The following is a 115,195-nucleotide window of genomic DNA, read 5'->3' on the forward strand; positions in this document are numbered from 1 at the left end:
AATCGAACTGGATTATTTATTGTTGGTCGTGCCCTGTCCCGGCCCAGGCCACGAGCAACTTCCACAAGATGCAATGTTTACATGAATTCTACAAAGCAGCTTGCCAATTTAACATCCATTTCGGCCTGTACGGTTCCTTGTACAACGTCAAAAAAGCGACAAAACATATACAAAGTTCCACTCCAAAACGTGACTGAAATGAAGTCGGGTTTGAAAAGGAATGATATCAATTTTATTACAATAGTCCGTCTGCCAATGGCCTAGTTATATTGATTCGGATTTACTGGATTTTAAAAGGGATAGTATGATTTTCAATACTTTCTAACACGTTTCAAATTTTAAAGGCAATTTATAAAATTTATAGGGCAATTTAAATTTGAGTTTAAACCGATTCAATATATTGAATTACAACATACAAATTTACTTTAACTGATTTAAATTGCGTAGTTAACTCGTGCAAAAGAGACTACTTGTTGATTAGTATATTATATTACTCTAATAAAACGAAAATTTAGTAATGGTAGTAAGATAATACTACTGAAGCTACCATTAAAAATTAAAACTACGATTTAAACTTGGGCTGTCCTGTTGCCAGTATTTCTTGAAGGAGATTAGCTTTTGATGTTAGCATTTTTGATACACCAACCCCAACACCCATTAGCCGTTTTCACACCGATATCTCGCCGACACGACATACAGACAGGATTTACTCTGATGGACAGTATAAGAGGAGGCTGCGGTTTATAACTGCGCGAGGTCTACTGTTCACAGAACTACTAGTTTAGGCTATGTGCAAGTGCACCCTTGGTTATGCATGACCAAGCGCGCAATAAAATCTGGAAAGAAAAATAGGAACACTCACACTGAACGCCTGCACTTATTACTGGTTGCGTTTAGTAAGAGCAGCTACACAACTAGGTACCGGTAGTTTAATGACACTTTCAGATTTTGTTTTCCAGCTCTTGCATGATCTGACGTGCACTTGCAATTGAACGCATTCAATTCAATGTATACGTTCTGGAAACATGGTAAATTATTCCAGTCACACTTTACTGGTAAAAAGTTCCGCGTCCCATGGGAGCTATTTTGACAGTATAACCACAGAGAAAACATATTATTCTTATTTCATCTGTTTTATAACGTAAATAGCATATTTAATTCAAAACGAGTAGCTAATAGTATAGAGAAAAGATCCAGTTTAATTTACTTTATTATTTGTCCCTGCACTAATTGATAATCAAATCATTGATAAAAGTTTATTCATTTTCACGTGCAATGGTTCTGGATTACGGGACAACTTAGATTCATGGAACCCTCTTCATTTTCTAGTTTTATACAATATTTTATATATCCAGATTTCAGACTGAGAAGGAAATGAAATTTCGCAGAGAATATACCCTAATTCAAAACTCTCTATTTCCAATGAGCTCTAATTTTTTAAAAGCAGGACAAATTAAAAAAAAACAAATGTTACGGGTTTTTAGTCCTTGACCAAGGTATGTTTCAAAAATTTTACCGGTTGAAATACAATGCTAATGACAGAAAAATTCGTAATGACGAAATTCCCCTAGGGGTAATTTTGTCCTCTAAAATCTGAGGCCTTTTCATTCAGAATAAGAGGTTATAATAGTTTTATGAGATGACCAGTTGTGATCTATTTTCTTGAATTACGAATTACTGGCCTTCACCACTAACTTCTAGTTTCGAAATCGTGCCGTTCACTATCCGACAATTTAGTCCAACTACGTTGGATCTTTTACCACTCACGCTCCGGCTGGTTAGTCCAATATCCCCACTCACGTTCCAAATAGAACATGACTAAGCGGCTGACCTTGCGAGGTCGGACAAGTCAGGTGAACAGTTCACCAAACTTGTACGACTCGTCTGGCAGAATTCGGTCCGCCCATAAAAACCCTATTCACGGTTCGACGTTGAATAGACCTCAAGTTGGACAAAATCGGATAGTGAATGGCCCGCTTTCGGGCCCAGGATTCCCTGTTTCACAAGATACATTTTTACTTTCCTTGCCCTATTACCATAGGTAAGGAAAGTATTGCTTTCCGAAAAAAATTAAGGTACCCCAATTTCTAAATTTCAATACGTTTCAAGGTCCCCTGAGTCCAAAAAAGTGGTTTTTTGGGTATTGGTCTGTATGTGTATGTGCGTCTGTGTACAAGATATCTCATCTCCCAATTAACGGAATGACTATAAATTTGGAACTTAAGGTCCTTACACTATAAGGATCCGACACGAACAATTTCGATCAAATGCAATTCAAGATGGCGGCTAAAATGTTGTCAAAAACCGGGTTTTTCGCGATTTCCTCGAAAACGGCTCCAACGATTTTGACCAAATTCATAACTAAAATAGTCATTGATAAGCTATATCAACTGCCGCAAGTGCCATATCTGTAAAAATTTCAGGAGCTCCTCCTCACCTATGCAAAGTTTGATTTTAGATTTCCAATTATCAGGTCTCCGATATAGTTTAAACGAAAAAATTCGAGTGGAAAATATTGAGCATGAAATCTCTTCAATTTATGTCCAGTAACATTTTCACCTAAAATTGAAAATAAGCTTGAAATTTGAGAAAATGTGATTATTCAATAATTGCAAACTGTTGGCAACAGTTGATTCTATTAAATCATTCACTATGCAGAGATAGCAGATCTCGTGTGTATCCAGCGTTATTGTCCTGTCACCAGCTGGCTCGGATCGTTGAATGAGACTTGTGATGCGCGGGAACACTAGCGTCAGGTGATCAATTTTCATAACGGCAAGGAACGTCATAACGCCACACCAGATTTTTCAATTCGAAGAGGGCATATGAAGGCACCTCTAAGGTCAAAAACTAGAGATACCGTTAAATTTTCTAGACGTTACACGAGAGAATCCGGCTCAAGGGTAAGATTTGAGAAAAGTTGTAGCGAATAGTTTGAGAGGTAAATGTAATGAAAGGTAATGTAGGGTACTGAGCGATCTGAGTAAATAGGAATGTGTTGTAGTAAAATGTTAATAGTGTAAAAGTACCGCCAATACTACTGTTAAAGTGGCACATACCTATTTTCAGTGGTACTTAATCATCTGAGACACTAGAAATTTCTAAAAATACAAAGGAATGGAGGTTTTTTTACTATCCAAAATAAATACTTTAAATTATTTAGACTATTCATTTCAAACCTACTACAATTATTGAAATAGAATCAACTGAATTTGCTTGCATGAAAAGTACTCAGCGTGCCTTGTTTTCATTTTTGAGGTGTGTTTCTTCTTCAAGATCTCTCCACTTTTTAATTGTAAATGGGAAACTAAGTCAAGTTTTCAAAGTCGTTAAGTTTATTCTCTAACAATAACATTAACTTTGTGGGTTGGAAATCTAACCATTATCTTGGGGGTGGGGGAGGGGGTTATAAGAATGAAAATCGACCCACTCCTTCATCTTACACGCAAATTACCCAGAAATATTGCATTATTCTCATGTTAGACTTTCTTGATTGTATATTATTGAATTGGTTTTCAATTTTTCAGAAAATAATCCGAGAACTCACGAGGCACTCTGTAGTCTTTGGAAGGTGGTCAAAAAAGAGGAAATCACAAATCAAGAAGAACTACAGTGTAACTAACCAAACATTCTGAGACAAATATAATCAAATGATAAATAAATCCACAATTTTCGTGTAAACTGTTGTAATACTATAAACATAACAACACGAATACTATCATCAGAAAACACACTATTATTTACACAACTTGAAAAGAATAAATTGTAACAAAAGGTCTAGCACATTCTAAGGAGTAAATGCATTCACAACTGCACATAACATACTTGTTTACTAGTTATCTATTCTATGCGTCAGATAATCCTTCACGTCTGGAATATTGATTTCTTTGTGGTCTGTCGTATCGGAAGCTTGAAGCTAACCTATCGGACCTTTGAACATTATTCCTAAGTTGCTGATTCTTAGTAGCAAGGCTGTAATCGATTTCGGAGTCAATAAGTTTACTCAATGGCTGAAAATAAACAATAAAAATGATTAATTTAAAGAATCAAATGAAGGAGTACAATAACTAAACCTTTCAATTCAAATTAAGTAAATACATTACATTATGCGAATATTTTTTGATTCCATATAGTGGAAGATAGAATCCGCAGTAGAAGATTCTATATTATTGATTTTACAGCTAAAATAAACATCCCTGTGAAGTCTTAATTATTACTAATTAATTTATCTGCCTAATAGAAGTAGTTGACGATACATCAATTAACGACAGTAATATGTCAATTGACTTCTGCCCTGCAGTAACAAGAAGAAAACGTACAATTGGAAATATCCTAAATTTTTGGATTATTTATGAGACTGATTCTACGATTAGTGTTCGGCTACTGGGTTTTTCTCTGTATTTGTTCCCATATGCAATAAATGAATAAGCCTGGCTTATGCTTATCCTTATTGAAGTTACTTAGGAACTTAGTATTGGATAGTATAATATTATGGATTAGTCCAGTAATTGAGTGCTAGGCCATAAAAATAATTTCCAATTTCCACCTATTCTTTGCAGTCTTTCAGGGGTGTTGAAACACGAAATCATAAATCACTAGCACTCAAAATGTTATTCTCATTAACTAGTTTCAAAAATAAATATTTGAAATAATTTACAAAGCTCAATAAGCTTTTAATTTCCAAGTCAAAATCTTCTAAATAGACACATGAAGAGCATTAATATGGATATTGAGTCAAGCATTTAAGTTACCTGTGAAGTAATGCGTTGTTGAGCAATCAACTGCTGTTCCAATTTGGTGAACTCATTCAGCATTTCTCTGTTTCCACTCTTTTCAATCGTTGATTTCATATCCTCAATCTGAAATATTGCACAATTTATTATAAAATATAGCAACATAAAGACAACAACTATACACAGGGCTGATCTCAAATAAAAATACTATGACTGTTCAATAAAGCATAAGACAAACATTCATTAACCTGAGAAAATATTGACTCAGATAAAATAAATAGATTATTTTATTATGATAGCTACGTTAATTAATATTGTAATTTTTAGAGACTGATCTTAGGCGACAGAATTGTAGGCGGTGGTTGAAAGGAGTGGCGACGGTTAGCTTTTAGTTAATCTCCAATTCTAAAAAAATGTTGACTATCAAGTAATTTATTACATTTCTTTAAAATCTACTGATTCATCCCAATAGGAAATGACTTGGCTATCTCATTTGAAGAAATACTACAAACAGAAAATTCCTGCTATATTATTCTAAGAATTAGCCTGTACTAAACTAATTTAGATGATTTCTATTTAATGTTTCATCCATTCATGTAGGCCTACTCAACGTAATGAGATTCAGTAGCTACATTACGTGCATTACAATACTCTTGTACGTCTACCAAAATTTCAGTTTAAACTGAACAAACAACAGGTAGGTGGATTCAATTTACTGGATACTTGATACACTAATGGATAATTCTTAATATCATTCACATTGGATCTATCCAATGTTTCTATTACTTAAAATTAATATTGTTACTATCATCCAGAGATGTGAGGGATCATCCAGTCACCAGGAGTATCTACCATGTTGCTATAAAAATGCAAAAAATAGTAACTATAAATCAAATAATAGATGAAAATGACCTAAAAATATCTTTACAGAAATACTATAAAATGTAGCCCTTAACATTCTTATTTTTTCATGACATTTTTCTCATTTGGCGTATAATAAAAACTCCAATAAAACAACAATCTGCGATAATGAGTTGTATGTGATTTACTTACCACTTCATCACAGAAAGAAGCTTTATTAACATGTTCGGGAAGATCTTTTTCAAGAGAACCTTTCAATATAAGGATTGCATCTTCAGGCCTATTCAGTTTATCAAGAGCCAATATCTGCAAACAAACGTATCATTTATACACAAAGTTCAGAGCCAGTTCTAAAATTGGCTGCATTAGTTCCATTTGTGGCGAATAATCTGCTATTTCCCACAAGTGTGGAACATGTGTCTAACTTGTATTAGTTTGTTTATTAGTCATTACCAATATTTTCAGTTTAATACAATACTCCATTTGTAATACAGCATTTAAGTTCACTTATTCATTAAATCGTATTTGAAATATTTTATAACTTAGAAAATTACCTATCAAATAAATTTCCTATAAGTTACATTTATAATCATTACATTCTTCTATCTTCGTCAAGAGTTGAGAATTAGTAAAATACACTTTGTGAAATGACAAAAAAGTACTGTAACTAAACATGATAAGTGATCTGAAATTTGATAGCACTGTATGCTACAATTAGCAATACATTGAAGCTTCGTATCGGCCATAAATTGCCTTCTGATAGGAAGATTATCACCAATCATTCAACTTGAACTGCATTTGCAGCTCCAAGTTGGTTGCCTTCTTAACAATCAGCTTCATTCAACACACGACATCTAATCCATTTGAATGTTTCCACACATCATGCAAGCTCCCTTGTTTATTAATAATTTGCACTTGTGGAACCATTATTACCGTTATTCACTACATATTAAATACTATATACGAAATACTAAATTGTTATGAGGATAACGACATACATACCGTCACTCCAACTTACATTTCCCGTTAGTACTCTTTAAACTAGTTGGATTAGATGATTAGGAATTTTACCTTCAAGTTCCGGATGGTAACATAGTTTTGATTAGGAACTTTAGCCAACAGTTCAACAGCTGAGTGAGGGTCATCTTGTTGAATCGCCAAGGCAGCAGAGTAGGTGATAGTCTTTCTCATTGGAGTGTGAGACGCCTCATTCATCTCTAGCCATAAGTTCTTCAGATACGTCCAATCCTCAGGAGTATTCTGTAGACAAATAATTCAAAGTTCATTCAACTATTATTCATTCACAATATTTTAGGCTTAGCACATATATTCTGTGGTTAGACAGGGGTTAAAAGACGAGAACGGATACGAATTTAATTGATCAGAAATTCAGTATTTTACCAGTAAGAGTAATTTATTGTCTGGCTAAGTGCCTGTAGCACTCATAAATAAATAAATAAGATGATAAAAGAAGTTACAATATTGAGAAAGTTCCAATTTTACACGATTTGGCAACCCTTCAATTTCTTTGGATGGAGAGCCAAGTTTCAACTTATTTTATACAGACTATAGAAGTATGCCAACCGCATTTTAATAAGGCAATGATATAAACAGAAAATTAAATAAAAATTTCATTCGAAACAAGAACTTGCAGATCCAATAATTATAATAAATTGTAAAAACAAACTGCATTATGAAAAATCTGGAATGTTTCCTTTTTAAACATAGAAACCTTTATTCACTTGGAGTAGGCTAGTGTTCTTTCAGAATGATTTCTACAGTTTTACAGGTTTGAGGCCCAGTGAGATTGTCGGAAATCAAAGTTTAGGTACACGACTCTGCTTGTTATATTGCACACGAACTAACCGTCCGATTAGTAACAGAAACAAAGAATGAGCATAAAAAATATCGTTTTAAACTTGAAAATTTGTGACAAGGATAATCTGTTTATAAATAATGGAATTAAATAAATTATTTTCAAGTTCTCAATATTGATGAAAATGTTACCTTTTGAAAGCAAGCTGCAGACACCAGCACAACTGTATTCCTATGAAACTTAATACCCATAACTTGTTTTGATTTGATGATCTCGAAAACTTCTTTTACTTCATCGTACATTTTATTGCAATATAACAAGTCCATGAGTACTTGGTAAGTCATGATTTGATCAAAAAATCCATCCAGTTCAGGATTCTTGAAAACTTTCAGGGCTTCAAATGGTCTATTCAGACTATGATACATTCTCATGACCACCGGACCAAAGACGAACGTGCCAAACCTGAGCTCTTTGTTTTGATTATTGAATTTCAAAGTCATCTTCTCTACCAACTCAATATCGAAGTCGTCATTTTCAGCAAGAAATATCATATTTTTAAGATCTTCAGTGAACACCATATTTTTGGAGTCTTCACTTGTGAAGTCAACCATTTTCTGTTTGAACTTCTTGTCGATTTGAATGAACAACGACTTCGTCTTTTCCTTTGCACGAAGGAAAGCATCTACTCCAAGAGCAGCTTGAGAGAAGAGGCAGCGCACATCTGTGGACAAAAATAAACAAGGATATAATATAACTTTTGAAGCAAGCAATAATGATTAACCTTATTACCATTGAAAAGCAGCATCAAACGTTAATAATATTTTTGGATATAAGAATACAACATTTCAAATGGCGGTATTACATTAGTGATAGTCCATAGTGCACAAAAATGAAATCTTGAATTTTATACAGCCTAAATATTCTTCTTTAATGTAGTACAGTCAACGAGGGGTTATAGTGGGAAATATTTGGAAGATAAGTTTTGACCCCGCAGCCCGTTGAGGGTAGTAAGGAGATAAACATATCAAATCCCCACCTCTACCCCCTGTGCTATAAATATATGAAGGTGGTTCAAAGCTGCCATTTTTTTGTCTCAAAATATATTATGTCTTATTGTGATGGCTATTCTAGGCTACACAAAATTGAATATTACAATCTTATCAACAACATTCATTCATCAATGTTTCTCATATTTTTTATAGTTTTTGAGACAGGCCTATCTGCTTTTCAACACTCCAGTAATCGCGTGGGATACTCCATTACCCCAGACGCTTTTTTGTGCTTTTAGTTTGCTTCACTGCATGATCATGGAACTCTCAGTAACTTTTCTCCAACTATTTCTGAGTATGCTGTCGTCGCGGCAATTTCCTTTCCTTCAGTCAGTCAAGTTATAGACGTTCAAACGTAAAGGTTCACGACTTTTGGTTCTGACTATTGTATAGTAATAGATTCTCATGTCAAAAACGATTCCCAACCCGCCTCCTAATTTATAATATAATATTATTATAATACTAAGTACTCAACATTACTGTCTAAGTACTTTTTTGACAAAGTTTTTTCAAGTTTAATAAGTGACATTTTTTGCAACTGTCATTAAACTTGTCATTTCAGGTTTAAAAACACAGACAAGAAAAGGCGGGCGATATTACACCCATAACAAAATAACTAGTTCAACTTAAAACTTATATTGCCATGATGACCAAAATACTCATTGGGGTACTCAGAGACTCCACGCGTGCACTCACGTCAAAATAAGAGATATTATATAAGCTATACGAATATGTTTTAATTTTGCGTCTAGCCTATATCATATTATAAGTTTTTGAAAGATAATCATGAGCTATAGGACACTATGAAATAGGATTAAAACCCTATAATAATTTATATCATAGGTCTAGGCTAGTATTTGTAATCAGTAGCATAAGAAATTTCTTGCACACTTTAAGGCCGGGACACACATAACCTCACGGAGCCCGCGCCGACGTACGGCCGAGATAAGCCCGCTACACGATGATGGTGGTAGGAGAACACACGTACTCCATGCGACAGCCGATTGTGCTACTGTGTTCTGATCTCTGTTTGTGATCTCAATCATGTTTTCAAAATTTCGGAACAGTGATTTTGCAATGATTGCCTTGACTCTAGAAGAAGAAAAAGAGGAATAATTGATCAGGCGAAGGAAGAGAACTTGGGTGGATAGTGCCTGGAAATAAATACCCATTGAGGGAGAATTTAATACCCTGTTTCCTCGTCTCATGGATGATGAAATGAAGTTCTACGAATATTTTCTTATGACAAAAAATACTTTCCATCTTCTCTTGAACAAGTTACAAGAACCCCTGAAAAAACTATGCTTTCTGGAGGAAATCTATTCCGCCAAGAGAACGTCTGGCTGTCTGCTTAAGGTAAGTGACTATATTTTTCTACACTATAATAATTACATAGTTCCAAAATGAGATAATAACAAATTCAAGAAAACCTTATCTAAAAAAACCTTGTTTTACTGATGAATTTAACAATTTTTAGACATACAGTAAAAAACTATTGTTAATAATACAGTATAACACTATTAAAAGCTTGTTATACACGATTTAAATTTTTCAATTTTGAACTAATTACCTGAAGATGAGAATTATGGCCGGGACACACATATCCGCACCGAGCCCTCGCCGCGGCACGGCCGTGTGACGGACTTACTACGGCGAGTGAGAAAACAAATGCTTTCAAACGTGTAGGGACACATACTACCGCAACGCGTCAGCACCGTCACCGTGTTTGTTGCTCGAGCCGTGCCCGCGCCGTCACTGACTAGTTAAGTTTACTTTTTGATGGAGACGGTGCGGGCTCGTTTAACGTAGAGAGTAGAAAACTTATTGAAGAGATACGGAATTTTCCAATTTTTTACGATCCAAGTGATGAGAAATATTGTTGAACGGAAAATAAGTTAAACCAAAAGTAAAAGTACAACCAAATAGTAAGTCAAGTCAAAGGTATGATAGACATGATATAATAAATAATATAATAAACAACACCCGTGTGGGGAATTGCCAGTTACCTCCATCGGGCGCGTCCCCATTGGAATTGGGGAATGCTCACCGGCCCTGCAGCCAGCAGCGCCGGGGGGTAGTGGTGAAATTAAATAGCCACCGTGAAACAAAAACTGGACTGGTCCTCCAGGTTGGGGGTTGGGCGTAGGGCCAACAACCCTACCCCGGAAAAAAACCTACGTTACGAAACCCACTAATATAGCCTCGGAAACGGACAGGAACACTCGGATTGACTTGGAACGCAGAAAAAACTTGATAAGGAAACGGATAGGTGCAAAGAGAAAGGAAAAAGGACGAGATTTGTTGATTGCCTCCTGGAATGTTACTAGTCTAAACAGAGCTGGTAGCACTATGAGACTGAGACAGGAGCTGGAAAAATATAAAGTAGGAATTGTGGCCCTTCAAGAAATAAGATGGAAAGGAGAAGGAGTCATGGACCTAGGAGACCACACTATTTTCTACAGTGGACATGAACAAAACACATTTGGAACAGGGTTTGTTGTGCACAGATGCTATAAAGACAGAATTATAGGGTTTAAAGCAATAGATGAAAGAATGTGCACAATGAGAATTAAGGAAAAATTCTTCAACATCAGCTTAATATGTGTTCATGCACCCACAAATGAATCTGACGAACATATTAAGGATCAGTTCTATGAGAGGCTTGAAAATGTATATAAGAATACTCCTGAGCATGACGTGAAACTGATACTGGGCGATTTCAATGCCAAACTTGGGAAAGAAGCTTGCCACAGACCAACTATTGGTCCTTACAGCCTACACGATGAGAGCAATGAAAATGGCCTAAGAATGATCGACTTTGCAGGCGGTAATAACATGACTATCAGTAGTACATATTTTAAACATAAAGACATCCACAAAATGACTTGGGCATCACCAGATGGTACAACAAAGAACCAGATAGATCATGTTATGATAGACAGGCGCCATGGCTCTGATATCCTGGATGTGAGAAGTCTTCGTGGGGCTGACTGTGACACAGATCACTTCATGATCAGATTAAGATATAGGCAAAGAATTAATAATGCTGGATTGTCCAAGGGTAAAAAACAACTGAGGTTTGACTGTGAGAAGCTGATGAAAAACCAGAATATAAAGAGAAGTTATCAGCAAAATCTAGAAGAACGACTGAGGGAACCTCTGAATACAGAAAACGCATCAGTAGAAGAAATTTGGAGAGGCATTAGAGAAAATATTGTGAAGACCGCCCAGGAGACCATTGGATATAAGAAAAGAGAAACCAGAAACGCATGGATGGATGAGGAATGCTTGCAAGCCCTAGAAGACAGAAACCGAGCAAGAATGAACATGCTGAACAGAAAAACAAGAGCTACAACAAACCTATTCCAAGAAAAAAGAGCGTATGCCAGACAGCTCTGCCGGAAAAAGAAAAGAGATTTTGAAAGAAGTAAGTTGGAAGAGATAATGGCGTTTGCTGAGGCAAAGAATGTGAGAAAAATGTATATGAGAATACGAGAAGGAAAGGCTGGATTCCAACCAAGAACAAATTTTTGTACAGATAGTGATGGCAATCTTGTAGGAGGGGAAGAACAAGTCATTGAGCGGTGGAGAGAATATTTCAATGAATTGCTTGGAGGAATAGCTGAGGAGGATCTACAACTGGAATGCAATCAAATAGGTCCAGAACCATTCATTGAAGACCCTCAGATACATGAAGTAGAGGAAGCCGTTGAATCACTGAAAAATAATAAGGCCCCAGGGGAAGATACAATAACTGCAGAAATGATAAAGGCCGGTGGTCCACACCTTCTCAAAGCTTTACATAGTTTAATTGTTAAAATTTGGAGAGAAGAAGAAATGCCTGAAGATTGGCGGATGGCGGTAATCTGCCCTATCCATAAGAAAGGAAGCAAGACTGACTGCTCAAACTATAGAGGTATCTCCTTATTGAATATTGCTTATAAAGTCCTAACCAAGATAATAGGTAGAAGGTTGATGCCTTATGTGGAAGAAATTTTAGGGGACTACCAAGCTGGATTTAGACCAAACCGATCATGCACAGACCATATATTCACTATCCGTACAATCTTGGAAAAATGCTATGAGTATAATATTGATTTGCACCAATTATACATAGATTATAAGCAAGCATTTGATAGTGTGAAAAGGAATAGTCTGTTAGCAAGTATGATTGAATTCGGTATACCTGGCAAACTTACAAGATTAGTGAGAATGACTTTGAAAGGTACAAAGTACCGAGTGAAGATCCAGGGAAGCCTGTCCAACAGTTTCTTGGCAAGTAATGGACTTAGACAAGGAGATGTATTATCGGCCATGCTATTCAATATTAGTTTGGAAAAGGTTATACGGAGTTTGACAGTTAACCCAAATGGAACCATCATGGATAGGACTCTACAATACATGGCATACGCAGATGATGTGGTCCTACTAGCAAGAAATAAAAGAGCCCTACTGGAAGGATTTGACCAACTTAAGACTGGATCTGAGCAAACAGGTCTCAAAATTAATAATAATAAGACAAAATATATGCACAATAGTAGAAAAAATACCCAAGGGAATGAAAGACGTTTTGTGTTTGGAGACAGTAGTTTTGAGAAGGTTGAGGAATTCAAATATCTGGGAGCTGTAATAACACAAAAAAACGAAGTCCCAATAGATATCAAAGCTAAAGTATCAGCTGGGAATAGATGTTATTATGCTTTAAAAACTTTTATCAATTCCCGACTTATCTCAAGAAGGCTAAAAGTGCAAGTTTACAACACTGTCATAAGACCAGCCGTACTATATGGTGCAGAAACCTGGGTACTTACTCAGAGGGACGAGACCATACTCAATGTCTGGGAAAGAAAGATCCTCCGAAAAATCTACGGACCCACCTATAGTGATGGAGAGTGGAGGATCCGCACTAACCAAGAGTTGCGAGAGCTCTACAACAACCCAGACATTGTAGTTGAAATAAAAATGAGACGTCTAGGTTGGTTAGGACATGTGGAGCGCATGGATGACTCAAGGAGCGCAAAGAAAGTCCACAGAATGAATCCTGGAGGAAGAAGACTGAGGGGAAGACCAAGAATGCGTTGGATTGACGACGTGGAGAATGACTTGAGGCAGATGGGTATCAGAGGATGGAGAAGGAAAGCTCAAAATCGGGACGAATGGAGAGGCATACTGCGGGAGGCCAAGACCCTCAATGGGTTGTAGAGCCGAGGAGTAAGTAGTTTAAAATTGAAAAATATAAATTTAAATCGGATGTAACAAGCTTTAATAGTGTTATATTATTAACAATAGTTTAACACATTCAGAAATCAGACCACAGTAGCACTACAGAACTGAGACACTGCTGCCGCTCGACTGTCGCACGGATATGTGTGTTCTCCTACCATCATCACCGTGACGCGGACGTAGCTCGGCCGTACCTCGGCACGGGCTCGGTGCGGTTATATGTGTCCCGAGCTTTATAGTGATGGTATATATTTCGGTGCATAACAATACCATCATCAGTCATGTATCGGAAATTTATATCAGCAATAAAATTGTTATCTTCTGCCTTCTGCCCCTACACGCAATTAGTTTTAAATTTAAAATTTAAATTTTACACACAGTCACGGGTTTCTTCTTTTATACTTTTTGTAGTTTATTTAATTATTTATCTATACCTTTGGCTTGACTTATTTTTCCCTTCAACTATCTGAATTTTTGTATTAATATACAAATAATAGCAATAAATTATAAGTGGTAATAAAAATACATAGTATTAACAAAATTTTAGCCAAACACTTTATTAGCAAAACTTTGTGAAAGTGAACATTATGCAAACATTTTTACAATTCCAAAAAGTGTGTTGATTCATAGAGTCTATTACTACTTGTTGGTGTCTTTCATTGGGTGAAAGGTATTGTGGGGACTCGGTGACCGAAGAGTGTGATAATTCCTTTCTGCCTGACATGATAAATGACAATGTAGTATGGTTCGTATCCAATGGAAGAGTGCTAGTCAATTGTTGGTTTCTTTCATCCTTCGTTAACTGCTTCAACTCAAAGTCTTGCACAGTGGTGAAAATCGCAGTTTTGTCCTGGTTCAGCAATACTGTGTCCAAAGATTTTAAAGTATGAGCCAAGCCAGCTAGAGAAATTTGAACTGGGTGTTGCTGGAGGCTGGTTGCACTTTGGGTTATTTTGTTTCTTTCAGCTTCTTTTTCGGCTAGTATATAGGTCTTAAGCTGGCTCGAAGGAGACTCCTGAACAGATTTTTCTTGATTAAATCCTCTTCGTTTCAAATTCAAAGGATTAGAAAATTTGTTGTTTTTCCCTGCATTAGCTTGTGAAGATTCAGCTTCAGGAGAAGTGGTAGGCTGAACTGAAGTCTGTGTACTAAGACCAGGTTTTGTCAAAACTTCGGTTTCGCTTTGACGCTCAGTTTCAGTATCCTTATGATTTTTCAGGCTGATCAATGATTTGATCGAATGTACAATCATCCGCTTGAAATTCCATTGATGTGAAATTGGGTGTTCCCCTTTCCACAATGTGAGGAAGCAAAAATTCAAAATTTTCTTCATATTTGTATGTTTGTTTTCGTTGCTGCTTGTCCAAATTTCGTCTTCCTCTTTAGTAATGTTCTAGGAAACTGGTCTCGAATGGAAGCCCACCTTTTCTTGCACTCATCCGGTCCTCCTACAATAAATAATGAAATTTTATATAAAAACTATTTGCCGAAATATCCGTTTTGGGGTACCGTGTCTTCAAAAACGTTATCACACAAAGTTCTGGTAAACAACATTTACAATATTTTGATAAGAAAACTCACTACTAATACTCTCACATTAAAATCTCTTTGTTTTCAGGTTTATTGCAACTGGGGATACTTTTAAGACAATTTCATTCAGCTATAGGCTGGGCAGATCGACTTTAGCTGCTATCATTCTTAGAACATGCAAAGCAATTTTGGATATTATTGAAACCGAGGTCATGTCTGTGCCAGATGAAGCAAAATGGAATAGTGTGGCATATGAGTTTTGGGAAAATTGGCAGTTCCCTAACTGTATTGGAGCCTAAGATGGTAATCACGTGGCAATTCAAGCTACCAAGTTATGAGGCAGTTTGTATTGGAATTACAAACACTCATACTCCATTGTACTTCTTGCCTTGGTTGACGCAAGCTACAACTTCATTTTAGTGAACGTCGGAGTTTACGAAAAAACTCAGATGGAGGCATATTTTAAAAATTCAAATATTTTTTCCTACAGTTACCTTGAAAAGTGGCCATTCCTGCACTGATTACAGAACGCAAAGAATCACTTTACCGCTCTAGTGCGGGAAAAATTTTTCCTGCACTCCAGATTTGCAACATGGCAACGCAAAATAGTTAGTAGGTTATATGGAGCACCAGTGCAGCAAAATCAAAATTAAGTTGGTAACTGTGACTGTGGTGCACGTTATAAGAATCTTGAGGTGGTGGACAACAGTGGATGACAGCAGTTGACAGCACAGTGCCACCCACACACCACACAGCCCCCCCCCCACCCCGCCATTCAAACACACATGCATTATTCTATTTTATTTATTAATAATAAAATTACACAGATATACATTTGATGGATTTCATGGAATTTCACCCATAATTACCCACTTTTCATATTCAATGGTAACTGTAGGAAAAACTTAATGTGAAATACGTGCGCAAAGTTCCTCTGCTGCACTCAAGAAACCATTCCGCCCGAGCCGTAGGCGAGTAAGAAAGAAAGTAAACGTTTCTTTCGGTGCAGCAAACTGTCACTTTGCGCACTAGTTGCACAAATAAACTATTTTGGAAGAGCTCTGAAGCATAGCCAACTAAATGTTCCTTGGAGTAGAGCAGTATTTGGAACTACCAATGGCCATCGTAGGTGATCAGGCCCGTAGAGAGGGTACGGCAGGTAAGGCTGGGATCCGGGGGGCCCGGCAGCCAGGTGAAGAAATATATTTTTGTTTGTAACTGTGTGAGAAATAAAAAAAACTACAAATAAGATGGAGTTATATAATGAGCTATTGATAAAATGACTAAAGCAGCAATACAGACGCACCCTAACTAAAATAATAATTTTTACTGAAACTTTCCCTCTTTGATTGCAACTGATTCAATACTGGCTGAGTGGCCAGATGGCCAGCTGGTTCGAATGAAACTCCAGAAGACCAGTTCAAGGTTTTAATGGACACCATCATTGGAGGTGTGACTTCTCGGTTTATAGCTGTTAAGAAAATCAATAAAATGTTCAGTTTTCTGTGGATGTATCCGAAGCTGCACAGTTGAGCTATGTAACCAGATCAAATATGGACTGCACTGTACAAAAATGATGTTGTTGAAGAAGAGCTCATTCCAGAGATGGGACATTTCAAATGCATCCAGCCAGCAAATTTTAGTGAGACCCTGAAACCTTTAGAATTATTGAATGTCCTCGTGCAACAGAAGGTTTTCAGCCTTTTTCTCAGTGTAATGATTGCTTTAAGGATTTTCTACACTTTACCAGTAACTGTTTCTGAGGCTGAGAGGTCATTCAGCTTGCTGGCACGTGTGAAAAATTTTCAACGATACACCATCGCTCAAGATCGCCTTTCAAGCCTATATAGGGGTGCTGGCCTTAGAAGTGAACTAGCGCGAAAGATGGACGGCAAAGTCGTTGATAATTTTGCTAGTTGTAAAGCAAGGAAAGTTAATTTGAAAATGGGCCTATATGGTATCTGTTTCAAAGAATTAAATTGGTATTCTGTCTCACTAGCATTTTTCTGTTTTTTAATCCTTCAACATAGTTTTTTGCCATATTTTTACTACATGAAACATAATTATGTGTGTAATAAATAGACACATACTTGAATTTTCAAATTATGTTATGTAATTCCATTATCATAATGAAAAGAGAGAATATTTGTGTATCATAAGTAATGTTGTAAAACATTGTGCTCGTGTGTAGGCCATTTGAGGTTTCGTTTTAGTGATCAAGTGATCAATAAAATTATTGTATAAATATGTAGGGGCCTGCCACGGCTCTCTACGGCCCTGTAGGTGATGAAGGCTTTCCGCTCAAAAGTTATTTAATGGGACCTTATCCTGGAAAAGACTTGACAGATGAATAATTTACAGGATATTCAACTACTGTCTAAGCCGAGCCCGGAGGATTTCTGAAAATGTTTTTGGAATTTTAGTTCAGAAATTTCGCATATTTCCTCACCGATTACACGGGAATCCTGAAAATATTACAACTGTAATACTAGGTGTTAGCATCATCCACAATTTCATAAGACAAAATGAAGATATTGACTTGACAGCTGCAAATGAAAGCAGCAGTGGAAGTGAGAGCACCAGACTTCTTGCCACAGGCTGCAAGACCTACCCTGTCGATAAGGCGGGGCAATAGAAGAAGCATTTGGTGAGCGAGAAAAACTTGAGGATTTCTTCAACTCTCCAGTTGGTAGTGAGAATAAATAGAGAATGCATTTATTCAAATGCTAATTAATATATAATTATTATTGAACGATAATCCTAAATAAATGCTGCAAATCACCCCGAAGACCTCTGCTACTGCAGACATTGACTGTTAGCCCTGTTGTCAATGTCTGCAGTAGCAGAGGTCTTCGGGGTGATTTGCAGCATTTATTTAGGATTTTCGTTCAATAATAATTGTATATTAATTAGCATTTGAATAAATGCATTCTCTATTTAATTCCATCTGTAATATAATGGACCTTGGAATAAACGCCATTTTTACATAACCTACATCTAACGGCAATATTCCAAGTTTTTATTTTCAACTGTGAAATTAATGTTAACTGTGTTATTGCTTTTTAAAAATCCACGACGGATTCTCGTTATCTTGTAAAGATTAATATTTTTTACAAAATTATGAAAACGTATTATTTGGAGAAATGAAAAATTTAAAAAAGTAGAATAAATTGAAATCATTTAACATATTTCAATTAAGTATATTATACTATTTTTTTATTGATAAATTGAAGTAAATTTATAAATTATAAATTAAATTGAGCTTCCCCTGTGGTGGCGGATCTGCTCTCGGCTTCGGTTCGGCCCCCCGCTCTTCGGCTTTTGACCTGGCGCCATATTACTTGTGATGATGTCACTCGAGTTGTGAACTGTTTGTATTAATCGGTGTTTCCAGCAGTCTGTATTTCCTTCTCAGCTTAAAATTTCTAAGACGGTGCCTGTCGGGCCTGTCATAAGAAGGGTGATAGACATGATCCTACTAATTATGGGCCTATCTCCATCCTGCCTGTTATATCGAAGATTTTTGAAATCCTTATTGCTGAGCAACTCCTTGCTTATTGTGACCAGTGCGGCCTGTTTGCGACCACCCTGTTTGGTTTCAGGAAAAATAGATCCACCACTGATGCAGTAGATTTCTTACTTTCCAAAATATTTGATTGCTTTGAGGCACGTGGACTTGCTGGGCTCACCTTGTGTGATCTCAGCAAGGCCTTTGATACAATGGATCATGCTATTCTCATGGACAAGCTTAGGTATTATGGTGTGGGACCGTCTCCTCTCAAACTGATTCAGGCCTACCTGGGGGGTCGCCGACAGGCGGTGCTGGCTAATGGAGTTCTCTCTGAGATCAGGGATTGTGTTGACTGTGGAGTGCCTCAGGGCTCTGTTGTTTCTGATTTCAGTTAACGACATAGCTCAGGTGGATGGCAGGTGTGTTGTCTGTTATGCGGACGACACCACCTTCTTCAATGCTGGTCGCGAGATGGGAAGGCTGAGGGCAGCTATGGTGGAGACTGGGGCATTTGCGTCGGACTGGTTCTCTGCCAATCGCTTCCTCCTCAATGAAGACAAAACACAGTCTATTGTGTTCAGTCTCAAAAATGGGAATGAGTACAATTTTGAGACAGTCTTCGCCAGGTTGAGCAGAGTGGTTTTCCTGCTGAGAGGTCTTAAATACAGTGTGCCACCTCATTATCTTAAAATGTGCTATTTTGGTTTTTTTTTCAGATCGTGATTTTATATGGCCTCCCCCTCTGGGGTGGAGCCACAGATGTCGCCCGAGTCCTTCGTCTCCAGAAGAGGGCCCTGAGGATTATTTGTGGGGCTGGTAGATCAGCCCACTGTTGCCCGCTCTTCATCAAAGAGAGGATCCTCACCGTCTTCTCCCTCTATGTTCTTCATACCCTTTGCAGAACACATGCAAACGTGGGGTTGCTCGTAACCCGACAGAGCTTCCACCCGTATGAGACTAGGGGTAGACTCAGGCTGGATTTACCCTACCAGAGGCTAAGCAGAACTCGGACTGGTCTGGCTCTTATGTCTATCAGCCTCTATAACAGGCTGCCTCTGTTGGCCAGGGATCTGCCTGCTGTGCGGTTTCAAGGGGCTCTGAGGAGCCTGCTGACGGATCACCCTCTGTACTCACTCCGTGAGTTCTTTATGTTGGAGAGCAGTGTGGTGAGTGCCTATTTTCTTATTTGATTTCTGCCTCAGGGCAGTTGTTTTTCTTTCACTTTTTTGGCGTGTCCCAGTGGGCTTCACTTTAGTGATCCCTTTTATGAACCTATTTAATTAAATACTAAATACTAAAGAAAATATTTTAATATACTTGATTGAAAAATTTCACTTAATTGTAATTTAATCTACGTTACTTTATGAAACAATTTTAATTTACTTAATTGAAGTATTTATCTTGTCTTCTTGTTGTTTTTTCATGTTTCAGTATTTTTTACTTTGTACTATTCTCTTTACGAACTCTCAGCTAGCGCACAAGTCTGACTTTGCTGGCTGTGCCAAAACGTTAAGATTTATTATGATTTACATTTTTCACATGTAGCTTATATTTCGACGAAATAAATATTCTATTTAAATAATTATGGAACATTTTATTTTCTGTTAAATTCAGCTAACACTATTACTAGTACAAGCATTAGGTACTCAAGGAATACCTAATAAATATTCTATTTAAATTAATTTATTAGTAATAGAATATTTAAATTTACTTAATTAATTTAAATAATTATGGAACATTTTATTTTATGTTAAATTCAGCTAACACTACTACTAGTACAAGCATTAGGTAGCCTACTCAAGGAATACCTAATAACAGACTTGTTAACATAAATAAACAATCTAAATAAATGTAGCATTACCTGGTACTTTCATTGCCTTGGAAATGACTTTCCACACCTTTTCCATGTATTCGGCCTTGCGATATTTTTCATCTCTTCAATAATTGTTTCACTCTCCATGTTTTACGAGGCCGCACCGTTACCGTCAAAAAGTAAACTGAACTAGTCGGTGACGGCGCGGGCTCGAGCTCAAGCTAGTAGAGTCGTGCATTAGGCTATGATGTTCAAGTATTGTTATTTATTAAAAAGTATTAATTAATTTATTAAAGTGTTAAAAAGTATTGGTATTTTAAGGTTAGTTCTGTTCACTAGACAACACACTTTACCTACTATTCTCAATTATAGTGAAAAATGTCACTCGACCAAGTAAGTAGTGTAGACTTAGCTCGGTAGACTTAGTATGCCAGTTACTCGACCACTAACTACTAGTGAAAACCAGGTTTTTGTTTTCTCGCACGCCATAGTACGTCCGAGACTCGGCCGTACGTCAGAGCGCGCGCTCAGTGCGGTTATGTGTGTCCCGGCCTTTATGAATTAATAAACCTTAAAAAATGAATTGCGGCACAATTGCTGACTTGCGAGCGGCGGTGTGACTCCACAAGGCGCGAGCGGTTAAAGGTTAAATTTTCTTAAATTTGATGTAGCCTACATGGCCTGACATTGAAGTTTCATAATCTCATCAATCATCCATGTACAAGCAATTAACTAATGTGGTGATCATTCTCGAAAAAAATACGTGCTGTATGTAGGCTACCACCCGACAAAAAACGACTGAATCGAAGATTTATCTGAAGATGAACTTTACTCCATGGACGCCCTAACTCCCGTAGGTTAAAAAGACATTCTAACCATGGGGGATGCTGCCATCAATTTTCAGGTTGAAAATTCTTTAAACTTCAAAATAAAACACTATTTGTTACATTAATTTAAATTAGGAATTGAAAATTTACTCACCAATTGAAGAAGGATTGAATGATTTTTCCATTGACATCAAGAAAGGTTTGTTCAAAAACCTCATAGTTTTCAAACACAACGCCATTATATAAGATTTGATTATTCAAAACACAGGTTCAAAATGCACGTAAAAGTTAATCCGTAATTTAGAATTTACACAGATTTATAATATTTTAAACATATAAGATAATTAAATCAATAAATATATTTATCAATAAATTTAGCCGGAAAGTTTAGTTATACAAAAAGTGCACATGAGGTGTTCGCAGCTTTGCACACACACACGCACGCAAGAGAACCCAGTATAGTATAGAGCACAGAACCATAGAGATGCACAGATCATGATAGGAGGTATTATAAGTGAATGAGTTTTTGATAAATTTACTGAATTATTGTGAATTAAATCAAAACTCAATATTAGATTGATATTTCTGAAGTTTTTATGAACAAAAATATTTATAGGGAAGAAAATCGGAAAAATTATGGAAACATATTCTTGACTTTAGCAGTGTTAATGACGGAAAGCCCAAGTCAGCTGATCTTTCATATGTGTTTCGTCGTCTCGTGAATTCGACGGTAGATGTCACTGATAAATCACGTGAAAAGGTATGGAAGGTCTTGGCATCTTGTTGTAACGATTTAAAAACAGTTCTATTTGAGCTATATTTTTCAAATTTAATCTTACACAAACTTCATAATTGAGTAATTTTTATTCAAAAGGTAAGTCTTCATTCATTTGAAAGATTATTTTTCTTTTATAAGTTGTGTTGTGTACCATAACAACCTTAACCTACTTCATCTTTGCTATCAAAATATTTTTATTTTATCCCATTGTTATTTTTAAAAAATCATATTTTAAAGTATAAGAAACCAGTTAGTTTCTATTTTTAGCATTGTTCATCTCAATAAGTTTCTAGAAATCTTGTAAAGCTCTGTGTATTAGAGTGGCTACACCCATTTTTTAAGTCTGATTGTATCTTTCCATTTTATTATATTCTTTAATACTCTAGCATTGTAATACAATATGTTGCATTAATCATAGAGATTCTTGAATTTAGCACAAAGCAACAAATCAAAGTAATGTTTTTAATCTAGTCAACTGTAAAATGCTCTTTGATCGAGTGTAGTGTCTTATCTAGCCTATCTGGTTGATGAGAATATTTTCTCACTGTTGGGTATTTGCTGTTGTTTCAGGTATAAAATAGGTGCTGAAAAAATAGTGCCTAACCTGATATTTTATTCTTATCAAAAGTTATGATTTATAATCCATATTAAAATCTTATTTATTATATTGAAGTTATAATTTGAGTACTTTACTTTATTGGGTTTGAGATTTAGACAATGTTTGGCGATGTATTATAATAACTATTTAAAACCACATTGAAGAAGAAACCTAAGTTAATTTTTAGATGCCAGGCTCAGCAACCATTGCGTTGAAAAGTGTGCGAGCGAGTCAAGAATTCGAGTTGACAGTAATTCTGATTATCCTCTTCACTCAGGGGTTGTCAAATTGTGTCAGCAGACATTCGTTCGGCTGGGTTATCTCCTTTTAGTGGTCTGTTTTTCTGGGAAGTGGAGTGAGTTATTCAATGCATAGCCCCGGACAGTGTTGTTTGCCTCTGCCAGCAACTGGTCTACGATTGCTAAACACTTTCTGACAACATTAAAAAATGAGGATGGATTTCTTGAATAATCTTGAGAGGAGTAGCATGAAATAGCGGCGTTCTAGATTGAAGTAAGTTCAACAAGCAGTTTTTAATCTGGAGTAATTCAGTATATTCAGTCCATGACCGGAAGTCGCCAGACAGACTTCGTCAAAATATAAAACAATCAATACACAAATAACGAGAGATGGCCGCAGATAGGTTGTTTCGTGTGGCTCTGTAGATGGACTGTCATACTAACACATGAAACAATCTCAAACTGGTCTACAAGTCCACTGGTCTCATCATCTCTCAATGAGTAGAGAGTTTAGTTGATGAGTTTTTTTATTTAAACCACTGGCAAGCCTCATCTACAAAAAGATTAGACTGGGCAACAGCAGTTTGGGGGTCCTCATCCTGGGCCAGCAGGGTGGTATCATCAGCGAACAATAAGCCTCTTCCATGCACACTGAAGTCGTTGATGAATACAAGGAACAACAGAGGACCAAGAATCGATCCCTGCGGCACTCCATAGATCACCTCCTTCGACCGTGATTCCGCACCATTCACCGATGTGACCTGCATTCTATTGGAGAGGTAATCCTCCATGGTTTTCAGGGGAGCTCCACCTGAAAGTTAACCTATCAGGTTAACTTAACCTGAAACCACCTGAGTATTAACCTATGTGCAAAATGTGGTTGATTTTTTAATAACTTTTCACAAGTTTTTTCCTTTTCATGTCTTTTTGAAAGTTTTACCACTTTAAAAACTGTTTGCACAAAAGATATAATTTCAAAAACTGTTTGCACAAAAGATATAATTTTTATATAGGTAACTCAATTTCTCTTCGTTTTATATAAAAATTAACCGGTATACTCTATTGATTCTAGTCACAACCATTTTGGAAAATGTCTGAATACTGGTTGATTTCGGCACCTGGAGACAAGACCTGCCAGCAGACATGGGAAGCCCTTGACAATGTTACGAACAAACAACAAAATTTGTCTGTCAATCACAAATTTCATATTCCGGATCTAAAGGTGAGACATCTCAAACTTGGACAATTTCTACCTTTTTCGAAATACAGAAAGGTTTACCGTATCTGAAAAGCTACTTGATAAATAAATGAAAAACACAGTTTTATTTTTGTCACAATCACATTTAATATACTTTTACACAGGACTGCACTTTCTTGTTGAAACCAACAATCTTCAGCTGTATTTGCTGATGATGTCAGTTGTGTAGGTTTAAAACGAAACTGCAGTCCTGTGTAAAAATCTAATAAATGCGGTTGTGACAAAAATAAAACTGTGTTTTTCCAATAAATTATAGAAAATAATACCATGGTTGTTTTTTCGTATCAAAATCTGATTTAATTGTTCACGCACAAGTAAAAGCCGTAACCGATATAAACATCATTCAGGAAAAAATCTCGAACGCTTGTTGCTAAATAAAATGATGAGTTCGTGATTTTCGTGTATTCAAGCTTTCAAAGTTTGATCATGTTTTATAGACGGGAAAGCAGGTTTTATCGGTTGTTTTGTTCATTAAGGAAAATGTATCTAATCCACATTGTTTATCCGAAGAACAATCCATCACAGAAAGTATTTTTTCATCAAGCTAGTTATTGTGAATATCAAAATATCTCAAGTATTTTTCTTTTGCATTATTCCCGTGAAACAATGTTATAAACAATAACTTATTTCGCCATTCGTAATGGATCATTAATAGGAGTTCATTATTATATAAATCCCATTTTTACATATTATAAAGTCAGTTATAAGTATACTATTGAAGTGAGTTTATAATCAATCATGTTTACAAAAATAATTTTGGTCGAAGGTTGGAACCCTTGATCAATTGGTCGGCCTGTCTGATGATTTGGGCAAATTAGACAACTTTGTTGACACAGTCACTCATAAAGTTGCAAATTATTTGGGAGAAGTTCTTGAAGATCAACGTGACAAACTTCATGAGAATTTACAAGCCAATAATGGTAAGTGTTTGTTCCAATATATATCTTAAATCTTTGGATTTAAATGTTCTATCATGATTTTGATTTATTTATTTTATTTGGGTCAGGTTCTATGTCATTTTTTGTGATCAAATGAGATTTTTTCATGCTATTTGAACCATGAACACTATTACACTTGAATTTAATGAAAACACAAATAGAAATTGTCAACCACTTTTATTTTTTCTTTTAGTTTTCATTATGGAAAAGTACCACATCACACACAACACAACTGTAACACTTGAATTTGTTTCATCATACTATTTTTTTCCAGTAATTTGTATGTAAGGTACATATTATATATTATATCCTATACTATTAAACGAGCAATTTCTGTTTAGATGTTTTAATGTTTATATATATCTGTATGTGACCGGACCTCGAAAACGGCTCTAACGATTCCCACGAAATTTGGAACAAAGTAGGTTTATGATATGAAAATTCGATTGCACTAGGTCTCAACCCTCGGATAACTCGCTTAAGAGAATTAAAAGGATAAATACGTCCTTAGAAAAACAGCTGGAAATTTTGTCGTTTTTTCCATACCGTAATGGTATCGAGTGAGCGAGTGCATGTGTGGGATATTCCTCAGCTGATCTCACGAGAATAATTCAGCAAGAAAAAATTATTTTCGTTTATTTCTGTTTTTTTATTTCAAAAAATATGTTTACTTCAGAAAGTCCAAAACAGTAACTAGATGATGTTAGTGTAAAATAGTACATAGCATATTGACAAATATTGTGGAAAACATAGTATATCATTCTAAATTGAATTCATAGTACTGTATATCTATTTGTAATTGATGTGTTTGTTTTTTGAAGAGTGAATAAATTCTTATTTTGATGAGTGTTGAATGACAGTAGCTTAACCTAGATTTTGATTTGGACTGTAGTATAAATTTGAAAAGGCACAGTTTTGGGCATGAGCCTGTTGTGCCTCCTCATATAACTGTAAAACTAATTGTACGACTTAGAAAATGAATAAATTCATCTTTCGTTACAAATTTTCTATGCTTTTACACTCCAGAGCGGAGCTCGGTCCCCCGATATTATATTATAAATTGTACATAAGTTACATTTATACATAATATTCAAAGCGAGATTGCAATTAAAATTCTTCTGTAGGCCTATAATTTTAAAAATGAGTTGAAACTTCTATAGCTTCATAGAAAATTGAGGCAAAAAAAAATTATGATCATATTTCTATTTATGAACGATCAGACTGATAGTTGTCATTTTTGTACGAGCTCATTAAACTTTCAACCAACTAGTATTGAGTACTTATACGATCTTCATGGTATAGGGCGTTTATGTTCCAATTTTCGATGTTAACTCAAGCCGATAGTCCAAGTAGCTCACTTTCGTGAAGCTATGTGACGCTGGTAGTCTTTCATACTGTGTCGTTCATGCACTCTCTCTCCAATAAACCAATAGTGAATGGTTGGCAGTTATTGGTTTGAGAACAAAAAATCGGCTTAAAATTTGGAACATATACGACCTATACCATGGGATATCTTCTTATGCTATCTTTTCTTTATGCTTATACTAAGGAATATTTATTCCTTAAACTAAAAATTATACGCTTTATGATTTTTACAAAACTATTTTTAGAGTTTTCCATTGTGTGCCCAATTGATATATTCTCTTATTGTGATGGTGGCGTTAGGTGACCTTCGCAGCTACATCACGAGATTCCAGTGGGACATGGCTAAGTATCCGATCAAGCAGTCGCTGCGAAACATCGCTGACATCATCAGCAAACAGATCGGACAGATTGATGCCGACTTGAAGACCAAGTCCACCGCTTACAATAATCTCAAGAGTAACTTGCAGAATATGGAGAAGAAACAAACGTCAGTATCCAATTCGAATAGCATCATTTTGATAAAGAATTATTATACTTACCCTTTCCGGTGTTTCGGAATCAACCTAAAATTGTAGGTTCACTCATCTTTCATCATCATTCGTCTCATTACCACGCACAAGCCTGGAGCTCAAGTGGGCACATCACACTTAGAAATAAAAAAATCAATATAAAGTTTGATCAATAATGAATCTAGTAGCCTAATTAGTTGAACAGCTTTTAACTCTATGATTTTAAAATGATCTATTATTTATCTTAGACTATTTATTCCCCTATTATCTTCAATTTTACCCGGTTGAGTGGGCAAACTTGTGGTAGAGTGGTACCAGAGACAACTGATACAAGTACTCTCTCTCTTCTCTATGGTGGTAATGTCCAAACTTCGCCACGTCAACAAATTTTGTCGAGAAAAACCACTACATCCTAGGTCTTGATCCTCATTAGGTAGGTTATACATTAGGTAGTTCAACTTGATGACGCTCATTCCAACAATAACCGTGATTGTCTGCATATGCATGTAGGCCTATTCACCAATCATCACACATGTTCGTATCTGCAAGGACTGATAGAATTCATGCATACTTCAGTAATATCTGACTATATAGTGAGGTACACGATATAATTGCAATGGAGAAAGATAGGAGAACAACGTTGCCGATCCTTCGTCTAGTGCTAGTCAATGCCTTCTATAGAAGGTATACAGATTTATTGATGTAATATTAATTGTTCATTCTCGTTTAAAATAATCAATTATATTTTATTAAGCAAGAAATTATATTCTTCAATAATTTCATAATGAATTTTCATAATAAAGATGAAATATTTTGTAATTTATGAATTCTACATTGTTAAAAGACGATCTGGCAACAGAGCAAAGCGAGAAAGAGATGGCGCTATCCGTTTTGTTGAATGATAGACAAGGATAGCAATACCATTGCTAATCAAACGCCATTATAACGTAGACCTCACTATAGATAGATGGTTGATATTATGTAACATAATAATAATAATTATTATAATATCTTTTAATCTAGATGGCTTGGATCTAGTATCAGAGTTGACAGGTATTTTTATTGATATCTCGGAAGGTTAATTTTTCATGTTTCAATTATTTTTATCGGTAAACATTCCTTGAACTGGTTTACTAATGCGACTTTCTAAATTGACATGAACTAGTCATGTTTTTTTAACAAAAATATCAATAACTTATATTTTGCTTTAATTTTTGTTTTGCAGTGGAAGCCTTCTGACCCGCAACCTGGCGGATCTCGTGAAAAAGGAATATTTCATTTTGGACTCTGAGTACCTCACAACATTGCTTGTTGTAGTGCCAAAGTGAGTACAGTAACTCAAACCTAATTCAGATCTTTATTGATTGATACAATAAGTACACTTCATCAAAATGATAGCGAGAGAAAAAATAGGGAGATATAATTTTGTATTCTTGATACCGTTGACTGTATCAGTTCTGGACTCTAAATAATATGTAAGCAATTATGCAATAATGCAATCTTTAAAAGCGGTATAATATTGTATTTGAATCACACGCAGTGCTAAATCAAATTCTTCCATTGTATTTCGTTTACAAATAACGTCTTGGATCTGTATTATGATACAGTGCTGAAACCATGTTATAGTTTCACATATTATTGGAAATTAATACCATGTTAGAAGGAGGATTTAAGACTATAATAACTTGGAATGTGAATTCAGTAAGAATAAAATACTGCTCCTAGTTGGATGTAATGATCAATTTGATGAAGTTTCTTTTCAGTGAGCGTAGTACTAATACTTCAAGCTTTATTAAAAAATATAAACTCAATATTAACGAACTCCAAAAACGTTGATCTTTCAATACTTCAAGCTCTATTAAAAAATATGAATTCAATATTAACCAACTCCAAAACGTTTACTTAAAAATTTTGTAAGATGAATTTATTATACCGATGACATTTGATTTATACAGTAGCTGGTGAAAAAGTTACAATTCTAACTTTCTAAAACTTGACAAGCAGACACTGATTAAAATATAAGAAGTTGCTAATGCTATTCTGTGGAAAACAATGTGATGGTTTGTTTTCAATACTTTGGTTATCATATTTAGATTATTGTTATACATTACCTTATTCTGTTGATGTTTTTGAATGGTGATTCCCATAAAAAACACACATTAATTTGACATACGGAATAAAGCAACCTGTTTTGAGTGTGGAAACATTGTGGAGCGGCGAAGGTAGCTTCAAGGTTGAGAGTGATGCATTTAATGCATATACATTGATGGTGGAGCACTGGGTGCGCCACCATTTAAATACATTCAACACTCTCAATCTTGAAGCTACCTTCGCCGCTCCACCCTCAGACATACTGTGCTGTGTGAAATTATTAATTTGTTTTTGTATATCTTTCTAGTTATCTTTTTTCAATAAATGGAAATATAAAAATTCACCGCTCCACCATTTTTCCATTCTCAGACATACTGTACTGTGTATAATTATTAGTTTGTTGATGTATATCTTCCTAGTTATATATTTTTCAATATATGACAACATAAAAATCACGTTTTTTCTTATACTTGACTATCAATGTTTTACTGAAAGGTCGAACTTTAATGATTGGAACGGCGGTTATGAGAAGTTGACCGAAATGATAGTGCCTCGCTCCACGCAGCTGGTGCACCAAGATAACGACTTTGGTCTTTTCACCGTAACACTCTTCAAGAAAGTTGTCGAAGAATTCAAGCTGCACGCAAGAGAAAAGAAGTGAGTTATACTAGATTGTTTCAACAAATTAAGAATTCCATTCGAATTTCCATGGAAAGTATTTTTATTGTAATAATAACTCATCAATTATCAATTTTACAATTCTATTAGTGGTTTATCAATCAACTCTCATTATTGAACGATAGTAGCGAGTTCTCACTGATGACTAGAAGCTTGAGTCTGTCCATTTTTGGCTGTTGGTTTGTATGTTTGACGATTACTTTCGAACAATCATCAATAAACTTTCAGATCAGCTTTCAAAAAACCTCCATCAATCAACTTCGAAATTTCAACGCACATTTTTGAACCATTATACAGATCAAGTTCGTCGGCCAACAAAATTGACTCTTTCCTTTGCCCTTTTCTGGGATAGAACAGGATAACATCGAAAGTGCGAAGAAAGACATTTGTAGTAATTTGTAGATCACAAAACAGAAGTCAGCTGGATTTTGCATGCAATAATCAATAACGCAATGTAATTTGAACTATTTCTCTTTACTTTCCACTGATTTCAATAGAACAACTAACAGAATATCAGTGACATTTTGAGCGAGCTCTCTAGCCTGAGGCTTACTATTATAAGTTTTTCACTGGTGAATTCTGTTAAATTTATTCTAATTTGTAATTTTATACGAAGCAATCGTATTTCTTGAAATATGTGTTCATTTCAAGATTCAAAGTGATAGAAATCAATATTCTTGTTGTGTTAACTTTCACTAGAGCTAAATTGTAATAGTTCATATATTGGGTGATAGAAATCTAGATGTTGTAATGTTCACCAATTTATCGCTTCCTTGTAAAGTCTCTATCGGAATGTTGTTTCGCCTCTAGATTCTAGATGTTTCTAGGTACAATACTTTCCTCAAACTAGTCATCCTTAAGAATCCAATAGCTTTACAGGAATTTACAGCATTTAATTTGGATTTTCGTTTAATAATAATTATAATCCAATTGCAGTCAACATCTCTATCAATGAATTTATTATCATGATAGTAATGGCTGGTTGCATTAGTTTCATTGAATAAAGTTTTGTAATTTCTATTGTATATTGATTATCAAGTATTTTTCCTTAATTTAGTATTTTTCATTGATACAGATTCATTGTCAGAGAATTCACTTACAATGAGGAGGAGTTGGCAGCTGGCAAGAATGAAATTACCAAACTCGTAACTGATAAGAAGAAGCAATTTGTGAGTAGACACTTCAATTATTAAAATAATATAAAATTGTGTTTATTATTTAAGAATTGGTCAAATGTATCTATAATATGTTTGTATTGAAGGTAATGAGTAAACAACTCAAATCTCAAATTTCTGTAACTCTTGCATGAAATTATTAATTTATTTCACTTTTTCATTGTACTGTAATTAATTGATTGAAATTGAAATTTATTCACAACACTGACATGCTTTACAATATTATAATACAATTATATAACTGTATCATGACGGAAATGAATAATCGATATTTCATCCAATCGTGTCTTGTTCAATGATTTTAATCACTTGAATACATAAATAAATAAGTCAATTGTGCGGCTGTGAACTTGAAACAAGCCAATGCAGTATAACTGAGTAGATAATATTGTGTTCAGGGACCACTGGTGAGATGGCTGAAAGTGAACTTCAGCGAGTGCTTCTGCGCTTGGATTCACGTCAAAGCACTCAGAGTGTTTGTAGAGTCCGTCCTCAGGTGAGTTTGCCACAAGCCCACAATAGTCATATATCACATATCATTTGGGCTGGCCACCAACGGTAGGACATGTGTGTATACATGTCGTCATACATTGTGTCATCACAGTGAAAGGCTACGAGCAAATGTTTTTGGTGTTAGGTTTTTTTATTTTTTTCTTCGATGTTCTATTTGAGGTTAAATTATTTTTGTATCATTATAATTTGTCATTTCCGAGTGGTTTATTTTTTGTTATTGATTGTTTGTTTTATGTTAGAAGCCTCTCGCTGATTACAAAACATGCATGATGAACATGTGTGTGTACATGATAAACATGCATGTCCCAACGTTAGTGGCCAGCCTTATAGTGATGTATTCACACTCATGTTATTTTTGTTATAAACTTTGTTATAATTATTTTGTTATAAACTTTTCTCCTGTGAATCTTCTCTACTGAAGTTTAGAGGTCCTTTCAATTTGTTATTATACTTTGCATTTTGTTAAGGATTCATCTTTGAATATTCTAGCACTATATATCTGATCTACTTTGTATCTAAATACTTCTACTGTAAGTGTTCTCAAGTTTCTTATTGCGTCAATGAGTTGACATAGATTAACATTGAAATACTTTGATTTCTTCACTATATTTGCTATTTTTGATGATTCTGAGTTTCGTCAGAAACTTTAGGGAACCTTACTAAATACCTCCACAGTTTCCTTGGTGCAGCATTAGACAAATTGAAATGTAAAAATTTGTAATAATGGTATTGGTAATGTAAGCCGTTTTGGGTGTATCCCGTCGCTTAATTTTGTATATACATTGTATTGTAAATATTTTTGGTGAATAAATGAATATAAATATTGTTTTTGCTGTACCAATAACAAGCTAAAACTCTTACTCAACCTAAAATGTATCTAGTTTGATAGTGAATTTTCATTAATTGTATTATGGTTTCTATATAAAAAATGAAAAGAACAGCAAAACTATTGATAGTCACTGTAAATGTTATAGTGGCTCAAATTACAAGCGGTTTTTACCAAAAGAAAGGTTGGGAGTATGAATAGGCTTAATTTGTATTTAGCATGATATCTATGTATAGATTGAAAATCAGCAAAACTATTGAGTCACTGTAAAGGTTATACTAGCCCAAATTACTAGCGGATCCAAAACAAAGGTTAGCAGCCATGTATTTTGTTATCAAGCTTATTCTGTCAGAAATTTGAAAAAGTCAGAATGTATTGTGGCTCAATCTCTTGGCTTTTTGACAGAACTATATCTTTATGATATAAATTATTGTTTGGATCTTGCTAGATCTAGATCTGCTCTCTGTAAATTGCTGAAAGTACTGCACTATTTACTTATTTATTTATTGAATCATTCAACTGAACACAACTTCCAGATAATTACTACAGACTTGAGCTTAGAACGGTTTCAATTCTAATTCATTGACGTCTTGGTTCAGACTTGTATTCCATGATACGCATTTGAAAAGTATTTTTTGATTGGCAGGTATGGGCTGCCGGTGAACTTCCAAGCAATGCTTCTTCAGCCTAACAAGAAGAACACAAAGCGGCTGAGAGATGTGCTGCATGGCTTGTACGGCCATCTGGACAGCAGCACTCAGCAGGGGGCTCAGCATGATGTATGCTATGCTATTTACAATTCATTATTAATTTATTGAATGAATGAAAAATTCTTTTTTAGGCGGAGTTAGGACTTTCAAGTCCTCTCTACCACTCAACCTCAATTAATTGATTGATAAATCAAATTTTTGATTTATTAATTTGTGTCTCCAGTGCGATTTCTCTATTTGCTTTGGGATTTAATGTTAATGAATTTAATTTGATCTACTACCCGGTTGTGTGTACATCTATTAAATTTAACTACCGAAAAATGATGTAATTGCATTGTTATCTGCCTTAGCTTCCGTTAGATAACGCTGTTGTAAGATGGTTATATTTAGTAGACTTGCAACCCATGCATATCTATCAAATTTGTCATTATTGGGAAATACTCCATATATTTTACTAACTACAACATTCTGTTTTCTAGACTCATGACTGATTCAATTTCCCTGCCAATTTCAATATGTAAACCCGAGTGCATGAGTTTCGCTACGTGCAATTTCCTATGCACGTGAAATATTTGGTCTCACAATACCATCTAATAATACTCTACTAAATGTTTTATACCATGTGTTGAATTTGATAGAAATATTAAATTTACTTACTTACTCCTCGGCTCTACAACCCATTGAGGGTCTTGGCCTCCCGCAGTATGCCTCTCCATTCGTCCCAATTTTGAGCTTTCCTTCTCCATCCTCTGATACCCATCTGCCTCAAGTCATTCTCCACGTCGTCAATCCAACGCATTCTTGGTCTTCCCCTCAGTCTTCTTCCTCCAGGATTCATTCTGTGGACTTTCTTTGCGCTCCTTGAATCATCCATGCGCTCCACATGTCCTAACCAACCTAGACGTCTCATTTTTATTTCAACTACAATGTCTGGGTTGTTGTAGAGCTCTCGCAACTCTTGGTTAGTGCGGATCCTCCACTCTCCATCACTATAGGTGGGTCCGTAGATTTTTCGGAGGATCTTTCTTTCCCAGACATTGAGTATGGTCTCGTCCCTCTGAGTAAGTACCCAGGTTTCTGCACCATATAGTACGGCTGGTCTTATGACAGTGTTGTAAACTTGCACTTTTAGCCTTCTTGAGATAAGTCGGGAATTGATAAAAGTTTTTAAAGCATAATAACATCTATTCCCAGCTGATACTTTAGCTTTGATATCTATTGGGACTTCGTTTTTTTGTGTTATTACAGCTCCCAGATATTTGAATTCCTCAACCTTCTCAAAACTACTGTCTCCAAACACAAATCGTCTTTCATTCCCTTGGGTATTTTTTCAAATATTAAATTTGGTATTACAAAAATCATATAAATAATACTGCTGCTTTGGAGGGTACTTTAATGTTGGTTGCCCTGTCGTTAGCACAAACAGACTGCAAGATAAACTAACCGCCCCACACCGCTATCACCGCTAAAATTATTCTTTCGACTGAGCTTTCCATAGCTCACTTCAAAAATTCCATTCAATGTGATTTCTCCCGTCTAACATAATTTTAGAACAGTTATTGCTGTTGAATAACTTTTTGTTTTATACTGATTGTTTGTTTTCCATTCAATTTTCAGAGTGTGGACATTCCAGGTCTTGGATTCGGGCAGAGTGACTACTTTCCCTATGTCTACTACAAAATCAACATCGACATGGTTGAAAATAAGGTTTAAAAATTATGATTATTCTGAAATTTCAAACCCATTGACACAACATGGAAGATGATATTATTTGTTTTGAACATTCCGTCACAATTCTTATTGACACTACAAAGTGATTATTAATAAATAATTATAAAAAAACTATTGTAGCGTTTAGATCGGCAATAAAGAGTAAATTACTCGTTTGGTTCCAAGGGTTTAATATCAGCTTACTGTATTATCAAACAGTAACATATATTTATGTTTTATTTGCCACTTATTGTCTCGGTAATTGATTTATCATCAATTCTAAATTGAAGAATAATTACTATTACTGAGGAAAATTTGTTGTGAAAATGGGTAATATAATTATTATATCTCAGAATTCAGTATTTCTGCATTAAATCGATGCAAATTGATTCGTAAATTTTGTTTCAGTGAAAATTACTCTAATAATGTTATTATTATATTGTTATTGCCTTGTGAAATGGTTTTCAAACGTTCAGATCAACTTTTAGAAAAATAGTAGATGATAGTATAATATCTGTTATTACATATATATTTTATCTAGATGTAATATAAATGTTATATCACTAACGAAAGATTGGAATGAGCTATAACTATATATATTTGATTATAGATGTTTGAAAACTTCAATAAAATTATTCGTTTACTTGTAACATGAAATTGAATAACTACTGGAAGTCGCTTAATATTTCAGCAACATTTTTCAATGGCATTTCATGTTGCAATTGAATTAATAATCGTAGATCGTCATTCTATCCGAAAATGAAGGAAGTTATTCGATGTCAATATAAAGAACAATAAAAATGTCATTGTACAGTATACATAATTTTTCGCGAAAATGTATTTCATGTAGTTGTGTGAGATCTTGATTGTAAGGCTTTTTAAGTGTGTAAAATGACTAAAATTTACTTTTTGAAGCTAGAAAGTAGAACAATTCTTTCGATTAAGAAATAATAATTAATCTATAAACTAGATTCCTTAGATTCCTCAATAAATCCTCAAGTACCCAGGAAATCCACTGTTGTGTTTTTAACTGCAATGAATAGAAAGCTGGTTTTGCTTCATGTCTTCTTTCAGCGAATCTAAATATGTACCTACCTAAATTGCTTGATCTTAACAAATTTATTAAGAAATAAATTATTATTTGTATAATGTACATTAATGAATTTTAAATTCTATAATCTCTATTAATTTACAGAAAAACAGCGTTATTCCTAGAAATCAATTCTTTATAACATTGAAAGATTCTATTTACATTAATTGTAAACGCACATGTTGAACTCCTTATTAAAATTAAGTATTGTGATTTTATCCAGCTTGCAAACCGAATGAACTACTACCATGGCAGCTCGAGGGATTGTTTTTCAAATAATAATTCTAATATTACTTTCTTGGAATGTTTTCGTTTTTATTTGAAACGATCTTATCAAATATTCATTTTACAATTAGTTTTTTATTCCCACGTTAAACTCAAAGTAAGGTGGACAATGCAAAAGTGTATATCAACTGGATTTTCAATTGTCAAATTAATGTAAAATTTGTACTCATATATTAAAACTTAAAATCGATTATTGATTTTACATTCAGTAAATAATTTTACTTTGTAAAATTGTGATATAAAATGTTAATCACATGTTTATAATACTGTATTATCTAAATTGAGAATATACGTATATTATTGAATATAGTTATTTTAAAATTCAAATTAATTATTGCTATTAGAATTACATTTAGATCAACTTTACCATTCTTGTGTAAATAAAATTGATCATCAAATAATTATTTTCTGAAAATAATATTGAAATGTTAATAAGTTTAAAATTTCTCTGGGAATTATTGCAATGTAAATTATTACTTTCCCAAGTAGCCATTTGAAATATGTAAATATTTACATTCCAACCATTATTTAGTAATGTGTGTAGATTCACCTAGAGTTGTCAATAAATAGTATGTTGGTGATAATCCAGTGTTGTTATTGTAGAAAATCATTAGCTTATCTCCAACATTTAAGTGACCAGTAAGTCTCTGTCACACAATCCTTCATATTTTATATAAATAGGCGCTGTATAAGTTAACATGGAATTTCCAAAAAAGTAAATAATTAACAAATTAATTATTTATCAATTATTAATTTCAAAGTAAATAATTAACACAATTAGAAAAATATTTCTAGTAGGCTATTCCAACTAAAATTTAAATTTGTGTTTACAATCACCTAAGCCAGTTACAATAATCATTGAAAATTATCATTTACATCGTCATATTCTACAAAATGCTATATGGATCGTTATTGCACTAATTATTGTTCGTTTTCATTTTGGTTTTTCCCTTTCTGTTGAAATTTCATCTTTGAAAGGGACCTGCAGATCCATCTTCCGAAGAAAATTAATAGTCTACTTATGTAAGTTAAAATACACACCTAGCCGGATACTAACGGACAAAATGACCGAGAGTGAAGCCCCTAGCATTGGATTAGTGCTTTCTTTTGTCCATTTAAATCGTGTCCGGCCTGCTGTGACCCAGAAAATTTCTTGAAAGAAACTTTGCATACGGTATGTTTAGTAGTAGCAGAAAAGATAGCATCTGCTAACTTTTCTCTACGATAGCACCCAGTAACAACATACTTGTTTTTTTATTTAAAACTAGCCGTCAGGCTCGCTTCGCTCGCCATATCCGTCTAGCCAGGGGGCTCCGCCCCCCTGGACCCCCGACTGGATCGTCCAAGAATGAGATCATCAGGCTCGCTTCGCTCGCCTGCATTTTTCATTTGAGCATTTTTATCATATGTTAGGACAATCCAGTCGGGGTCCAGACTAAACGTCTGGCTAAACGGATATGGCGAGCGAAGGGAGCCTGACGGCTAGTAATATTCCCAGGATTTAAGTAGCAGTGCCCAATCAATTTTTCCGCGATAAATGCATAATTATAAATCTTCAACTTGGTGCCAACCTAACAAAGTCAACTCAATGCCAACCTGACAAAATTATTAATTTAGTTGCCAGTTAACAACTGTTTCGAAGAGGTACTCTATCTAGATTATAGTTCTATAGTAACATATGATATGGAAATTTCAATTATATTGGGAGAAGAAGAATATACATGCTAAAAGACGAACTTTAAACCCTTAAAAACAACCCTTAGAGTTAAAATATTGCCAAAAGATTTCTTAGTGCACCTCTAAAGGGCCAACTGAACATACCTACCAAATTTGAACGTTTTTGGTCCGGTAGATTTTTAGTTATGCGAGTGAGTGAGTGCCATCAACATGCGTGTGTTACAGCCACCAACATTTAAAATGACGGACTGATTTACACTTCTGAGCATATATTTCTCTAACCGTTTGCTATATTAAGAAAAAAAAATTACTACAGAGAGATTTACTTTAAACTGTCATTATTTGTTGAATAGATGAGAGTATCGATGTTATTTATAATAATACCGCTAAGGAAAGCTGACATTTTGAAGTGAATATAGGTACCACAAATGACTCAAGTTTTATTTTTGTGAATAGTGGTGTCTTGTTTTTTTTGTACCGTATTCACTTTTCAAGTGGTGGATTATTATCAAGTTTACCAAAATCGAATTTCTCTAATTTCAGCTTTCATAGTCTAAAAAAAACTTATCTGTAAGGTTTTTTATCAGATCCTTGAAATTTAATTAATTCAAATTGGTCTACGATTTGCATATGAAATTGAAAATAAAACTAAAAATTAAGTTTCATAAGATTTATTTTGGAAAGGGATAAAGCCGATAAAGGACCAAATATTTTAAAGGATGCGGATATTCAAGACAATCTAACATATGTTATTATTGTTGATGAATGCCATCATAATGACCACTCCATCACATATTACTTACTACTTACTTATGCGGTGGCCACTCGTACCCCAATCGGTACTTAGCCTCATCAACTAAGTCTCTCCAAAAGTTTCGGTCACCCGCGTCCTCCTCTTTTAGGCCCATCCTCCTCATATCTTTCCGGACCTAGTCCCACCATCTAGTTTTTGGCCTTCCAGCTGGTCTCCTTCCTATAGGATTATTCCTCAGTACACTGCTTGTCAGAGCGCTTTCTTCTTTCCTCAGAATGTGTCCCGTCCACCGTAACCTTCTGCTTTTAATCTCACCCACTATGTCTTGATTCTCCAAACTCCGTTCTCTAGTGTTGGGCCAAACATTTTTCGAAGAATTTTGTTTTCAAAAACAATGGTCTTTTTTAAAAAAGAATAAAATACCTTCCCGTAGCCTGTAGAAAAACCTTTACAAAAGTCATCACCTCATCATTGGTAATCCACAGAAATTAGGCTGAATAGTTTTGCGGTTCTAATAGTTAAGCTTTTTTAGAGCTGCACTAATTTTCTTTTCAATTGATTCAAGCTTCTGAAGATTTTTCAACGTTATGAGAGCTAATTGTTTGAAGTTCTTCATTTTCAACGTTAAGTGAAAGATGTTCAAAAAGTGTGAATCACAGCATGATTTTCTATACGTGATATACATAATTTTTAAATTGTTTTTTTGAGTGCATGTAGCGCTTATAATGCAGTTTCCCCTTTTAGGGAATTGTATCCATCTAATCTCCTACCTAATATGACTGGTCTGAACTAAATAATAACAAATTAATAACTGTCATAGGAAAAAATATTGTTGAAATGAGAACAAAAATTGAAAATTCAATTAATATTTTATTGCGTTTTGAGCAGTTCACTGGATAACAATATTTCAAATTATAGATAAGAGAGTACAATATAATAAGATTAAAATAAGAAATCAGATTAAGAAATACAGTTGTTAAATCTCTACAAACACTGTTTCTCAAAACTACAAAGCTAACAATATTTTTAACTGAAAACAAATAAATGAAGTAGCCTATGGATTATTTTTAAAATATTCATTGAAGAGTTGTTTAGACATAAAAGCGAATGGAATGTACTAGGATAAATTATTAGAATGTATAAGGATAATTTTTTTGACTTGAGTTGGAATGAAATTGAAAATTATTATTCGTCTGAAATTTCTTCTGTATTTGTATTTGTCAAGTTATATGTTTTTACATCTCAATTTTAAATTCAATATAAAAATGGTAACTTAATTACCGCACATAAACCAAAGAAACAGATTTCAATAAATTAAACACTAAACGCTGAGATAGAAATAGGATTACTGATCTAATTAAGACTACGTATAATAAAAATTAACATTTATTAATAAGCTGTTTCACAGCAATAGATTTTCATAAATTCAACCGGTAAGCACCATAAATATCAATTTTCAATATTCTTCAAACATTTTAACCGGTAGTTAAATAATAGGAAATAAATTCATCTAGGCCTATAAAAGCATATACATTTTTACACAAAATAAATTATTGTTTGCTAACAGAAAAGAATCTTCAGCTCCCAGGATGGCAGGTCTTTCAATTTTTAACCTGGATGGAATTCTTCATTACTAATGGAAGCGCGATGAATCAATAGGTTGGTATAAGAAGCAATCGCTTATAAAAAGGTGATTAAACACTATTGTCACTTTAAGCATAAATTGAGCAATTCATCACACAAAACAAACATAAAAACCATGAATTCTGCTATAATAGGAAGACATTCCTTTGGTGAATTATAAATAAGTGTACATATTTGATAAACAAATAGCAATAGAACGAACAAAAATTGAAAATTGTATTCTAACTTTTAAAGAGAATAACTATATTTTCTTTTCTATAACTCTTTATGCTCTAAATAAGAACCTTATGTTGATTATTTCTTTGGAAAATTAACTTTACAGATAAATTATTTATACACTATACAAAAATCAATAATGACATGGAATCATGAGACTACAGTACAGTTAAAAAAACGTTAGTGGTACTTAAAATTGAGCAGATTACTATTTGCAAATGAATTGCTTCAACTTTTAAATAAATATAACATATTTATTATTCTAATTTACTAGTAGAAACGCGTCTGAGGCGTTTCTTGCTGAGGATACTAACCGAACTGTTAGTGTCCAAATATCGTCAGGAAACTCGACAAAAAATGTCGAACGGACCTTTCTCAAACACTTTCCTTTCACATTCCACCGGGAAAACGAGCGGCATGCACATGAAACCGAAAAATTGAACAAAGGAGTAGGTTGGACGCGAGCGTTTCTTTAAATGTGTTAATTTGTAATCTCTGAATTTAATTTATTTTCGTTCTCGTTCTCTTAAATCCAGTGTAGTGTTCCATTTCAATTTAGAAAATATCTGTTTGACTTGACTAATCAATGTTGGGAAGCAACGCGTCTGGGCGTTTCTTGCTGAGGATACTAACCCAACTGTTAGTACCCAAATATCATCAAGAAACTTGAAAAACGTCGAACAGACCTTTCTCAAAAAGGAATCTACTCTTTTAATCAACAAAGAATTGGAGTTACTGACTTCAGTCGACGAAAAAGTATGGCAGTTAAAATGTATGAAGCAAATGACAACTTAGTGAGTGAACTGGATGATGACATGAAACAGTTGGGATTGCTTGATATCGAAGATGGGATGCGTTTACATATTGAAGACGTGAAACTGCTGAAAAAATGATGAAAGTGACTTGAAAGCTGAAAGCTCAGTGGAATCTACGGAAGGCACAGTAGAACGTAATGATAATACTGAGCATGAACAAGCTGTGGATTCCAATGAATCTGCAGTTGGATTAACAAAAGCAGTACGCAGTCTCCAAGATATAGCGAAGCATTCAAAACTAAGGCCTACCGCAAAGGAGTTCATTCCCATAGCGCAACAGATCGCAGACCACGATACATTCAACGTTGATAATGGAGAAATTACGCAAACTTTGGAATACATGGTGCAAGAACTAGTTGAGGAACCAGGCTCTTATAATCATGAATGAATTGACAAACAATATGCGACGATGGGGTGTCAACGATACCATGGTTAAACAGATTCTTCGCTACTTAGTTGAAGCAGCTGTAGTATTGGGCCACTTCTCTTACTTGGGAGCAAATATTTACTGTCATCTAGTCAGTTTCGTTTCAGATATTTCACCAAAAATTGCTGTATTTTTTGTTAAATATCTGCGAAATTACGTACATCTCAAATGAATTCTGGCTGAGGATCGAAGTAACGCGAGGCAACACATATAGATTTATCTATTTTTTATCAGAGCTTTATGATCAGCTGCTGATTCAGCGGGTAAAATGTATCGCTGATGCACTCTGTAGAGCGTACGGTTTGCTGTTGAAAGAATCTCATATTTCTTCGAACATTCAATGTGTGTGTAAAGCTTTAAAGCAGATCTGACGCAACCTGTATCAGGACGAAAGGCTAATGTTGCAGCAAATAGTCTTAAAATTGGAAGAACTCTTTCATTTGTTTTTTTTTGGATACGATAACGATGGCCTTTTTGTCTAATATGATTGAGCTTTCTAAATGTGGTTGGGGTCTCGTCGAAAGTCACACAGCTAGTGTCGTAGACAATGGCAAATGTGTTGAGTCAGTTGAGAAAAGCTGGGCGGCTGACGTTGACCTAGACGGCGAGATGCTCACCAATGAACAGAAGGAGTTCCTGAGTGACAATGGATTCCATTGCGAAGTTAGACCGGAAACAGAAGACAGCGGTATGACCGACGAAATGACTGATGACGAAATGACCGATGAAATGACCGACTGCATACGAAGAATTTTTGCTTACAATACCGGCTAAGCAAAACAAGTTTTAGTTTTTAAGTATATAATTGGCCAAAGCAGGATATCTTCTTACTGCATGCGGTAAGTTATGATGTTGTATTTTGATGTTGCACGATTTTCATGGTGTATGACGCCATAGTGCTCAAGCTTTTGTAAAGAATTTATTAAGGGAAAGTTTGCTATCTTTTTGAGAGAAATCATTCATGGAAAAAGTTTACTTGTCTTATTTAACTAACTTTGAAGGAAAGTTAGTTTGTTTAAAGCTTTAAAAGTGTTCTAATTTGAACACATTTTTGTACATATTTTTTAGGTATGAATGAGGATATCATTTATGGAAGAAAGTTTATTTGTCTTGTTTAACTAACTTTGAACGAAAATTAATTTGCTTAAAGTTATAAAAGTATAATTGAGAGGAATCATTTATGGAGCAAGTGCTGGTAAAGTTTGATTCAGAGGAACTCTGTAGACTTGGTAAGAGTTGAAGTAATGTAGTGTGCATTTACGGTGTGGTGTGTGGCTGGGGATATGAAGTTTGAGGGTGAGCCTCCTTTTGCGGTGAATTGGAATATGTTCTGCACTCTCTGGAGTGTCACTTAAAAATGACTGAAGAGTGCGAATCATGTTTGGATTTGCGTTGGAGGGGTGCTTTGATTCTCAATTTTTATGTCTTTATCTATATTATACTGTACTTGCGTACTGTATCTTTGTTCTTAGTGAGTTTATTCTTCTAAAACAACTGACACTTGAAATGACTAAAGAGTGCGACACATGTTAAATTTATATTGAAAGGGTGCTGTGATTTTTTATTTGTATGTAGATACAAGTATCCTAAATAACAACTTGAACCTTATTGATAGTAAACTAAGTGAGAATACACTTCTTTGCCGGTAGTGCCATTTTGTAAGTAAAAATATTTATTTTATCAATCTGTATTATTTTATGGCAAATAAATGAATTTGAATTTGAAGCAAGCATAGTATAGATTCTACGTTGTACCTGGTTTGGTTTTCTGTACTGGAAGCTCAGTAAACTATCCAAATGATTTATGGTTGAGGTTATGCATCTCGCTTTTGGAAACTTTCTACTGGTGACATTTTTTCAAGTATTTCGATTTGGGAACTACAAAGTTGCCAGGATGGTACGGGTTTCTGAGAATAAAACCTTTTTTATGATTTTTACTTCTTGAGATAATTTAATTTATGGTCGCCTGAGGTTGAAGTCTTTGGGGTGGTCCATTTCCGGATTAACGGCAAATAACTTGGGAAACTGAGGGTATATTCCTTCAGGATACTGTTTGTCTCGTGATAAATTTGATTTCTCAGAGTGTCGACTCTAGGGAAATTTGTTCCATTTTGAAAAGATTACACAATTTGAGTTATTTTTGAAACTGGAAAGAGTCACTACAATTATTGATGTGCTTAAAAATATAATATGGCATGGGATGAACACTCTTGGAGGGTGTATGCTCGGGATATCAATTGATTGGCTGCTGATTTGGGAATGGATCACCCCAGGGATTTCGGATTTAGGAGCTCATATTTCAAGGAGTGAAGGTTGTGGGGGGTTTTCCGTGGAAGCTTGTTTATTTTAGTGACTTGATGGAGTCCCAATTGGGGTATTTTGTGAGGATTGTGACCACACACAAGTGGAAGGGGCGACGTGTACAATCGTATAGCTTTTTGTTGGTAGAGTCCCTTGCGGGGAGGGAGGTCCCACCTCGCCTGAATGTATCATTTGAGCCGTTAATGGGCCTTAGGACTGTTTATTTGGCCCTTTTCTGTTCTATTGGTATTAATAACTAACGTTAGAATCGACTGATTAAAATTACTTATTCTTATAAAATATTTGAGGTATTTTCTGTGCAATGTGTTTTACGTTTTTTAGGTGCTTTTGAGTTGTTTTGAGTTTTCGAATGATTAATATAATACGATAAGTTCCAGTTGGCTAGTGCAATTTGATTAATCGAATTATCCCATCACGTGTATGGAGACTGAAATCTATTTAATTAAATATTTTCAATATCATGTTGACTCTTGCATAAATAGGATTTTCATGTTTCAAAAAAAAATTGAGCTTGATTTTAGCACAGCGATGACAACAATGGGTGCCATTGATCAATCTATCTTCAACTTAGATGATTCAACAACCATGCTTTCCCTTGCTGGCTTGTCCAATAAAATAGGATATACTTCCTTGATGAACTTCAAATCTAGAGCAGAGAGTAAATTCATTATTGTTTTTGAGCAGAGTGGTTGGAAGTTTCTGGATTAATTCGTAAATTGATATTGTTGCTTTCATCATGACAGTTCATGTGATGCTTATTATTCACTTACTCGTGTGACATGGATATCTATTTCTTGCTCTGCGGTAGCATGATACTGGATTCCACAGTAGCCTGAAAATAAGAAACCAAGATTATAAATTTATTTACAAAGGCAACTCTCTACAAGTATTTTAAGCCCAGGTGATGATGAGGGGATGAATGATAATACAGTAAAAACGTTTCTATTTGTGATGATTTCATGAATGGATCAATAGAGATGATGAATAGCTGAATGAAACTTAAGAATGAGTAGCTGATATAAAATGAGAGAGAAATGAAACCTGAATTACTTGTTAATCTATACTAAAAACCTACTTGCTACATACTATTGTCTTGTCAAAATTAATATTATTTATACTTCATATATTTATACTTTATTAACATATTTAGATAGCCTACTTAGTTTCAGACAAATTTTAGTTTACTCATCACAAAATATGAGCAAGATCGTGAAAGCTCATTATTAACGAGAAGAGTATTTGATGATATCTTTCTTCTTCTTCCTTTAGCACTACAGTCCTATGTGGACCTTGGCTTCCATGACAATTCCTTTCCATCTGTCTCTATCACCAGCAACTCTCTCCCATCCCCTACTTCCCAACACTCGCAGATCTCTCTCCACATCTTCCAGCCACCTTCTCCTTGGTCTCCCTCTTCTTCTTGTGCCTTCAATTCTTGCTTCCAATATGGCCTTTGGCAACCTTTCTCTATTCATCCTCTCAACATGTCCAAGCCAGCGTATCCGTTGCGACTTGATGAAACTTGCAATATCTTCCCTTCCAAGTATATTATTTATCTCTTCATTACTTCGATTGACCCAACCTTCAGCTGTTCTTATGGGTCCCCATATTCTTCTGATAATTTTTCGTTCGAAGACTCTGAGAGCTTTTACGTCATTCATGAGAAGTGTCCATGCTTCGCATCCGTATTTAGCAATAGGCCGGATAAGAGTTCTATGGAGTTTCAGTTTAATGCTACGAGAGACCAGTCTTGAGCAGAAGATGTGCTTGTAACGGAAGTAAGTTCTATTTGCACTCATTATTCTATTGGTGGTTTCACTACTCACATAGTTTTTGTTATAAATAGCTGAGCCCAGATATTTAAACTCAGTTACTCCCTCAAAAATATAGTTTCCAAAATGGAAGAGGATCGTTGAGAGAGGGTCACCCTGCTTAACTCCTGAATGAACCTCAAATCCCTCGCTACTACAATTTCCTACAATAACTTTTGCTTTGCAGCCTGCCAGTGTTACATTCACCAACCGGAACAATTTCCCTGGAGTACCCAACTGCCGCAAGAGCAAGAGCTAATTGGCCTCTATCAAGGCTGTCAAATGCCCTCTGGAAATCCAGGAGCAACATGTGTAGGTCCATTCCATGCTCATAACATTTTTCAAGGCTCTGTCTCACTGCAAAGATCTGATCCACCGTTCCTCTGTCTGTCCTAAAACCGCTTTGGTATTCATCAATGATTCCATCTGCATATGGACTTATTCTGTTTGACAGGATATATGAGAATATCTTATATACTACACAGAGCAATGTTGATTATGTTGACATTGTTGAAATTACAGACAATGTTGAAATTCCTCGGTAGTTCTCACAGATGCTTTTGTCCCCTTTTTTAAATATAGGGCATATAAGACCAATGCTCTATTCCTGTGGCATCTCCTCATTTTCCCATGCTCCTCCAATCAGCTGATGAAGCAGTTCTTCCAACTTCTTTCCTCCATTTTTTATGAGTTCTGCGGTAATTTGATCTTCTCCAGGCGCTTTGTTGTTTCGCAGTTTCCTAATTGCTTCACTCACTTCATACCTTGAGGGTTTTGCAGCTTGAGGCACCACAAACATGATCTGCTCCTCCCTAGGGCCTATCTCCTCTGGTTCAATATTCAATGTATCTTTGAAGTGTTCTTTCCAGCGATTCATTATTTCTGCCTGATCTGTAAGAGTCACACCCTCCTTATTTTTACAAATGTTCAGTCTTGGTTGAAATCCTTTTCCTAGATTTTTTACCTGCTTGTATAGACCTCTTGTATCAGACCTTTCAAGAAGTTGCTGTATTTCTTCAACCTTTCTCTTCATGGCTTCCCTCTTCTTACGCCTGCAAATCTTATTGGCCTGCATTCTACTAGCCTTATATTGATCTTGTGACCTTCTTGTTTCTCTCTGTTACATTTTCTGCCTGTCCCTGTTTTTGACTCTTATCGCCTCCACACATTCATCATCAAACCACTCCTCATTCGCCCTCTCTCCCCTAAGACCTCCTCTGCTGTCGATACAATGGTCTGTCTGACGTGTGTCCAAAGTTCCTCTATGTTAGGTCTCTCAACAGAGAGTTAGAGTCTCGTCAAGTTTTCTTCTGAAATCTGCACCATTCTGGGGGGTTTTCAAAAGTTCAACATTCCACTTTCTTCTTTCCTCAGCATTGTTGATTTGTACCTTGGAAAGGCTTTCTCTTACAACGGTCTTGACCAGAAAATGGTCAGTATCGCAATTAGGGCCTCTCATTGTTCTAACATCTATGATTGAGGATGCATGCCTTTTAGACACCAGAACATGGTCTATCTGATTCACCTGGTCAGTGCCTGGCACTCTCCATGTTCCTTTGTGAACCCTCTTGTGGTCAAAGCATGTACTCCTTGTGAACATGTCTGACATGCAAGCAAAACTAGCTGAGAACTTACCATTGTCATTTGTTTCATCATGAATTGTAAACCTACCAGCAACATGCCTCAGAAAATTATCTTTGCCAATCTTTGCATTAAAATCGCCCAAAGAAAGAACAAGGTCATGCCTTGGTATCCTCTCATATGTCCTCATCATGGTATCCATGGAACGCTTCTTTTTCTTCTATGCTCTTCTCCTCAGTAGGGACATAGGCGGAGAGAATGGTTTAATTCATGAATCTGCCCTTGATTCGCAACAGACATAGTATATCATTAATTGGCTCAAATCCCAACAGACTTTTTCGATTTTTTTCAAATCAAATTTTATTCACTCGAAATTCATACAAAATATTAACAAAAGGATAACATGACAAGTTACAAGTGAACGAGATACTACTCACAAAAAGTACAGTATATTACTGGACTTTGTCCGCGAATAGGAGTCAGATCCAAAGTGTTATAAGTAAGATTATTTATTTTATAACTTGATATAGTTGAAGATTTAGTAGGTCTAGGAAATGGAGTTGGGAAGAAGAAAGATTTAGAAATTTAAGTAAGATGTAATGAAGATGTTTGAGTGCAAGCTCGCACATACATACAAAACAAGGAATTTTAGTATCATTTACCATTATAAATTTCACCCATTTGTAGAAAAAGAGCGATAATACCTATCAATCTACAGAGAAATAATATAATTAAAATATCAATCAATTCCATAGTGTAGTATAATTCTACATATAATAATAAGATTATTATAATTCTTATAATAATAAGACAGTTATTAGTGACATCATCGAGACAAAAACGTATCACCCAGAATAAATTGATGGAATATTTGGTAGTTAATACAAGGTTGACTTGATTTGTGGATAAATATAGAAACTTATTAACACGCGATTAGTCGCACGGACTTGCAGAACGTCAGTGGTCGCGCTTGAGCATTTTGCTCACACTCACCCTTATGGCTCCCTTGACCATAAACAGTTGGTTTTGACAATGCTCTTCCAATATTTATTAATTTCAAATCTTTCTCGACGTGTTTTATGTTATTATATACTATTTAATAGTATAATATAATACATGGAGGAGATTCCAAAAATAAATACTGCATATTTATTTATAGAATTTATCATTTTTATGGGATAAAATAATCTACTTATGAATGGAATGAATATACTTTCTTTATTTGACTGATTTTTCGACATCTAGATAGAATAAAAATATAATGAAAGTTCAAAGCAGAAGATGGAATATAAAATAGGAAGATAATACCTATATATTGAAATTAGTCAACGTTCATTCTGTTATCCTCAAACTGTTCAAGAATGTCTAGAGGACAGTCACAGCGAGGATTACATGAACTACCAACCTTGGAAAACGAAAATTCCCAAAGCTACATACAAAAGTTACAATTGTGCGGCAATTTGCCGCGGGCGCGACTAATCGCGTGTTAACTTTAAACCTTGAAGAAGCTTTCCACCTCAACTGGCGAACGAAGCCGTAGCCAAAGCTTAGTTTTATTCATAGTGTTTATGGGTATTTATTCTTCTCAAATCAGGTGGTAGTAAGTTATAAAATTTCGGAGCAAGGAAAAGAAAACACATCTGGAACGTGGTACAGTTCGATTTTGGAAGCCTAACAATCATTTGAGTAGTTTGCCGTGTTACAACAGAAATTTCAACATCATTGTTATATACTGAAACAGATAGATCTGTTACCACTTAATTGATTAAATAAAGACAGAAACTTCAGCACATAAGAGTGCCTCAGTGGTGGAATATTCAGTGCTTTGAAAATTGGGAATGTATGTGACCTCCTATTAACTTAATGAATAATAATTCTTATTACAGACTTCTGTAGCACTACAAGCCTTTTATAATGAGAAACAAAAGTGGATGCCCAACAGGAAATTCCGTATACAAGCTTAGAATGAAAAAATGCATAGTACATAATCCGTAGAAAATGTTTAGGGAAAAATTGCTTCAAGTGATAAAATCGTCTTATCAAGAACATTAGATACATCTTTATTTTCTTTATGTGGGAGTCCCAAGTTAATTTATAATCAAGAATCAAACCTAAATATTTTATTGTATCAGATTGATCTATCTCATCACAGCTACATGACACACTATTACAACCAACTTTATGATATTTTAGAAAAACTGGAAACTGAAAGGAGCTGAAAAGGAGAAATTTATATATTTGGTTTTAGATGCATCTAGTGCTAATTTATTATATTGGAACCAACAACACAAGTCATTAAGATCCAGTTGCATCATTTTTTACAATTTTATCTCAATGTCAGAAGAATATGCTAACGCAGTATCATCTGCAAAAGAAGTTAAAGAGCCTTGAAAGTTATGGGAAAAGAGATCATTTAAGTAAATCAGGAAAAGGATCAGACCCAATACCGATCCCTGAGATACACCACAAGTAATCAAAGCCTATTCACTACTAAATTCACCAATGGACACATATTGTCTACGATTATACAGGTATGACTCGATCCATCTAAAGGGCACCCCCCGGATACCAGATTCATGCAATTTGCGTAAAAGAATGCAATGATCTACGGTATCAAAGGCGTTTTTTATGTCCAGGAATAGACCCGAAGTTCTACTCTTGTACGGTTTGTTAATCCCATTATAAATTCCAGACATGGAATTTTGTAAAGCATGCTCAGTGTTCAGACCCTCCTGAAACCCATATTGTTGCTTATTGAAAAATTTGAATTGCTTGTAAAAACCGATTAATCGCTTCTTGAATAGTTTTTCAAGTAATTTAGAGAGCAAAGAAATTAGACTGTAATTAGAAATGTCAGTATGTGATCCAGATTTGAAAATAGGAATCACCTTGGCAATATTCAGATCGGCAGGAAATCTCCCTTCCAAGAAAGAAGTGTTGAAGATATCACATGGAATCGGTATATCGAAGTAGATATAGCCTTGAGAAGTTCAGAACAAATTGAGTCAGGACCTGGAGACTTTCCCTTTTTTAATGAATTTATTTCATACAACAGTTCGTCATAAGTGACCGGCCTTAAAAACAAAGAATTAGAGGAACGATAAGTTTTGAATTTGCGTTCATACGATCTTTTTGTAGCATCATCTAAATCAGCTATAGATGAAACAATTTGTCCAGAAATTCTTATGAAATAATCGTTGAATTCATCTGCCAGAACCTGTTCATCCAAAATCACAGAGTCATCAATATTCGAAGATATTGGGCTTTTTCTTAGAGGATGATTGACCACAGTAACTATTAATAATCTCCCACTGTCGCTTGAGAGGGTAGGCTTTCAAATTAGAAAAATATTTCACCTTCTGCTCCTTAATTAATTTGACTATTTTATTTTCAGAAGTAATAAAATCATTTTTAAGTTGCACATAATGAGGGTTTTTAGAAAGTTTTTTATAGAGTTTGTCTCGATTCTTTATTTCCGAGCACAAACTATTCATCATCCATGGCTTTAAAAATGTATAATGCTTTTTCGATTGCAATTGTTGAGAAAATTGAGTAGTAGCATAGTCGATGTAAGAATTAAGCACATTCATGAAAACAGAAAATTTTACATCAACATTATCATAGGCGAGAACACGCCTCATGCTTTAATAGAAAACTATTTAGTTTCTTATAATCTTATTTTTTCCTAATTTGTGGAATCACATCATTATCATTTATGTTTTTAATAAAGGACAATGAAGCTGATACAGCTCTGTGATCAGTGATATGTGATTCAATTACCGCGCTATGTAATTGATTAGTGTTGAATTTTGATTTGAAGAAAATATGATCTATACAGGTAGAATTAACATTAGTCACTCGAGTGTCAATGTTGACAAGAGATTCCCTGAATAACGTATATGAACCAGACGCTCAAGGCAAAACTCTAATATTATTAATTTTGTATAGAAAATGAATTTTTATTCAGATGAAATATAAATTATTATGTTTATCCAGTTGACTGTATTTTATGAGCAGTAAATTATTTTCAGATGTACTATCTTTGAAACTAGCTACATAATGCTCATAGATGAATGACAACAAATAATCAACTCAAACCCTGCAGAATAGTATGTAGTGCTAGTGATAGCCTTGAAGATATGCCCTAAAAACTACATAATATTTGGACGATGTGAGAAAAAATTAAGAAATTAAAGAAGTTTTGGGCAATAGCCTGTTTTTTCTTTTCAATAAATAAATAAAAATATTGTTAGAAATTACGTTAACTGCAAAACTGCTAGGTGTAGAATAGAGCAATAGTTGATACAGAAACTAAAACTCTCAATAACACGAAATGGGCCGGTAAAACACCCGAAAGTACAAACTCTTATCTCGACAAAACTTATGTTTCCCTCATGAGATTTGTCTAATCGAGGTTCGACTGTACTAAAAAATTGAATTTTATCAAAACTATACTTACTTTCAAGGAGTCAATGGTGTCATCCCAGTTTTCCTCAGCAATTCTTGGCACCACTTTCAAAAAGAGTTTGGTGATTTTCTCAACATTCTCCTTGAATGTTTTGAGAACATCCGACACATTAACGCCCTCTTCTGAAATTCTCCAACAGTCATAGTCAGTGGCCATTGCTACGACTGCATAGCACAAACCAGCTTCTTTGGCTAGAACCACCTGAAAAAAATTGGAATAAACAATTTAAAGAAAATATTTTGAAGCTTAAAATATTATTTTGAAACATAGGCTACAATGCTATTATGAAAACTTACTTCTTTGACGAAAATAAATTTCTATAATTGAAATGATAACATCAATATTTTTGGACAAATATGTTTTTCTGGAAATAATATGCTTAGTGTAGAGCTAGATAACCAGAGAAGCCCAAAAAAGTTAAATTAATTTATAGCTTTTGGAAAAATTTAATCTTCCAGTAAAATCTAATAATCTTCTTATCTCCTAATAGCAATGACTTTTCACTGAATGTAATAATTAAAATGAATACTATGGAGCATAATTCAATATTTAGTGCTCAACGAAAACTTGAATCCATTATAATAGTTATTTATTCCGTTAATTCCAGTATATAATAGTACATATAATATAAATATAGTGTAGAGCTAGAGGATCAGAGAAACCCATACAAGTAAATGATCTATAACTTATGGAAACATTGAATCTTCTAGATTGATCTAATAATCGTTTAATCTTCTAATAACATAGACTCTTCACAGAATGTAAACATTAAAATGAATGTAGTAATTACGCTATTGAAGACTAGTCCTGTAACGTGGCAAGACATCTGCCAAAAATCATTGATTAATAATACTTTCTACACGAGCGTGAAGTGTAAGTTCAGTATTGATTGTGATAAAGTAATATGAACTATAAAAATTGATTGGAAAAAGTTGAAAGCCACAAAACAAAATAAATAATTGGAAAAAACAATTCTCTTTGGATTATTTGTTTGGAAAACAAGTACAGGAAATCTTCAAAATTTGAAAATAAAACAACATCATACTTCAGGAACCAATGTCATGTTGACTAGCTGAATGCCCCAGGAACGATACAAATTGCTCTCAGCTCGCGAAGAGAATCGCGGTCCTTCGATTGATACGGATGTTCCACTGGAGTGCACCGGTATTGCCAATTCCTCAGCTGCTTCTATCAGGATTTGTCTAGTTTTGTTGCAGAATGCTGGCTCCATGGGAATGTGACAGACACCTTTCGCTTCATCCACCGATCCATCGTAGAACGATGCACTTCTCTTCGTTGTTCTATAAAAGACAATACATGCAAAATCAAAATTTATACATAGCTTGTATATGAGCATGTACGATGACACATCAAATTCTCATTTTAAAATCGCTTGAACTTTGTTATTTTATTTAATACATTCGAGGCTTTCGCTAAGCTACAAATATTCAAAGTAACCGTCCTGATCAGTAATAAAAGGAGGAATAGATATTATTTCATTTATTTACAACGCCGTTTTGAGCTTACAGTCGCCTAGCCACAGTAACTTGAGACCTACTTAATTTCGTTCACATGTTAACTGTATATTAGCATCTTTTCATCCTTTTCAAGAGTTCATTCCACTAGTTAATAGGTGGAGTGAATAAAACCATGATCCCAATTAACTGTTTAGTATGAGGGTGAATTTAAACTCTAACTTACAAGTTAATGAAATGTTTATTTTTGTCATTGAGTTTCAAAGTAACTGTAAAATCTGGAAATCAAAATTAATGCTCAATCTGACTTCGGACAAATCATAGAACATTTATGCAGTTGAATTTGATCAGTGTTAGAGTTACAACTTTGAATTTTTAACAATACTTTACATTTCATCCACTTTTAACAAATCATTCTTCATAGATAATTCAATTTAAATGATTTTACTGTTGAAAAATATTTGTTGGAAACAACACTCGATCAGCCATTTAGTATGAAAAGCGGCGAATTTCAAGACAATATGATGAAAAGTATCAAGTGTTTTGAATGTTCAATCGAAATTTGTGAAATTTGATTGAAGATAGTTTATTCATATGATAAAGAATGTTAATGATGATACATTGCAGGCCTATTTAACACAATGAATTCATGAAAGTGCTATTGTCATGTGAAAAATGTCAAGTAAATACATTTTTGTTAAACGATGGAGCCTTTTGACAAAGTCAAACGAGTGGTGGGAGGTTATCAGTTCGCAACATCTCAAGTGTTTTTGACTATTTATTGAGATACTGAAATAAATGGGAAGTTGAGCCGTCTAGTTGATCAAGTATCAAGTTTTTGTCGCATGTTGATGCACACAGAGGTAGTCAGCTACACCGTTGCACACTAGTTGGGAATAAGTGAAAATGGGTTAGAGTGAAGTGAGATGAAGGATAAGGGCCAAGTCTCATGAGTCGTCTCTTCAGTCGGCACGACAGACAGTGTGCTCTCTGATTGGCTGATTGGGTTGGCGTATAAAATGATTTTTTTGATTTGAATCAGATTTGATTTGATTTCTGTCCAGCCAATCGGAGAGCTTCCTGTCCGTTGTGCCGACTGAAAAGACGACTCGTGTGGCTTGGCCCTAAACCTAGCGCCGCAGTGCAGGATGGTTTCTTACAGCTTGGCGTTGTTGTCATTCGAGATGGGTGTCTGGCTTGGAAGTGTTTCGGCCGCATTGCAGGATGACTGTTAACGGTTGCCGGAAGATCAACAGCTGGATTTTTTTCGTTATTTTTCGTGTTAGAGAAATTCTGATTGCATATTCGTTCTCAGCGACCCCAAGTTTAGCCTAAAGGCTCAGAATGTCAACAATGTTTTTAAATAATTAAAAATCATCATGAAATGTCATTAATATGGTAGTACACCACGTTTCTGGTAACTTTTTACTGGTGACTGGAGTTATTATTGACACACAAAAATCAAAATAATCGTGAGAAAGAAAAACTGCTGATGAACGCGAATAAGACCGCCACTCCATTGTTCTATTGTCTCGGCTGCTTGACTGAGCCTGGCTGGAGGGATCAAATAACCGACTGGTTTGATCTTTCGTCTGTCCGCTAGGCGGAACTACGCCGACCATTGCTGGGTGGAAGATGTTACTGCGGCCGCTCGCATTCCCACCAATGCTGCTATTATTTGCTGTCTCAGCGCCAAGCAACCAGCCTGCACTGCGGAGCTAGGTTAAGGGTTGGATTGGGGGTTAGGTTATTGCTTTTAAATTTCAATATGCTAGTATCAGTTAAATTCCGATAATTTTATTTAAATACCGCATATCATACTGTATCCATTTGACTTCAAAGCACCGGGAACTAGAAGTGAAAACTTGCCTAGCTGAAGTTGCCTACCCGGGCTGATTCTTGATCATCTGAGATCAAGATGAAGTAAATGTCAACCATACAGGGAGGGTCTCAGTTCGTCGATATGTGATACTGTATCCACTGGACTTTCTGAAAGCAACAGGAGCTTGAAGAGCTGAAAACAAAACGTAATGAAGTTGCCTTCCCAGGCTGATTCTTGATCAACTGAGATTTTGTTACCATGGTTTAGTGATTGCGTACCTGTCTATGAAAGAGTCGACGACGACCATGTCTCCGGGTTTGATGTGCTCCTGCAGGGATCCGGACGCAGACGACGCTATTACGTGGGTGCAGCCGGCCTTCTTCAGCGCCCAAATATTGGCTCTGTAGTTCACGTTCGTCGGGCTGATTGTGTGCTGCCTTCCATGTCTTCAAACAAACATAAAAAACCTCGATCATCATAATCAAGCTACAAGAAATATAACAGTAACTTCTTTTTCAACTCATACAAAAAAATGGTGTATGGAGTTTATACAGGCAGTAGTAGATTTTATGCTGATGAAGTCCATGTGACTCTATGGTTTTTGCATAGAGATAGAATGGAATAAAATAGTTGCCTTTACTAAGGGCGGAATTAGGTCTCTAGGTCTTCTCTGCCACACAACTAGTGCGTAGTACAGTTTCTATACAAACACAGCTTGGCCATTGACTGTGTCACGCTTTTCATATTGGCTAGCTTGATCACGAGATTCCGCCATTCAAATACCAAACAAAATGTATAATCATATCTTATTGAATTAGAAATTTGGAACTTATCACTTCTTTTACCGATTGGAAACATGTCTTAGGATGAGTTCGGTATAACATTTTGGAAGGGAATTTGATTATACTTTAATATAGACCAATAAAGATAATTATTTTAAAAACACTAATAAAGCTTGAAACATATTTTTCTTCATACGTCGGCTTCTCGCGGACCACTTCCAGAGCTTTCGCATGCCACTTATTAGGAAACACTGATCTTGTTATGCAGAAAGATAGAAAATTTCAATTTTATTGTATTTCCTTATTCAATTTATTGGATCCAACTTCTAATAATCTAATTTAAAAATATTTTCGTGACTCAATTGAATATAACATTTTATGAAAATATTTAACCGTGATTAAGTGTTTATTAAAGACGTCTTGACTTCTCTGATTGATTCTCTTCAGTCATGAGTACCCATAACATGTTCAATAGCTATTGATATTCATAAGTTTCGAGTTGCAATATCACGAGCAGTGGTTAAAATTTGAATTATCATTATAAATAATAATGATTATGGATTTTGTTTCCATTTTCAATTGTTTAAATTGTTTACAAGTTATTAAATTCATAAAGTAGTAATATAGCTAGAACAATTGGACCTCCAATAGCTTATATTCAATTTTGTGTTTTATAATAATTTTTTCACCAGACTTGTTAGCTGTAAACTTATAAAACAAACTATTTATGATTTCCTTACATTTTCACTTATTTCAATCCTAATTTTCAAGATTTTTGTACATTTTCACTTATTTCAATCCTAATTTTCAAGATTTTTGTACATTTTCGGCTATTGGTTAACTAACAATTCTCACAAAATTTTTAATTGAGGTCATTGAATTCATAGATTGTTGCATTAAGCCTATTCATTTACATTTATGGTCCTCAAATAATATACCTTTTGTTTGATATATTCAATCAATTTAAAGAATACTATAACACTTCCCACTACACTTAGTATTCTACAGGAACATGGTGAAGTTGTGTACCAGGCTGGAAGTGATAACTCACCTAGCCAACAGAACACAATCGACATTCTCAATTTTCCCAGAAATAAGAACATCTGAGGGTTTTCCAAAAGGCGTATCAATGTCGAGTTCTTTTTCATCTTTGAAGAAATTGGGATTATTTAATCCTGAGCCACCAATGATACCAACCTGAAATTGAGAATTCTAGATTAAGACAGAGAATGAAGAACACACCAACACATTGGAAATACGAGGGTCATTTTTTCAACCTCTGATCACATATCATGTGACACAGACAAGCGGTAGGGAGGTGATTTTTACAGAGCTGAACAGCTAATCATATCCAGCAGACGCTCTTTGACCGATGTGGCCAGATAGTTAATTGTTGTTGAGTGATAGACCACAAACATGGCTGCCTCAATTGAGCCTCCCGCAAAGTACTATTTGCGTTACTATTTTCTGATAGCGAGAGAAAACAGTTCGGCATAGACTGATTCAAGTTTACGCAGGAAACGTTATCAGTGTTATGATATTGAGCGAGAATGGTGTCGGAAAACGTAGACGTTAGTTGAAATGACTTCGGGATCGTTGTGATCCATGACAACTCGGCCTCACAGTGCTGGTCCAACCAAACGGCTTCTCCAGTGAATCTAATGGGATAGTTTCGATCACCCACCAAACAAACCTGACTTAGCCACTAGTAACATGACATGACTTTGAGGGTAGAGCTTGCAAACTAACGAGGATCTCCAAAACAACGTTCCAGCCCACTTAAACTCATTTGGCGGCAGCATTATATATTATGAATAGGCTTTTGGTAGGCTGGTCCACTGGTACGATATATGCCTCAATCTTCACGGCAATCATGTTAAAGAATAATCATAAGTGTAAGTAACTGTCAGTGAAAGAATAAATTATTCTTTCATATACATTCGTCTTTTATTTATGGTTAATCGAAGGTTGGAAAAATGACCTCGTATTGATAATTATACATTGTATGAAATATGTACAAAATGTAATTAAAGTTGAGAATTGAATTCAATGTGAGGATCAATATTTCTAAATTAATTATCATAAACTTTATAAACTCTTCATTAAAAAATGAATATTATTTAAAAAATCTAGTAATGACCTGTAGGCCTGTATGTATCAATTCAGATGAAATTGGCTTTTAATAGTCAAAATTGGCCTTTTCATTGAAAAATAATAGTTTCTTATATCATGCTGAATGCTCGTCCTGAATGTGATGAATTCAAGTTTATTACAGAGGATGATTTGAGTGATGAGGTCAATTCAATTTTGATGACTGTAACAGCAGAATCAATTACACGGTGAGTATTTTAAGCAACCTCATGCAGGTTTTTATTTATTTTGCTTATTACCACCTTTGCAATTTATCGTGAGTACTTACAACTAGTTACTGAATACTGAATGAGAATGGTGAAGTAAAAAAAGTGAAGTTCTCTTGTAAGATTGAAGAATTGTATGAATGATCGTTAGTTTGTCAATTTCGTTATTCATCCAGGCCTCTAAGTAGCCTAAATAGATTTTGATTACTGAGATATCTAAAATATTCAAATTACCTAACTGATTGGCTATATTATTTCACGTGACTGGCAAATAATTTACAATACTACTCCATGGAAAAACTCTTCTCTAAAAGAAGAAAAACTTTATCTTATCAAGTTGGATTACAAAAAGATGACTTTCACTTTTTTTCAAGCTTGGTTTGTGTTTATTTTGTGAAAATATGAAATAATAAAAGCATGGAACAAGGTAGACGATATTCTGTTTGTAGATTTGAAGTGGATACTTCACTTGAACTCTTATCAATAGTTTTTTTATGTGTTACAATGTACCATATTTTTAATAGCTAAGAAGCAATATTCCATAAAGCTTTCTTACTGATAATCAGAGTATTACAAGTGGAATACTCAAAAAGCTAATTAATTTTTTCCACCAACATAGGTAAACCTTTTTTGGCTTGTTAATTGACAGAATTGTCAATAATTATTTATAAATTATATAAAAAATGATTGACAGAATTGTCAATTATTTATAAATAATATAAAAAATAATTTTGAATTAACCACATAGAAATTAGAGAAATACAGTAGAGTATCTGGTTTTTAAACCTAATTTACCTAATGCACAACTTGGAAATTAACTGATCACCTTTTCCAGTGAGTGTGATCAGTGTACGAAAAAAAAGAACAATAATTAAACTTATCAAAACATTAAGGTGTTTGATTACAGCATACAACATAGCTATTTTTAAATCAGATATTGCTTGCAGAGTAATACTTTTATCAAGTATTATCAATCTAATCAATCTTGTAACAAGTTTTATCAATGAAAAAAATTGAAATTATTTTTGTACTGTTTTTATTAAAGTAAAAGAAAGACATAATGGAATAATGAATAATAGTCTACTGTTGAGTGGGAATACATGAAGTTTGAATAAGTACATAGATCTAGCTTTAAAATGAGACTTGCAAAGATCTGAGCAATGATAGCCTGATTTGGGAGGTGAAGCATTACCACAACATGAGTTTTCATTGTAAAGGTTGTCTGGTCGTCAGCAAAAATTATTGATTTAAAAATTAGTTTTATATCTGAGGTTTTTGAAATACCTAATTAGCTGTGGAATATTTATTTATTCAGTCATATCCTATTAACTTATATTAGCGAGCAATTTCTGTATATCTGTTTATATTTTTATATCTGGTTATTTATGTTCAACGGATCTCGAAAACGGTTCTAACGCATTTCACGAAATTTGGAACATAGTAAGTTTATGATATGAAAATTCGATTGCACTAGATGTCATCCTTGGGAAAACTCGCTGAATTCATCCTTGGCTGAAACAGCTGAGACTTTGGTCGCCTGTGGATAATAAAAAGTGAGCGAATGATTCTGTGGAAAATCAAAATATCGCATCCCCGAAATTCATAAGCTGACGTATAGCCAGGTGTAAAATATAAACACGATCATTTTAGAAAATTGTGTTTTGTTTATCAATAAATAAAAATAACGAGCGAAGCTCGATGCCCCGATATTATACAATTATTACACTTAATATGTGAGAAGGCACATGTGAAAGATGTAAAAGATGGGCTGGCAATGTACCTCATACTTTTCTATGCATATAATGAACAGCTTTCTTTTGAAGCAGTAGAATGTCTCTGCTATGTGGTGAATAGCTCAGAACCATGATAGCATGCCTAATGCGGCTAACCAAAACTGCATGGGTCAACATTGACAAATGCTTAATTTCCAGCAGTCCTTTCAATTTTCTGAATAGATACGAATTATCCTAAAGGTGCAATTCCTTAGAGGCGTCTCGACACGCGCAGCTATGAATAAGCAAGAGACGTCGAGACGTGTGGTTAGAGCCGTCACGGCTGGAGCACATGACCTATAAATTCATTAATTATATTCGATGACTCATTTGATTTTTATTTTGTATGAACGTTGTGGCGACAGATGAATTAGAAGTGTAGGCTACTATATTGCTTTTACGATTCACATGTAATGAATCATCGAATCCAATAAGCTCAAGTTATGTGCACTAGCCGTGTCGGTTCTAGCCACGCATCTCAAAACTCCTGAACACGAATCTTGAAACGCCTGACCACGAGTCTCAATACCCCTGCTTATGGCCGCGCGTCTCGAGAAGCCTCTAAGGAATTGTACATTAAGAAAAAAATTACTAGGCACTGCAGCCAACTATTCATTGAATACAAGTTGCTTACATGCAGGCTCATACTTCTTAAACAAGCTGCCAGATAGTCTAAAAACTTGAAGAACTTAGGGTACAATAAACATTTTAAAAGGTGCTGATAAAGTATCTCACTGCAAGACCAGCAAACTATGCAATGACGGAATAATATATAATTATATAAGACCGCAAATATCACCGTCTAAGAGGATAAAAGTGCAATTTGCACCTACTGCTAAACTGTCTTACTATTGTCGACACGGACTTTAGGCGATCGACAATATTCATCGATGAACTGTGGTGAAAAGAAGTAAAAGTAATCTCAGTTGGGCTATCACATAGTTTTTTATTTATATTAAACACTAATAACATCAGTTAGAAATGATAAATTACTATTAAAACAGTATTATTTAAAGTTTTCAAGTTAAGTTAATAATGATCTAGAAGATTTATTCATACCGGTACCGGTGAACAAACGACTATAAAAATATAGTAGAAATAAAATCAGCTCACCTTAATTTTGTACTTCGAAGCCATTTTTGTAGATTCTATTACTTTTGATCTTTAAAAACTGAATTAGTATCTTACTGCAGCGTGCAATAAAATAAAACCAGCAGCAGCTAGCAGGAAACTGGTGAAGATAATTTGATTTTACGGGTGCGGGTGCGGGTGTGACTTTGACAAGAATCAATAGGCAATAGTAACAGTAGCATAACCTAAAAGAAAATGTTAATCAACGTTTCAAAGGTAAAAATGTGGGTAAATGGATTGAGTTTTTGATTTTAAATTGGCAATTTATTAAAAATGTTTTATAATTTTAAATAATATACACAAAGAACGAAAATTAAAACGTTAACCTCAAAAAATGCTAGATGCGCAAGCGCATTACGATACATTATTGCTCATAGATCACTTTTGTTCGAGTGTCATTATGCCATCATAATCTTGTCTGTGTGACTGTGCCTCCGTGATCACAATCTACACCAGCGCTCCACACGCTTCACATTCTTAACTTGTCAGGCACACACACATGAGACATGATGCACACACTGGAAATCAAGTCGAGTATGCGTGAAGCCAACCACCAATGTTATAGTGAGGTCCACGTTATAATGGCAGTGTAAGATTGACAATACTGATGCTGTCCTTTTCTATCATACAACAAAACAGATAGCGCTATCTCTCTCTAGCTTTGCAATGTTGTCAGTTTGCCAGAATATTTTATTTATACTTTTGACAGTGACTGAACAAAAGTAGCTTAGCCATCATTTTTTTCGTTATTCTATCAAAATACTTTAGTACACAAGTCGTATAATTGATTTAAAATGTATTTTTGGAACAATGAAATAATTGTTAGACATTACCGTATGAGAAACACAAATTAAAATACCTGTGACATTTTAAAAGTTGATAACTAACCATCCTAGACTTCATCCATGCTTCAGTTAACCTACACGTTTAGGTTAGACCTACTTGTACCGGTATAATATTAAAAGGTTATTTCAGAAATATTTCTATTAAAATTACTTATTTTAAAAAAAATTCTATCTTTCTATAATTTTTAAAAGAAATTAGAATAGAATTCCTAGAAAATAACTTAATTTCTGTTGTTTTGAAAATAAGAATGGTGTATCACAGCTTTTTAAACTAGCCGCCATTTCAGGTTTCTATAAAAATAAAAATCTGATCTTAGTTATGGACTTATGGAAGAAAATTTTAAATCAAATCATGAAAAAATATATTTTCTTCATTAATTTGACATTAAATTGATTATTTTGACATTAAATTGATTATTTTATCAAGGAAATGATAGTTATTATTGGATCAAATTTAATGGGATGAATTGAGTAACAGCTGTGGTGATGAATTGGGATGAATTGAGTAACTAAATGACAAAATGGAGAGACTTGGCAACGTTTTTCTCCTATCTTTCTTCACTGCCATTTTAACGTGGACCGCACTATAGACTACCTATATCTTAATAAAACATGCATGTCATGTTTACATTATATTATACACATAAACATGTTCATCATCAGCGAGAGGCTTCCAATAAAAAATAAACAACCAATAACAATATAATAAACCAATGAAAATTACAAACAGTGTGATTTTAAAACCTTGCTGGATTGTAAGCAGTATGTACCTCTGGTGTGCCTCAGGTATCAGTGCTTAAGCCTCTGCTGTTCCTGTTAATGATATGAGACTGAAAGATTCAATTTTCCTTTTTGCAGATGATAAAATAATGATTGGTAGGGGTGGTGGACTTACAGTGCCAGAATTAAGCTTGTTCAGAATTTGAAGTTTCAGGAAGTTATTTGGTGACTGCAGGTCATGGACTGAATTACTGAGAGTGCAAAAACTCTTTGCTGAGGCCAGGGACTGATTCTCCACAAAAAGTGCTTATTTTTAATGAAGGAAAGACCCAGAAAGTAATGTGTACTTTTGGCAGCAGAAATATTAATTAGGCACACTCCTTGGATTCAACATTGACTCAAAGCTAATATGAGAACATTATATTCTTGGAGTGTGCAAGAAGCTGTTGAGAGTCATATATACATATCTTGTAAAGGGAGTTGAGAGCGCTGCTGAAATTATTTCTCATATAAAGATATCAGAATAATTAATAATTATATGAAATGAAATCTATAAATGGAAATATAAATCTGAGTACCCTTTTTAAATTATTTTGTCACGACATGTTTCAGCTACAAATGCCATATTCAAGTCAAATGAAAGCTATATGGATATAACTAAGGATTTCTGCTACTGCAAATATTGATCAAAGAACTAAATTACAAAAGGAAATATGAAAAATGAAACTGTACAAAAATTAAGTTCAGACTGGGAATTCAACTTGATACCGGTACCCTATCAATTGCTGGTGGAGCGGATTTACCACTTTGCACATTAGGATGACCGTTTCCACACTTTTGTACAGATTACAGATTGTTGGCAGACACTCAGAATTTTCAAAAAAAATGAAAAAGCTTACATGAGATTACAAGAATGTGTACGATATAATTTATGCTTTGTGCATGCATGCCTATAATATATAGCAACACTTTTCACATTTGATCTCTCTGACCGGCAAAAATTTGCTCGATGTGAGTGACCTGGCGAGGCAGCCATTCACTTTCCACGATTCCACAATAAATTTTGCTTTTGGTTTCAATTTCAATTGACTCGACTCGGCAAGAGTGAAACACAGTGTTGTACAGTGTAAACTCGTATTCAATCGCTGTTACTTGTACAGTGTAGTAGTTACGCAGGAATTATCCGTAACTACACCTGTGAGAGAGGTGTAGTTCTCTCTTATATTACTCTCTAAATTAATAGGGTAGTTGTGCTTTAATATAATTAATTGATGTCTATAATTTAATTTGATTTTTTACCCCTGACATCGAGATCGGCTGATTCACTCAGCTTCAAAGATGACATCGGGAAAAGACACGATGGGGTAAGCTAGTGTTTTATTTTTTATAAAAAATTGTTTTAATGTATCCCTCTGAATTCTTATACTGGATTTGATCACAATATTCATCTACATTGTCCACAATCCGAGTTTATAATTAAAAATTAAATTTAACGAATAGTAATGTAATCCTATTTCAAAAGTAACCTCGTCGAATTGATCGTCAGCATAACCTTTACTCAATGGGAGTAAAGAACGGCTTTGAGTTATCACTAGTTTAGCTCTGTTTTTAAAGGCCTAAAGGCAACCATAGTTGTAATTGATTATAATTTATGGTAGATCTATCCTTGTTTAAATAACTGTGGTTTGTGATGTGAAACTTCCTCAATTTAATAAAAATCTTTACATATAATAAGCTCAGTCCCAATGCAATAACAGGTGAATTGATACGGCATACGGCAAATGTGAAAGATTTGGAACTGGTGACATAATTTTGATTATGTTTTGCAATTTTACGTCAATTCAGCTTCTCTAGGTACCAATCCATTTTGCTTAGAATTATTATTAGGTAGCTTAATATACATTCAGCTATATTGATTAGTTATAACTTTAACAGAATAAAGTTGGATGGATTTTATCATCCATTCCAAAATGCTACTCTGCTCATTTAGTAACTGTGCCCTTCTCAAGAGAAATATGCTAATTTTAGTCTTTAATGTAATTATAAACCAAGCATTTTACCTTGTGCATTTGAAAACATAACACGATTGGGTTGTAGCTGAGACCATTATTTTGTAATATCTTGGGTCGATCTTGGAATTTCTAGGTCAGTGGTTCTCAACTCACTTTACTTTATCAGATATTATCAGTGCATATCCCTCTTTTACTAGACCCATTTGGAAACTCAACAGAATTGCTACAATATTAAAGCCAGAGACAAAAAATATACATTTTCCTCATCAAAATGTTAATGTCAACATGCTTACAAACTAGATTTACAAACTAGTCTCCATTTTTTATATCAACCGCTCTATTCTCTATCAATGAACAATTTTTAACGGGTGTGAAGAAGGGCCCACAAATGTTTACCTTGAAAATTTTCCTGCAACTAGAACAACCATCTATGTCATCGGCAACATATCTCATAATAGGTTCAAGGAAAACTTTCAAACACAAACATCTATCTCAATTACAAAAGGAGAGCTTTTGTCATCTGCTTGGTTTTTTGAAGTTGGGAAGAACCGAAAGTTTATTTCTTCTACCATTTTCATCTCGAGATAACTTCTGCTCAAAGTTTATCTTAAAAATAAAACTATTACACAGCAGTCTTCATTTCATTAACCTTGAGATACAAATCTCTACTGAATAAGTTAGGTATAGCCTATTTTAAGAAATGTTTATGGTTATTGTCCTTATTGATTAATAATAATAGGTGGCCTCCACATCACCCCTTACAGTCAACATTACAGAAATATAAGATACAGCCAGCATACAGAAATAAAGAATCACATTTCTTTCTACGCCATTCTAGGGTGTCCAAGATGGCTTCCTGAAAAAACTGGTTGTAAGAAAGCTGCTGTAGAGCAGCTCTGATTGGAAGCGCTTCAGTATTTGACACACAGATTTCCTCTGAACTGATTTAATCTTCTTGATAGTGCATAGTCTTTTCGTATTCAATATTATCTATGCATATTCTAGGTGACTTCGAACTATTGAGGTGACTCAGAACTCTGGTACAGAGTTCAATGTCTATTCTTTGAAAAGAATTCTCAGAAGGATATTCTTCGATATTCTTCTATACTCTAGAGAAGGATATTCTGAGAATTCTTTCCAAAGAATAGACATTGAATTATCGAAATCTCCGCTAATTTATGTAGCGGACATTTCCAATTTCGCGTTCCCGCGATAGCTAGTAGACGCAGACTGCCTAAACATTGAATAAAACATTTAATTGTCATGACCACTTCTTTATTAATATTTTTGAGAAACTTGTTTCGGTTGTTACACCGGTGAGTGTTGTAACATAACTTTCCATCTTGAAATTGTATGATGTAATGTTTAGATACAAATCAATATTATCTTGAAGAAATTTTTTAATTGCATTTTTTCTCATCATGTATTAATAGTTCATAATAATTATTTTTTATACTATTTAAATTCAATCTCAAACTGTATTGTAAGCTGTATTGTCAGTGTATATTGTAATCTGAATAAATAACGCAATAATCAACTGTTGAAGTGTAAAGTATTCTTACCGTTGTAGGGTATCGGAAGTCTCTCCCTATTCACAACATCACAACATCAGAAACTTTGTACAATAATCTTGTGGTATTATTTATCCTTAAAAAGTCATCACAAAAGTCTTATTCAGGTTACTGAGCATGGAGTTTCTTTTTGTCCATTCACAAACGTAGTTGATGTCCTTTTGTAAAGACCAGGAGTCATCTCTGGTATCAATTCCTGAAAATGTTCAGGTCATCAGCTTAAATTAGTGCCTTACATTCCAAATTGTTGACAACATCATTAATAAATATATTGAAAAGCAGAGGGCCAAGATTAGAACCCCGTAATGTCACAAAAGTTACTCATGCACTGTCATTGACAATGTACTGTTATCATATATTTTCCCTAATAGTCTCCTGTCCCTGTGAATAATTTAGACGAAACAATAAGTATCTGATTATTAATTGATGACTTTATTTTTCAGTGAGCAACCCATATTTACCTGCAAGGCGCATGTTTTCCACATTGACCCCAAAACTAAAAGATCATGGATCTCGGCCTCAACGTCCGCTGTTAGTGTTTCATTCTTCTATGATTCAACGCGGAGCCTATATAGAATTATTAGCATCGAAGGTACCAAGGTAAGGCCATTTTCCGTTTTGGTTGTCTAAGATTCAAATTCCGCGCGTAAAAGACACGGAATTGGTTGGAAATGGATAAAACATGTCTTCATAAAAAATAACTCAGTCATGTTATTTTTATGCGAATTCAATTTTTGAGCATTCATTTCAAATCTTTTCATAACTTGTATACTATCTTCAATTTGAAGCTTGTTATAAATAATAATAATATCGAGTGACCTGGCTGGCTCAGGTCTGGTGTCAGAGTTTTCAGGTCGCAGCTGATCAATTTCAGGGCCTCTGACATGACCTAACGACTGCTTTTTAGGCAGCTTGTTATTATTGTAGGATATTGCTTTTTGAATTAATCACATGTCTACTCTCATATGATGATATTATATCATACTCATACATCAAAATAGAATTACCATCGCTAAAATCTCATATCCTACACTCGGCCATTCTGACAAATTGGCTTGCCCTCAAGCCTCCACAAAATAAAACAAACATAAACAAAATGAACAAACTCAAGACTACATATTACACGCAACACTGCCTGATAAGACTGACTTCCTTTGGCTGTTGGGGTTTTTTGAATTGCTTTTTCAATAAATTTTCTTCTCCGTAAACACGGAGGTAGTGACTGAATGCTTTCGATTTGACTAATTGCTATTTTTCAAAGATTGCTGCTCGTCTTTTGTTTGTTTGATGACAAAACCTTTCCAAGATTTCCTAGATTTTTTAGAATTTTCTTCAGGTATATCCTGAATTTTTTTATATCCCTCTTTTTCTTCCTAAGCTTTTTATCATCTCTAGCTCCATCAAATTCTGATGATTCTATCCAATCTTGCCGGTCTCTATCTCTATTCTCATCAATAGGTTTTCTCATCATAAGTTCATTCCGCTTCTATACACTGTTATAAAAGTTGGTTGAATAATTTCTATTTCGTCGTTTCTCACTTTTATCTTGTCTTCTTCCTCCATCATTTATTACAAAATTTGATTTTTTCAAACCGTCTCCAAAACGTTTTTTCAACTCTGTTCAAACCATCCAAATTATCAGAATTTGTGCCTGGATTTGCCTCTACACCATTTTCATTCATCATATTTCATTCATCAACATTTATCTTTACTTCTTCTCTTTCTAAATCTTCACGCTTATCAATTATATCATTTTCATCAATCTCTTTCTAATACGAATTCAACCTATGTTCAGGCCATTCCTCTGAATTTCGAGTATTCATCAATTCATACATATTCTTCATTCTATAATTATACTTATCAATTTCACTTTTTTCAATACTAGCCAATATTTCTTTCTAAATTCATATCTTGACTTCTTGTTATCTTCCATTACTACATCTTTCTCATCTCTCCTCATCCCTTGTACATTCTCATCCCGTTTTCAAAGTTTTTCCTTGATTTCATTATTTGATTCGATTCCATCTTCCTCTCCACTATTCCATCGAAGTTCCTTTTTCACCTAATCATCACCCTCTTCCTTCCTCTCTTCACCATTTCCAATGATTTTAGGCTACAGATTAACATATTCAGGCTACTGACATAACCTTGATAACCATTAATACTTTCAAGTTTTTGTTTATCGATTTTTAATAATTCTCCATTGACAAGTTATCATTACAAGAAATTGATCAAATGCTTGTAAATGTTTAGATTGATTTCGGTATTCAAATCTAGGTTTTGAAAAATGTTTCAAAACTCCGCATCAAGACTAACTTCTTGACTGTGATAATAGTTAACACAAACTATGTTTCGAAGCTCAAATATTCTTAATTAAAATTGCTGCTTAAGTTGCAAAGTAAATATATTATTTCATTACGTTCTCGTCTCTCTTCACGTTCCTCTTTCTCACGTTCTCGTCTCTCTTCACGTTCCTTTTCCTCTCGTTTTTGTTTCTTTTCCTCTTGTTCTTGTTTCTTTTCCTCTCGTTCTCGTTCCTTTATCTCATCATGTTCTCTATCTTTACTCTCTCCAACAAATTCTTGGTAAACTCTTCGTCGTAGACTTCTGATTCGGTAATCAATTTACTTATTTGTACTATTCTCAGATTAATAGGCAGATCAATATTCAACTCTTCTGCTGTTTTCAGCAAGTCACACTTCTTCAAACTTACTAAATATGACATTTTTCACACAAAACTTCAGATATCCCGTTCAATTCAATCCTATCCCGGACGAGCCCCCAAAATGTAGGATATTATTCTTTAAATCAATATCCTGATACAAATCAATAAAACTTTTATTAATTCCTCACATTCACATTTTACATTTTCTTAATCTATTCATTGAACTTTTCTCGTGAAAACTAACTTGTTTTTTGTTTTATTAACGATGTTGCTTTTTGAATTAATCACATGTCTACTCTCATATGTTGATATTATATAATACATCAAAATAGAATTACCATCGCTAGAATCTCAAATCCTACATTATTATGTTATAATTGCATCATATTGGAGGCTCCTTAAGTTTCCCACCTGTTGAACAACTTTGAGTAAATTGCTTATTGCCAGACAATACATTCTAGAATGTATTCTAGGTACCTTGGAGTTATCTAATCAGCTTCTTCCATTGAATTCATAGTTTCACATCGCAGTTATCAGCTTTTTTAATCGAATTCATAGTTCTACATTCCTACTGCGTGGTATGTCAGGTCCAAGAAACTTTCAATTATTATAGCTTTTACTGAATCATACTTTTATTTGAGTTATTGCAGTTCCTATTTAGTTATTAATAGTGTACCTACTCAAGTATCTTTAAATTTTAATACAAAAACTCATTGAAGTTAATCAACTCCATGCTTATCCTATTTTCCTCCAGTATTTCCCAATTGGATATATGTATTGTGAAAGAATCACAATATTATGTATATTAATACATAGCCTACATATACTTCCTGTTTGTAAGTTTGGTATTCTTGTTTCAGGCTGTTATAAATAGTACAATTACACCCAGTATGACGTTCACAAAGACATCGCAAAAATTTGGACAATGGTCGGATATTCGAGCGAATACAGTCTATGGTTTGGGATTTTCTTCGGAGGCTGAACTCAATAAGGTGAGATCTGTACTTGATTCTATACGTGATATGTCAATAATAAATTAAATTCTTTTTTTCGGAATTATTTCCTATCTGCTATTTTCCAACTGTCCCCTTTTAAATACTGTACCTGCTCGTACTTTTGATGAGCAAAATTATCAATGAAAATTACATATAATATTGTAGTAATAATTTATTGTCAAATTGTTTCCATGGACATATTGAATAGCTTGCAATAAATTATCAACTCATCTATGATTTATCTTATATTATTTTTATCGATGTAATCTCTGAGATAGGATAGATTGCTTGATTAGACGTCAGATAAGTTGATTGCTCGGTGTTCCCGTCGGACGGGTGACCGCTTGGGGCCTGCTCCGCTACGGGCTTCCTAGTAGCTCGATCTGCTCTGTACAGTCGAACAGTTGTGTACGAATTAGAAATATAGACCATTTGCTGTGCATGGTTGCAAGTTGAATTCATTCATGTTCAATATAATAAAATACTTTATTTAATTTTGATTAGAAAGCAAGTACTAGTTGTTAGATGAAAATACTAAACGATTTGCGTAGGAAAATCTATGAAATCATCAACTCTTACTTGCTCTTGATTTAAAATGTCTTGAATATGTTTCAACCCATAAAAAATAGTAGTCCTTACCAAGAAAGTGAACATGTTCCATCCCTTATGAACACGTATATCCCTCCTAGAGCACAAGCTCAGCTTTTCTTTGGTAATCCTCACCAATTAGCTTTTAGTAGCCTAATATACGAAATTTGTGTGCAATTATTCCTTTGGCCATGCATTAACTGAATATAATAACAAATATTATTTTGTTATTTTCAAGTAGAATGTTATTGACTATTAGTATTTATGTTGTATTTGAGTATTGAGTAGCAATAAAATAGTTTTATACTATTATACTATTCATGTTTTTTACTATTACTGTAGGAAAAATGTTGAGAGTCACTCGTGTACAAAGTACTTTTGCTGCACTTGCTTCCTGTCCATTTGTTTCTCCAAGGCTAGGCACATACCAGTTAGTCAAGACAAGACATGATCAGACACGTTCAGTAACAATACTTCACATAGCTGCTTATGAAGATATTTCCAATAGCAATGACTAATCAGTGTGAGTTGCGTCACAAGCAACAATGTGAAGTATTGCGACTAAACATGTCTTGTCTTGTCTTGACTAACTGGTGTGCACCTAGCCTAACTACATGAATGTCACTGTAGACAGACACGCACTAGTTGTTCACTCACACTGATTAGTCATTGCAATTAGACATGTCTTCATAAGCAACTATGTAAAAGTATTGTGACTAAACGTGTCTGATCATGTCTTGTCTTGTCTTGACTAACTGGTGTGCGCCTAGCCTTGAGCTACGAGCGCCACGAACACATGCATTTCACTTTTCATCATCTAATGCTACGCTTATGCATAGCATAAAGTAAGGTACTTATACTCTACCTTACGGTTCATGTACAAATACATATATAATCAGCTGATGAAATGTGAAATGCGCGTGTTCGTGATGCCTAAGTCTGCACGCAGCTTTATGTAGCTAAGGTCACTTACCACACTAGGTATAAATAGAATGCAGTTTGTAATGTGAAATTTGCGTGTGCAGTTTATCGAGAAGTTCCAAGAGGTGAAGGAGGCGACGCGGCTGGCGAGCGCGAAGGCGAGCAACGGCAACGCGTCGGGGGGCACGGGGGGGACTGGGGGTACAGGGGGGACTCCGGTGACGAGTGCCAACGCGAGTCCAATCACGTCGCGTGCCGCCAACGCAGTAGTCACCGACAACACGCCGCTTCTGGAGCCCCCCGCCATGCAGCAGACGGCCGTCTGCGTGTCCCCCTCCCCGCTGGCGCCTCCCCCTGCACCCGTCGACGACAATGCCGCCGACGCCAACCGAAACAACTCGCATCAGCGCAGCCAGTCTCTGTCCGGCCTGCAGGTCTGTAACCGCCACCGGCCACTGAGTCTGTCAAACATGTCTCAACAGACATCAGCCAAACAGCTGCTTCTAACATTATCATCAATAACATTAAATGAACTATTGGAAAATATTACAAACTATAATGATACGAAAATAATTTCATCTAAAATTTAATAGAGCAGCGAAGAAAAAATGAACAACAAAGAATCAGAAACACAAAAACCTAACCTCAAACATTTTCGTCTGAAGCCTTTCGCTGATGGCTGATGTCTGAACAGACTGCTCGACCGACAGTTATTTAAATATTACATAAATATTAATTTAACCCTCATTAGGTCATGTGTCATCCAATTGACATGTTTGCTATACCTAGTTGTTCGAACTCACTGCCGGCGCACAAGCTGTTCTTTGCCGGTAGTGCCATTTTGTAGTTTAAAATATTTATTTTATCAATCTGTATATTTTATGGCAAAATAAATGAATTTGAATTCCAACCAAACCTATGCCAAAAGAACCAATGAACAGAGCGGAAGACGATGCGTTGAAGTTGCTGATTAGCGATTAAACGATTTTAATCGCGATTAAGTTGATAGATATACCGAGTCTACAAGCTATTATCAATATATGTTTCAACCGGTCTATATCAGTATAAAAATTATATCATTAAAACTATATCAAGTATAAAACTGGGCATATCAGTATTTATCAGTAGAAAAATTTATTCACAAGAATAAAGAATGTGAATATCGTTTCGCCTTCATGAGCAGTATCTTGAGGATCGCTTTTTCAAGCGTTATCATTTTGTGTAGGCCTAATACAGATCTGGATAAGCGCTGTGTTTCTTAGATGCGCTGAAGGACTTCCAAGCTACGTATGATACCTGTATGTGTATGAACTCAACTGAATTGGAAGTTGTTGACGCAATGTAAAGTTGTTCTTTGATACCTCAAGTATGTGGAATTGAAGTAGTAAAAGTTATGGCATTAGTACTAGCATTACTATTTACATTGCTCCCAGTACTTGATAATTTGGTTAATTATATGGTTATATATTTATGTCCAACGGATCTCGAAAACGGAACTAACGATTTTCACGAAATTTGGAACATAGTAGGTTTATGATATAAAAATTCGATTGCACTAGGTCTTATCCCTGGGAACACTTTCTGAAGGACATGAAAAGGATAATAATTATTCATCCTTGGAGAAATAGATTATAATTTCGTCGTCTGTCGATAACAGAAGATGCAAGTAAGTGCCTTTGTGGGAGAGAGACATAATTATGTTCAGCAGTTGAATCAATCAGCTTATCTCACGAGAAATATTATATGGAAATTTCAATCGACTTGATCAAAATAATCTGGTTTGTTGACATGACATGGTATATCATTCTTAATTAGAGTATATCATAATTTTCAAAGTTAATAATTATTTTACAGTTTTAAGTAATTAGTGAGTGTTATTTTGTTATTCAATTTGGTTTGTAAACAATCTAAATTAGAACGTTTCTGCTTTCAAATGTTTGGACTGAAAATTGGACCTGAATTCAAGTGTATGGAACATAACCTACTATTTTGACTATTTATAGTGTATAAATCAAAATTCAGGAAAGAAACAGTTGTGTTGTGCCTGTTAGTCCTTCCCCAATTATTTTGAAGAATTGTGTTCTGTTTATCAATAGATAAATAACGAGCGAAGCTCAGTGCCCCGATATTATTCTTAAAATTCCCTGATTTATGTAGATGCAAACTATGCAGTTATTCTGCCTTGATGACTCTATAATATTATTGGCTCTATAATTATCAGAATATTTTTATACATAATAATAGATTATATTTCCCCACTCCAACGCAAGATTTGTGCAGTTGGTTCTGCTTTTAAATTTTTGTTTTTCCTGCATTTTTTTAACATCTTTATTGCCCATAAAAACAAAATACAAAATAAAAACTCACAAAAGAAATATTCTAGATTATAATATTATGCTATTTTACAAATAAATTAAAATTACATGGCACCACCCAGCAAGGGCAAAACCCTGACCGCATTTAAACAATATGTTTTGCTATTCTATTTCATATTAATTATTTTTTTTAGCAAGGAGAAAGTCCTAAGCATCAGAATGCTGACATGAAAGCTCCATCTGCAGTGGCAGCGAATCCAGTTTCTAGCGCTGAAGTTCAACTGAAATATGAAAACGACAGGCTAAAGTTGGCATTAGCACACAGGTAAATTAATTTTTGTGATTTCAATTATATAATCAACCTAGAATTATTTGAAATTTAAGTTATCTTGAGGAGAGTGATCAAATTGAAGCTATTCAAGTACATTCACAAATAGCTGGAGAGTATGAGCTATACATTCCATGTCATACAAAAATAATAATTATAATTGTTATTGTGGAAAGTCTTAGGCCGATTTTAGAGCTCGACCGACCGTCAGTGCGTATGTACCATCCTGACCATACGCATCCATAAATCAGTTTTACACATTCAGAGCTCGACCGACCGTCAGTGCGTATGCACCATCCTGACCATACGCATCCATACATCAGTTTTTCTGACTCACAAAATGGACGCCTTTACAGATTGTTTAATTGCAGCTTATAATCTTCGTATACGAAAGATTAAAAAACGTAGATATCAAGTTCACCCGATGGTCGCCCAAAGAATATTTAAAAGGGAATTTAGTACCATATACATCATTGCTTGGGGATGAAGATACATTTTTTATCTACCTCAGAATGTCCATCAGAAATTTTGATGAGTTATTTCGAGCTTGTATCACCATTGGGAATACTTGCAGTCACTTTAAGCTAAGAATCAAATAAACGTAGATAATATATGATTTTTCCAATAAAAAATTTAGAAATGATTGAAGAAATGTATGGAAAAACTCTGAATTCAAATATGACACCATTAATTGAATTCATTTATTATGCTATTCAATTCAATATCAGCTGATTGTCGGGCAGAGGTGTCAGCACATTGGTTATGTTGCGATCGGGCTACTGATCAGTACGGCTCTGAAAGCTTCTATTTGCTTCAATAGCGCGTCAGTCGACCGATGGAACGGATGCGCACGAGCTCGACCGATGGTCTTCGTAAGCAGTGTAAAACGCATGGTCCTGACCGTGCGCATGCGTGCCGTCAGTCCTGCTCTGTACGGATACATGGAATATCTATGGAAAAGACAAGTGCGACTGACGTACGCACTGACGGTCGGTCGAGCTCTGTAACCGGCCATAACATTCTCACATAATCATATTTTTTCAATTCTAAAATACAATTTTCATCATTTTTTTATTCCAGTTCAGCAAATGCGAAGAAATGGGAGGTGGAGTTGGCAACTTTGAAAAGCAATAATTTAAGATTAACTAGCGCTCTGCAAGAAAGTACAGCAAATGTAGATGAATGGAAACGACAACTACACTCGTACAAAGAAGAAAACGCACGACTAAAAACTAAATATCTCGAATTAGAAGCTGCTAAAGGTAACCGTTTCAAACTTGAACACATATAAAATGTTATTAAATGATATTATGTTTATAATACATTGTCTTTTCCCTTTCACGTTTCATCAATTTTTCTAAAATAATTTGAATTGTATATTAAGTACTTGAGCAGAATAAGTGAGTTTATATTGTTATAAACTCAAGTTACAATCATTGTCTTTTTGTATTGCATATTCTTGTAATATGTACATATATATTGTATAAATATGTATTTGTAATTTTTGGGAATAAATTCAATTCAATTATTTACTTGTAAGTCATGTATGTATGTGTACAACTATACATGCATTTTGGATCAAGTTTTCATTTATTCAGATTTCCTTAGTTTGACTAACTTTAATAGGCATTTTTCATTATTATGTAATATAATAAGACGTTTTTCAGTAACAAGCCTTATCCTCATCTCGATGTGATGATATATCGTGATCTTATTACTTCAAGCTCTTGTAATTTAAAACTATTCACCTTCAAACTGAAAAGCAGTTCAATTTTTTCAGGTGGAACTGAAGCTGCTGCCGAACTTAGAAAGGAACTTGGCATTTTAAGATTACGAGTAGAAACATTGGAGGTCGAATTGAAAACTAAAGATGAAGAATTGAAAAGAATTAGTATAAAGCAGCCTAGTGAAGAACGTTGCAAGGTAAGAACCACTCATTTGAGCAAATCTCTTGTTTTTTTTAATATAACAGGCACTTTCTGGAAACCTGCTGGTTCAATCGTACTCTGAAAGTTATTCACTAAAACTCCTTAATTGTGAGAAAGAATAGAGATCCAAATCTTCATTTATTTCCTTGCCAAAAAGTCCTACACTTGCGTATGTATCAAAATTCAGAATATGAGTCCTAGAGTTGGATTGAATCCATTGAACAGAATGGAATTTTTTCTACATGATGCCCCTTCAAGATTTACTTTTGTGTTTATTAATTGAGATGAGATGATGATGACATGATCTAAAATCCATGTTTTACATGTGATAACTTCTCAAATTCAATACACTATATTTACATCTAGAGTCACTATTCATTTACATCTGACATTCTCTTGAATACGAGTTACTACTCTCAATTATCATTTATACTTTCTTAAATACAATTGGAAAAGGTGTAGACTGTAGAACATTTTTTAATTAGCCTGTTTATTTAATCGAAAGAATTTTCAAAATAAAATTTATGTGAAAATCAAGAATAACTCATTAACAGTTTTCCATCATGGGAGATTATGGTTATGTTGGCGAAGTGGAACTTCCTATGGGACTCCCCACGATCCAAGCCGTATGCTAATAATAGAAATAAATTAGCCTTTATCGTGCTATTGAAGTTTTTATTAGTTAAACATTCAAGACACTAGCATTTTTTTCCTCGTATCATGCATATACCTACGTACGGTATATATTGCATTATATACGATCTATATGTGCATTAGGAAATCTTATAATATACATGTGCAACTCTACAGATGGAAATTACTGAGATATTACAATTGTTCACATGATAATAAATTAATTAATTAAACGAAAATCCAAATTAAATGTTGTAATTCACCCCTAAGACTTCTGCTACTGCAATTATTACCTACAGGGTAAATAACAGGGTAAACAGCTAGATGGAAATTCGATGAGCGCTGCTATTCAAAAATTATTTCTCAGCCCTTACACCAAACTGACAATATCTGAATAGCAGCTATCCGGGGATCGTCAGTTTGGTGTAAGGATAAGCATTCCTGACCGGCAATTAGGAGGTACTGGGCTCGATTCCCGGGCTGAGAAATAATTTTTGAATAGTAGCGCTATTCGAATTTCCATCTAGCTGTTTACCCTGTTGTCAATATTTGCAGTAGCAGAAGTCTTCGGGATGAATTACAGCATTTAATCGACATTTTCGTTTAATAATAATAATAATAATAATAATGTGCAACTTTTTCCCTCTGTCGCAAGGGATAATAGCCCAAGCCCCAAGGAATTAATTACCCTACAAACATAAATAGCCTGTTTATCAACGACATCTATAGGAAATATACTTCTTCATTTTAAATATTACTTTCCATTACTAATGATTACTTCTCCTCTTTAGTGAGATCACGTTATAGCCTAAAGTTATTGTAAATGATAGGAACGCATTGTTACCACTTTTCCGTTTTCACTGCCTTTTATAGTATGTAGCTGTGATTCAAGTTACTCTGGTATATGTGATCTGATATTAATAGTTGATTATTGTTAATAATGATTAATTCTATCTGAAATATATTCAATTCAGCAATAAAATATACATCTTAATTATTTAATTATAACTTTTTCAACGTTGTGATTAAATTTTACTTAATTATATTTCTTCATAGCGTACAAACGATTTTGCAACGGTACAGAGTTGGAAAATTATAGAGAGCTCTCTGCTTTGTCCTATAGCAGAGAAGAGTAGTAAACTAATGTTAATTATACTTATTACAAGAATCTCAGTGTAGGCACGCACTCGTTCATTTTAAAGCCGATTTCACATCGTAGCTTGAAATACGTCTTTGAAGGACGTAGCCGACGTATCTCCCAATGTTAATCTGTCCATTTCAAACCGGCGTAGCTTGGATTTAACATTAGGAGTTACGATGGCTACGTCTTTTAAAAGACAGTTCAAGCTACAGTGTGAAATCGGCTTTAAATGGAACTAGAGCGTGTCTGTCAACAGTGAGATTCATGTAGTTAGGCTAGGTGCACACCAGTTAGTCAAGACAAGACAAGACAAGACATGTTTAGTCTCAATACTTCACATTGTTGCTTATGACGCAACTCACACTGATTAGTCATTACAATTAGACATATCTTCATAAGCAACTATGTGAAGTATTGTGACTGAACGTGTCTGATCATGTCTTGTCTTGACTAACTGGTGTGCGCCTAGCCTTAGTCAGCACCCTAATAACATGAGTTTATTAATCTCTTCTGTTATTAGACAAAACAGATAGTTCTATCATTTTCCAACTCCGTACCGTTGTAAAATCGTTTTTCTATGAAGAAATAGTGAATAGTGAATTATCTAAAGTTTTTAAATATTCAATTTCAACGATAATAAATCATTACCTATTAAATCATGAATATATATATATACATTTCAGATAGAATCAATCATTATTAACAAGAATCAATAATTAATATAGTAATCATATTTCTACTGTAATTATTAGTTAAATATAAACCTGAATTTTCTGAATTATTTTGAAATATTATGTTTTTCTTCTACTGTTCTAATTGGCAATAAATAAATGAAATATCAAATCAAATATTCCGGGGTAACTTTAATCACAACTACGTATTATTAAAGGAAGCGGAAACGGAAAAGTGGCAACAATGCGTTACTATAATTTCCACCGGCTTTATAACGTGAATCTCACTAAAAAGGAGAACCTTTAGAGGTGTAATTTATTGTATGTACTAGAAGTGGGTGTGTGCTTGCGCAGATGCTGTCGCAGGAGAACGCAGAGCTGCAGGCGGGCGTTTCTCTGGCGCAGGCGCAACTGGAGACGGCGCTGGAGGCGCATGAGTCGCAGCGCCGCGTCATGGACACCCTCAACAACCAACTGGCGCTGCGCATCCAGGAGCTGGCCGGCATCCACCGCGAGATAGCCACCGCGCTGCAAACATGAACCTCAGACTCGCCCTACTGGTTCTGATGAGATTACTCACATTCGCCCACCTCCACCTCCACCATCGCAATCACACACCACAACCCAGTCTAGTCTCGCACAATCACCAATTGCTCGGCCAGCCACTAACAACTCACCCGAAACTTTTCACTTTGAAGCAACGAAATCAATTTTTCTGGTAATATCGTTCAGGTTTCGTTGCTATATAGTCGAAAATGAACGTGGAAACATGAATTTTAGCGCCTCTATCGTAACGTTTCACCCTACATATTCTATTGTTGAGCAACGAAATCCGTTGTTACTGCGTTGAAACAACTGGTAATAACGTTCAGGTTTAGTTGTTATACAGTCGAAAATGTACGGGAAAGGTTTCGGTAGAAGCTGGCCTATACAATATAAATATTTCTTATGTTTTAATTGTGATTATTCATTTTTCATATTTTTTTTATTCAATGTAATCATTCGTATTTTATGTTTTGACTTTGAATTTTTTATTCAATCTTTTTTTCTGTTTATAGGAACTTTTAGTATGTTAGAAAATGTGAAATCGTGGGTAATGGCAGGGATAATGATGAGAGAGTTTTGCTCTAAAGAAAGGAAATATAATAAATGTTTCGAAATGACGGAAAATTTCTAATTTTGTGTTGCGAGCTTTGGGTTATTGATATCACTGATAAGTTTTCGTATTTTTCACAGTTCTATTTGGTTCACATGTCAAAAGCTCTTTCCCTACGGTTTCTTCACCACTTTCAAGAATTTGTGTTCTCTTACATCGACTCTGTTAAAATAATTAATATCAGTATTAATCATGGTAAATGAATTTAGGCCTCCTTCAAACTGACGCCCTATCATCAACTACAAACTTTGATTATTGAGTGATAAGATTATCCTGAAAATATAAAACTGTTACGCCCGGTTCTCAGGACTATTATTTAATGTAATGAATCCATAAATCTGTAGGTTCAACGGTTTATTAGATTGCTCTTTTGTAAAAGTAGTTCCTGGTGTTTCACTTTGTAAAATTGTAATTGTTTTATTAAATGTTATCTTTTATATTTTATTGTTTCGTTGGTGGAGATGTTGTGAAGAATAATCAAATAGAAAAATGAAACATTTTGGATCAGTAATTTTTCCGCCAAATTTTTTATCAGTTGCAACATCAATTGCACATCATGCGTCCATAAAAGGCGTCACTAATACACACTAGAACGTGTGAAAATGTAGAAAAATTGGCATAGCCTTATCAGTGCTAGCAACTAACCAAAGCTTCCAAGCAAAATTCAACCATTTACGTTATCTTCAATCATTCATCAAAGCATAATAATTATTATACTAGAATTTGATTTTAAAGAATTGGAATTTGTTATGGAATCCTATGCTCTCTACTTATCTTTTAGCAACAAACTAATTCTTATATTTGAATACTATTCAGTACAAAAATCTAGTTTATATGATCTGAAACTCTACTCTTTAGTCTCTTGAACAAAATAGTTTGAAAAATATTCCTTTATCAGGTTAAAAAATCTCTTAAGCGTGACTAGTTTTGGTGATCTTTCTAGGCTAGTTTTGAAAATTAAGTACAATTTTTATCTTTAGTAATCTCATCTATTAATATTGTTGTTTTATTCTTATTTCTATACTACTTATTAACATCTCAATCTTATCATAATCTTTTCATGTTCTTTGACTATCACTGTTTTAATGAATTAAAGGTATCTCTAGCCAGAAATTCATTCAAATCCATCTTTCTTTTAATATTAATGATATCAAAGTTAATTTATGTCTCTTGTTTTGCCAATATTTTATTATATTATGCATATTTTATTTCTGATCATATTGTTTTCTGTTAGTTTGATAAATCAATTTTATACATAATCTTCAAATAACTTGATTCATCATATTGATTTTATGTATTTAAATTGTTATGAATAATTTTGCATGCTTATTTTATTCTCTGACCGATCATAATATCACTCTTTATAATTTCTTACATGTTGCTTGCTCGTGCTTTGATTGAAAAAATCAAAGAAATGTTCACTTCATCAATGTCGATTACAGTTATATAAATTAATTCATTGATATGATTTGAAGCAATTATTAACTCATTTCAAGAGTAATTGTGATATTTCGAAAACTTTGAAAGCTAAGTTTCTCAAAGTATTATTTGGCAGCTATTTTGATGTTTTTTTATGACAATGATTTATTATTGTAATGAAAACTCATCTTGTTGGCTTTCAATCTCTATTATCTGTTTTGTACAAAATCTTGGCTGTTTTTATTGTCAACTCATTATTCTATTGCGTATTTAATGTAGGTAATACAGTATTAGAATTTTTTAGTGATAATGATTGACATTTCTACCAAACGCACAATCTTACACTTATTCGGGTATTCAGGTTCTTTTTCTCACACATTTAAGGGAACATTTAAAACATTTAGCATATTTTGCTTAATTGAATTCATTTATATTCTATTCGATTATTATTTATTTGCAATCTCAACAAGCTTTTGTGGGTTCAAATGACGTTAATAATGTGTTCAATAAGAATTCGTCTTTCTCCTTTCGAAAAACATGAGGTACGGTAACTGAATTTCTCAGCAGAAGGTTTGAGAAAAGTTTATGATAGTTAAAAGATTAATCAATTACACTGAACGAGTCGTAACTTTCAGAAATGAAACAGACAACTGTTCCAATCCAAAATATGAACAATAGGGAAGTATTTATATTATTATCTAGAATCTGGTCGGTGAAAAAATTGAGGAATACTGTTTGTAGACAGTGCTAAATTTTGGGAAACTATTATAGACAGTGGAAAATTAAGAAAAGCTTAATTTTCATAGTTGAAGTTAGAAGTAAAGAAAAATATTCTTGTGAAAAAAATGAAAATATAAAACCCGTCAAGGGACGAGGAAATTACTGATATTAAAATCTCAAAACGTTATGCAACATACAGTACATAAGACAGAACCATTGATTTGATGCTCATATAAACCCCTCATTATCTTTAATAAAGTATTGTGATTGAATTATTTAAATGTTATTTTCCACTTTTTTAACACTACTTCACGCACAAACTACACTTGCATGAAATTTTATTGTTTGCTACACCTTGCATGCATGTTGAATATGGAAAATTATTTATATTGAGATTTTTTAAATGTGTGTGATTTTTGGGGTGAAAAATGTAATTCACATTTTAGAAACCCCTCAAATATGTTGTGATAATGGCGTCTAAAAAGTCGTCTTGTATTTGAATGATTTTTTTATATTGTTTAGAACAAATTGTGGTGTTTCTAATTTAGCAATTGGTGGTTTGTGTAGTTGAGCACATGACGTTTGTGTGCATTCGGTGAAGTAGCGTTGACCGATTAAATATATGGCGTTGTGGTGTGATTATAGATATTGTAAAATATCAGCATGAGGTTATTGTGAGACTAATCCTGCATCACGACACCCGAAGAACCGTAGGGAATCTACTCTAGAGACACTTTTTGTGACACTATTCAAATTATCATAACAGTAAGTTATGTTGTTAGTTATAGTTACTATCACTACTTGATATTATATTTGCAAATCATTTCAATTTGCAGTACTCATAGCAGTAGTCGTAGATAATGTTGAAAATAATTTTTAACTTCAATGTTGTATAAACCAACTTGGATCATTTCAATAGATTTCAGTTCTTGTGAGAGCGTGATTTTATAATAATTAGAATGAGAGTGTGAGAGTTATTGAAATGTATATAAATTATATTGTAAGATGTGGAGTTTATTTTGTGATTGTTATATTTGTTTGTAGGTAATGCATTTCAAGAATTAGCTAGTATAATATTTTATGTGCTCTGTTGAATAATATACATTTTATGTCTCAATAAATGTGTGTAAATAACGAAATATATATATTATATATCTTAGCACTGATTTCAGCATCTGGCACTATGTTACAATATGTCACTATTAACAATGTATACATGTTATCATGCATAATCAAGTTTTATACACCTTTGATCATCATTACCCTTTCATGGGAATGTTAAACAAGTACTGTATTCATATTTGCAAAAGTGTTCGTGGATTGCAATGCTTCGAGTAGTGTAGTGTTTACATGAGTGTCAGATCAATGTGATTAACTAAGTTAGGTGAAATGCGGTTTGTACATCTCTCATTGTGCCCACTTTCTGTTTGATATTTTAATGTTATTCACAACTTACTTTCTAAACAAAAGAAAGATATCATTTTCTAATAAATTTTAAAATCTATGTACAATCGCGATAAAAAGAAGACTGCTTCTACATAATATAATGCATCCAATTGTTTTTCAATCAAATCGTATCATTTTTGTATTGAAGTTTTAGTAAATCGTAATACCGATCAAGTAATCAATGCAATAAATATTATTATATGTTCTTTGTAAGTCAAATTTGAACGGCCGTCAATTTTCTTTGTGATTTTTCAATAACTACCCAAGATGACCACACGATAATAATAGTATTTCAATTTTGTTGTGATCATAGTACTTCATTTACAAATTTGTTGCAGTCTACATATTTCTTGACAAATCCTGCAAAGCAGTTAGAAAATTATATGATAGATATGTTTTATTTGATGAAGTGGCAGAATTTAGACACTAATGTTCACTCTACCACTAACCACAAAAAGTGATAGTCTAAAGACAAATCCAACCACAAAACATTAAACATTGAATTTCGTATTCCAAATTCTTTTACTGTGTTTTTATTAATTTTATAAGACCGGCATTTTTATAGTCGCATTTATTTTTTATAATTTTTATTTTTAAATTAATCAAGTTACAAAAAATGAAAAATGTTTGTCAGGAAATCAAACTTGTTTGACGAAAAATGTTACATGATGCACTAAATGTTTGTATTGAAGCTTTTTCTTTGTTATTTTGAACATTTTGGAATCTCACAATCTAGAGGCTGTGACTAATCAGCAAGATTTGATACGGCAGCTATTAGACACTATTTTAAACGCTGAAATAGTCAATGAAAAATTATTCTTGAAAATACAATGTTATCTGTACTCTTTCAAAGAGAATTATCTAAAATATAATGATGTGTGCCAAAGAATGTTTTTAGTGAACACTTATGTCACATTGTATCATAACATAATTATTAGAATCTGCTAGGTAATTAAATTATAACCATGAACATTTCATGATAGTTGATAAAATTATAATCATTAATGGAAAGCTATTTAGATGTTTTAGTCACTAGAAAAAGCTAGGTCTTCACATAAGGCTGCCGAAATTTCAAGCTTTTTCTAGTGCCTAAACCATCTATAGCTTAGATATCAGTTGAAGAATCTCATGTATAATTAGAGATATTGAACAATTTTGTAATTTGCTTAGGTTTAAATGTTTAATATTCCTGAAACATTTCAATATAATTATAATGAATATTAGCACAAACTTGAATATGAAGTGAAAGTAGCTCAATTACTGCTTCACTCTAAAATAATGTTAATGATATGTTATTGCCTTTGATTAAAGGTGTTACTTATTCAAATCTAATAATAATAATCATGCCATTGTATGTTTTCTATTGCCTATGATTGACATTAGACTTTGGTGGAAAAGATGATAGAAAGGTGAATGCCAGGCCTAGAATGGAAATGAGCCAGTTGCATCAACCACTCAACCAACGCCATTTTGTGCTAGTTGGTTTCTACATAGGTATTTTATAAAGGCTTATTTTACACAATACTGTATAGTAAAAACTATAATTTATAGTAAGTTAGTGAATATAATTTTAAAGAAATTTATTAACCAAGGTTGTCAAAGCAGCTACAATACTACTCTTGATTAAATTTAGTCGATTGTACAAGTATTTATTATGTATTGTATTTCAAAAAGGTAATCTAGAATGTTTCAAAAGCTTATAATATCCAAGTCAGAATAATAATCGTCTTAATTAAAAATAATTTAGTATTTGGAAAATATTAGTGTTGATTGATTATTGAAATTTATAAATTTGTAGTCTGAGCTCAACTGAGATTCTTATTGATCTCTTAGATGGTATCTGTGTTTTTTGTATCACTTAGAAAAAATAACCTATTCGAATTTTTAATTCAATCAAGTGTCATATAATTAGATAATAACATTATTTTATTATTTCCATGACAATACCTCTTAATAATGGTGACTCTGAATGTGTAATTGTTGAAGCATTTCGTTTAGATTCATGTAGGTAGGATAGATTAATTATTGTCTTTGAATATCTGCCATAAATGCTACTGTACATACTGTTGATCAACAATAGCATGTATATAGTTCACATTATATGATTATTTCCAATTTGAAAATTATGTAAATAATCTGAATGGATTAGTGCCGAGTACAAAACTATATTTAAAAAGTTGACAATGCAGGTTCCTGGGAGCTGTTGATGATATATTACTGAGTTTCGCTGTTGGATGGTCTTGCAAACAAATGTATATTCTATCATTTCAATAGCAATTTATTAGTAATCCATTATTGTATGTTTAATTTAAATGTAGCATAATTTCTAATTCGAAATTCCAAATTAAATTTAACTGATGTGTATTCGAACAAATATTCTATCATTTCAATAGCAATGTATTAATAATTCATTATTGTGTGTTTAATCTAAATCAAGCCTAATTTCTAAATCAAGTTGAATAGATTTTTTTCAATTGAATGAAGCACCAATGATTTGGAAATGCTGGAAATTTTCATTTCTCTTGGATAAAATTTCATTTTAAATACAGCATGACAGTTTCTCGAAAACTAGGATCTCTAGTGTGGAGATCATGCACAAACACTGAGAAACATTGGCCAATATTAGAAACTATGTAACTATACTCTATCAGTAGAAGAATTGTGATTTTACCAGTATTGCAAAAGGAAGGCTTTCCTTGAATTCTCTAATAGGTTCACTCTCAAATGAGTTTTTTACAAACAATTCTCAGTGTCTCACAAATAATTCCTAAAAATATTACATTACATCCCAAGAGCAGAATAACTATTTTCATGATTGAATTGCTTGAAAATTACGCTGACCACCCAATCGCGTCCACTATAAGGTTATATATTATCATCCATTCTCCTTGCCGGTCCCTAAGTATTGATCACTAGTAGTGAGCGATGTAGAACAAATTTAAAAACATAATTGAAAGATACTGTTTTGTATTTATTGTTACAAAACATTATTCAAAATCCAATATGTTATTACTGATAGAAGTGGTCTTTGAATAATGAGACCAAGTTTTCAAATTTGTTGTAATTGCTTGGTATTCAATAAATTTTCAAATATATTGACAGTTGAAGCTGAAAAGGAGCTTAATATCTCATTCTATATTAAACAAACTATATACAGTATGTGTATTATAATGAATATATTATATAGGTACATCATTATGACAGAAACGGATAATGTATAGACATGTATTATGAAAATAAAAGATGACATTATTGAAAGAATAAATTATCGTCAAGAATGATTAAGTCTTTTATATTTCGAAGCCCTTCTCATTAATTCATAATTTACTGTAGTATTAATAATAATAATTGAATTTTGTGTTTTAATTTCCAATTTACTCGGCTCTTCAACATGACAGCTATATTTTTATATTTCATTTTTTCTTTGAATCGAAGTTGAACTCATTCCAAAATATACAAGCCATCAACGTCGTTATATATTTTTTGAGTTATGACAATTCGCTCATAGATATTTATGTGATAGATTAAAATAATAATTAATCCATTTATAAGTTGTCATTATTTTCGGATGTTATATAATCATTCGGAAATATAGGATTCCTGAATCCTGTTGACTCTGGTATTTGTGGTTTTGTTCATTGATTTGCATACATATCACAAGAGGTTCACCTTGGATCACCTCTTCATTCCATACAATTTATTTATTGATCCTGAAATTGGTGACTCTATACAAATTATCATAGTAAGTCTGCAATAATAAAAACTCAACATCTATACTAAAAAATGGTCATGTCGATAGTTAAGATTTTGTAATCCTAGTGTAAATATAATTGCATTTTCTGAAATCAAAGAAAAGACGAACAACCAACTATATTTGAAAAAATCAATACGGTAGCTTTTTATGTTTTGACATTTACGAGAATTGAGATTTGAATCATTGAAATCTATTTAAACAAAGGGTTGGGAATGAGCAATAAATTTATAAAAACTCCATAGCATACAATAATAACTTATAAAATGTTACAAATAAAAATATATTTCCATTTGATTTCAAAGAACCTCCAATTTTTCAATTTCCATGAGATTGATTTGAATAGATGATACCCTAATTTCTATTGGAATTTTTCAATATGATTTTCAAGAAAGAAAATACCTGAAAAACACCTTCAAATCTCGAAAATAATATAAATTGATAATAGAGTTGATAAGGCGTGAACTGTCACCAACCAATCTAATTTGAACTCATGGAATTGATAGAAGTGTTGCTTTATATTGGAGTGTCTTATCTAAGTTGTCAAACAAGGTTGAGAAATATTTGCATTCTAATGTTGAACGCTTTAGCGTCAATTTTATGTCTCCAGTCATCAAGCATTCGCTGTCAGTCAATATGTGCAGCTCTCAAGAAATGTTGACAGTGTTGACTAGAGGAATTCCTTCAGATTCGCTGCCGCCTGAGAAGTCCAGGAGTGATAATATCCCACATGCTCCTGTGCGTAATCACACCCTCAACGCTGATGAGAAAGAGGTAATCAAAGTACTAAATATCTATTAATATCAAGATATAATAATAAACATATGAAATAACTATTCCTTCAATTTATTTTATTGTATGTATTATTAATCATTTTGATGGTGTACCTATTGTATGAACCAATAAAGAAATAATTGTACTATTTCACCCTAACTTATCACATAATAAGTTGACTTAGTAGCCAAAAATCTTAATTTTCCATTTTTTTATAAAAGGTTTTATTTATAGAATTACCATACTATAAGTAGTTTAATCAATGCAAAAAAAACTACAACTTTGATTTTCACTCTCATGTGTGATAATATGCTACATCGTGATATAATAATAATTATCGTGATAATGATTTTATCATCGTGATATGCCAATATTATATCATCGTCATATAAATTTGTTCCAATTGTTATAATCTTAAATTTTTAATGCAATAATAATTTGGAATATATTCATCTCTCCAATATTCTAATTTGTTACCTATTATAAATTTGGGAATGAAATAGTAAGGGCTAAGCCTGTATTTCATTCCCATTCTATGATTACCGTAGGCCTATATGTGTTTTTATCATTGATGAATAAATAAATAAATATCTTATGTCAATAATTCCAATTTTATCAGCAATATAACTAGCTGCAACAATAATATTTAACAAAAACACTTCAAGCCAAGAAATTTCATTCTTCAATCATTTAAAGGATGAAATCATTTAAATAATTGATTTAATCAATTATTATTTAAGGTAAATGATTTACCTTATCCAAATTTGGGAAAGGAATAGCATAAGGTTATCTTATTCTTTTTCTCCCTATCATTTTAATGATGTACTTATTGTATGAATCAATTTATTGCCCTGCATGATATTCATCACCTCGATGTCATTGATACCTACCCAATAATATTGTAATACAACTTTCGTAAAGTTCTAATCCAAAGTGAATAAGAAATACTTGAAAATGTAATCTTAGTTTACTAGAGATTGATAGTGGATTAACAACCAAAACTAGTAAGCCTTTTACATAGTTTATTAATATGGTTTTGAAAATATCAAGTTGTTTTCGCATTCAATATGGATATCTACCTCAACAGCACGAAAATTCTAATTTATATTAAAATTACGAAAAATAATTTTCTTGAATCTGTTACAGTTAGCTTTGAGGAATGCACTTCGATATTTCCCACAGAAGTTCCACAAAACCCTCTTAGATGAATTTCTTAACGAATTGGAAACTTATGGACACATCTACATGTACAGGTTTCTACCTTCGATACCGCTGAGGTGAAATTCTCATTTGTATTTATAATATGATTTATTAATTACAAAGAATTACTAGTAGTTACCCTTCTTTTATATTATCTTATATAATATCAAATTCTATATTCATCCATTTTAATTCTAATTCATTTTTCAATTAGCACCATCAAAATACTAGAAAGAGTATTATTTAACTAATATTTTTCATAAATACCGTATCAGTTGATTAGTCTCAGGAATAATTTTTAATTATTTGAGCAGGTTGTGACTTGTCTCATGTAAGTAAATAGAGCACTGGAGTAACATAGCTCACCCTTGCTTCAATTTATAGTAACTTCAAGCAATTTTTCATTATAGTTCTGTTAAAATTCCGAGAGATGTTCCCACTTGAATTTCAAGTCTATTTTACATTGTTTACCCAATTCAAATATTTTTTCAAAATACAAATAAAACCTGCATTCATGTGAACGCTAAAGTTTGTTTTGGCGCAAACCGCATGTAAATCGGACTAACACTACTGTCGCAATGGCTTTCATTTGTTTTGCACAAGCATTCCAATAAGGAGGGTGTTTCGAGCCCAAATTTACCTAGATCGGCCATATTCTCTCTAATTGGGAGATAAATACTTACTAGAATTAGTTTATTAATTTGAGATTGTGCACGAAATGGAATAAATATGACAACTGGAAGGTGTGGAGCGTTATTGACTGAACTCAATCGAAGATAACTTTGTAAACAAACAATGGAAAATTTTTATTCAAATAAACTCATTCAATCAATATCAGTTCCTAACAAACAAGCAACAAAAGTATGTAAATAAGTTGTATTAAGATATAGATAAAAAACGTCAAATTGTTAAACTCTAATGTAAAAATAAGAAATTGAGATAATTTTTATTCCATCACTGAACTTTTCGAAATTCATTCTCTAGGAGAAGTTGGTTTTATGAGAGAATTCTAAGTGTATCAAAAAAGAAAGCAAGGAGAGAAACAATAATATTGGCCTACAATATACACCTCATTTTTAAACTGGTGGATTGATCGATTAATTGAGTACTTTTTATTTATGTAGATTACAATATATACTGGCTTTTACACTTATATACAATAGCTTACAATACAACAAATTTTTAGATGAATCTACGTAATATAAACTAAGAAAATAATTATTGAACTGTATGTGATTTGAAAAAAACAATTTAGAAAAATAACTAACTGTAGATAATATTTCTATGCATCTACATAAATTGGCGGAGCTTTGGACGTATCATTTTTTCATTTTATTTATTGACACACTTTACAATTTACAATAATAAATAATACACAAAACATTACAAAACAATAATATAAAGTGGTTAGGTAACCTCATTTGAAAAAAACGTGTTGAGGCACCATCACACTGAAAATAAAGAAAGAGTAGCTTAGAGCCTAGCTAAAATTATATAAAAACTTGATAAATGTTTATAATACAGAGAAAAAAAAGTACTCTGTTGAAGAGTACTAAGAGATAAACTGTCCCTTCATAAATGTATCATTCACTGCAATATGGTAATATCAAAAATACAATATAAAAGTAACTATACTATCTAAACAGAAACTCAACATCTTCTAGTGAAAACAACCAAGATTTCAATTTCTTGAGAAAAATTCTTAAATTTAAACTAGAGGACACATGGAAAGGTAGATAATTATAAAACTTTAAAGCACAAAAAGTAAAAAACCTACGAAAAGCTTCAACATTAGCCTTCAACAGAATGACCTTATTTTGAAATCTCAAACGACTAGAGTAAACTCTAGCATTACTTTGAACATTTCCTCCTCTAATGAAAAATATTCTTAAAACTCTAAAGACATATAAATATCTTAATGGCAAAATATGAAATTGTTTAAAAAAACCATTGCATGTTCCGTTCTAGGTACACGCGCCATTATTCTGATAATTTTCTTTTGTGCAACTAAAAGTGTATTGATATTTGTGAAATAAATACCTCCCCAACAAGTGATCCCATATTGTAGCTTACTTTCAATAATGGAAAAATAGATCAACCTTAATACATTTACATGGCAAATATTCTTTAAGTAGTAGAATGTTCTTATAGCAGATAACATATATTTATTAATAGAGTTAATATGCTCATTCCAATTACAATTTTTATCAATAAAAAGGCCTAAATATTTGATTTTATCAACTTGCTCAATAAGCATACAACTATGACAATTCAAATCATATAAAATTGCAATATCAGACTTTAAACAAATATTACATTTATAATACAAAGGTTTGATACAAGAAATTTTATCCTTTAAAGAAAAATGAATAAACTTAGTTTTATTACTAAGGGATAATTTATTGAAAGAAAACCATAATTTTAATAACTGAAGATCATACTGAACATCCTTTTGCAATTCCAAAGCAGATTTTGAGTTGTAACATAAAGCAGTATCATCCGCAAAACTAGTAAGTGATCCTCTAAAGGGTCCACTACTAAGACTATTAATAAATATCAAAAAAAGAATAGGCCCAAGGACCGATCCTTGCGGAACACCACAGTTTATTGGTTTGAAGGAGCGAAATACATCATTATTAATTTTAACACATTAGACTCTGTTATTCAAATAGCTTTTAAAAAATTTCCAAGCAAAACCCCTGAAGCCCGCAAACCACATTACATTCAGTAACATACTGTGATCCACAGTGTGAAAAGCTTTGGTTATATCTATAAAAAGACCACCTACGCTCAATTTATTATTAAAGCCCTGATATAAATCTGCACAGAAATTCAATAACGCATCTTCTGTGGATTCTCCTTCCAAAAAACCAAATTGCTTTTCAGAGAAAAAAACATTTATTTTTAAGAAATCAATACATCGTTTTTTAATAGCCTTTTCAAAGATTTTTGCAAAAACACTAAGTAATGATATCGGTCTATATTGTTCAAATCACAAATGTCACCTTTTTTACTTTCCTTGCCCTACTACCATAGGTAAGGAAAGTATTGCTTTCCAAAAAAAATTAAGGTACCCCAATTTCAAGTTTTCTATACGTTTCAAGGTCCCCTGAGTCCAAAAACATGATTTTTGGGTATTGGTCTGTGTGTGTGTGTATGTGTGTATGTGTGTGTGTGTGTGTATGTGTGTGTGTGTGTGTATGTCTGTGAACACGATAACTCCATTCCTAATTAACCGATCGACTTGAAATTTTAAACTTAAGGTCCCTATACCATGAGGACCCGACAATAAGAAATTCAATAAAATTCAATTCAAGATGGCGGAAAAAATGGCGGATAATTACTAAAAAACCATGTTTTTCACGTTTTTCTCGAAAATGGCTCTAACGATTTTCTTCAAATTTATATCATGGATAGCTATTTATAAGCCCTATCAAATAGCATAAGTCTCATTTCTGGGAAAATTTCAGTAGCTCCGTAATATTCTTGAGAAAAATGGCGGAAAATGACTAAAAAACCATGTTTTTCACGGTTTTCTCGAAAACGGCTCCAACGATTTTCTTCAAATTTATACCATGGATAGCTATTTTTAAGCCCTATCAACTGGCATAAGTTTCATTTTTGGGAAAATTTCAGGAGCTCCGTAATATTCTTGAGAAAAATGGCGGATAATGACTAAAAATCCATGTTTTTCACCGTTTTCTCGAAAACTGCTCTAACGATTTACTTCAAATTTATACCATGGATAGATATTCATAAGCACTATCAACTGGCATGAGTCTCATTTCTGGGAAATTTCCATGAGCTCCGTAATATTCTTGAGAAAAATGGCGGATAATGACCAAAAACCAGGTTTTTCACGGTTTTCTCGAAAACGGCTCTAACGATTTTCTTCAAATTCAAGCCATGGGTAGCTATTCATAAGTCCTATCAAATGACATGAGTTTTTTCCTTGGAAAATTGCAGGAGCTCCGTAATATTCTTGAGAAAAATGGCGGATAATTATTAAAAAACCATGTTTTTCACGATTTTTTCAAAATAACTTGACCGATTTTTTTCAAATTCATACTCTGTATAGTTATTTATCAGCTCTATTAACTGGCATGAGTCTCCTTTCTGGGAAACTAATGGGGGGTCCACCCCATCCTTGAGAAATGGACTTTGTAACCTCCTTCTCGTGCATGAGGTAGGTAGGTAGAGCAGTTCATAAAAAGAACACATAGTCGAGATATTTCATCTGTAGAACAGCTGTTTTGACGACTTTAAAAAAATGACGACTGAAAAAATCATTGAATTTCACAATTTACACAAAGGAAAAAGTACTCTGAAAACAATTATATATACACATATACAAAAGTCTGATCGTAGTTTCGAATATGAGCAAGGAAAGTTGTGTGAGTGTACCACACCAGATTTTTAAAAAGAGGAATCACAACAGCAACTTTTAGTGATTCCGGAAAAATGCCATTAATAAAACTAAAATTAATCAAATACGAAAGTATTGGAGAAATTATACTACTAATCTCTTTAATAATAGAAGCAGATATTCTGTCAAACCCAGAAGATTTTTTCGAGTCCAATGAATTTATAATCATTTCTACTTCCGAAACAGTAGTCTCAAAGAAATAGAAAGAATTCATCACTCGTTTCAATTTGAATAAAGTCCTATACTCTTTATTTATCTCATCATCTGGCGGATCTAATTTAAGTTTCAGCTGATCACTAACACTAACAAAAAAGCTATTAAATTCCTCTGCAATCTTATTTTCATCTTCCAAAATGACACTAGGGTTTACCCCTGCTTTGATCTTTATAATTTTATTATTTTTTGACTTTTTTCCTAATATCTCATTTGTTTCTTTATATCATTTTTATTTTACACTAAATAAATTCATGTAATATTGCTCTTTCTATAGGTATCAATGTCCATTCTTCGGAAAGAATATTTAAATTTCCTTCCCAGTAACTCTCTACCAGTGGAGAGAAATAAGATAAGTTATAGATTTTCAAGTTGTACAGAAATTTTATTCACGTTCATCAATTGGAAGAGCAAGAATTATAAATATATAGCCTAATGTTGCTATATGTTTTTTTATGAAATAATGGAATGAATTATTTTTTAAAATGTTTTGAATTATTTCAGAGCTTATCCTATCGAAAGCTTTCCAGCAAAATGCAAACAGGCGGCCTCAATCATGCTGATGATCTGCAACAATTTGGACCCAGCAGTTGCTCAATTCCCAGAAGAGCTTGTGACGTATGGTGGCAATGGACAAGTGTTTTCCAACTGGGCTCAGGTTCTCCTAACATTTTCCAACTTCAACTTTATTCCGACTATAACACACGTATTTTATCATGGTTTTGTTGGATACTGATATGTGAACTTTAAAGAGTATAATAGAGATAATGTTAATAAAAACAATATGGAAACTTGAAGTACCCTTTATTATTTAAAATATTACAACAACTAGTTTCGACCCCAACTTAGGCCATTTTCAAGTTTCATTTTCATTTTTAGAGATAATATTTACAAGCAACGTTAGGTATATCATATGTCTCTTCTTGTCCATTAGAAAACCGATGCAGGTACTAGAAGCGTATCGTACTATAAGCTGCTTATAAGTGGTAGAGTGGACATTACTGTCCAAACTTCACCACATCATCAAATAAAAAGATTATTCTATTCTATATAAATGTATCGTATCAAAAGTCTTCTCAAAACCAATACAATGTTTATTCATGCCTATTGTATTTGATTTTTTTAAATAGATTACCTAGCTATTCTGAATTCACACACTATATCATAATACAGAGTGGGGCAGAACCGATTGACGAATTTGAAAGGGTTATAAGTAATGAACCGTTCAACTTAGAAAAAAAAACTTTAATGGGTTTAATTCAGTTTGAAATATAGTTTTTATTGTTGATTTTTGAAAATTATATCAGTTAAATGGCGGCCATCAGCAGCAATACACTTATGTAGCGTATTTTTGAAGATTTAAAACGCATTTTACCAAAACTGCGATTGGTAAGGCCTGGATCTCTTTTCTGATTCGTTCCTTTAGTTCTTCCAGGGTGTGTGGGCGATCTTTGAAAACTTTGTTTTTGAGGTAACCTCATAGAAAAAAATCGCAAATGCTTAAATAGGGTGAGCGTGGTGGCCATAGTTTTTTGAGAATGGCAACATCACCGTTAATGTCACCTCCCAGCGTTATGTGACAATGTTACAAACGTTTCTGCGCCCCAAATTAGAAGAACTTGCTGAGGAACATGACTTGAAGAGAAATATGGTTTTAGCAGGATCAAGCTACAGCCCACATAGGTCACATTTTAATGAATGTGTTGAGACAGATGTTCCTAGGGCGGCTTATCTCACTAAGGGTGGGCTTGAGGTGGCCGGCACGCTCACCCGATTTAAGCATTTGCGATTTTTTTCCATGGGGTTAACTGAAAAAAAGTTTTCAAAGATCACCCACACACCTTGGAAGAACTAAAGGAGCGATCAGAGAAGAGATCCAGGCCCTACTAATCGCAGTTTTGGTAAAATGAGTTTTAAATCTTCAAAAATACGCTACATAAGTGTATTGCTGCTGATGGCCGCTATTTAACTGATATAATTTTCAAAAATCAACAATGAAAACTATATTTCGATCTGAATTGAACCCATTAAAGATTTTTTTTCTAAGTTGAACGGTTCATTACTTATAACCCTTTCAAACTCGTCAATCGGTTCTGCCCCACTCTGTATATAAATTATATGTTATCACCAAGAAACGAATTTATCAAAATTGGTGCTATTACAGATTACTACTTATACTCCATAGAAAATCAAATAAGTAACTTTCAGGATGAAGCTCTCCATTGCAGGAGTGAAATACATTCCAATTTGTAACGCCATAAAAGTAAGAAATATTTCAATTAACTGTAAAATACAAGTTGTAATCTGAAATCTGATATAGTAGGTATTTCAATAAAGTAATAATGCTATATCAATTCAAATTTTCTTATTTAACTTAATCCTCATTCAAGGAAAAAAATAATGTAGACAATTCATTCACCTCAACATAATTCTTCTTATAGCAATATGAAAAACATGTATTTTAACAAAATGCATTACTCTTAATAGCGCTTATAAATTTATCAAAATATTAGAATTGTTGTATTTATTAATTTTTTACTCGACTCATTTCTAATCAAATTTTGTTTGTTTTAGTTCTGGTTGACAATGAAATATTTGTCGGAAATGAACGAGCATCAAACTCTGGTGTTATATTCTGGACATCCTTTGGGATTATTTCCAAGTAAGCCCGATCTACCTCGAGCTGTTATTACAAACGGTATGGTCATCCCCAACTATTCTTCTCAAGAGCACTACCAGAACATGTTTGCACTTGGAGTTACCATGTGAGTATAGACTAATAACAGTATTTCTGTATTCTAGTGATGTTCAAATTAGTCGGTGATGTTCATAACTTGTGCTTAATTCGTGAGATGATACTGAGAAATGGAAATCGAATTCATGGTCTGAGAAGTGATCAGTGAACTAGGGTTGCAAGCTCTATAAACGAATGCAGTTTTTTCAAAGTTAATGTTTTTGCTTCTTTTGAAAAATTCGCCAAAAAACTAAATCATTAAATATAATTTACCTATATCATTGCTGGTTATTTTTTACCAGCTTTTATATAATTTTCTTATCAATTTTATTATGAAATAGACCAAAGAATAATAATATGCTTTGCAACTTGAACCTATGATTTGAAAAATGAATTGAGATATCCTTCAGTTACCTTTTGTCAAATTATGAACTCTCTTAAAACCTACTCATCTGAATAATTATTTTGTTGAGCTCTGCTATAGGTTTATGCGAATAAGTTTTATAATAGTGATGAGTATATCTTTGATACAACTATAAATAGTTCTAAAACTCTTTTTCAGCATTATTTTCTAAACTAAATTCGTTATAATCGTTTACCTAAGACGGATTGATATATTTTCTGATGTTGGTGCAAACAAGTCCATTTTGTGTATATGAGAGGTCAATCAATTTCTGTTATCTTGAAGATGTTTCAATTAGCTTCTAAGAAGGACATTCATGAGTTAATCATTGGATTTCACAGGTATGGACAAATGACAGCTGGTAGTTACTGCTACATTGGGCCACAAGGAATCGTTCATGGTACCACGGTAAGTTACCTGGTATTCATAGACTCAAATCAGATCTGCGCTCGTGCAAACAATTGGTTTTAAATTATCAGGTTTCAATTCCTTCAGCTATTATAGTATAGCTGGGAGATTACTAATTGAATTCCACCAAGGATTCATTGAAATCAATAGATTCTTCTTTCTAGATTTTCCATTACCATTACATACAAACAAGTTCCAGAACTTGTGTAAATTAGAGTAAACTTGATTGAATAATGTTTTTAGAAACAAACTCAGAATTAAAAAAAAAATTCTTCCTAATTCCAAGTATACTCCTCAAGAAAATAATAGTGGGTTTCTTCCATTCAAATAAAAACTTGGTAGGCCTGCTTACCTGCCTAGGCCTGCTAGAATGAACGCTTTAAATCTATACTTATGTTTTAGTAAGAGCATAGAGTAATGATACCGTTTAATCCTTGTAAGATACCGGTTTGATACTTGTAGTTGTCATTTGGCTCTGGTAAGAGGTATCATGCTTGGTATGGGTGTTTCCCTTGGGATGCACTTGAATAAATTAGTTTGACCCTTATATTGTACAAGCGTGAAAATTGTATTTTTCAGATAACCGTGATGAATGCCGGCAGAAAATATTTAGGTTTGGATGATTTGGCGGGATGTGTTTTTGTGAGCTCTGGTCTGGGTGGAATGAGTGGTGCCCAAGCGAAAGCAGCCATCATCAGTGGCTGCATAGCAGTCATAGCTGAGGTAACAACATTCACCCCTTACATTATTCCATTTATTTCTCTTGTTTCCTAGCACCTTGTCAAAAGTTAAATATCTATAGTAGTAGTATTACAACCCCATTGTTATAGAATACAGCTGACTATGCATTGTCTTCTTTATGTCTCAATTAATTATTTTCAGTTAGTTCTACTCAAACTCTTGACGAGAGCACTCGGCTCCCGAAATTCTTTAATTCGGTATTTTCTGTAGTTGTAGTGTTAATAAAGTTTCAATTTTTAAAAACTCAGTCGTGTCGTCCAATCACTTAACTGGCGCCCGAACTTACGTCGCGGAAAGTTTTATCGTTGTATCCATCCACGTTCATTAAACTCGGATACAATACCTTTTATCTTGTGCAACGAAAAAACTTTGAGTTTCACCTCTTCATCCGTGAACCAACCCATATATTTTTCTCCAACGAGAAACTCATAGTGAAAGTGACTCGACTTCAAAATTTCAAAATCTATCGCTCAACTACAAAATTATTCTCCAACGAGAAAACAAAGTCAAGTGTTATCAGAGTAAACTCAAACTTTCAAAAATTTCTTCAACAAGAACTTAACTTTCACCAGTGTTAATAAGTGTAAATCAAATCAAACTACAAAAACGAAAACGACTTCAAGTACTTCTCAATGGAAAACCACCATCAAGCTGCTATCACCATCACGCTGTAACCGTATCCAGCCTAGCAGTTAGTTCAACCCCACGCTGGCCACCGCAGGAGACGAGAGGACTCTACAGAGGGACCGCGATCTCGCCACCTTCAGGAGGATTCCTGCTTTCTTTATATCATCCGAAGGAGAAGACGACACCGACGCCGACGCCGACGCTGACGACAACCGGAACATCGCCCACCAACCTCAATCGACTGTGAGTAATTTCGTTATATCTCTTCCTCAACCAAACCCTACAATGCCTAATATCTCGAAACAAATTCCTCATGACATTCTTAAATTCATACCCCACTATGATGGTACTTGCTATAAGCTACCACATTTTATTAGTACTTGTAATGAACTACTAGTGTCCTATTGTAGTGCAAACATTGACGAAAAAACAGAAAATCACTGGCTCCTTTTCAGGGCAGCCGTAAGCCGTCTTTCAGGACCCGCAGAATCAGTTGTTTTTAATAACAATTGTACAACTGTAACAGAGCTGATAGCCGCTCTAAAAACAAACTTCGCTGACAACAGGTCCGTTCCAGACCTAATTGCGGAAATTACTTTCATGAAATCCTATTCAAATGAACACCCGATCGAATTCATTAATCGCCTGGATGAAAAACGCACAACTGTGTTGACTAAATATAAACTAGATGGTATCCATGGTGAACTTTTGACAAATCTAATGCAGCAGTTGAACGCAACTCTTACTCGTACATTGATTCACGGAGTACATCCAACTTTGGGCTCTCATTTGCAAATCCTGCAAATTCACGATCTTGACGATGCTAGACATAAGATTATTAATGATTGTAGTATTGTTCTAAGGAGCTTGAACTTCAAATCAACTATCAGTACTATCAATAAAATTGATTCAAGAGCTTTTAATCAAACGCCAATGCGATCAAACACATTCACTCATGCTTATCAAGCAAGCAACAGAGCTTTTTCTAACAACTTCTCGCAACCTCGAGTACCGAATTTCTTCCAACAGAATAATGGATCACAGCAAACATTCCCCCAGAACAGAAACTTTCAACAAAATTTTCCTCAAAATCAATTTGCTCAATTTCCTCACCAACCGAGGCCTGTGCAAATCAATCCTCAATTCAGACAACCACATAATAGTAAGTGGGATTCACAAAACACTGTCAGCATGCGCACAGTTCAAACTAATCCTTCTAATCGTTTCAAACTGAACTCAAAATCTCCGTTTGAAGTGCATCATTTGCAAGATGACTTGACAGATAACTCATCTAATCTTTTCGGAAACGGAATCCAAAACATGCACGATGACTTGACAGACAACTCATCTCATCCTTTCGGAAACGAAATCCAAAGCATGCAAAACCAGCTAACTTCACTTACTGAAGCATTCAACAACATGCAGGCTCATTTTTTAGGGGTAGGCCCAACACACTCAGCGGAAACACCCCCAAAAAATTTGAATTGAATATCATAAATAAGTCGCTCCCATATTTTGTCGACCACTCTAACCGTAAATGGATGGTTGACACTGGGTCGTCAAAGAACTATGTGAACCCCTCTATCATACCACCCAATGTGACCAGATATAAAGAAAAGTTCGTAGTAAAAACACCAGCCGGTGAAAGTGGTGGAAATGAATACATCTATATGAACTCAAATACTGTGTTTCCAGGAAGTTCACAAATCAAAATGTACGTGTATGACTTTTCGACAAGATACGATATCTTATTAGGTCACGAAACTTTGAAAGAACTCAAAGCCAATGTAAATTATACAAACAACACGTTAGATTATCGTACTATTTCGAAACCGTTGTTATCAGTGATTAACTCTAATGAACAAATTCAATTGAAACCAGGATTTAATGTTGTTACTGTACCAGTTAGGTCGATTCCTAATCTCAAGACAGGACTACTTAAAGCTGTTTCTCATGAAAGCTATTACGTTGAAGAAAGTATTGTTAGTATAGAAGAAAATAGATGTAAGTGCGTAGTGTATTCCAATGAGCTCATGACCATAAGCCCCGAGCCAATGGAGATAGAAGAATTAGAAACTATTTTTGACAATGATGAAATTGATAACTCAGATGTATCAAACAAATCGGATATTATAAGAGAAATTCCTAAACTTCTTCGGACGGACCATATGAATGTCGAAGAGCGGAATCATATCATAAATCTAATACTAAAATCAGGAATTTTCCTGAAATCATCAAACGTGAACATGATGAATTGACAAGCAGTACTAATCTGTTGAAATTTAAAATCAACACTACTGACGAAATCCCTGTATATTCTAAAAATTATAGATACCCTCAAGTGTTTAGGAAGGACGTTGAATTAGAAATTGACAAACTTCTTCAGAATAAAATAATTCAACATTCCAACTCCCCATATAACAGTCCAATTTGGGTAGTGCCCAAAAACCAGACGCCTCCGGTAAACGTAAAATACGTGTCGTTTTAGATTACAGGAAGATTAATGATAAAACGATTGAAGACAAATATCCCCTCCCAAATATTGAGGACTTATTTGGAAAAATTGGAAGGGCTACCTATTTTTCAGCGATAGATCTCGCTTCTGGATTCCATCAAATTCAAATGGAAAAGGAATCAATTCCAAAAACTGCCTTTTCGACTGAGAACGGACATTATGAATTTTTGAGAATGCCGTTTGGATTAAAGAACGCTCCAGCTACTTTCCAACGTGCAATGAACATTTTGTTTTCCAGAATGCCCAATGTGTTAGTCTACATGGACGACATAATTGTGTTTTCCGATAATCTCGAGGAACACTTGAAACATCTAAAATCAGTTTTCAAACAACTTAGAGATCATAATCTAAAAATCCAACTGGACAAAACAGAGTTTTTTAAACGAGAATTACTGTACTTAGGACATATCATATCTGAACGCGGAATTCAACCCAATCCTTCAAAGCTAGAAGCTATTAAGAACTTTCCAATCCCAAAAACTGAAAAAGAAATTAAGCAATTTCTAGGATTGACAGGCTATTATCGAAAAATGATAAAAGATTACGCTAAGATTGCAAAACCTCTCACACACGCCTTGAAAAAAGATGTTAAAATCAATCCAAACAATCCAGAATATCAAAAGTCATTTGAAACATTAAAACTTCTATTACAAAACGATCCAATTTTACAGCTACCTGACTTCACAAAAACATTTATTCTGACTTGTGATGCTAGCAATTATGCTATAGGTTCAGTGTTATCACAAAAATTCAATGGTAAAACCTTACCCATTGCATATGCTTCTCGTACACTTAATCGTCATGAAGAAAATCTTTCTACGATTGAGAAAGAATTATTAGCTATAGTCTGGTCATGCAAACATTTTCGACCATACCCCTATGGTAGAAAATTCATAATCGAAACCGATCACAAACCTCTTCAATGGCTCCACAGCATTAGAGAACCGAATTCAAAATTAATTCGTATGAAACTCTTTCTAGAAGAATTTGATTTTTCAATCCAGTATGTGGAAGGTAAATCGAACCAAGTAGCCGACGCTCTTTCAAGAATACGCCCACTTGACGTTAACATGATGGAAAATGATGAAGACGAACCTTTCCAAGGTTTCGAAAGTGGTTTTCGTGGTTTCAATCATGACTTTCAGGATCTCGAGAATAACAATGATCTCGATGACCCCGACGAATTTGACATGGACGAACTGCTTAGATTTAACACTAACACAGACATTCCCTCAGTAGACACCGTCACACTTGACGATTTTCTTCAACATGTAGGCAAATCTGCCGAACAAACTAACAATTCCGATCGAGATAATATTGTAAATAATGATAATGATGCTAATGATAATGATGATAATGATAATGATGCTAATGAACAAGAAATTGATAATCGTAGTCTAGTTACAATACATTCACAGGAGAGTTCGAACGAACAAGTAGTTATTGCGGAAGATGACAAAATAATCAATGTTGAACAAAATCAAATCATTTTAGAACGTGGCAACAAAGAACCTGTTATCAGAAAAGTTTTTACAAAAAACAGATTGACTCTATATTTTCAAAGTTCATCCACTCCTGAAGAAATAAATGATGTGTGTATACAATACTTGAAACCCAACACACTTTATGGGATACTTTGCTCCAGGACAGGTGTATTGGAAAAAGAATATGAAATGATTTTTGAACATTTTAAGAATGCTATCATTGCTAATTTTAATTCTGTGAAACTTAGGAGATATAAAAAACTGAATTTGGATATAACTGATTCAGAGGAACAAAAAGAAGTTGTAACCAATTATAATGTAGGAAAAACGTATCACCGTGGAATTAATGAAAGCTATAACCACATTCGAAGAGAATACTATTGGCCTACCATGCTTAAAGACATTACAGAATACATAAATAAATGTTCAGTATGTGCTAAAGTTAAATATGATAGAAGACCTGTTCAAGTTGAATACAAAATTACCCCAACTCCTGACAAACCTTTCGAAAAATTACAGATTGACACGTTTCAATACAGTAGAATAAAATTCCTCACGATAATAGATTGCTTTTCGAAAAAACTCATGGCATATCCACTAACAAGTTTGAACCAACTTGAAATACAGTCTTGTTTGAATGATTACTTTTCTCTATTTCCATGCCCTAAGACAATCCAAATGGATAATGGTCGTGAATTCGACAATGCTGGACTTCGAGATTTTTTGCGTTTATATAAGATAGAACCTTATTATATAACACCGGGACATCCAGATTCCCAGGGTTTATTGGAACGAGCACACTCGACACTCATTGAACTCCTTAATGCTATACAAATGGAAAATAAAGACAACAAACCCGAAGATAATATGAAACTTGCAATTATCGCATTCAATAACACAATAAATTCAACCTTGAAACTAACTCCTATGGAAATGACTTTTGGTGTATCGAAAAATCCATATGTTGATGAAATAACGGAAGCCCTTATTGCTGAAGAAAGAACAAACGCCTATCTAGAAAAACTGAAAACTATTCACAAACTAGTAAAAGATAAAGTAGGACAAGAAAAACAAAACAGAACTGATCGCTTAAATCAAACTAGAGAAAAAGATTTTGAAATGCCTAACGAACCCTTCATAAAGACAACGTTTAATAAAAAGGACAAACCCAAATTTTTCAAAGTGAAATACAACAAGGAAACTCAATTAGCTACTAATCCAAGAGCGATTCAGAAAAGACCCTTCAAACTTCATCCGAATCGAGTGAAGCGAGCTCGAAAGAAAAAGAAATCAACTAATTTATCTGTTTCAGGTAACAATGGTTCTACTTCTGATGATGTTCATAACACCAGCAAACCCGTATAGATTGACTGATCTAAGTAAAACATCAGGCATCACTCCTATCAAAATTCAGGACTCGTTCATAATAAATGAAACCTTCACATACATGCATAATATTAATAATGTAAACATGTTGCGTATCGAATTAAATACTATCAAAAGAACAATATTCACTTTGCGTGAACACAATATCGATCAAGGCCGTCTAGACATCATAACAATGCATTTAAAATACACAGAAACAAAACTAGATCACATCAATATCAGCAAAAATAGAAATAAGCGTGGACTTTTCAATGGACTTGGCTCAGCTATTTCATGGGTAACCGGTAACATGGATGCGAACGACAAAGAAAAATACGACAAAATATTATTTCAAGTTCAGTCAAATGAATACCGCTTACAGCATAATATTGAGAATCAATTTTCAGTAAACAAAAGGCTCATTGACGATTTTAATGCTGATGTGAAAAAGATTCATGGGAATAATTTGAAAATTATAAATTATTTCAAAACTCTCTCAAATGAAACTACGACTGTACAGCTGAACCAGCAATTTTCCTTTTATTAGCTCATTAAGTTTGCTCTTTAATAAAATAAGCGATTTAGATACTAGTTTGGAGTTTTGTAGATTGAATATTCTACATTCTAGTATATTATCCCATAAAGAAATAAATAATATTATTTCTGAATCTAATGTAAAATTGATTTCTGAGGAACCAGAAGTATTATGGCAATTAGCAAAGGTACACTGCTCAATATATAAAGAATATATATCCTACTTCATTGAATTTCCTTTAAAATCACCTACTTATGAAACCTTCTTCTTATTATCCTATCCTGTTTATCGTAATACTGAAGTTACCACCATTCATGAATATCCTTCCCTTATCCTGAGATATGACGAAATTTTATCTGGTAAATGTGAATATTTGTGTGACAACTACTACTGCAGAAATGTGACAGTGATAAAAAATAAGTGTATAAGTGAAGTGTTAGAAGATAAGAAATTAGAACACTGTAAACAATTAGTAATTAATGATTCTGCTTCTTTTGTAAAATTCATACCAATTATCAATCAATATCTACTGTACAAAATTGACAAAGTTATTATTTTATCAGACAAAAAGAACACTACATTATATCCAAATATCAACTCAATTATTGTATCTTAATAAGTCAGGACAGTTATTCGAACATCCTAAAATACATGAATACTGGGAAAGTGATATATCAATCCCATCTGAAGTTCCATTTCGTAAATTGAAAACAAACTTTTCATTTGATATTATACATGAAGCAAATATTAAGATTGAACCACTACTAGCAATAGAAGAACTTAGCATTGCAAAAGACGATACTTATTATATTTGGATTTTTATTATATGCTTTATTGTCATTCTTAGTATATTTATTGTATTTAAATTATATAACTTTATTAAATATGTAACTTCTTTACGAAATAATTGTAGAAATGTTAATGTAGCAGCAAGTTCGCAAGCCCCAACATTTGTTCTTGGGCCTTGCCTCAAAACCCAAAATTCTGATCGCTGAGGACAGCTTCAGTCTAGGGGTGGAGGAGTTAAATATCTATAGTAGTAGTATTACAACCCCATTGTTATAGAATACAGCTGACTATGCATTGTCTTCTTTATGTCTCAATTAATTATTTTCAGTTAGTTCTACTCAAACTCTTGACGAGAGCACTCGGCTCCCGAAATTCTTTAATTCGGTATTTTCTGTAGTTGTAGTGTTAATAAAGTTTCAATTTTTAAAAACTCAGTCGTGTCGTCCAATCACTTAACTAAAGACTTGAAAGCTTAAGCTCAAATTTACACTAGATACAGAAATGTGTTGTAGATTTTCTCTATATTATAAGGTGAAATGAACAATAAAATGTTAGTTCCACATGTTATTCATTTCACCTAATCTTCTAGTTACCAACTTACTGAAGTAGGTACCCTGAGTGCCGGTTGTACAAAAGCCGGTTAAATTTTAATCGTAATTAATTTCACGAGAGTCAATCAGAGAAGCTTTCTTCCCGAAAAAGCCTTATCTGATTGGTTTTCGTGGAATTAATCACTACGATTAAAATTTAAGCGGCTTTTGTCCAACCGGGCCTGAGCACCAAAATTAGTTTAGATTAAATAAATATGATGTTGAACTGACAAAATTTGTGCTCATTCATTTCACCACTTATAAGTTCGTTATTTCAAGCTATACTTATACGCTTCGTTAATTCAAGTATTGTTCTTAGATTATGATCAAAGATCTTTATAATGTAACATTTTAGAAAAATATTATAATGACAGAAAAAGCTACTCTTACTCTGGACTTGCTCAAATATAATGCAAAGATTTGTGTTAGCTATGTTTTGTATTATAGGAATTATCAGTTTTTATTGAGCAGGTCCAAGGTTCAAGTCATTGGTGGGTAATATTTTGATTTACCATCAAACTCATTGGTGGTAATAATAATCACTCACACAGATAACATATTATTCACAGTGAACATTTTTATAAAAATTGAACATATATAACAAAAATCTTAATACCTGTTTTTCTAGTAATTTCTACTCTGCTGTGGAAAGAGAGTATACTATTATTTCTCATGCGAGTGCTCACACATTTGCAGTCTGCCATTGTGTGAACCCTCCCATAAGAATCAATAGTATTCTCTGAAGAGCAGAAATTAATTGGAAATCTCTGATTTTCACTTTATCTGTAATGAAGCTAATTGTTACTTGTTGGGTAGTATTTTTTGTATTTCTTGTTTCAAATTTTCTGGTCTGAACTTTGAATTATTAATGTTTTATAGGTGGACTATGATGCACTGAAGAAACGATACAACCAAGGCTGGGTACTTGAGATTCAGTCCAATTTGGATGATCTCGTTGATCGAATAAGAACAGCTAAGAAAAATAAGGAGGTGAGTTGAAAACATAAATAATATCAACTAGAATAACACACAATACAAGACTCCTGTTCTGACTCCTATAGTCCTTTAATACAGTATTGCATAGCATGTCTTGCTGTGTTTATTTGTAGTATTTAATGTAAAGATTAATCATTTCCCTGCTCTCGTTTTTTTAATTAAAAAAATTGATACCAGTAACAGATGGTTGCAAAAAACATCAAATAATGAAAGTGTTTCTCAGGCTTAGCATTGGGTGTTATTCATGTCGTTTAAATTGAGGTTAGCTGGATTCCGAGCGCTGCCCCTTCATTGTTGCTGCATCTAGAGTGAATCCAGCCCAAATAAAATCATTTTAAGGTCTCACATACCTCTAGTATTCTCTCTTTAGAAGCATTTCTTAATTAGGCTACATGAAAATGTAGGCAATGTACTGTGTAGTATTACATTATACATTAGGCATAAGGTTCTGTAGGCTACTGAGAAACTATTTACTTACTTGGTTTTCAACTTTTTAAATTTCATCTGAAGCTTATTATTCATACATCATCAACAATAAAATATGACTCTATAATATGTCATAAGAAACAGAATCAACCTTTCAAGATTCACCTATATAAGTATGAATAGTAAGTATTCACATTCTAAATTAGTGTGATACATAGAGAGAGTATTTTTCTATTTCATGAGTTGAAAAGTGTTTGATCATGATTATTTTCATTTTGCAGGTATTGAGCATAGGTTATCATGGCAATATCGTTGATTTATGGGAACGACTGGTTGTTGAATGGGAAAACAATCAAGAGCTTCTCGTAAATCTTGGATCTGATCAGACGTCTTGTCACAACATTTCAAGTGGAGGATACTATCCGGTTCAAGTCACTGTCCAGGAAGCACAGAAGGTTCGATAACAGATTATGCTTATTGCTCATCACTCTATGCTCTCTGTAGCCATCTTCCAAAATAATAATGCATGAAAGCCCCTTGATTATATTGTCCAATATAGTATTAAAGGCCTACATTTATCAAACAAGCGCTCCTTTTCTTATGGTATGATTGCTGGTGTTGCGATAGAAAACATATTGTAAATTAGTGAGTCACAAGATTAAGGTTATTTATTAGTAGCCTATTGAACAATACTTTTTTCTAAAAATTTGCATAGCATTCTCAAGATTGATGAATAATTTGTGACAAATAAACAAATCTATATAAATCTCAATCAGAGCTATTTTTCAAATTATCCACCGATCCTAGAGAAACTATTCAATCCAAAATAGTACGAATAGAATATATGCCGAATGTATGCCAAAATAGGATACATGAAGCCGAGAATATATTCATGAGTCAGCCTACTATAAAATAAAATTATATTGCAAAATATGATTTGATGTATTGTTGCACTTGTAGAGTTCAACAATGTTGAATCATTGGAAGAAAACCAATAACTTCCGGCACATTTATTCCGACACAATTGTTATTCTCTAAGCATTCTCTTAGGTCCGGTTGCCCAAAAGCCGGTTAAATTTTAACCGTGATTAATTTCACGAGAACCAATCAGAGAAGCCGTCTTATAAAAAAGGCCTTATCTGATTGGCTCTCGTGAAATCAAACACGGTTAAAATTTAAACGGCTTTTGTGCAACAGGGCCTTAATATCTATTGAATATATAATATCTATTGAAATAATTAACAAACAAATGCCTCTCAAAAAGCAATCACAATTTTTTCCATTCGTGTTCCCTATAAGCTACCCTGTGTGAAGGCGTTTGAATGACAAAAGTGGAACGCTTATATATTATAATAGGTCAATATGTGATTAATGATCTTAGTGACAATTAATAGTGATGTTCTTCTTATAGATCATGAAAGATGATCCGGATAAGTTCAAATCGCTGATCAATGAATCCCTGATAAGACATGTGAGGGCAGTCAACAAGCTGGCTGAGGCAGGCATGTTCTTCTGGGACTACGGAAACGCATTCCTCCTGGAAGCTGATAGGGCTGGTGCAGATGTTGGAAGGAAAGGCCTCAGTTTGCGATTCCGATACCCATCCTATGTGCAGGATATCATGGGGTAAGTATTGAAGTACGCCAATTTATACTTATTATCATTTGATAAATTCAAAAAATACTAACATTATTGCTCGTTCATTACTCTATGCTCTACTCTAGAACATGGTACTAGAGTACATGATGGAAAGTCAATTTCCACACAGAAAACACTAAACCAACTGTTGTGTGTAATTGTAATCTAATATGTTCTGTAATTGATGTAGTATTTTTAGTTTTTTGGGGAAATAAACATTTATTTATTTACTAACAAACTAACTTCGTTGTGATACTAAATCACGGTAAGCTATGCAATTCTGCAATAAAAAATAATGCTCTATGCTTCAAAAAATAATCTAGGAATACCTATACAGCTTGCAGTACGTTGTTCATAAAAATTGACAACCTCTCAAATTTTCTATTTACTTTCTTCATACTTCTTCTCTATATTTTTATTCAAACTCTTCCACATAATGTGTTAATTCAGTATTTTTCAAACTAAATTGTTTCGTGTTATTTGTATTTGTAGTGATATATTTTCTCTTGGATTTGGACCTTTTCGATGGGTCTGTACTTCCGGGTTGGCAACAGACCTCAGAACCACTGATAGAATAGCAGCTGAAGTTATTCAGACTATATTAACAGGTAGAGTTCATTCATTATTTGAAATAGTGGTTTTAAAATGCATAAAAAACAAAACTAAAAAACGTCATGATGAGACGTTTTATTATAATATTAAAATAAATAAATGAAATTAATATAATAATTTAAATCAAGATTTAATGCGAACATGACAACATAAGAAATGTTTCAAATAATGTTATTGTTATATTTTTGTCTGTTACATACTTGTATATAAAGGTTGTCGTTGGGCTTCACCTGCTTCAATCATAAATGAAAAGGAAGTTAGATGGAAAGTTGTTAGAAAGCAAAAAACCAAACAAAGAGGATTTGTTTTATATACGAATCCTAGATGAGAAATTAACAAAGTTGATGAATTCAAGAGTACTAAACTGTGGATAATAGACTTGGGCCTGAATTTAGAAAATATTTCATATCAATTTGTATAATTCAAAATGTAACAATTATTTGGTAGTAGAATGACGTTTTGTATGGAATGAATTAAGAGTATAAGTGGAACCCTATAGTAACTTGGCCAATAATTGAGGAATAACCTAATCTCATTTGGTATTTTACAAAAACCATTGGATCCTCTTTAATCGATTATAGCGTACCTACCTTACTACTTTTTCTGTTTTAATAGAATGTTATTTGTATTTTGGAAATTGGTAACACTTATTCTTATTATACTACATTATACCTACTTTGTTTTCTTCAATTTTCAGATAAAAATCTTGATGAGGTTATCAGGCAGCAATACAATGACAATTTGACATGGATAAGAGAAGCCGGTAAGCATAATCTAGTTGTGGGCTCTCAGGCGAGAATCCTCTACTCAGATAGAAGAGGGCGCATCAAGATTGCTGAAAAGCTCAATGAGGCTGTTATGGATGGGAGATTGAAGGTGAGTGCATGTCAATTGAAACTATGAGCAAATATTTTGTATTATTCAACGATAGCACTTTCTTTTCGCTCAGGCATGGTTTTCTAGAACATTTATTAAATCGAATGGACTATTAAATCAACATAAATAATTAAATATTATAGGTTGAATGAACCATTAAATTTAATAAGTGACCTATAAACCGGATCTTGATGAACTGAGTAAAAATAATCTTGACTTCTCCAATTATGATAAATCATAGACGCTTGTCTGCCAGTTCAGTTGTCTCTTCTATTTTAAATGACATGGAAAAGTAATTATCATTTTTTTCTAATGGAACTATCTATGAGAATCTTGAATGTAGGCCTACATAGCTCTAAACAATAATAATCCTACCTCGGAATAATAAAATAACGTGCATTTGTAATTGATTCATATCTGTATAGTAATACTTATTACTGTACTCTCTTCATAAGTACTCGTTTATTCTTTTGACTATTAAGTACTGTTAAATTATTTGTATATTATTCTCGTTTCCTCAGGTCTTGAAAACTACAAGTCGATTGTACCTGATAACTTGTAGCCTAGTAAATATCGGCACATAGCCTACTATTCCTTTGAAGAATTGAAAAAAAATCATTTTTTAGAGGTTTATATATAAAGAGGTTTATATTGTTGTAGCTTTCTTTCCGCTCTTAGTTGTTAATTTCCTAGGATTATATCTAGCTTTGTATCAAGATTTACTTTTTTATTATATTGACTCTTTCATGTCCTAGGATTTCCTAGGATTATCTAGGTTTGTAGTTTATTCAACTATCAACATTTTCATGTCGATTATATTGTCTCTTGCATGTTTTAGGGCCCTGTAGTTATCAGCAGAGACCATCATGATGTAAGTGGAACTGATTCTCCATACAGAGAAACCTCAAACATAGTGGATGGATCTGCTTTTACAGCAGGTAAGAGTAACTGTGCTATTATTTACTTGAACTCAATAAGTAAAGCTCACTGAATGGACATATTGAGCTATGGTCATATGAAGCTATTAAATAACGGAAATTTGAAGTATTTTATTTTTTAAACAAAATACTTGTCTCTATGATTCTATAATCTTCAGGTCGGCTGCCTAAAAAGCAGTCGTTAGGTTATGTCAGAGGCCCTGAAATTGATCAGTTGCGACCTGAAAACTCTGACACCAGACCTGGGGCTGCCAGGTCACACGATATTATTATTTATAATCTTTAGGAACGGCCTGAAAACTATCATCAGGCCTGAACTAGCGATAAGGCAATTTATTACAAAACCATTACGAATTGCAGTTGTGAGCTATCTCATCTTGTAATTCTAAAATTTTATGTGTTTTTCAATCAGATATGGCCGTACAAAATTGTATTGGGACAGGCTTGAGAGGAGCCACATGGATTGCTCTACATAATGGCGGTGGAGTTGGCTGGTGAGTTTATTAATTCCACATAATTCTTTCTCAACAATTAATATCAACTAATAGAGAGTGTCCTACAAAAGGTGTAACAGCCGAATACCATAGAATTTGTAACAAAAAAAAAATGCTCGGTAAAATTTTCTTATATCGACCTTAGTTTTCGAGATATCTCGATTTTTCGATAGTTTTGAATAACGTCAATAATTAGAAAACTATCCTCCATAATCTAATTCTAAGGATATGGTCGTTAGAGGAAAAAAATCCCATAAGATTCATCTAATTGGTTCATTTTTAGACGTTTTTTGAACTTTTTATGAGCGCTCAAAGTTGAAAAATGTATAGGCCTATTCTACGATTTCATAACTAAATTTAAAACAGTTAGAACGCTCCTAAAAAGTTCAAAAACGTTTAACAGAGTTACTCTTTTTACTATAGTGATGAAGTAGGATCAAAAAAGTATGATATTCTTAACTTTCAAGATAAATTTTTGTTTTTTCCTTCAATTATTCCAATTTGTTACTATTTTAAATAAGTAAATATTGTTTTTTTAATTGTAATTTGATTTATTATTATTTTCTTTTGTTAATTATTTTCTTTAATTAATTATTATTATTTATATTATTTTTTCAATTGTAATTTGATTTATTATTTTCTTTTGTTAATTAGCTATATTTTTGTACTTTCATTTTTTATATTTTTATCATATAACAATGAGTTGATTGTAAGAGAGGGCCCTAAATTCGCTCTCTAGAATAAATAAAGGCAGTCATTGTATTCTACATCACGATCTAGATAGTCAAAGGAGTTCAATAATATTTATAATATTATAGCTTTGGGCTACAATGAGCTTCTTTAAGAACGGTATTGATATTTTTTATTTTTAGATGGATAGATCCCGATATCTGGCATTCTCCTGTAAGCAATTCGGCGAAACCAATCAACAGATGAGTTTATAACTGTACCATCTTTGTATACAGGGTGTTTGAAAAATAATTCCCTAGTTTTAGGTATAAATTAATGGAAAAATTCATCAACAAGTACATTCAATTAAAGAGAGAATCTACAAGTTTTGTTCAACATCAGTACACTTCAACATGGGATCCATTTGTTGCCCTGCACAAGACGAGACGATATTCAAGCTCTCGCCATGTATTCACCAACATATCAGGTGTAACTGTCCCAACCGCCGTGGCAATTGTTTCCCGTAAATGGTTTATGTCTCGGATTTTTTCACTGTACACAACATTTTTTTCCTACAGATACCTTGAAAAGTGACCATTTGTGCACTGATTGCAGGCGGCAAAGAATCACTTTTCCGCACTAGTGCACAAAGTGAGTACTTTGCGTACTCCAGATTTGCAGCATGACAATGCAAAATAGTTGGAAGGTTAATGGAGCTCCAGTGCAGCAAAATCAAAATTAAGTTGGTAACTGCACTCATAGTGAGGCCCACTTTATAATGGCAGTGGAGAACAGTGTTGCCTTGCCATTATGTGCCTTGATTATAGTCATTTCAATGCTTACATAACAAAAACCCCCTTCAAGCAGTCAGATAAATTTTCAATTGAATTACTAATCATTATAATTCAATTTTAAATAAATTAAGGATTTTATTACTAATAAAATTACACAGAAAAATATTTGATGGATTTCAGGGAATTTTACCCATAATTACCCACTTTTCATATTCAATGGTAACTGTAGGAAAAATTTAATGTGAAATACGTGCGCAAAGTTCGTTTGCTGCACTCAAGAAACCATTCCGTTTCTTTCGGTGCAGCAAACTGTCACTTTGCGCACTAGTTGCACAAATAACTATTATGTGTCCCCAATAGAAAAAGTCAGAGGGGCTTAGACCTGGATTCGTGGAGGGCAAGCAATTGGGCGAGCTCTCCCTATCCACATTCTCGAAAAGGGAGTGTCAACTGAAGGAACTGTTCCCTGGCGCCGTCTTAAGGTCAAGCAGGTCTGCCAACTGCAGGGGGGGGGGGCAAAACTTGGACAGTTGCTGAATCAAACACCACAAACTAGAATTGTGTACATAACTTTTTACAGTTTCTATGACACATCAAAATTAGGGAGTTCTTTTTCAAACACTCTGTATACTGTATATGACGTTATAATGTATGTGAAAACGAGTGGTGTAGACGTAAATTCAAATATACACGAGTGGAATACACGAAACAGAGCAGATTATCATATGAAGATTCACAATAGTAGGCTATTTGAACAAAAACCAGATTATATTGGAATATTGGAAGGAAAGTTGCCACAACTGTTTAAAAGTAGTGATGATTTGAAGATCTTCTTTGAGTATTTTATAGTGTACAAGAGTTCCTTTCAAACCAATACTATAGGTTTGATTTAGTTAGTGTTGAATCATGTAAACTTGTTGATTATGTGAAATATTGACCTGACTTATCTTTTACTCCATAACTGGAGTCTTTAGGACATAGTCTTGAAAAAGGATATGATATCACTTCTATAATGTGATAGAAGTGAAGTAATGTGAAATTGAATGAATATTAAAGAGTTTAGTGTAATTCAGAGCGCTTTGTTGAAATTTAGGTTTTATTTTTGCAGGGGCGAAGTGATGAACGGTGGTTTCGGTTTGTTGTTGGATGGATCTCCTTCGGCAGACGAACGTGCTCACCTGTTGCTTGGCTGGGATGTTGCAAATGGAGTTGCTCGCAGGTAAAAAACCAACACTACTTTCAACTCCCTTCAACTATCTCTATCTTGCTGTCTTATACTGATGCAATATAATAATCAAATCACGGGTTTTCATGAGGAAAATTTTCAATTTTCAGATGCTGGTCAGGTAATGATAATGCCTTCCTGGCAATAAATAATGCAATGAAGGAGGACAATCTTTTAAAAGTGACCCTGCCACAGAAAGTTGACCTGGATTTATTTGAAAAGTAAATTATTGTATTCAATCAATATTATATTTATGCATTATAAAGGCTAAAACGATAATTATAAAAATGTTCTTTTCTATTCCTTTTGAATAAAGTTCTGCTCAGGTTATAGATTTGTAAAGCATTACATTCTTCCGTTTATTCCATTAGGGCTACTTGAAGTTTTATTTCATAGAATTATTACTGCCCTCATTTTTATTTTCTTTGATTGACAAAACTAGTTTCGGGTATTTATCACTTGACGTTTGAGACTTGCTAATGGTATAAATAATACTCAAAACTTGGCATATCTCAAAGAATACAAAATGCTACTAGTATTTCTATGTTATGAAAATTATAAAATTATTTCATTAATTTACTTGCCTGGGACTTGCTTTGGGTTATGCTAGTTGTATGTCTTGGTGGGGGTATGGCAGAGAACACGATATTGCCTCTATCTCTGACTCAATGAGAAATCATGCTTGGGCCCTGAATATATTAATGTGCTTGTCTCAATAT

General features: G+C 33.8%; 5 protein-coding genes across 5 annotated transcripts; 3 read left to right on the plus strand and 2 right to left on the minus strand.

The window, feature by feature from the left end:
- Positions 1-3,615: 3,615 nt before the first annotated feature.
- Positions 3,616-22,024, minus strand: LOC111043994 (pentatricopeptide repeat-containing protein 2, mitochondrial). The gene is made up of 6 exons (XM_022329046.2): positions 21,518-22,024; positions 7,602-8,131; positions 6,666-6,854; positions 5,787-5,900; positions 4,752-4,859; positions 3,616-4,010 (listed from the first exon to the last, which is right to left on the minus strand). The coding sequence occupies exons 1-6, from the start codon at positions 21,600-21,602 to the stop codon at positions 3,846-3,848; spliced, it is 1,191 nt and encodes a 396-aa protein (XP_022184738.2). The 5' UTR covers positions 21,603-22,024; the 3' UTR covers positions 3,616-3,845.
- Positions 22,025-22,066: 42 nt separating this feature from the next.
- LOC111043995 (V-type proton ATPase subunit C) lies at positions 22,067-36,710 on the plus strand. Its single transcript, XM_022329047.2, has 10 exons — positions 22,067-22,237; positions 24,051-24,200; positions 25,003-25,156; positions 26,840-27,026; positions 28,274-28,372; positions 29,635-29,796; positions 30,893-30,986; positions 31,391-31,488; positions 32,978-33,110; positions 34,659-36,710. Exons 2-10 carry the CDS (start codon positions 24,069-24,071, stop codon positions 34,752-34,754), a joined length of 1,155 nt encoding a protein of 384 aa, XP_022184739.1. The 5' UTR covers positions 22,067-22,237; positions 24,051-24,068; the 3' UTR covers positions 34,755-36,710.
- Positions 36,711-43,470: 6,760 nt separating this feature from the next.
- On the minus strand, positions 43,471-61,419 carry LOC111043996 (S-methyl-5'-thioadenosine phosphorylase-like). Its single transcript, XM_022329048.2, has 6 exons — positions 61,162-61,419; positions 56,971-57,116; positions 55,416-55,583; positions 52,886-53,141; positions 51,832-52,041; positions 43,471-44,812 (listed from the first exon to the last, which is right to left on the minus strand). The coding sequence occupies exons 1-6, from the start codon at positions 61,183-61,185 to the stop codon at positions 44,768-44,770; spliced, it is 849 nt and encodes a 282-aa protein (XP_022184740.2). The 5' UTR covers positions 61,186-61,419; the 3' UTR covers positions 43,471-44,767.
- A 2,478-nt stretch (positions 61,420-63,897) lies between these two features.
- Positions 63,898-86,534, plus strand: LOC111043999 (homer protein homolog 2). The gene is made up of 8 exons (XM_022329050.2): positions 63,898-64,108; positions 66,771-66,927; positions 69,853-69,984; positions 71,601-71,930; positions 74,006-74,136; positions 75,220-75,401; positions 75,920-76,062; positions 78,867-86,534. The coding sequence occupies exons 1-8, from the start codon at positions 64,083-64,085 to the stop codon at positions 79,050-79,052; spliced, it is 1,287 nt and encodes a 428-aa protein (XP_022184742.2). The 5' UTR covers positions 63,898-64,082; the 3' UTR covers positions 79,053-86,534.
- A 982-nt stretch (positions 86,535-87,516) lies between these two features.
- LOC111043974 (urocanate hydratase) lies at positions 87,517-114,806 on the plus strand. The gene is made up of 15 exons (XM_039421641.1): positions 87,517-87,778; positions 88,925-89,055; positions 94,122-94,275; positions 96,192-96,382; positions 97,096-97,162; positions 97,742-97,885; positions 106,688-106,798; positions 107,512-107,685; positions 108,642-108,856; positions 109,361-109,476; positions 110,178-110,356; positions 111,195-111,294; positions 111,707-111,788; positions 114,360-114,470; positions 114,587-114,806. Exons 1-15 carry the CDS (start codon positions 87,605-87,607, stop codon positions 114,699-114,701), a joined length of 2,064 nt encoding a protein of 687 aa, XP_039277575.1. The 5' UTR covers positions 87,517-87,604; the 3' UTR covers positions 114,702-114,806.
- Positions 114,807-115,195: the final 389 nt, after the last annotated feature.

This window comes from Nilaparvata lugens, chromosome 2 (genome assembly GCF_014356525.2).
Source record: "Nilaparvata lugens isolate BPH chromosome 2, ASM1435652v1, whole genome shotgun sequence".
Classification (NCBI taxonomy): Eukaryota; Metazoa; Arthropoda; class Insecta; order Hemiptera; family Delphacidae; genus Nilaparvata; species Nilaparvata lugens.

Excerpts from the sequence above, each read along its gene's own strand:
- LOC111043994 (XM_022329046.2), bottom strand. The coding sequence starts at position 21,602 with ATGGCGTTGTGTTTGAAAACTATGAGGTTTTTGAACAAACCTTTCTTG. Across the intron at positions 6,855-7,601 it reads CTGCAGCTTGCTTTCAAAAG|AATACTCCTGAGGATTGGAC; the intron begins GTAACATTTTCA and ends ATTTGTCTACAG. Across the intron at positions 5,901-6,665 it reads TTACCATCCGGAACTTGAAG|ATATTGGCTCTTGATAAACT; the intron begins GTAAAATTCCTA and ends GTTTGTTTGCAG.
- LOC111043974 (XM_039421641.1), top strand. The coding sequence starts at position 87,605 with ATGTCTCCAGTCATCAAGCATTCGCTGTCAGTCAATATGTGCAGCTCT. Across the intron at positions 97,886-106,687 it reads GCATAGCAGTCATAGCTGAG|GTGGACTATGATGCACTGAA; the intron begins GTAACAACATTC and ends AATGTTTTATAG. Across the intron at positions 106,799-107,511 it reads CAGCTAAGAAAAATAAGGAG|GTATTGAGCATAGGTTATCA; the intron begins GTGAGTTGAAAA and ends TTCATTTTGCAG.
- LOC111043996 (XM_022329048.2), bottom strand. The coding sequence starts at position 61,185 with ATGGCTTCGAAGTACAAAATTAAG. Across the intron at positions 55,584-56,970 it reads GATTGTGTTCTGTTGGCTAG|ACATGGAAGGCAGCACACAA; the intron begins GTGAGTTATCAC and ends GTTTGTTTGAAG. Across the intron at positions 44,813-51,831 it reads ACACCATTGACTCCTTGAAA|GCTACTGTGGAATCCAGTAT; the intron begins GTAAGTATAGTT and ends TCTTATTTTCAG.
- LOC111043995 (XM_022329047.2), top strand. The coding sequence starts at position 24,069 with ATGTCTGAATACTGGTTGATTTCGGCACCTGGAGACAAGACCTGCCAG. Across the intron at positions 24,201-25,002 it reads TTCATATTCCGGATCTAAAG|GTTGGAACCCTTGATCAATT; the intron begins GTGAGACATCTC and ends TTTTGGTCGAAG. Across the intron at positions 29,797-30,892 it reads CTGCACGCAAGAGAAAAGAA|ATTCATTGTCAGAGAATTCA; the intron begins GTGAGTTATACT and ends TCATTGATACAG.
- LOC111043999 (XM_022329050.2), top strand. The coding sequence starts at position 64,083 with ATGACATCGGGAAAAGACACGATGGG. Across the intron at positions 66,928-69,852 it reads TTAGCATCGAAGGTACCAAG|GCTGTTATAAATAGTACAAT; the intron begins GTAAGGCCATTT and ends TTCTTGTTTCAG. Across the intron at positions 69,985-71,600 it reads CGGAGGCTGAACTCAATAAG|TTTATCGAGAAGTTCCAAGA; the intron begins GTGAGATCTGTA and ends TTGCGTGTGCAG.